This window comes from Ovis aries, chromosome 1 (genome assembly GCF_016772045.2).
Source record: "Ovis aries strain OAR_USU_Benz2616 breed Rambouillet chromosome 1, ARS-UI_Ramb_v3.0, whole genome shotgun sequence".
In the NCBI taxonomy this organism is placed as follows: Eukaryota; Metazoa; Chordata; class Mammalia; order Artiodactyla; family Bovidae; genus Ovis; species Ovis aries.
In genome coordinates this window covers 138,888,942-139,033,120 of record NC_056054.1, presented here as the reverse complement: position 1 = coordinate 139,033,120, position 144,179 = coordinate 138,888,942, and positions in this window count along the sequence as shown.

Here is a 144,179-nt window from a genome sequence, read left to right as displayed (position 1 = left end):
GTGTTTTTCTTTCTGGCTTACTTCACTCTGTATAATCGGCTCCAGTTTCATCCATCTCATTAGAACTGATTCAAATGTATTCTTTTTTATGGCTGAGTAATACTCCATTGTGTATATGTACCACAGCTTTCTTATCCATTCATCTGCTGATGGACATCTAGGTTGTTTCCATGTCCTGGCTATTATAAACAGGGCTGCGATGAACATTGGGGTACATGCGTCTCTTTCAATTCTGTTTTCCTTGGTGTGTATACCCAGCAGTGGGATTGCTGGGTCATATCAGAGGCAGACAACTACAGAGTCCTCTTAAGTCAAGTTTTTGAATATTTCTTGAATTTATACACTTCATTAGCCTACTGCCACCGTCTTAATCCAGTCAAATAAATTTCTTGCTAGACTATGGCTAACAAATTCTTTTTTCAAATTCTCTTCCAAAGAGCAATGGAATTCAAGACTGATTCTGTGCCTTGAAACTTGAAGAACTTTCTCAACATCTTTAAAAGGTATATTTAACATGATTTAAAAGCTATCTATGAATTGGTGCATGTCTCTGACCATCTCTTCCTATTATATGATCTGTAACAAATCAATACAAATTTTAAAAATCTAACACGGCAACTTGCTTCAGTTCTCATATATTTTCGGTACCACTCATCTTAGCAAGGGCTACCTAGGTGGCTCAGACCATAAAGATTCTGCCTACAATGTGGGAGATGTAGGTTCGATCCCTGGGTCAGGAAGATCCCCTGTAGAAAGAAATGGCAACCCACTCCAGTATTCCTGCCTGGAAGATTCCGTGGACAGGAGAGCCTGGCTGGCTAGAGCCCATGGAATTGCAGAGTTGGATCGGATTGAGACTAACAGATCTTAGAGTAGCTGCCAGCAACACATGTGCTGTGTGTAGTCAGCTCAATCATGTCTGACTCTTTGGGACTCCACAGACTTTAGCCTGTCAGGCTCCTCTCTCCATGGAATTCTCCAGGCAAGAATACTGGAGTGGTTTGCCATTCTCTTTTCCAGGGGATCTTTCTAACCCAAGTATCGAACTGAGCTCTATTGCATTGTAAGCAGATTCTTTATCAACTGAGCCACCAGGGAAGCCTGCCAGTGGCATACAGGTCTAGATATATTATTGTTACTATTCCTCTGGCCAGGAGTAAGCCACCTGAAATTCTTTGAGTCCCAAAGCTTAAACCTTTAATTGACTGTTTCTCTACAAACTACTTTAAAAATCTTTCATATTCCTCTTTATTGCTATGTCTTCCTCTTGCAAAGTGTTTTTAAGATTTTCTTTCTCAAACTGACCAAGAACCTTGAAAGAGATTGTTTCCAATTTAACTACCACCATGAAAGATAAAAATTTCACTGACATTGCCAGCATTTGCTATGAAATGATTCATTTCTGCTTTTGAATAAAAGACTGATCTAAGAATCCTTTCTTGATATGTTAGTTTCCAATTACCCACTCCTATCTTTGATCTTTAATGTTAAGCAATGTGTTCTCATTCTTTTACATTTTTCTTAAAATATTAGACTTAGAAAATGGACTTATGGTTGTCAGGAGGAAGGGATATTTAGGGACTTTGGCAAGGTCATGTACACACTGCTATATTTAAAATGATAACTAGTGAGGACCTGTTGTATAGCGCATGAAACTCTGTTCAGTGTTATGTGCCAGCCTGGATGGGAGGGGGGTTTAGGGGAGAATGGATTCAGGTATATGTATGGTTGAGTCCTTTGCTGTTTACATGAAACTACTACAACACTGTCAATTGGCTATACTCCAACACAAAAGAAAATGTTTAAAGTTTGGAAAAGAAAAAAAAAATAAAATAATATCAATTATTAAAAGCCTCATGAACTATTGGTGGGAGAACATTAAGTCAGGGTATATCCTGGCACCCAGCAATCATCCTTAAGGAGACAGCTACAAAGAAAATTGTTGAAGCATTGTTCTCCTACTATTAAATGCTGGAGTCCTCCAAATTGTCCATCATGAAAAGAATGGATAAGTAAAATGTAATAAATGAATATGATGGAAACAATAAATAATGAATAATATGGTAAAACAGAAAATTAGTCTCTCTGTGGGGTCTTTGTGACCCCATGGACTGTGGCCCGCCAGGTATAATAATGAAATATTTTTTAAATGTTAAAAAAATGAGCAAAAATATCTCTGGCTCTGAATTATATGGAATTTTTAAAGTATAGCACTTGTCCTGCTGGTCTTACTTTTGCTTACTATAATATTGCAGTCTCCATATATGCATAATATAGAAAACAATTAAGGGATAATGAAAAATATATAAATAAATAGCTATATATCACCACATAGTTTTACATGTAAAATATTCATGACACCTTTGAAACCTCTTCAAAATCACATTCCATGCTGAACCCCTTAAGCTATTCTTATTTCTGACTATTCTATTTAATATTACTTTGCTTTCCACCCTAGTTTTGTAAACAGACTTATTTGGTTGTCTTTTCCTATTAAATGAATAGTATTACACTTAATCCTTGTACTACTTGCTTTTTCTAAGCCAGTGTAATGTTGTAGAAGTCACCTCTGTTTGCACGTGTGGCCACAGTCCAATTCCTGTAGGGAGCTCAGTGGTGTGAATAATCAGATGTATCCATTCTACTCTTGATTAAAAATTTAATAATTTATAATTTGTTTCATTTACAAACTATCCTGCTATGATAAATCTTATTATGACTCATAGTGACTCATTGAATTTGTATACCTAGGAAGGGAATTACTTCATAAGAGAGTATGCACATACTCCATTTGAAGAAGATGCCAAATTGTCTGCCAGATTATTTTCTATAGATGAACTAGTTCATAAGGAGAATATGAACTCAAGGGACTCCAGACCATGGTCAACCCATTTTATTACTCAACTCTTACATTGCTTACCACTCTAAGGCCTAATTTTCTATAATTATTTTAATGTTTTTGATAACTCATGAGTTTGAGCATCTTCATATAAATATCCATGATTTATATAAGGGAGTATTTTACTCCCTCATATACTCCCTTTTATATATATATATATATATATATATACATATATATATATATACATATATATGTGTGTGTATATATATGTATATATATATATTTACTTGTAAAATGCTGTCAAAATCTTTAGGCATTTTTTTCTCACTTTGGCTAATGTATGCTCATTGGTAGTAATTTTAAGTTTTGTCTACTAATGAATTTTGGGTTAACAATGTTTAAACTATCTCTCCCAGTTTGTAGCATTTTCTTTCTTATAATGCAAGAAAGAACAAAATGTGATAAAACTTCTATTTTTAATAAACTTTTAATTTATGAATAACTTTAAATTCAAGTTGCCAAGATATACATACCCTTCCAGAGGTTTCCCTGTTGCTAAGCTTATAACTATGCTCTATTTCTCGTAACTATGAAGTAAATATTGATAGCTTGCTATTAGCTAAACACACATAAGTTTATTAGAATTTCATTAGTTTTTCCACTAATGTCCTTTTTCTATTCCAGAATTCAGGCCAAAATACCACATTTTATTTTGCTATCATGTCCACTTAGTCTCCTCAGATTTGTTAGAGTTTCTTAGTTTTTTTTTTTTTTTGTTTTGTTTTTTTTTTTTAAATGATGATCTTGACAGCTCTGAGCAGTACTGGTCAGGTATGTTGTGGAGTATTTCTCAGTTTGGATTTACTTGATATTTTCCTCATGATTAGTCTTGGATTATGGACTTTGGGGAATAAAGTGTTGTCCTTTTCATGATATCATATCAGTGGGTAGATGGTATCAATATTCTTTATCACTGATGATATTAATGTTGATCACCTGCAAAAATAGTATTTAGCAATTGTCTCCATTGAAAAGTTAATTTCTACTTCATTCCAAACTCATTTAGAAACAAGTCACAAAGTCCAGCCTTCACTCAAGGAAAGTGGGATATACTCCCCCTACTAAAGGGGCAAGTAGCTACATAAATAATTTAAATTGTGACCCCATGGACTGTTGCCTAGGAGAAGGCAATGGCACCCCACCCCAGTACTCTTGCCTGGAAAATCTCACGGACAGAGGAGCCTGGTGGGCTGCAGTCCATGGGGTCGCTACAAGTCAGACATGACTGAGAGACTGCACTTTCACTTTTCACTTTCATGCATTGGAGAAGGAAATGGCAACCCACTCCAGTGTTCTTGCCTGGAGAATTCCAGGGATGGGGGAGCCTGGTGGCCTGCCGTCTATGGGGTTGCACAGAGTCAGACACGACTGAAGCAACTTAGCAGCAGCAGCAGGATTATAGCCTCCCGGGCTACTCTGCCCATGGAATTCTCCAGGCCAAAAGACTGGAGAGGGTATCTATTCCTTTCTCCAGGGGATCTTCCCAACTCAGGGATCAAACCCAGGTCTCCCACATTGCAGGTTGATTCTTTACTATCTGCGCCACCATTTGCAACATATATTTGCATTATCACATATTTAAACTTAGATTCTTCTGTTGTAGTCTGCAAGCTTCTTGTTTTCCTTTTTCTTTTGATAATTTATATACTAACCTTTTTGAGTCTTATTTAATCTCTTTGTAATTTGAAGCCACAAAAATCCTTCTTAACTCTCTTCTGAGAGTTTAAATGTTTGCTTTATTTTAAATTATTTTATTTTGCTTCTTCATCTCATTATTTACTTTGCTTCACAAAGCTGCCTAATACCTGAGATAACATGTTAAACCCAAGTTATGATGAATGCTTTGCCTGAAATTATTTATAATCATTATGGTAATGCTATTGATATACTATTGTTAACAATTTAATTGATAGTAAATTTTAAAAATATATTTTGCTTGTATAATGGCTATTAAAATTGCTGTTTATGTCATAATTATTTAACTTTTGGACCTGCAAAAAAAAAAAAAAAAGAAAAAAGCACACAGAAATCTTGAATAGAGTAAGAGTAGGAAGGCCAGAAGGGGGTGCTCTCAAGCCCTGTGACAATAGAACCCAACAAGAGGACTCTTCTTTCCTGGCAAGAACTCAGCCAATGAAAACCCATGGACTCTCTGTTTACCACATTTCCCTTTCCTAACTTTTCTTTCCTATAAAAATTTTCTCCTTCCCTTGCTCTGTGCGAATTTGCACAAACCTCACCTCACATGCACAGATGATGCCAAATAAACCTATCTTTGCTGAAGAAATATATGGCAGTCTATTTGTTTTAGTCAACAGACCATACAAATGTAGATATAATTGAGTTTTATGTGGATCAAGGGGATTTACTGTTATCACAATTCTATTTTTTTTATTATTTCCATCCATAGCAAATAGCCCAAACAGATGACTCTCTTTCCCATCTCTCTTTGTACAGAGGGTTTATTTTATCCTGAAGTTGCAGTACTCAGGGATCCTGATGCACAAGCCGGAGGCTCTGTCTCCTTTCCTGCACATGTCCACTGAAACAAAGCTGCTTGTCAGCTGGATGATACCCACAACCTCAGGGCAGCCTCCAGCTCCGCTGCTTGGTTCTCTCTCTGGAGGACTTCCCTTTCCTCACTCTGGCCTGAAGATTTCCTTACTTTGCTACCAAGTCAGTCATACATTTGACATTTCTTTTAAAAACATTTTATCCAGTACTTAAAATTTTTTGTGTGTGAAATTATTTTTCAGGATCAATAATTTCTATGCTTTGCTTTTAAATATATTTTCCTTAAATTTTCCTAATCTTTTCCATCATCCCCTGCTTGTAAAGACAATTATTTATTTTAATATTTATTTTGACACATAATTTTGTTCACAGTTAAAGATTTCCATTATTTATTCTCATAAGATGAAGTAGGGAAAATACAATTGAGGAAGAGCAGAGAAAATGGAACATTAGATATGATACAAATGCAAGACTAGGAAAGAATTTGAAAACAAAGGAGGTTAAGATGTAAACTCTTTAACTCACAGTTTCAAAGATAGTATCTTTACTATTAGCAATCTTGCATTCTAGTTTGAATATAATTATAATTTTAAGACTAGCAAAATATTGTCACATTTTTCACACTGCTAAAGACTTGGAACATCTGGGATTATAAAATATATAGCTCTAAATCTTGGAATTTTTTTATTTATTAAACTACAGATCTTATAAGATTATGGTTCTTAGAAATGTGAGCCAAAGAAAGTTATTAAAACAATTAAATATAGTACACAAACTTATTTGAAATTATCTATAGATTTTTAAATTGTAGGGCTGCTAAATTTCAGCTTTCTGTAATTTTATACTTTCAGAAAACCATGTCTTATAGCTGAAGGTCAAGGTTTTACATGTCAAGGTTGAAGTTCGGCATTATAGCAGGAGGGAAATAATGACAGATATATTCATTGATGATTTCAAATAAAAATTCCTAAAGTATCATGTTTTAAAAGATATGAGAACTTTGAAAGTGGAGTTCTTCTGTTAAGAGAACAAAATTGGCTTTGTTATATTAAATATGAAATGAAAATCTACATGTTACAAATTATAGTTTAGTTGAAAATTTAAAATCTATTTTGGTTATCTGTCTTCTTGAACCATATGTGCATGTATGGTATGTGTGTCCCCTTATATTCTGAAATTTTTAATTTTATTACTTCCAAGGCAAAATTCACTACTTGTTTCCATTATAGCTCTTTGTATTAATAATTTTTTCATCCTTTCTTTCTTTCTCTTTCCCTCGCTTTTTGTTCTTTCATTTTCGTTCTTTCTCCCTCCCTCCCTTATTTCTTCCCTCTTTCCTTCCTTCCTTTCTTTCTTATCCCTGCCCCTGCCTTCTTTTCCTCTTCAGGCTGCTTTGGTCCTTTTAGGTAAAATGCTTTTGTTGGAAGAGGCAAAAGTTGGCAAGGTCAAGTACATCATCCATTCACTGATAACAAGGGCATAAAGGGAATAGACTCATGATCTAGACAGATGTCTCTGATGTCTCAGACTTTGACCAGACTGAGAAGTTCCAAATCAAATGGATTATTAGTATGTTGCTGCTAAGTCACTTCAGTTGTGTCCGACGCTATGAGACCCCTTAGACAGGACTATGCAGCTCACCAAGCTCCGCCATCCCTGGGATTCTCCAGGCAAGAACACTGGAGTGGGTTGCCATTTCCTTCTCCAATACATGAAAGTGAAAAGTGAAAGTGAAGTCACTCAGTTGTGTCCAACTCCTTGCAACCCCATGGACTGCAGCGCACCAGCCTCCTCTGTCCATGAGATTTTCCAAGCAAGAGTACTGGAGTGGGGTGCCATTGCCTTCAATTAAAGTAATTAAACAGGAAGCTATTTGACTGAGGTGGCCCAATGCACTGATAGCTGAAGTAAGCAAACCAAAACCTAAGCCAGAGTAATTCCTGTCTCTTATCCAAGAAAATGAAATTTGAGAATTAGTTCAGTTCAGTTCAGTTCAGTCGCTCAGTCGTGTCCGACTCTTTGCGACCCCATGAATCGCAGCACACCAGGCTTCCCTGTCCATCACCATCTCCCGGAGTTCACTCAGACTCACGTCCATCAAGTCCGTGATGCCATCCAGCCATCTCATCCTCTGTCGTTCCCTTCTCCTCCTGCCCCCATCCCTCCCAGCATCAGAGTCTTTTCCAGTGAGTCAGCTCTTCGAATGAGGTGGCCAAAGAATAACCAACCACAAAAAGCCTGCTAGGCTTTTCCAAAGAAGGCAATCATTTAAGCGATAGCCAATCAAATAGTTTTCTTATTTTGCTTCCGTGTCTGCCCTGTAATAACCTTTCCTCTAGCTGTCTGAGGAACATCTCTAACACTTTCAGTTTGGTGCTACACACTAAAACCTGTGTTTGTTAAAATAAACTCTTGAAAGTTCTAATGTGCCCGTGATTACTGGCCACTATTTCTCCAATGCCAATTTCAGTTCTGCCGCCATGTTTTACTTATGGCAACCAATATGATTTTTCTAGTCTGTGCAGTCAAAAACTCTAGCTAATATATTTTTCTTTTTCTTAGATTCTTCCTAGGTTACTTATTGTTCTTGGCTCTAATTAACACTGTAGCTTCTTTACATCACTATTCAGCTCTTTATCCTTTACACTTAAATATTCCAATAGCTACAAGATATGTCTGTTTGGATTGCCATCTTTGTTCAGTTGCTAAGTTATGTATGACTCTTTGCAACCCCATGAACTGCAGCACACCAGTCTCCTCTGTCCTCCACTATACCCCAGAGTTTGCTCAAATGCATGTCCATTGAGTCAGTGGTGCTGTCTAACTGTCTCATTCTCTGCCACTCCCTTCTCCTTTTGTCTTCAATCTTTTCCAGCATGAGAGTCCAGCATCCAGCATGTGAGTAAGTTGGCTCTTTGTATCAACTGGCCAAATGATTGGAGCTTCAGCTTCAGCATCCGTCCTTCCAATATAATATTCACTGTATTCAGAGTTGATTTCCTTTAAGATTGACTGGTTTGATCTCCTTACATGTCCAAGGGACTCTCCAGGGTCTTTTCCAGCACCACAGTTTGAAAGCATCAGTTCTTTAGTGCTCAGCCTTCTTTATGGTCCAGCTCTCACATCTGTACATGACTACTGGAAAAACCAAAGCTTTGACTATACAGACAGACCTTTATTGGCAAAGTGATGTCTCTGCTTTTTAATATGCTGTCTAGGTGTGCCATAGCTTTCCTTCCAAGGAGCAAGTGTCTTTTAATTTCATGGCTGCAGCCACTGTCCACAGTGATTTGGGAGCCCAAGAAAAGAAAATCTGTCACTATTTTCACTTTTTCCCCATCTATTTGCCATGAAGTGATGGGACCAGATAACATGATCCTTTTTTTTTTTTTTTTTCATATTGAGTTTCAAGCCAGCTTTTTCACTCTCTTCTTTTACCTATATCAAAAGGCTCTTTTGTTCCTCTTCACTTTCTGCCATGAGAGTGGCATTATCTGCATATCTGAAGTTGTAGACTTTTCTGCCAGGAATTTTGATTTCAGTTTGTGATTCATCCATCCCAACATTTCACATGATGTACCCTGTATATAAGTTAAATAAGCAGGGTGACAGTCTACAGCATTGTACACCTTATTCAGTTTTGAACCAGTCAGTTGTTCCTTGTCCAGTTTCAACTGTTGCTTCTTGATGTGAATACAGTTCATAAGCAAATTCCTCAACATAGATTCCCCCTAAAATTTGTGAATCTTTTATTTCTATGCTCAGTTAGTAATGATGTACTCTACTTAGTCACCCCAGGCAGAAATATTTGAGTGATTCTAAACTATTTTTTATTTCAAACCATTTACTCCAAGCTAGTCATAAATGTCAGTCTAATGAAATTCCTAAACTTCTCTAGATTATCTTATCACTGCTACCTTAATTTAGATTTTTCCAATATTTCATCCAGCATATTAATTTTTCTGCTGCTTAATATCCTTCCTTTCAGTTTTAAATTATCCCTCAAGTTAAATTGATTCCATATTATGTTTATCTAAACACATTCTGTCCTTAAAACTTTTAAAAGAATTGCTGTGCCGTAAAGTACAGCCAGAACCTCTGGTTGAGATTTGTAACATTCCTATGGTCTTTTATCTGGCCTCAACCATTACCATCCCCACTCATGCACTTGATGATTTGGAAGGTTGCTGTAAACACCATACTGTTGCTTATGCTATTATTTTTATCACCTTAATTCACTCTCCTATATAAGTTCCACTTCTTTTAAAACTCAGGTGTTATTTCCTTTTTTATGCATTATCCTTGCACTCCATGCATAACATTAAAGAAATTTCTCTACCTTGATATTCATTTACTTCCTGTTGACCCAGAGCAAACTGTGAGTTTCTGGGGAGTTGAGTTCATGAGGACTGGGTATCAAAGTCTTGTACTGATATCAGTGTAAGGAAAAAAAAAAAGATTTAAAAATCATGGTGGTCAGCAGATGAAGTCAAGTAGGATGATAGATGGTTCATGTTAGTCACTCAGTCTTCTAAAACTCTTTGTGACCCCATGGACAGTAGTCTGCAAGGTTCCTCCATCCATTCTCCAGGCAAGAATAGGTAAATAATTTAGAGTCAATGATGAGCTCTTGTGAATGGTGTATAAAAATATATCAGAAACTGGATTTGGAAACTAGATTATCTTTTCATCCTTCCAGTTGTTGTTCAGTCACTAAGTCATGCCTGACTCTTTGTGACTTCATGGACTGCAGCATGCCAGGCTTCCCTGTCCTTCACTATCTCCCAGAGTTTGTTCAAACTCACATCCATCAAGTCAGTGATGCCAACTAACCATCTCATTTCTCTCATCCCCTTGTCCTCTTGCCCTCAATTTTTCCCTGTATCTGGGTCTTTTCCAATGAGTTGGCTCTTTGCATCCGGTGGCCAAAGTGTTGGAACTTCAGCTTCAGCATCAATCCTTCCAATGAACATTCAGGACTGATCTTCTTTAGGATTGACTGGCTTGATATCCTTGCTGTTAAAGGGACTTTTCAAGAGTCTCCTCCAGCACCACAGTTTGAAAGCATCAATTCTTCCAGTGTGAGTCAACAATTATACCTTCAAATAGTATAGCTTCAGATTAAAATGTGAAAGCAGATCTGCAGTCTCAGCTGGAAGGCTTCACAGTGAGTGTAATATCAGGACAAAACCGAGTTTCATCTCAGCAGGGAATTTAAAAGGATTGCTTGTATTGGGAAATTTGAAAACATAGATAACATTTATGCATGTTTGTCTAATGAATGACTGAAAGGCATAGGTTGTGAATATGGATGGAATGTCTTAAATACCAATGCACATCAGATTATTTTGCTTTAAATAGAGAGAGCTATATTTGGAACAGTTTTGAACAATTTCCTGATTAAAATAGTATCTAAAAATTTCTTTAAAAAGTACCATGTGACATAAGAAAAGAGCTACTTAGTATAATTAATTGGTATTAAATTAATGCGGCAGTGCAGAGAGAACATTTTAAAGAACCACAGACTGTTAAAAAGGAAAAAAGGGAAGAGATAGTTGGCAAACCTGAAAATCTTACTGTTCCTGTGGGTAGGCTAGAGAAAGAAGTGAAGGTAGGCCTGGACAAAGATGTCATACTGGAAGTGACTACAGAATTTAACTGCTTTATGAATGTATCCTAGAGGGTTTTTTTTTCATTACCCCAACTGTATGTAAAACATGCATATATGTGTGTTCCTTTGTGGTGAAGCAGGTCTTTGAATATAACAGCTTCATTCAGTTTATCAAGTAGATTTCTGACCCAAGAAACCATTTTACATTCCAAGAATAAGAGAAAAAACATATAAAGGAATCTGTGCTATGTGATAACACACAGTTTTAAGTAGTCTTGTGTGTTTCCTAAGGCCAAGTATGGAAACTGACAGATAAAAGCATTTAAGAGAGAACAGCTTAAAGAAGAGCAGTAAAGTTTAAAAGTACACCATCTGCTCATTCATTTCACAGGTTTTAACTAGGTGATGAGTATACTACTATAGTTGTTCCCTTGTCCCAAACATCGTGGTTGAGATAGAGACTTAAATGAACAATTACAAAACAGCTGGATGAATGATATGATAATGAAAGTAAGGAACCCTGTATAGGCCCAAGGGAGTGACACAACTAGAGCTTAGTCCCACATCTTGTATGGGTTTGGGCATCTTTGTAAACTCATTATAAAAAGTATGACATTAAATTAGAACTGGAAGAATAAGTAGAAGAGGTGTTGGACTAATGAGATTGCAGTACAGTTTAAATAGCTTACTATGCTAGCCACTGTTCTAAGTGGATGGCAAAATAACTCAATTAATTATCACAATGACTTTAGACTGTTATTATCCCCATTTTAAATCCTGAAATATTGAGGCACAAAGATTTTTAAAACATGCCAAGGGTCATATTTTACTGAATGGTGGAGCCAGGATTTGAACTAAGGCAGTGCATCTCCAAAGTGTGTGGACCAATGGCTATATTACACTCTCCTGCCAAGATTAAGGCAAGGATTAATTAACACACTAGGAAAATCAATACACCATCATGAACTTCATAAAAATAAAGATATATGCACAAATGGCCAACAATCATGAGACTCTTCAAGTCATCAATAAAACAAATGCAAGAAAATAAAAACAGGATATAAAATTTACTCTATCAGATAAGCAGAATTAAAAAAAAAAGATTATGACATCAATGGTATTGAGGATATGATGAAGTAGGTGGTCCATATACTGAGGTTGGTTTCACAGCTACAATGCTCTTAAAGGATAATTGTTCAGTATGTAATAAAATTTGAACATTATCTGCTAAAATTTCCAAGATCTTACCTAACAAAATATATATAAGCAAATTCGATACTATTTCTACACCTCTCTCACAATACTTCCCATTCCCCCTCTAATTTAAATCTGTTCCTCCCTCGTAAACTTTTATTAATCTGATACTAGTATCAATTTCACTTTCACTTTCGTGCATGGGAGAAGGAAATGGCAAACCAATCCTGTGTTCTTGCCTGGAGAATCCCAGGTACGGGGGAGCCTGGTGGGCTGCTGTCTGTGGGGTTGCACAGAGTTGGACACAACTGAAGTGACTTAGCAGTAGCAGTAGCAGCAGTATCAATTTTTTGGCCCCTTCCTAAAACCTTAAACCTAGATCCAGTAACTCTCTTTCCCACCATTTGTCAGTTACAAAGTGCATTTGCGTCACCAAGTATTAGTTACTCGGTCGTATGCAGCTCCTTGTGACCCCATGGTCTGTCCATGGAATTCTCCAGGCAAAAATTCTGGGGTGGTTTGCCATTCCCTTCTCTAGGAGATCTTCCCAACCCAGTGATGGACCCCAGGTCTCCTGCATTGCAGGCAGATTCTTTACCATCTGAGCCACCAGAGAATCACCCATTGCACCCTCTTAAACATGCTTCAAAATCTTCTATTTCTCCCCAGCTCAGGCCATCCTATGCTCTACTATAGTCACAGAATTTCTTTACTGCACAGGCATGAATCACTTAACCAGCCTTCCTACTTCCTTTCTTGCCTTCTACATGCAGAGATGTTATTTTTGATTGCAGTCAGATCATGACATTACTTAGTTTAGTCTCTTAATTTCACTTCCCTTGATTTGCATAGAAACTAGGCGACTATTGTGGATCCTATACCATAAATTATTTGCCCTGCCAACTTCAAACTTATCAGTGCAGTTCAGTTCAGTCACTCAGTCATGTCTGACTGTTTGCGACCCCATGAACTGCAGTATGCCAGGCCTCCCTGTCCATCACCAACTCCTGGAGTTCACCCAGACCCATGTCTATTGAGTTGGCGATGCCATCCAACCATCTCATCCTCATCCTCAGACTCATACCATGCCCTTATTCCTTTCCATAGACACACTATGCTCACTGTGGACCAGTGCTATTATTTCCACCCGTTTCTCTCTCTTCTTAGGCCTTTTGCAATCTTTTATTTTTTGGTTTCCAGTTTGGGTGACATTTCTTCATGGAAGCTTCCCAGATGGCCCTATTATCTCACAGTACTCTTCATCTTTCTTTTTTGGTACTTAAGATGACTTTAATTAAATATGTCTGCATTTAATATATGTATATTTTTAGAAATTATTCTCAGTCTTACCCAATAGATCATCATCTCCAAAGGAGCAGTGAATGTGCATATTTCACTCACTGCTATAACCTCAATGCTCAGTGATACATCTTTGTGTAGAGACAATACCTTTAGACATTTAAGAAAATATTTTACTCCGTGTTAGTATATGGTTTCTCTCCCTAACTCCTTTTCCATTCTTACAGATTAATTTGAGGGCTTCCCTCATAGCTCAGTTGGTAAAGAATCCGCCTGCAATGCAGGAGACCAAGTTGATTCATGGGTTGGGAAGATCCACTGGAGAAGGGATAAGTTACCCATTCCTGTATTCTTGCCTCAGGGTAGTTTAAAATTGGAGAAGACAATGGCACCCCACTCTAGCACTCTTGCCTGGAGAATCCCAGGGATGGGGGAGCCTGGTGGGCTGCTGTATATGGGGTCTCAGAGTCGGACATGACTGAAGCAAATTAGCAGCAGCAGCAGCAGTTTAAGATTATGCAGTCAGTAAAATGATGGATGTTGACTACATGTATGGAAATGGAAATAAATCACTGTCTCTGATATTTTATTTAATGAGACTAGCATTAACATATATACACTACCTTGTATGAAATAGATAGCTAGTGGGAAACTGCTGTTTAACACAGGGAGCTCAGCTCTGGACTCTATGAGGACCTGGAAGGGTGGGATGAGGGTAGGGTGAGAGGGAGGCTTGAGAGGGAGGGGATATATGTATGCATATAGCTGTTTCATGTTGTACAGCAGAAACTAACACAACATTGTATGCCAGGGTCCAGCCCTGGTGGATCCAGGGTAACTCGAAGGGGAGATGGAGTTGGCAAGGAAAAACTTACCTATTTAGAAATATAAAGAAAGATTAGAAAAAATAGTGTAGTAGGAAAATTAGTGGAGAAAAGATGCTGAATAACTTGGTTTATGTGGAAAACCAATACAGTTCCAAGACAAGGAACTTGCACCGTCTACGTTAGGCCACCGGCACCCACTTGAATAGCAGAGGGTGCCCCACCTCTCGGAGAGCCTCCATGTCCCAGATGGGAATTCAGCCTGAAAAGGAGAGGGAGGGAGAGGGAGAAAGAGAGAGAGAGAGAGATTCAACATGGAGGAAACCAGTCTTTCCAGTGACCGGCCCTTCCTTTATTGTTAGGGAAAGCCTTTTATACTTTTGGTTGTACATAGAGATCAATGGATAATACAAAATTATGCAGCATCAGCAGCCCTGACTCTTATCGAGACCAGGCTTTCTCTCTGCATACCTAGCTGTATACACAGTCTTAGGTGATTTACATCATCTTCTGGCCAGAAGGCCAATTAATATTTTATGGCCCTTTTCTGATAAAGCTCTGTCAAGCAGAAAGCTTATTTGCCTCAATAGTGTTCTTCCCAAAGTCTGGCACCACTCTCAGAAAGCACTAAATAAAGTTACATTCTTACATAGCAAGGACACAACAATTTATAACAAAGAAAGGGGAGTACAGTGATTTATAACAAAGAGAAAATTCATTACCTCAAAATTCTAGTATTGTTAACATCAGAACTCCTATATTCCTATTTATGCATCCCATTTACATTGAGTAATATCCTTCAGGAGCCTAAAAGAAAAAGAATATGGAGGCCTGGTGGTAAACATTAACTCAACAATGAAATCCTTCACCAAACTAATTCTTAGCTCTAAAAGGCTCTATATCTTTAAGATGTTTTAAGCTTCGTGCCTCTTGCAGTTGGGGGGCTGTAAACAATCACAAGTTGTAAAAGTTCAGGGGAACCTGTCAGGCAAGTTAGAGAGCCATCAGAGGGATATGAGCTGAAACATTCCTTTCATATGCAGGAGACCAGTTGGAGCTCTAAGTTAACTTTTTCCAGAGAAAGGTGGTCAGGGATAGCCCCTTGTAATGTCAGAAGAGTATAATATAGCAGACAGTAAACAGAAAGATTTTGGTTTCGGGGTAGATGCTCAGGCAGAGGACCCCTTGAGACCTGACTCGCCTTGCCTGTCAGGTGTCTCCACCTTGTCATGGGTGGGATCTCCCGTGCTGATTTCCAGCAATTATAAAGCAATTATTCACCTATTTATCAAACTGAATAAAATATATTTCATCTAGAATTTAAAAAGAGATGCCTATTTGTCTACATTAATATGTCAATTTATAACAATGCATAAATGTAAAAATACAGAATGATATTCCATATAACAGCCTTTACAACAGTTGCAGTTGTCTCTAAGGGAGTTATTGTGATTAACTTAAAATCACTGCTAAAGGAAACAACAATGGGTTGTGTTTAGGGATAGAGTTATAGAGTTAAACAGCTTGGCTCATCAATCACAGCAGAAGAGACTTTGGTAGGTTATTTAGTCTTAGGTTTTATAAATCTCAATTTCCTCATCTATCAGTGAATCCAACAATTACTGGTAATATTAACTGTTAATGTATATGTAGCGCTTAGTAATATATAGGGCACTGTACACACTTGATAAATATTTACTAAAATATACTTTTATTAAACTTTGATGCATTTCCAAATAATTTCACTTCAAATTTTACAAGGAACATGTAATGCTTTTTAATCACTCAAATCAACACCTATACATCCATTTAGACACAAAAAATTATCAAGTCCTTACATACTCACAGATTATTTCTCTCCTTCTTTTTCCTAACATTATTTAGAAAAGATGTTGAAAGGTGTCTCTCCTCCTCAAATAGCCACATGTTTAGCCAATGCTTTTTTCCTGTTACTGTTCTTTAGGCTGATCCACTCACTGCCACATTTGTAACAGATTCAAATGAAAAAAAAAAATCTTTGTATATGCACACTGCCTCCATCAACTTCTAGAGGCCAAAGAGTAGATGGAAAAATGATTGCTTCTGTGACCTAAAGAGACAAACAGTATGTTGATGAATCTTTTTGCCCCTGAGAGATTAATGTCCTGACATCTTAAAGGAGAACTGAGATGTGGTATTAAACTGTCAGTCATTCAATTGTGTCCGACTCTTTGCAACACCATGGACTGTAGCCTGTCATGTCCTCTGTCTATGGAATTTTCCAGGCAAGAATACTGGAGTGGGTTGCCATTCCCTTTTCTATGGGATCTTCCTGACCCAGGGATCAGACCCAGGTCTTCTGCATTGCAGGTGGATTCTTTACCATCTGAGCACCAGGGATAAGATGCCATAAACTAGTGGTCAGTCTAGCATAACAACAAATTTGTAAATTCTCATCCAAAATAACTTGGATTAAGAGAACTACTAAGAGACCTAACTGAATTAAGAGACCTATTTTATAATAATCTTCAATAAACTGAATGAAAAAGAATGTCAAAATCCATAATGCATTTTGGGTACAAAACCCACTCATTGATTCCTCTGCTGTGTGTTTCTTCACTTAGATTTGTTTGAAGACTTCTAAGGGTTATAAACTTTGCTATTTTGATAATGCTATATATGAACCTGGAAAGGAATACATTAAAATAGTACACAGTTTGCTTTTCAGTTTGTAAAACCCAAACAAATAGAATGGACCTGGCATTCGTGATCTAGACTTTTGATTTCAAGATCTGTGAACTCATGGGTAGTTTATAACTGCAATTTGATCACTCACCCTGTGAACCCATCTCAGTTACAAGTGCTGTGATGTGAGTTTCTCTACTTCACCAGAGGCTGCCTAGAGACAAATTACTTTGGTGCCAGACTGAATCCACCACAGTAGCTGCACAGGGATGGCATTTCATTCAGATGCTGAAGCCTTGCAAGTTTCGATCTCTGACCTTCGGCTTGACATCTTCTGCCCGATAGTCATTATTTTCTACCTCCAGCTCACTAGGTTTCTTAGCAAAGTAGTCATTAGAGCTCCACAGGCAGCATGAATGACCAGATAGAGATGTTTCAGTTTTCTGAAACTGGAGGGGAGGAGATGAAAAGAGAAAAAAACGTTTCAAACTTCCCTTTATTCATGACTGCATCTTTCTCTTGTTGGCGTGGGAGTCCACCCTTGCTGATTTCCCTGTGATTCTGAATTTCCCTGAGATGTTTCAAACCACATATGTCTCTAGGATGCATGTGTAAATTGACCTTCTTGTGGTATCATCAATATTACAATATTACAAAGCGTTTCTGTCCTACAAGTCTGAAAACTACCTTTAATCAAAGGTTAAAATTCAGTTAAAGTATGTAGGAATAAAGCAGAATCAAGCCTGGAGAATGACAGAACTCTGAGCAGGTTAAATATGCCGTAAGGATGTTTCCAGAGGGTGAGATCAGTGCTGAGTGGGTGTTAATATAATGATGAGTGATCCACTTCTCTTAATCCCTTGATACTATTCTTGTTTTCTTATGCCTTTTCTCTGCTCACTACACCTGCCACCTCCTGCCTTAATATCCTTCTCCTCCATTCCCTTCCTTGGCTTTCTCATTCTTTATTTCTGTCTCTCTTTCCCTGTAAAAATCTTTTACAAGACTACTGCTGCAACAATGCTGAAATCTTAGTCTTTGCCTTTATGGAAATTCAATTGTATTTTTCTATAACAACATGCAAGAAAGATACTTTGTCTTTTTTTTTAGTTTTAAATGATCAAAAATATTATTTTAACATGTCGTCAATATAAACATTATGAATGAAATATTTTACATTCTTTTTTCCATATTAAGCCTTTAATATCTGGTGTGTATTTTACACTCATGGCACATCTCAAGTTGGACTACCCACATTGTAGGTGCTCAATAGCCATGTGCGGGATACTTTTTAAGACCATACAGGGCTAGACCTTCTCTGCTGCCAGTTTCAGCGTTGGTAACATACTTGTCTTCCTTCTTCCTTACATGTAAGATACCATAAAAAGAAAAGAAACGTAGCCTGTTTTTAATTTTTTTTCTAGTTGCATCACCATCACACACCATAGATAACAATGGTCTCTTATTTTAAAATCATTTTACACTCCTGCCAGCAATAGAAGAGAGCTCTGCTTTCTCCAAAGCCTTGCTAGTGCTTGGAATATAAAGCTTTTTTAATACACAACTTTTATAAACTGCACATATTTAAAGCATATAATAGGTTTTAGCATAGGTAATACTTGTGAAGTCATCACCACAGTGAAGACAATGAGCCTATCTCCTACTAAGTGTTCTTCCACCCTTTCATTTTGTATTAAGCCCCTGACCTCACCTCTCCCCACCCTTCCCCTCTTCAACCTACCTCTCTGGCAACACTGGTCTGTTCTCTGTCATAAGCATTCATTTGCATTTTCTAGAATGTTGAATGAATAGAATTATATAGTTTGTAATTTTAAAAAATCTGGCTTATTTCAATCAACATCATTGTTCTAGGTTTTCTTCCTTTTTCTTGCTGAGCAGCTCTCTTATATAGGGATAGACCACCTTCGTTTATTCATCTCTTGTACATTTGGTTGCTTCTAGTTTTTAACTCTTATCAATGAAGCTTTCAAAGGCAATCATTTACAAGTTCTCCTAAGGATATAGGCTTTTATATTTTTGAGTAAATAATTAATGTGTGGAATTAAGGGGTGCTATAAGAGGATGAGATGGCTGGATGGCATTACCGACTCGATGGATGTGAGTCTGAGTGAACTCCAGGAGTTGGTGATGGACAGAGAGGCCTGGCGTGCTGTGATTCATGGGGTCACAAAGAGTGGGACACGACTGGTTGACTGAACTGAACTGAATAGTGGTTTTATATTTAATTTCTTGAAAACAACAACAACAAAAATTTCCCTATTTTCCAAAGTGGTTGGGCCACTTTACATTTCTGCTAACACCTTTTTCAAAGATCTTGACCATATGTGTATTGATTCTGGATGTTCTACTCTGTGCCATTGATCTACTTGTCCATACTTAGGCCAATATCATGTTTTCTTGTGGGCTTCCCTGGTGGCTCAGTGGTAAAGAATCTGCTTGGCAATACAGGAGATGCAGGTTTGATCCCTGGGTCAGGAAGATCCCTTGGAGAAAGAAATGGCTAGTACTCCAGTATTCTTGCCTGGGAAAATCCATGGACAGAGGAGCCTGATGGGCCACAGTCCATAGGGTAGCAAGACCTGGCCATGACTTAGTGACTAAACAACTATCTTTGTAGTAAACTTGAACACCATGTAGTAAACTTTGCCTTTCCGTATCAATTTTAAGATTGGTTTGATGATGTCTAAAAGAAATATTTACTTTTTAATTATGGTTTTCTTGAACTTATGGATTTCTTAGACCTGTATTTCAGAAAATATGTTAATTTAAAATTTCATGTCAGTTCAGTCAATCAGTCATATCTGACTGTCTGTGACACTATGGACTGCAGCATGCCAGGCTTCCCTGTCCATCACTAACTCCTGGAGCTTGCTCAACCTCATGTCCACTGAGCCAGTGATGCCGTCTGACCATCTCATCCTCTGTTGTCCCCTTCTCCTCCTGCCTTCAATCGTTCCCAGCATCAGGGTCTTTTCCAGTGAGTTAGTTCTTTGCATCATGTGGTCAGAGTATTGGAGCTTTAGTTTCAGCATCAGTCCTCCTAATGGATATTCAGGACTGATTGCCTTTAGGATTGTCTCCTTGCATTCCAAGGGACTCTCAAGAATCTTCTCCAGCACCACTGTTCAAAACTATCAATTCTTTGGTGCTCAGCTTTCTTTATGGTCAAACTTTCACATCCATACATGACTACTGGAAAAACCATAGCTTTGACTAGATGGATATTTGTCAGCAAATAATGTCTCTGCTTTTTAATAAGCTGTCTAGGTTTGTCATAGCTTTTCTTCCAAGGAGCAAGCATCTTTTAATTTCATGGCTGCAGTCACCATCTGCAGTGATTTAGGAGCCCAAGAAAATAAAGTCTGTCACTGTTTCCCCATTTACTTTACATGAAGTAATGGGACTGGATGCTATGATCTTCGTTTTTCGAATGTTGAGTTTTAAGCCAGCTTTTTCACTCCTCTCTCACTTTCATCAAGAGGCTCTTTAGTTTCTCTTCACTTTCTGCCATAAGAGTGGTATCATTGGCATATCTGAGGTTATTGATATTTTCCAGCAGTTTTGATTCTGGCTTGTGCTTTATCCAGCCTGGCATTTCACATGATGTACTCTGCACAGAAGTTAAATAAGCAGGGTGAGAATATACAGCCTTGACCTACTCCTTTTCTTCCATGTCTGGTTCTAACTGCTTCTTGACCTGCATACAGGTTTCTCAGGAGGCAGGTAAGGTAGTCTAGTATTCCCATCTCTTTAAGAATTTTCCACAGTTTGTTCTGACCCACTCAGTCAAAGGCTTTAGCGTAGTCAATAAAGCAGAAGTAGATGTTTTTCTGGACTCTCTTTCTTATTTCTATCACTATTTATTGGTATTTAAAATTTACTCTTGATTAATACTTTCTGTGTATATAAAGCTGTAGTGTTAAAACCATTTTATCATATAACATAAATCTATAACAATTTTCTGCTAACATTTAATTTTCAGATTAAAACTATGTTGATAAATTATTCCATTATCCATAACCTTAATTATGATTATTTCTATCACTATTTACTGGTATTATCTTTATCCTTGTTTCAAACTTTCACAACAGTGTTTATGAGTGTTAAATTATTTTTCCCATGCTGGTATGGTACTCTTTTGGGCCTTTCAACCTGAAAACTAATAGTTTCTTGAGAGATTAAGAACTTTTTAGATACTCGTATTGTTATTAATTTTCTTCTATTTTTTTTCTCAATTGCTTTAAGAGAAACTCATGTTGCAGTTCTTGAGTTAATCTCCCTTTCTCTTAAAATGTCATTCACTTATCACCTCTTTCAGTATTCTCTCCATATTCTGAAAGATTCAGTAGTTCTGCAGTTGCCTTAATTGACGTTTTTTTCCCCAGCATTTCTTTACTTATAATTAAGTTCCCTTTTATTCTCTAAATTTACTCCTTCTCTAATATCTTTACTATTCAGTTCCTACTTTTACTGCTGTTGCTTTTTCTTAGATGTCAATGGTTTTATATGTTCAATTATATTTATAGGTAAAGTCACAGATTTTTTAGTATAGCCAGTTATTGCAGATTTTCTAGCCCCATTAGTTTTTGCTTTTGTTTTCCTCTAGTAGATGCATCCTTTGAATGGAGAGGGCTGGGTGAGATCTATATATAGATCAGACACACCGTATAACTCCATTTTAATGAGTCAGTGGCAGTGGCAGCTGGGTCTGGACATCTGTCTTCATCTAGACAAATGCCAAAATTATGGTGACTTCATTCTGGTGTTCCAAATTCTATACAAACAGTCTCAGTTGTACTCAATTACAAATATTCACATTATGTTTAGTGAGTTATTCTTCCATTTTATCCTGGGATAAAGGAAAAACTACTCTGCTCTTGTCAAGAAAGGACCTAGGCTAATTGGTTCTGCTGGTCAGCACTTACCTTCCCAATACTTGTCTTACTATGTCTCTTTCTCTGCCTAAGACCAAACATAAAGCTCTGATTATGCTCTACTAATTCTTGTCTCTGTAACATTAGAGATTGAAAATAACTGTTTTCATCACAGTTTTGGTGCAAGCAGCTTGGCTTAAGAAGGAAGATGTGATGTCTTGGAGTCACACTGCACTCTTTGCATACAGTATGGAAAACCTCAGCAGTACTGGAAAAGGACTTCAGCAGCAATCGTTATTTCAGTGGGCAGGAAGACCTTTGATAGGCAACTATGGCATAACTACTTTGGATATTGTCATAAAAATGTGATTTCATCAGACAGAATTTGAGCAGCAAAAGAAGACACTGTGGATTTTATTTGAGTACTGACTAAGAAAAACTGGCTCATGGGATGCAATTGAGTTAGATTTTGGTATTTCAGAGAAATATTAGGTTATATTTTAAGATGATAGGTACTTCTAAACTACAGATAGTAACGAAGCAAGAGAAATATTGGTTTGTGATTACTGGTGCCAATGTAATTTTGCTCCAAGTATGTGAAATATCAGAAAAATATAGCAGATCTATTGTGGTGGTTTAAGACACACATTATTTTGCTCTTGTCTGTAATAATCTCTAATTCAAATAAGTGGACCCTCAAGTGCTCCTGAGTCTGGGAAAAGATCCTTAATACATGAGAAATGGAGCCCCTTAACTCAGAATCCAACTAGGCTAGTAAGAATACACTGCTTTTGATTTGTCCAGAGGCAGACAATTGGCCACATTTGTTTTGAGTTTTTGCCTGAACTTTTTCAAGCTATTACTCTAGAAGAAAGACAATTTTTTGATGTTGATGAAAGTTATAAGTCTTAAAAACAGTAGAGGTTCAAGTGGTTACATTTCCTACTGTTTGGCAAAAGCCAAACAGTGAAAGAAGATGAAGACAGCTTCAGTTCAGTTCAGTTCAGTTCAGTCGCTCAGTCGTCTCCAATTTTTTGCAACCCCATGAATTGCAGCACGCCAGGCCTCCCTGTCCATCACCAACTCCCGGAGTTCACTCAAACCCACGTGCATTGAGTTGGTGATGCCATCCAGGCATCTCATCCTCTGTCATCCCCTTCTTCTGCCCCTAATCCCTCCTAGGATCAGAGTCTTTTCCAATGAGTCAACTCTTCGCATGAGGTGGGCAAAGTATTGGAGTTTCAGCTTTAGCATCATTCCTTCCAAAGAACACCTAAGACTGATCTCCTTTAGGATGGACTGGTTGGATCTCCTTGCAGTTCATGGGATTCTCAAGAGTCTTCTCCAACATCACAGTTCAAAAGAATCAATTCTTCAGCACTCGGCTTTCTTCACAGTCCAACTCTCACGTCCATACATGACTACTGGAAAACCATAGCCTTGACTAGACGGACCTTTGTTGGCAAAATAATGTCTCTGTTTTTGAATATGCTATCTAGGTTGGTCATAACTTTTCTTCCAAGGAGAAATTTTTTTTAAAATTTTTTTTTAATCTTTTAATTTCATGGCTGCAATCATCATCTGCAGTGACTTTGTAGCCCCCCAAAATAAAGTCTGACACTGTTTCCACTGTTTCCCCATCTATTTCCCATGAAGTGATGGAACCAGATGCCATGATCTTAGTTTTCTGAATGTTGAGCTTTAAGTCAACTTTTTTACTCTCCTCTTTCACTTTCATCAAGAGGCTTTTTAGTTTCTTTTCACTTTCTGCCATAAGGGTGGTGTCATCTGCATATCTGAGGTTATTGATATTTCTCCCGGCAATCTTGATTCCAGCTTGTGTTTCTTCCAGCCCAGCGTTTCTTATGATGTACTCTGCATAGAAGTTAAATAAGCAAGGTGTCAATATACAGCCTTGACGAACGCCTTTTCCTATTTGGAACCAGTCTGTTGTTCCACGTCCAGTTCAAACTGTTGCTTCCTGACTTGCATATACTGAAAGAAAAATAGTAGAAAGTCCTGGTTGTATTGCAGACCCTGGTCCAGTTGTTTATAAGCCTATTTCATCTTCATGCTGTACATTTGGGTTATTTACACTTTCATTGAGTTTTCTAAGAAAATATTGTGTTTCTTTTTTGCCTAATTTCAGCTTCTGTAAAATGACATTCAAGAATCATAAGCAATTTGTAAAATGTGTATCTATTTAAACTCACTAAAGACCCTAAATTTTTTAATTTTCTCAGAGTAAAACTGAAAAGTATTGCCAAAGAAGCTCAAGTTTATTTTGAATTAAAGATGAACATATGTAATTATGTGCATTATATTCTCAATTTTAAATAATAGGTATTTTGTATTTCCATACAAATTTTGAAATTATTTGTTCTAGTTCTGTGAAAAATATGGCTGGTAGCTTGATAGGGATTGCATTGAATTTGTAAATTGCTTTGGGTAGTATACTCATTTTCACTATATTGATTCTTCCAATCCATGAACATGGTATATTTCTCCATCTATTAGTGTCCTCTTTGATTTCTTTCATCAGTGTTTTATAGTTTTCTATATATAGGTCTTTAGTTTCTTTAGGTAGATATATTCCTAAGTATTTTATTCTTTTCGTTGCAATGGTGAATGGAATTGTTTCCTTAATTTCTTTTTCTACTTTCTCATTATTCGTGTATAGGAATGCAAGGGATTTCTGTGTGTTGATTTTATATCCTGCAACTTTACTATATTCATTGATGAGCTCTAGTAATTTTCTGGTGGAGTCTTTAGGGTTTTCCATGTAGAGGATCATGTCATCTGCAAACAGTGAGAGTTTTACTTCTTCTTTTCCAATTTGGATTCCTTTTATTTCTTTTTCTGCTCTGATTGCTGTGGCCAAAACTTCCAGAACTATGTTGAATAGTAGCGGTGAAAGTGGACATCCTTGTCTTGTTCCTGACTTTAGGGAAATGCTTTCAATTTTTCACCATTGAGGATAATGTTTGCTGTGGGTTTGTCATCTATAGCTTCTATTATGTTGAGGTATGTTCCTTCTATTCCTGCTTTCTGGAGAGTTTTTATCATAAATGGATGTTGAATTTTGTCAAAGGCCTTCTCTGCATCTACTGAGATAATCATATGGCTTTTATTTTTCAATTTGTTAATGGGGTGAATTACATTGATTGATTTGCGGATATTGAAGTATCCTTGCATCCCTGGGATAATTTCAAAATTCGTATGGAAATACAAAAAACCTCAAATTGCCAAAGCAATCTTGAGAAATAAGAATGGAACTGGAGGAATCAACTTGCCTGACTTCAGGCTCTACTACAAAGCCACAGTGATCAAAACAGTATGGTACTGGCACAAAGACAGACATATAGATCAGTGGAACAAAATAGAAAGCCCAGAGATAAATCCACACACATATAGACACCTTATCTTTGACAAAGGAGGCAAGAATATACAATGGAGTAAAGACAATCTCTTTAACAAGTGGTGCTGGGAAAACTGGTCAACCACTTGTAAAAGAATGAAACTAGATCACTTTCTAACACCGCACACAAAAATAAACTCAAAATGGATTAAAGATCTAAATGTAAGAACAGAAACTATAAAACTCCTAGAGGAGAACATAGGCAAAACACTCTCAGACATAAATCACAGCAGGATCCTCTATGATCCACCTCCCAGAATTCTGGAAATAAAAGCAAAAATAAACAAATGGGATCTAATTAAAATTAAAAGCTTCTGCACAACAAAGGAAAATATAAGCAAGGTGAAAAGACAGCCTTCTGAATGGGAGAAAATAATAGCAAATGAAGCAACTGACAAACAACTAATCTCAAAAATATACAAGCAACTTATGCAGCTCAATTCCAGAAAAATAAACGACCCAATCAAAAAATGGGCCAAAGAACTAAATAGACATTTCTCCAAAGAAGACATACGGATGGCTAACAAACACATGAAAAGATGCTCAACATCACTCATTATTAGAGAAATGCAAATCAAAACCACAATGAGGTACCACTTCACACCAGTCAGAATGGCTGCAATCCAAAAATCTGCAAGCAATAAATGCTGAAGAGGGTGTGGAGAAAAGGGAACCCTCTTACACTGTTGGTGGGAATGCAAACTAGTACAGCCACTATGGAGAACAGTGTGGAGATTCCTTAAAAAATTGCAAATAGAACTACCTTATGACCCAGCAATCCCACAGCTGGGCATACACACCGAGGAAACCAGAATGGAAAGAGACACATGTACCCCAATGTTCATCGCAGCACTGTTTATAATAGCCAGGACATAGAAACAACCTAGATGTCCATCAGCAGATGAATGGATAAGAAAGCTGTGGTACATATACACAATGGAGTATTACTCAGCCGTTAAAAAGAATTCATTTGAATCAGTTCTGATGAGATGGATGAAACTGGAGCCGATTATACAGAGTGAAGTAAGCCAGAAAGAAAAACACCAATACAGTATACTAACACATATATGTGGAATTTAGAAAGATGGCAATGACGACCCTGTATGCAAGACAGGAAAAAAGACACAGATGTGTATAACGGACTTTTGGACTCTGAGGGAGAGGGAGAGAGTGGGATGATTTGGGAGAATGGCATTGTAACATGTATACTATCATGTAAGAATTGAATCACCAGTCTATGTCTGACGCAGGATACAGCATGCTTGGGGCTGGTGCATGGGGATGACCCACAGAGATGTTATGGGGATGGAGGTGGGAGGGGGGTTCATGTTTGGGAACGCCTGTAAGAATGAAAGATTTTAAAATTAAAAAAATAAATAACTAAAAAAAATAAAATAAAACTTACTTTAGCCATTCATAAAAAAATAAATAATAGGTAATTGTAAGAATCTGATGTTGCCTTATACATTGCTGATTTTTATAATATCAGAAGTTTGTTTTTTTTTTTTTTTCCCAAAGAGAAAACTCCCTATCTCCTATTTTGGTAGACCTTGATTTTCACATAGAATTTGATGTGTTTAAAATTTTTTTTCACACTATTGTTTTTTTAAGAAATTCATGAGAAGGCTCAAACTATGCAGTTTATATAAATATGTGATCTCATATTAGTGTCTTAAATAATGTAACTTTTTTAATGAATTCTAACTTCCATAGAATACAGGTATGAAAATTAGCATTTCAAACAGAGAAATATTTTAAGTATGTGTATGTGTATATGCCTACGTACATATTAAATCATTGTGCTCTAACAATCTAATTACTTAAATTGCAATAATAATCTGCAATAATGTTACATGATCAACTACAATACATTGCACAGACATTAGAATCATGCATATTGACTTTCTTACTGTATTAAATTTTAATTATTCTAAATATATAATATTTAAGTAATGGCTTTATTGGAAAATGATATGAATGCTAATGGTATTTCATAAAGTGAATATTAAAGCAGTTTAATTTATTGATCTTTTAGATTTCTAGCAACCTACTACCTCCCACTTCTTTTCATTTTAAGCGTCAAAGTGATGAGAATGATGAAGATTCAAAGAAAATATCTGATTTCCTTCCAATGCATTGGGAGTTAAGTAAAGCGGCGTTTTCTTTTTAAAATCTTTTCCAGTTTCATATGTAACTTCAAGGAATGTGGACCATAAGAAATCCTCTGATTCATGACAAATCTTTAAAAATAATATCATTGGCATCCTAAATGTTATCCATATGTGTTCACTTTTATTAATGAAATTTTATGTACAGATAATTTTCAAGCATATCAGCTTAAAGCATAAAACTGGAATGTAAGAAAATCTTGTATGCCAATGGATAGAAAAAAAGTTATGACTGTCTTTAGTATAGGACTGTCTTCATACAGAAATGCTATGAATGTTCATTAGTCATAGTCAGCAGTTTTGTAGTAACAACATACCAAGAATCTTTCTAAAAATAACAAAAACGACAACAAAAATATGCCAATATAAAGTATTGGTAGGAATTTTTACCAAAGGGGAACTGACTGTATAATGTACCAAACGGTTCAGAGTCTAGGCTCTAAACCAGTAAGCAATATACCATATATAAACATTTCATTCACTCTTTTGTGATTTCCTGCAATTATTTATCTAATATTATTCTAAAATTTGTTGGCCGACAGTTTTCTAAAACAATCTTGACTTTGAAATAGAGATCAATGGCAAAATCATCCTCGTTCTATGCTGATAAATATTTAGAAGTATACAGCAACTTTCATAAATCATGTTGTCTACTAACTCCTCCCTGTTTTGTACTTAAACTTGTCTCTTTTCCTTGTTGACTGACTAAGCTAATGCCATTCACTTCATCGCAGCAGAGATGGACTCACAAACTTGGCTTTATTCAGCCTTTCTCTCTCATCTTTCACTCAGATATTTCACTTGCTTATATTAGCATAAATATAAAAGTCCCTAGCATATCTACCCTTTCCCCAAATTAACCAAGAATTATTTTAACAACTTGATTTTCTGAGCAAGCTTTACTTTACCCTCTGCAGCTCTCTTTACCAGCCTAACTTTAAAGTTTGTTTCCTACTTAGGTTATGTTCCCCGCTACGGCACTGCTTGAAATTTCATTGTCTAGAAATTATCCTTAGCCGCATTTCCCATATGCCCCTGAACCTTTTTAAAACTATTTATCATTTTACTCTCTAATTAATAATAACTGAAGATTTTCAAGTACAAGCTCACAGAGAACAATGCAATTTCCCTTCTCCCCTGTTTATATAACTTTTTATAGCACTTCTCAGATTGGAATATCTTTAGTTTACTCAAATGGTCCATTGAGTATTATCTATTTCCCTGTGAGTTTAAAAGTCATGTCAACTTTTGCATTTAGATTCTTCATCAGCTCCTACTGCAGCGTATGTGTCATATGAGTGCTCAAAGATGTTTACTCAAATAATTACTAGAAATATTACACAAAATTCGCAAAATTATAATATAGTTCAAAATTCCTACTGATTTCATTGAGGTGAAAATTTTTTTCATCTCTCAACACCCAATTGTCAAGAAAGAGTCAAATAATAAAGAAATCTTGAGCAATCTTGTAGAGAAAATGATAAAAGTGACATTATAAGAAACAACTGCAAAGAATAGTCAATTATAATAACTATGGAACCCAATTTACCTATACCTTTAAAGAATAGATTTCCCTGGTGGTTCACAAAGTGAAGAGGCTGCCTGCAAAGCAGGAGACCTGGGTTCAATCCCTGGATGGGGAAGATCTCCTGGAGAAAAGAATGGCTACCCACTCCAGTTTTCTTGCCTAGAGAATTCCATGGACAGCTTGTGGGCTATAGTCCATGGATCACAGAGTCAACACTTAATTTACCTATACCTTTTTAAAAAGGGTACTATTTCAGTCATGCATAATTTTACAAAATATGTTTAGTGACTACTTCTGTGCTGTGTTTAGTCGCTCAGTCACCTCCCACTCTTTGCGACCCCAGGAACTGTAACCCACCAGGCTCCTCTGCCCATGTGAATTTTCCAGGCAAGAACTGGAGTGGGTCGTTATTCCATTCCCCAGGGAATCTTCCCAATCCAGGGACTGAAGCCAGGTCTCCCACATTGCACGCAGATTCTTTACCATCTGATCTAGCAGGGAAGCCCAAGAATATTGGAGGGGGTTGCCTATCTTTTCTCCAGGGAATCTTCCCCATCCAGGAATCGAACCCCAGGTCTGCATTACAGGTAGATTCTTTACCAGTTGAGCTACCAGGAAAGCCTGACTATAAAAACAGACTATAAAAACAGAATAGCTTAGTCAAATATTTTGTAAAACTGTAAAACTTATCTCCCTTTCATAATGAAGTGAACAGAAAAGTAAAAGTATTGGTCACTTGATATCCAACTTTTTGCTGACACCATGAAAAACAGCCTGCCAGGCTCCTCTGTCCTTGGGATTTCCAAGGCAAGAATACTGGATTGGGTAGCCATTCCCTTTCCTTTTTTTTCTTTCATTTTAATGTTTGTATTTTATAGTTGTAAAAATAATACATGCTCATTATAGAAAATTTGGAAAATAAAAGATTGGCCAAAAGAAGTAATTCCATCACACAGAGGTAAAAGCTGATAACATTTTGGCAGACATTTTCCTATCTTTTACTTAATATATATGTTATTTTTAGAATAGTTGTTTCATGCTATATGTATTACCAAATACCGGCTTTAGAAAATAGCCATAAATAGTGAACATTTTCCATGCAATTTTATCTTCTTTGGTAACCTAATTTTAGTGGCTGCAGAGCCCTCCTCAGGGTGAATGTATCATGGTTTACTGCTCTGGTCCTAACTCAGAGCCACAGTTGCAGTGTTTTTGGTTTGGGCTACTGAGGAGTGTGGTATTTTTCTTTTCGGGGGGGGGGTGGCTATTCTTTATCCATACCTGTGATTATTATTGTCGTTGTTTAGTTGCTAAGTTGTCTCTGACTTTTGCGACCCCATGGACTCTAGCCCACCAGGCTCCTCTGTCCATGGGATTTTCCAAGAAAGAATACGAGTCTCCATTCCAAGTTGAACCCGAGTCTCCTGCATAGCAGATGGATAATTATTTACATATTCAGTTCAGTTCAGTCACTCAGTTGTGCCCAACTCTTTGTGACCCCATGGACTGCAGCACTCCAGGCTTCCCTGTACATCACCAACTCCCAAAGCATATTCAAACTCATGTCCATCCAGTCGGTGATACCATCCAACCATCTCATCCTCTATTGTCCCCTTCTCCTCCTGCCTTCAGTCTTTCCCAGAATCTTTTCCGATGAGTCAGTTTTTCTCATCAGGTGGCCAAAGTATGGGTGTTTCAGCTTCAGCATCCGTTCTTCCAGTGAATATTCAGGACTGGTTTCCTTTAGGATGAACTGGTTGGATCTGCTCGCAGTCCGAGGGACTCTCAAGAGTCTTCTCCAACACCACAGTTCAAAACCATCAATTCTTCAGTACTCAGCTTTCTTTAGAGTCCAGCTCTCACATCCATATATGACTACTGGAAAAACCATAGCCTTGACTAAATGGACCTGTGTTGGTAAAGTCATATCTCTGCTTTTAGTATGCTAGGTTGGTCAGAGTCGGACACGACTGAGCGACTTCACTAGGTTGGTCATAAGTTTTCTTCCAAGGAAAAAGGGTCTTTTAACTTCATGGCTGCAGTCACCATGTGCAGTGATTTTGGAGCCCAAGAAAATAGTCTGTCACTATTTCCATTGTTTCCCCATCTATTTGTCATGAAGTGATGGGACTGGATGCCATGATCTTAGCTTTCTGAATATTGAGTTTTAAGTCAACTTTTCACTCTCCTCTTCCACTTTCTTTAAGAGGCTCTTTAGTTCTTTTTCACTTTCTGCCATAAGAGTGGTCAGAACCCCATGAAGATTATGAAAAGGCAATTCACGTATAATTAACTTTTAAAACTTAAAATAAGAGGATCCAAAGGCATGTTTTAAATCTAATTCTTATTTCCTATGCTCACCAAGGAATTATTGTTTCTGATCCAGGGGACATTCCCAACCCAGGGATCAAACCCAGGTCTCCTCCACTTCACGAGGTTTCTCTACTGTCTTAGTCACCAGGGAAGTCCTTCTTTTCGTAGTACAAGTCAGCAAATGAAACTTTCCTGGAAACTATAGTAAAGGAATCTTTTAACTGTCTTTAATGGAAAACTTGCCTTTTCAGATCACATCTTTTACCCAAATACCAGTTTTTAATAATCTTTTGAGTGTTTATTACTCAAAACAAATTTGAGAAATGATGAAACTATCAAAATAGCTTAAGGAAGCAAATTTCTAATAACTGTTTCTTCTTTAGAGTAAAAAGCAAAGTATACAGATGGATGAAATCACAAAATCAAAAATAAAAATGAAATAATGACTATCAAAAATAAATATTGTTAGCTAAGAAGTTGAAAATACTAGGAAAATATTCAAAATACGTTTAAGAAAGTGAGTTTCAATAAAAATATAGCTATAAGAAAAATGCAAAGACATGTTTAAGCAATAAATGAGTTAATAAATATGAAATTTTATTATAAAATGCAAATTTCTCATATAAAGTAGCTGTAGCTGAAATATTTACTTTAAAAGTATATAGTGTAAAATTTAAATTATATTAAAAGACTAAAGCACTCAACATTTCTTATAAATACAAATAATTATCAAGGTTAGTAAAGATCATAATACAAAAACCTTTTTTTATTAAATAATTTTCTCAAGAAAAACTATTGTCTAAATGCAGTCCCTTCAATTTATCATCTAATGATGAGTTCTGTTTATTTAGTATAAGATGATCAAGAGTTAATAGTGTCATCAAAGATATGTGATGTCAGCACTCAGCATTTTACACCATGATTGATATGTTTGTGAATGGTAAATGGTGTTATGTTATAGAGAATTCAACCATTTATCTATTCATTTGACAGCATAGTTTACATTGTGCTTAAGAAATGTTATTATGGTATCATAGATGGTTGGATGGCATCACTGACTTGATGGACATGAGTTTGAGCAAGCTTCAGGAGTTGGTGACAGACAGGGAAACCTGGCATTCTACAGTCCATGGGGGTCACAAAGAACTGGACATGACTGGGCGACTGAACTGAACTGACTGATACATTTTTTGCCCAGAGAATCTGGAAAAATTATTCTTTGATGCCTAGAAATAAATTTAAATTATTAAGTCTCCTGTATTGGCAGGCACGTTCTTTACCACTAGCACTATCTGGGAAGTCCAAATTATGCTTTAACATATACATATTAGGAGCAGTGTATTAAAATAAAATTTCATAAATATGATGTAACATGTAATTATGCAGTGTCTCACATATATCCCAAATGTCATTGTCTTCTGCTCCTACTAGAGGATGAGTCACGTAGATGATTCCTGAAAGTCCTCTCCAATGTGTTTCTCCACTAAACCCACTGCATTTATTTTGTGGTATGGTTCTTTAATTATGTGAAGATCTTCAGAGGGAAGACCACCTTTTTCTACAGTTTCCCTAGACATTAGAAATGTCAGCAGGGGAGGGCACGTAGATGGTTCTGTCCCTGATCTAACTTTCATTACTGAGTTCTGGATCAGGGAGGTCCTCCCTGGAGTATTACGTGTCATTTAACAGATCATTGCTCCTGCAATCACAGACTCACCAAGTAGAGTCATTATACTTCCTCCTGGAGTAATAGTCTTTCTCCATTAAGGTTTAACTTCTGCCCTGGAGACTGTAGAACTAGTAATTCTGCCTCAAGATAAGGCAATTAACCTCAAATTGCTTTTCAACTCAAGTTGAGTTACTCTTTCCCAAGAATCTTCTCTTTATTTGCTAAGAAGTTGATAAGGCATTCTAGTTGTCCCCTAATATATGTTCATAAAGCCCAAGATAGGTGATCAAATCATTAACTCAGGGTCACATACTGGTTAATATCCTCCATCCTCTGTTAATTCAAGGTGAAACTGAATTTAAAATATCTGGAGACTGTTGTATGTTTTTGACTTTCATTCTCCCAGTGTGTCTGATTTGGAAGGTCAGAACTTAGGTCATTGATTTTGTTAAATAAAACCACCAAATAATGTTAATTAAAAGATATATATTAACTGGTATCTCATTTACAGAGGGAGACAGTTGGGTCAATGCTTTTCTTTTTACACCCTTAACATCTACTGCTTGAATATATGTATTAATTTTGCTAGTATAGCAGTCCTTGAACCTATTAATCAAGTGCTGTCAATTTCTTGATTCAAATACATTGCTGACTTGGGTAAGGTTAACCATTTCCATATAGTTTCGTTACTGATGATTTATAGTTGCAAACAGTGGATGTGACTAATTCACAGAGGAGGATCTTTTCTATTTTGCTCTAGCAATGACAAAAATTGGGCTTCCTAGGTGGCTTAGTGCTAAAGAATCTTCCTGATAATGCAAGGATACAAGAGACGCCTGTTTGACACCTGGGTCAGGATGATCCCCTGGAGTAGGAAATGACAACCCACTCCAGTATTGTTGCCTGGAAAATTCAATGGACAGAAGAAGGCTACAGTCCATTAGGTCGCAGAGTCAGACATAACTGAGTGACTGAGCTGCTGCTGCTAAGTCACTTCAGTCGTATCCGACTCTGTGCGACTCCATAGACAGCAGCCCACCAGGCTCCCCTGTCCCTGGGATTCTCCAGGCAAGAACACTGGAGTGGGTTGCCATTTCCTTCTCCAATGCATGAAAGTGAAAAGTGAAAGTGAAGTCTCTCAGTTGTATCCGACTCTTAGTGACCCCATGGACGGCAGCCTACCAGGCTCCTCCATCCATGGGATTTTTCCAGGTACAAAGATATAAATATGTACCACCTGATCATAATAATTTATCCAAAACCCTAGTTAATGCCAATATTAAGAAAGAAAGATATCAGATAAGACTGTCCTGTAACTAGCATTAGTCTTAACCTTATGCCTATGGGTTTCTCTTTATAACATAGTCATATACATAAAAATTTAATGTTTTAAGAAATGTGATAGATGGTTGAATGCAGAAATGAAAAATAATTAATCTTTGAGCAATACTTGATAATTTTGTCTTCCTCAAACATACACTTTATGTCATTCTATGTGCATTAGGCATCTCCTATCTTTTTTTTCTTTTTTAGTTCTACTGTTATTTTTTATTTAGGTCGTTAGTATTATAACCATTATTATATAACAGCTTACTCAATATGTACCCATCTATTTCATCTCAAGTTTCTACAGATATTTACCAAATTAATATCTAATATTGTAACCTTTATCAAATCTCTTCACCGCATAATATACATATATATCATACACATACACAGTGGTCTTTCATTTCTTATCAAATCCAACTTCCTCCTACTGTCTTTGACAGTCTGAAATTCACATTCTTATGTGATGAACACATACCTGATGTGATAAGCAAGCAATGTTTAAATCATTCCTGTATCTTTCCTTTTCTGGTATGTAAGCTTCTATTTTAATTTATTGACTTGGCCTCAGATGCCTTTCTGTGAAACTTCAAGGGCAGATTCAATGCAATTTCATACCTTTTGAAAGGCTCCAAGAGTGGTTCTTCCTTCCTGAGACACTCATGTAACTTTTAGCACTTCTGTAGTGGCACTTACAATATTTTACTTTGTATTGTAAATATTATTTTGTATGTTTTAAAAATCTTCTATACTTTCTCATTGTAGAAAGGCTTTTATCTTACTATCATTATATTTAATCCAGGATACAGACTTTCATAATAAATAGGAAGTGCTTAATAAATGTCTCAATTGAATAAAGTAACTGTGTTAATTAAACATATACTACATTATTTTTTTTTGTAGGAAAGTGAGACCATCTTATTAAAAAAATGTCTGAATAGTTCTTTTAGTTTTCATTTTGATGAAATATTATTTTACCTAAAATGTCATAATTGAGTCCAGATTTTCCTACAGTGACTGTAAAAACAGCTTCTAACATTGATTTCTCTATTATCTCTGGTTCTGAAGTGGCACCACTTTTCAATAAGCAAGGTTCTTAAGAAACAAAATATGTGCATCTGAATTGAGAGCAGGAGAAAAATAGAGTTTTTAAAGACTATTTTTGGTCTGGAAAAATGTAAGTCAAATTTGTTTATTATAGTTTAAGAGCAGAGTTGTAGTCTATGAAAAGGAACCATAAAATATTTTCAATGCTTTTTATTCAATTACCATTGTTTAAGTGAAAAAAAAAATAAGTGTTTCTGTTCTAGAAAGCAGGAAGATTATTACATTTTGAAGCCTGAAGCTCTCAGTGATCTCAAAATGGCAAAATTTCCTATTAAAACATTTACTATTTGTTAAGGAAGTCTCCATAAAAGTGTGATGTCTCAGATATCAAATAACTTTTGAGATGTTATAAACAAAATAAAATTGAGAGTTTGTTTACTAAGCCAGTCATCCACAAGGCATGCTAAGTGAAATTGACTGTCACTTTGATAGCTCCAAACTGGAATTTCTCAAATCTACCCTAGTGTGATGATTCTTCAAACCACATTTTTCTTCAAGAACAGTGAAGCAAACCTCTGGCTTTATTTTGTCAGATAAAAATTCAGAATCAGCCTTCTTAGAGGTGGAATTGCTACATGCTGCTGAATTAATTAAGAAACTGACTTCAGGAGTGCCAGGTTCATGGCAAGCACAAATGTCCTTGTAGGCAGCTTTTCTTCAGTGGCTATCTCACTTCTCTGCACTGTTTCTATCTTTTACATCACACCAATATTTCCATTCCTCTCAGAAATGGATTAAACCTTATCTCTTTTCAAATAATGGAATGAGATCACTTAGGAAGTCCGCATCATTTTTATTGAGAAGTCAGGGAGAAACATTTGTCAGTACTGATCTAAAAACAGTTCCTAGTGATATATTCACGCTTTCTTCCTGTGGACGTACTTCTGAAAACTGAATGGTAAATGTTTTTTCTGAAGATTGGAAATTCAGAGAGAAGACACAGAAAATATTTTGAGGGCTCAAAAACATGAGGTTAAAATAATCAAATTTCTAAAGACCCATCAGACCAATGTTGCCTTTTCCAACAAGGTGCTGCCCTTTATTTTCTAAGACATCTTCTCAACATGGGTCACAAGTATAATTGAAATAAATCTCCAAACATTGCAAGATTACTGCATCAAGTCTGCAGGAATTCACCTCAATTTAGATGAAGTACATACAATTTGTGATATCTCTGTTACAAAAGCAAAAAAAAAGAAAAAAGATATAGTAAAGTCTCCCTAGGGCTGTCAATTGCTACTGGATTTTGACGCTATACAAATATAAGCATAGTAGAATCACTTTGTCACCTGCTGGGAAATGACTTTTCATGGTGTGAACTTCGCTTACATGTGGATTGTTTAGTAACACCCAGCAATTATTGACTTTTCCAATTTGTGCAAGTGTATTTCTGTGAACACAAGCTACGTTTTCTCCCTGCTTTCACTGTGAATGATGCATTGAGCTTCAAGACATATGATTATACTTAAAGTATGTTTTTCTACTGAGCAACAATTTCACCGGTAAACTAGAAATAAAAAAGAAGTTTAAAGCTGTTGCTGTTAAGAGTCATGAAGTTCCTTACTATCTTTATAGCCATGAATTTATAATTCCTATTAATTAAAATTCTCTTTGAGAAGAAAACACACAAGTGAAGTAAAAAGACTAAATATTCACTGTAGAGAATGAATTCTGAAGCCTAGTTATTTGGGTTCAAATCTTGGTAGCACTTAAATGGACAAAAGAGATAGAATCCCATGGATAGAAGAGCCTGGTGGGCTACTGTCCTTGGAATCTCAAAGAATGAGACACCCCTGAGTGTCTAAACCGCAACAACAAAAAGCAGTCCTGTGCTCTTAGGAGAGTTTCTGTAATTTCACTATCCCTTAGTCATCTCTTGAGTCAAGTGAAGATAGTTAACAGTACTAATCTAGTAGATCTAATTCTAATCTAGTACAGAGGATTAAATATGTTAATAGATATAAGGAGTTTAGAATGATGTGCAGCAAACAACATATACATATGTGTTAACAGTGATGATTTTTATCACCAGGAACACAGCCCTTGACTATTTCACCCTATGCTTACTGAAAGCCCGTAGGCTTAGATACCTGCAAGACCAGTGGGTGAAGTCGCTCATGTCCAGCGATCCTATGGACTGTAGCCCACCAGGCTCTTCCATCCATGGGATTCTCCAGGCAAGAATACTGGAGTGGGTTGCCATTTCCTTCTCTAGAGGATCTTCCTGACCCAGGGATCGAACCCAGGTCTCCAGCATTGTAGACAGATGCTTTTTACCATCTGAGCCACCAGGGAAGCCCATATCTGCAAGACCAGTAACGTGTTAATAACTAGTGGATCACAGAAAATACTGCACCCATTTGGTGAAAAACTATAACTTTTAAAGACTTCTAGGTCCCAGTTCTTCCAATCCATCACGTTTCATACTTCACTGAGTGAATTCTTACATGGGACCATGTCATAAACTGAATGAGGGCAGGATAGTCAGTGGGAATAAGGGAGAGAAATAGGCTTAAATTTATTAATTAAGCCAGAAACTTGAAATCATCTTTGTTTTATCACCTCCATATTTAAATTGGCGCTAGGTGCTAGTACTGTAGCTTTTGAAATATAGTTAGAAATCTGTAATTATTCTATCTTCTTTTGAAGACCATATTTTATTTTGGGGAGGGGGGACATATGCAAATATTTGGGCTTCCCCGGTGGCTCAGCAGTAAAGAATCTGCCGGGAATGGAAGAGCCACAGAGACATGGGTTCAATGCCTGAGTTGGGAAGATTCCCTGGAGGAGGAAATGGCAACACACTCCAGTATTCTTGCCTGGAGAATTCCATAGACAGAGGAGCCTGGCGGGCTACAGTCCATGGGGTCGCAAAGGGTCAGACACAATTGAAGTGACTTAGCACAGCATGGCAGGGCACATGTAAATGTTTGCTTCATTTTGGTGTGTCCCCTAAATACTATATTCGGAGAAGGCAATGGCAACTCACTCCAGTACTCTTGCCTGGAAAATCCCATGGACGGAGGAGCCTGGTGGGCTGCAGTCTATGGGGTCGGTAAGAGTCAGGCACAACTGAGCAACTTCACTTTCACTTTTCACTTTCATGCATTGGAGAAGGAAATGGCAACCCACTCCAGTATTCTTGCCTGGAGAATCCCAGGGACGGGGAAGCCTGGTGGGCTGCCTTCTACGGGGTTGCACAGAGTCAGACACGACTGAAGCGACTTAGCAGCAGCAGCAGCAGCAGCAGCAGCAGCAGCAAATACTATGTTGCTGACAGAATAGTCTTTAGCATCAGTTCACTTTCTTATATTACTGTATCCAAGAGTTTCACAATGCTTTCATGATTAATTTTAAAGCCTATAGTATTTCATACAAAAACTTTATGTGTTGGTCCTTTCTATTTTTTCAGTCTTATCATCTGCAATGTTCTGAAACATTATCCTCTTTTTGTTCATGTCCCATTCCTGGACAATTTTTCTTCTACCTCTTGCCTTTGTACATACTCTTAGCAGTATTGGTAATGATATTTGTAAACCTCAACTTTGAACACCATCATGCTTGTGGTTCAAGGCACATACCTTTATCTTTAACCCGTCAGAATGAGTTAGAACTTTGATTTATATTTTAAATCGCTCTGCATATTAGTTCTTATTTGTTCTATTAGTTGTTATACTATGAATGAGAGAAATATTGTTCAAGCAATCATGAGAGTGTTGAGGGCAAAACTGAGCTTTGTTCTCAGTATCACTGAACTCTAACATGGTCCATCACATTAGGAGGCAATCGTTAAGCGAGAGGTGATTGAGAGATTCACTGAATTCTATATTAACAATATTTGATATTCTGTCATAGTTAGCTGGCCCGTTTCTGGGTTAGAAGCCCAGAATCCTGTATAATTTATTTCTCTACAATTTGGGGGCTTTTAAAATTCTTTTAAAAATTATATATAATTTTAGAGGTTACTTTCCACTTACAGTTATAACAAAATATTGACTATATCCCCTGTGTTGTATTAATGTAATAACATCCTTGAACCTATCTTGCATTCAATAGCTTGTATCCCCACTCCCCCACTTCTGTTTTACCCTTTCCCCATCACTAGTTTGTTATCTACATTTGTGAGTTTGCTTTTCTTTGTTTTATTCACTACTTTGTTGTAGTTTTAGATTCCATGCATAAGTAACACAGTATTTGGCTTTCTCTGTCTACTTTATGTACATCCATTTTTAACTGTTCATCTGCTGATGGACACGTAGGTTGCTTCAGTGGATACTTGAATTCCTATCTTGGCAAATATAGTAATAAATAATGCTACTGTAAGCATTGGGGTGCATGTATATTTTTGAATTGTTGGTTTTTTTTTTAAAGATACATACCCAGAAGTGGACCTGCTGGTTAACATCATAGTTCTATTTTTAGTTTATTGAGACGCATGCATCCATACTGTTTTCCACAGTGGCTGTACCAATTTACATCCCTACCAGCTGTGCATAGGGTTCCCTCTTTCCACATCCTCACTGACATTTGTCATATATATTTGTCAAAGACATGTGTCTTTTTGATAACAGCCATTAACTCCAGGAGATAGAGAAAGATAAGGAAACTTGGCATGCTGCAGTTCATGGGGTGGCAAAGACTTGGGCATGAAATAGTGACTAGACAATGACATTCTAACAGGTGTGAGGTGATATCTAATTGCAGTTTTGATTTGCATTTCCCTAATGATTAGTGATGCTGAGCACCTTTCCATGTGCTTGCTGGTCATCTGAATTTCCTCCTTGAAAAAATGTCTACTCAGGTCTTCTGCCCATTATTAAATTGCTTTGTTTGTTTGATGTTCAGTTGTATAAGCTATTTATATATGCTGGATATTAATTCTTCATCAGTCATATCATTTGAAAATATTTTCTTCCATTCCATAGGTTGTATTTTCATTTTGTTGATGGTTTCCTTTGCTGTGCAAAAGCTTTTACATTTAATTAGTCCCATTTGTTTATGTTTACTTTTATTTCTTTTACTTTAGGAGAACAGATCCAAAAAGATAATTGCTGTGATTTATGTCAAAGAGTGTTCTCCCTGTATTTTCCTCTAAGAGTTTTATGGTACCTGGTCTTAAAACATTAATTTTTTATGTCTTAAAACATTTTCCCTAGCTCAGTCTTTTTCTAACTTAATGTTTTATAAATTGAATTTTCATCTTGGATTCGCTGCTGAATTCTCCTCCTTCACTCATCTTTATCAACCTTTTGTTTTCTTTTCTTTTTTAAAAAATTTTTATTTTTACTTTATTTTACTTTACAATACTGTATTGGTTTTGCCATACATCGGCATGGATCTGCCATGGGTGTACATGAGTTTCCAATCCTGAACCCCCTCCCACCTCCCACCCCATATCATCTCTCTGGATCATCCCCGTGCACCAGCCCCAAGCATCCTGTATCCTGTATCGACCATAGACTGGCAATTCATTTCTTACATGATGGTATACATGTTTCAATGCCATTCTCCCAAATCATCCCACCCTCTCCCTCTCCCTCTCCCTCTGAGTCCAAAAGTCCGTTCTAAACATCTGTGTCTCTTTTGTTCTCTCGCATACAGGGTTATCCTTACCATCTTTCTAAATTCCATATATATGTGTCAGTATACTGCATTGGTGTTTTTTTCTGGCTTACTTCACTTTGTGTAATCAGCTCCAGTTTCATCCACCTCATTAGAACTGATTCAAATGTATTCTTCTTAACGGCTGAGTAATACTCCATTGTGTATATGTACCACAGCTTTCTTATCCATTCATCTGCTGATGGACATCTAGGTTGTATCCATGTCCTGGCTATTATAAACAGTGCTGCGACGAACATTGGGGTACATGTGTCTCTTTCAATTCTGGTTTCCTCGGTGTGTATGCCCAGAAGTGGGATTGCTGGGTCATATGGCAGTTCTATTTGCAATTTTTTAAGGAATCTCCACACTGTTCTCCATAGTGGCTGTACTAGTTTGCATTCCCACCAACAGTGTAAGAGGGTTCCCTTTTCTCCACACCCTCTCCAGCATTTATTGCTTGTAGACTTTTGGATTGCAGACATTCTGACTGGCATGAAATGGTACCTCATTGTAGTCTTGATTTGCATTTCTCTGATAATAAGTGATGTTGAGCATCTTTTCATGTGTTTGTTAGCCATCCGTATGTCTTTGGAGAAATGCCTATTTAGTTCTTTGGCCCATTTTTTGATTGGGTTGTTTATTTTTCTGGAATTGAGCTGCATAAGTTGCTTGTATATTTTTGAGATTAGTTGTTTGTCAGTTGCTTCATTTGCTATTATTTTCTCCCATTCAGAAGGCTGTCTTTTCACCTTGCTTATAGTTTCCTTTGCTGTGCAGAAGCTTTTAATTTAACTTTTTTCTTCAGCCTTTAGGTTACGATCATGAATGAGTTATCTTAGTATGTATCTCACAAGTCTATCCAAGTAGCATTTATAAGAATTTAATACCCCAAGTTTATAAGCATGAAAGTCATTGTTAAAACTCCTTTTGGGAGGCATATTAAAATGTACATATTATAAATATTTTAAAGCAGTGATGGAATATATTTAAAAACTGGTTACTTGAACTACATAGTTTTCTATAGAAAGTTTTGAGTTGTGGTTCATTCCTTAGACCAATGATGATGAAATTTTCTTAATTTTTCCAGAATTTTTTGCTAGTTGTAAATATTATCCCTATTATTTGGGCAATTCAGCAACTTAATATTTTGTTTAATATTAAATGACAAAATAATTTTCTTTAGTAGAATATGATCATATATTTTGCATATATTATATTTTATTATTGGCTTTGCTGTTCATTCTCTAAGTTGTATCTGACTCCCTGCAACCTCATGTGCTAAAGCATGTCAGCTTCTCTGTCCTCCACTATCTCCCCGAGTTTGCTCAAATTCATGCTTATTGATGCTATCTAACCATCTCATTCTCTGCCACCCCCTTCTCCTTTTGTCCTTAATCTTTCCCAGCATCAAAGTCTTTTCCAGTAAGTCAGTTATTTGCATCATTTGGCCAAAGTACTGGAGCTTCAGCTTCACCATCAGACTTTCTAATGAATATTTAGAGTTGATTTCCTTTAGGTGGTGACTTCCCTGGTGGCTCAGATGGTAAAGCATCCGCTGGTTGGATCTCCCGCTGTCCAAGGGACTCTCATGAGTCTTCTCCAGCACCACAATTTGAAAGCATCAGTTCTTCAGTGTTCCAGCTTCTTTACAGTCCAGTTCTCACATCCATACCTGACTACTGGAGAAAACATTGCTTTGACTATGTGGACCTTTGTCAGCAAAATGATGTTTCTGCTTTTTAATATGTTGTCTAGGTTTGCTATGTTCTATTATTATCTATTATTATCTATCTGTACAGAGGGTAAAGCATAGAAAAGCAAATAGTAATCTAAACTGCCTATCTTTTTCTCCCATGTCACCTGTCTTAATCAAGGTATTGACAATTGTTGAACCTTAGTTAAATCACAGATGGCTTGGTAGTATGAAAAATAAAATAGGTATTATAAAATTAGGGTAATAATTTTATTTAAAATTACAATTAAAATATCTTAAAACCAGTCATATTATTTTAGCTGTGAAATGAATGTTTTGAAGCAACAAAATTTTGCTGTATAGCGCAGGGAACTATATTCAATATCCTGAGATAAACCATAATGGAAAAGAATATTAAAAATGTGTATATGTGTATAGCTGAATCACTTTGCTGTACAGCAGAAATTTAACACATTGTAAAGAAATTATACTTTAATAAAAATATTTTAAGCTTTGGAATTACCACACTTAATTACTCAAATATTTTTAAAATATAGAATACATTAAATGCTCATAGTACCTTAAAAGATACAGGCTCTTGAACCAAGAATTGATTTTCCTCTAGTAGCAAGTGGAATTGGAAACTTGAAATGCTTGAGTTCAATTTCAAACTCCAAATCCATGACATTTGTGTAGGTGCTATATTTGTCAAATTGTGTTCATCCATTCCTAAACCTATTAGTTCTAAGTCCTGCCAATAGAAAGATAAATAAAAGACAAAGACAAAATGAATATATAACTGAGCTTCTTACTGCATCTTCATTAAAAGAATACAAGAGTATGTTTTAATTCTTAAACATGTATTTGAAAATATAATTTCATAAGTACTGCTAAAATTGAGCATAAACTGCATTTAACTCTTTTGGAAACCTGGCCAGATCTGAAATGGTAGTGCAGACATATACACACATGCTACTGTGTGAAACCTAGTGTACAGTTAATAACAATAAGATGAATACCATTATAATAGTTTAAATTAAAATACACAACATTATTGGTAATTTAGAAGTTCTGCTCTCCGGATATAAATCCCTTGTCCTAAAAATACACCCTGTCTCTGCGCCATTATACTTACTTTTCTTTTAATCATCCTGTTTATATTTGCATAATTTTTCACCTATGCATCTTTCCTGAAGCATATTTTATTAAGTATTGCCTAACTTGAAACTTCATATAAATTGAATAACACTGGATATATTCTGTGATTTATATCTTTGACTTTATTGCTCTATGTAACGAAAGTTCATCCATTTTTATTACTGAATACTATTCTACTCTATCCACATACTACAGATTACTTTTTCATTCTAGTCTTGATGAAATTTTGACATCTTCCCAGTTTCTTACACAGTGACGCCATGAACATTCAATCACATGTCTAAAAATGCACACGTGCATACATTTATCTAGACTATGTGCATGCTCAGTTGTTCAATAGTGTCCAACTCTTTGCAACTCCATGGACTGTAGCCTGACAGGATCCTTTGCTCATGGCATTTCCCAGGAAAGAAAACTGAAGTCGGTTGCCATGCCCTCTTCCACGGCATTTTCTGACCCAGGGATCAAAACTCCATCTCTTATGTCTTCTGAATTGGTAGGTGGGTTCTTGACCACTATTGCCACCTTAGAAGCCCATATCTAAACTAAATATCCATAAATAGAATTGTTCCATTTCACTGGGAATTGCTACTATTATGCAAAACACATTTTCTAATTTATTCTTACTGTGCTGCATATGAATGCTATTCTTGTTGCACATACTTGTAAATATTTGATATTGTAGACCCCTTAAATTTTAATTACATTGCTATGAGATTATATCTTATAATTTTAATGTTGATTTCCTTGTTTTCTAATGATATTCATTTGATCAGCCATACATCTCCTTCACTACCCTGAAGTTCTTGCTTTTAAATTTTAACACTTTTTTAAAGTTTAGCTCTCTCTCTCTCTCTCTATATATATATATGTATATATATATATATATGTATAAATTTTTATTTAAATTTTAAATATCTTCTCCCAATTTTCCTTTTTATTTTTATTTTATTTTTTAAAAATTTTACTTTATTTTACTTTACAATACTGAAAAACCAATTTTCCTTTTTAAAAGATCCCTTATAATGCACTTTGATGAAAATATTTCCAATTCAATGCCTATATCATTTGCATTTTAAAAATTAGTATTCTTATTTACATCCATATAGAAATTTCTCTACTATTTATCTCTTTTTCCTTTATGATTTCATACTGGATGCTTGGGTCTGGCACACTGGGACAACCCAGAGCGATGGTATGGGGAGGGAGGAGGGAGGGGGGTTCAGGATGGGGAACATATGTATACCTGTGGTGGATTCATGTTGATGTATGGCAAAACCAATACAATATTGTAAAGTAATTAACCTCCAATTAAAATAAATACATTTATATTAAAAAAAGATTTGAAAATATTTTGTTGTATTGTTTTCTAAAAATATTATAATATGATTTTTTGCACGAGTGCATTGAATTTAATTTTGACTCTGGTGCAAATTTTGCACCCAAATTAACTTCTTCCATGTTAATTCATTTTCTCTAAACCATTAAAAAAATCTACCCCTTCACCACAAATATGAAATACTCCTTTTTATGTTATCAGATACACATATACTTTTTGGACTTCTTAATCTGCTTTACTAGTTTAATCTGTCATATTTATATAGCTCTATAATGAGTATTGGTACTGGTATTGAAATGACATCCATAGACCTACTGTTTTGTTCTTCATATAAATCTCAGATATTTTTTGCCAAATGGACTTTTCATTCATGTCAGAAGTTTACCTTTTGTGCGCTATATAAAACTTTATTGTTTAGCAATATGTACTATGATTAACCTTCAAAATTCCCGATCACTTGGTCATTGAAAACAAGATACTAGAAACATTGGTCTCATTCTGTTGTTGAATTGGTGATATGAATTTTTCCAGGAAACAATGATTTTGGTGAGCTCTCTTAGGCACTTATAATTGGAATATATTTAATCATGATTAATATTCAGTTATGGTTCTAAAAGGTAAATACAAAATCTGAATACAAATGTGTTAAATGGTTAAGTATGATTTTCATTGAGGTAGCTGGTAGTATGAGTGGATAAAGAAATAGCAGATATAATATGACTAAGGCTTACACATGAAAGAAGCAGTCTCCTAAGATTGGAAGGTCAGGAGTAACCTTTAAGAGTAAATAGCTTGTCACCAAAAGAGTTGAGAAGTGGGGAGCAAGACTCTCAAGAGGTAGATTTTTTTCAGGAATAACATAATACACTCTCTTTAAAATCCATTAAACATGTAATCATGAACCACATGTCCCTTTAAAATACCAAAGTCTCCATTATTCTTCTTTACTTGTCATTTTATCAAGGATTTACATTGGAAATTGCCAGCTTGATCTAATCTAGTACCTGTATTTTCACAGCACATGTTGGGTAAGTTTATTTTATTCGACTTCAAAGTACCTAAAAATAAATATATGAGAAAGTGAGCAAAGAAAAAAGTTACAACAACAAAAAACTTTAATAATAACAGTTGGGCATTTTTGACATAGGATATTATGTTGTGTCTGGGGAAGGAAATAAAGTGTTGAAGTTTATAATGTGTATTTCTAGTTTGTGGGAATATAAAACATATTAATATTTAATTTGCTTTTGTTTCTATAATAAATTTTTGAGGCAAAATGTGCTTTTTAAAATTTTAATAATCATTTTACTAAAGTGCAAATTTGCCCATAGAGTAAAATTCATTCATTTACTTCCATGTGGAAAATTGGTGAATAAAGATTTCTTTGAGCAGTTTAGCATATTAAGTAGAAATAGTATGTTTATAATTAGAGATTCTCATGTGCTCTTTAATGGAAAAAATGCAGACAAATTATCATAATGGTTTTTCACTTTGCTCAGTGTTCAGTAATTTGAGAGAAGATAAATGGATTTAGTAGTTGTGAAGGGGTTGAGAGAATAAAGAAAAAGTATTAAAAGATCAAAAATAAATGCTTTTAAAGATAAACATTACAGGAAGGAACTACAGGAATGGATAAGTTAATATACACATTATCCATTGAACAAAAATTAACTCATAGTTAAGTATCAAAAAACTGGACACTTAAAGTTATGGACATATCTGAGTGATGCACATTGCAAAAAAAGTGAGAATTCCTATCTCAATTGATACATATTTTGGAAAGAGAATAGAAGATAGGGAAGGACAGAATCAACAGGTAGAGAAAAGAGGTATGACATAATCCAGTGAATGCTAAACTTGGTATGATCAAGGCTAAACTGCTTACAAATTACTGTGGCATCTCTTTGACTTGGAAAAGATTTTTTCTTTTCCTAGGGCTCTCTAGCTGAGGCCTATTGGGACCACTCTCTACTGCAGTCTCTCCCAAAGAGATTCCTATGGAATTTGCACTCCCAATCCTCTAATTTCTTGGTCTCAAGCTCTATTTGATATTTTCAGCTTACTGTGTGTTCAAAGGAATAATTTATAAACAAGAATTTGAGAAAGAGTACAACTATTTTTGATGAAACTGGCAGATAAGTGTAATTTTGAATACCAATATTTGAATATGTGAAGACAGACTGATAATTGACATTGGAGATGAGAGAAAAGAAAATAAAAGAAAAGAAAACAAACGTATATTCCTAAAGAGGATCCTCACAGGATGCAAGTCAAATTTCCACTACAAAATTTCAGGCAAAACACCATAAATTTTCACAATATTTGAAATGAAGAGGAGATACAAAGAGTTTCAAAGAAAGAAAAACATGAATTTTACTGAGGTTTTAAAAGAAAATTGACATCCCAATATCCTACCACAGCTGAGAGACAATGGAGCAAGGGCTTCTAACATTCTGAGAAAAATAATTTTCAGCCTGAATTTTCTACACAGGCAAAATGGAACAAAATTGTAGAAAGGTGGATAAAGACATTTTAAAGCATTATGTATCAAATAATTTATCTCCAGTGCATCCAACATCTCATTCTTAATTCCTCATATGTCACCGAGGTTGAGTCACTCGTCATAGTGAGCCTATGTCCCTGCAGTAGACTCTCAACGGATTGTCTCCATTCACCTTTTCTTTTTTTGTAGTCTCCTTTCAACACAGTATTCAGAGACATTTGTGTGGAATTAAATTTAAAAGGTGCCTCTTTGCTCAAAATATTCAATGCTTCTGCATTTCGCTCAAAGTAAGTCAAATTTCTTCATATGGTGTACATTTTATAAATAATCATGTGATAATAGTGGCATAAAATATAGATTAAGTAAAAAACCAGGGCTTTTCACCTCAGACATTCTCCTCTACTAATCTACCCACTCCTCATTCTGCTCCAGTCACACTATCTTTCTGTTCTAACTTGAACTTGTTCCCTATACCTGGAACACCCTTGGCTCTCTAGCTGAGGCCTGTTAGGACCACTCTCTATTGTAGTCTTTTCAAAACACATTCACATGGAATCTGCACTCCAAATCCTCTTCCTGTCCATTTTTTTCTTATTTTTCTATAACAGCAATCTACTTGTAACCATGTATTTATTTTACTTATTTCAAATGATTATTGCTTATTTTATTTCTGAGGGTATGGCAGAGAGACCAGCTAAAAGACAACTGAATTAGTCCAGTCAAAGAAGGTGAGGGTGGGATGATTTGAGAGAGTAGCATAGACATGTGTATATTACCATATGTGAAATGGATCGCCAGTCCAGGTTCCATGCATGAGACAGGGCGCTCAGGGCTGATGCCCTGGGATGACTCTGAGGTATGGGATGGGGAGGGAGGTGGGAGGGGGCTTCAGAATGTACATCCATAGCTGATTCATGTCAATGTATGGCAAAACCCACTACAATATTGAAAAGTAATTAGCCTCCAATTAAAATGAATAAATACATTTTTTAAAAAAGAAAAAAGAGATGCTGGTAGTTTGGCTCAGGGTGACACTGGTAAAAGATAGAAGGTTGTCACGTCAGATTTAAAGTCTGGTCCCTAATATTATGATCTGATCTCTAATATTAGGCTCTAAGGTTTGCCCTTTCATAGTCTTGGCATGGCTCTCTTGTCTTAATCAACTCTAGAATACACCTGGAATGTTCCTGCTTTAAAATTCTCAATTTTTGTTCCTTCTTCCTGGGATTCTCTCCCTTGATATTCACATAGATCCTTCTTTACCTCATCAGATTTCTGTTCAAATGTGAGGTTATGACAGAGACATTTCCTAATTAACCCCTTCATTACTCTCTATTCCCTTATCTCATTTTATTTTTCAGGCTAGCATATATTACTACTTGGCATAATTAATTATTTGTTTATTGTCTGCCTTTTCCGAATAGAATTGTACTTCCATAATACTATTTCCAGATCTTAGAGAAGTGACTGGCAGGCAGTAGGTCAATAACTCACTCTTTTGTATGAATGAATGAGAAAGAGGAGAGGGAGTGAAGCAGGGCTAAATTTCCATTTACCATAATAGAAGTGGGACTTCCCTAATGGCTCAAGGGGCTTCCCCAAAGGCTCAGTGGGTAAAGAATCTACCAGTAATGCAGGAGACACAGGAGATTCAGGTTCGATCCCTGGGTCAGCAAGATCCCCTGGAGAAGGAAATGGCAACCCACTCCAGTATTCTTGCCTGAAAAATCCCATGGACAGAGGAACCTGGCAGGTTATAGTCCAAAAGGTTTCAGAGTCAGTCAGACACAACTGAACAACTAAGCACAAATACATAAAAGGAAGTATATGACAGGTAATGTCTATGTCACTTATTCAGCGGATATGGGTATGAACATAGTACTTAAATAACTGAGGCTAAACTATAGTAGAACAGATAAAATTTTGGAAAACACTTTCTTTTCTGGGAGGGTGTTCCCATGAGAGAAGATGGGAAGAGTTTATTTTTCTTACACACACTTAACATGGTTTTTTAAACTTAATAATTTGGCTTAAGAACATTGATAAGCATTGAAAGCCAATTAATATGAAGTCAGCTTGAGTAAAATTATGCATTTGACTGTCACTTCTGTCATCTAAAATTGTGTAAGTAGGTATTCCACCGCAGATACAAATACAACAACCTGAAGAAGACTGAGGGCCCCAAAGTTCAACAGAATTGATGGGAGATGCCTTCCAACTTTGGGGAGTCCCATATTCTCATTCCCCTTATTGCAGTCATTTTCTTGTAGCAATCTGAAATTAGTCAGAGCAGGACTTCCCTTGTTGATCCAGTGGTTAAGAATCTGCCTCCCAATGCAGGGGACACAAGTTGGTTTCTTGGCCAGGGAACTAAGCTCCCACTTGCTGTGGGGCAAATGACTGCATGCCGGAACTTCTGAAGACACACATCACAACTAGAGAGAGGCCCACAGGCACTGCAACAAAGACCCTGTGTGCAGCAACTAAGACCTGATGACAAAATTAGATACACATAATTTTTTAAAAAACTAGGCATGAAAATTGTCCTCTTTAATTCATTTCCAAAGGCTTAGTTAAGCACCTTCATTGCAGTTTTGAACATGACAGTGTCCCCAAATCCATTCTTCTCTTCCATTCTTCTCTAAGGAATCTGCCTGTGATGCAGGAGACAGAAGATGTGATGGCAGAATAAATGAACACCAAGAGGTTCTCCTAAAGTATGTGTATTCTAGTTGTGCAGTGTCTAGCAAGTTAACGCACATCTCTATGCCTTAATTTCTTCACTGTTAAAATGGGGATGCTTATGCTTTAGGACTACATTAATAAGAATACAATGCATAGACTAGTACTCACTAATGAAAACAATAAATGATAACATTATAATCATTGATATTATCCTACATATTATTTCAAATGGTCTCCAAATGGCTCCTGGACTTGTATCTCCCTCTTTTTTATACTTGAATAGTAAGACAATGATGGAAGTATACAGCCAGCACAAAGATTAATGTGTAATCAAGAGCTCATATGAAGGCAATCTTAGCAAGTCACATTCACTGAAGTTTTGAGAATTCACTAAAGTAAGTGTTAGTTGCTTAGCATGTCAGACTCTTTGCGACTCCATGGACTAGCCCCCCCAGGCTCCTCTGTCCATGGAATTCTCCAGACAAAAATACTGGAGTGGGTTGACACTTTCTTCTCAATCCAGGGATTGAACCCTGGTCTCTCACATCACAGGTAGGATTCCTTACTGTCTGAGCTGCTACGGAAGTCCTATGCATTACCAAAGGCTGTCCTGTGGATTTTAGTGAAAAGGAAAAGTGCATGTTATGATTCTCTTTAAACTGAAAATATTAAGATATCTTTCACTTTAACAGTTTAGGGTGGCTTGGGTGTCACTCCAGAGCAAGAGTTCACACTTTTGCCTCCAGGAACTGTATACGGTGTAGTTGTGATTTTGGGGGGTGAGGTGTAGGGATTATATGTTTCAATTTGATGAATTATTTTTGTATATATTGATGAGTGTTATGTGTCTGAGAATATGTGTGTGTGTATGTGTGTGTGTGTGTTTGTGTGTGTTGGGGCCTGATAGAGGTAGATGCGTATAAAAAATTCTACTCTTCAGCTTATTTGAGAATCCATGATTTTAATATGCTATCAATCATACATTAGAAGGTTTTCCTCTAAGCAAAAATATTTCTAGAGTAAGCAGTTGGTCTCAGGTGGCTCACAGCCCATACAAGGGCCATGGGATGTCAGAGACAGAAGGGGCCAATAGCCCTTTCAGCTCTGCCTAGAATATTCTCCTTCATTCCAAGAGAATAAAGTCTGAGGATGGGACAGAAGAATCTACCTAGAGCCAGATTTTTAAACTTCTGTAAAATTCTTTGAACTGCCTTGTTTTGCATCAAGCAATCCAAAAAGACAAATATAACTCATGTTCACTGATTGATTAGACTCTATCTCTGTGATTTTATTATATTTTGTTCTGCCCTGTTGGAACTGCAGTGCTCTTAAATACCCATATATTTTGAGAAAGAAGCTATTTTCTTTTTCCTACTCCTTCATAAAAAAGTGGAGAAAATGACACTATTTATAGGAAGATAAAGAAAGTGAACATTTATGAAGGTGTGCATTTTAAATCAGATGAAAACAAAAATTATCCACAAATAAACAAACAATACTATAGCTCAAGAGAATACAACAGAAATCAGGTAGAAAATTATTCTCCTATAAATCTTAATCTCCTACAATTTTATTTTCTCTCATCTATTTGCTATGTGGCACTCCTGAATTTTAGGTGCTAGACCTATTACTTGGAAATAGGCTTGCCCTAATAAAACTGACATTTCTAAAGGGCTGTTCTCACAGAAACATGTTCTTGCTTCTGAGATTCCTAATTCAACACCATTGACATAGACTCAATTCTTTGCAGGGTACAATATCAAGAAAAAAGAGAGAAACCACAATAAAAGGGAGAGAAGAGATGAGAGTAGGGATAAACTCTTAAATTTATTTTATTCCTCATAATTCAAAAAGTTAAAAGATTTCTTATATTGAAGTCAAATTTCTCCATTTTCACACAACCTTGGTCTTCCACCAGTCTACAGGCAAAATCAAGCAGACTCTTAAATTATTTTTTGGTAAGTTCTCCTCTTTAAGAGAAACTAGTTAACATTTTTTTTTCAACTTCAGATTTTATCTCAAGTTATGGATTGGTTATATGCTATGTACTCTCAGTTTTCCTGGAAGTGATGAAACCCAACATTTCCAGTCTAAGAGTATAACATAAAACAATAATGAATAAACTAAAAGTAAGATGTAATCTCTTATTCAACTCTCATGAAATTCACACTAGTCAAAGTATTCTATTTCATTCAATTATGTCATTTCAATATTTCCTGTGGAAGGCAGCACTTCAGCAGAATCAAAATGAGATGCTTCATCTTTATGAAAAACATTATTTTTACAATAGGCTGCCTGCATATTATGATATCTTAAGTTTTAGGCATCCCATACATTAGCCTTCTAGTATTCCAGTCAAATGTATGCTTTAAATAACTCCGTATTTAAATTTTTGACACTGGCTACCTCTGCTTCAGGAAATTATGTGTGTGTGTGTGTATATATATATATGTGTGTGTGTGTGCGTGTGTGTATATGTATGTGTGTATATATATGTGTGTATATATGTATATATACATATATGTACATATATACACATATATGTGTATATATATGTGTTTATATATGTGTATATATATATACACACACATATATTTTTAATTCACTTTTAATGCCACAAACTACCTTCAGCTCTCAATGTTGTGTGAGAAATATGAACTTATTATTTAGAAAAAAAGTAAACTGCAAGCAAAATATGGTCCATCATCTTTGTAAATAAGTCTTTCAGGAGATAGCTTACATAACGTTGGTAAGTGACAAAAGCAAGATTTGTTTCAGATGTGAATATCATTTGGTTTAGTGTAAGTCATTTCTTTGGAACCAAATTTATCATTATTTTAAAGCTTTAAGATGCAAAATGCTCAGTGACTACTCAGTGAGAAATATGTTACATAGTACATCCTAAACTTATTTGACCATGGAGCCATATTTCTTGGAGCATTTGGGCAGAGTAGGGTTTTCAGGGACAAAACTTGTGAGAAAGCTTTTGAAGGGCTGTGTGAATAAAACTAGTAATAACATGTCTTACTGATTTTATTATTTTAGATGCAAATCTTTTCCTTTCTTTCTTCTCAAATACAGGCAAAATTTGAGAGGTAATGAATTATTTAAAATATACTAATTTTATCTGAGCACAAAGAAATGATACTTTAAATTGGAGCCTGTTTTGCTTGCTGTTTTTATTTGCTTACTTTATCAGGGATATACTGAACTGAAGTAATATTCAACTACTTAATATTTATTTGCTTATAAATGTAAGACAGCCTAAGAATGCTAACCAAAATGTTTCTTCATTTTACCATGATAAAAACAATATTGTTGCAGTTTAATTTTTTATTATTTTTTTTGATAAAAATTTTAGATATCTCTAGTCAATACTGGAGAAGGCAATGGCACCCCACTCCAGTGCCCTTGCCTGGAAAATCTCATGAACGGAGGAGCCTGGTAGGCTGCAGTCCATGGAGTCGCTAAGAGTTGGACTCGACTGAGCAACTTCACTTTGACTTTTCACTTTCATGCATTGGAGAAGGAAATGGCAACCCACTCCAGTATTCTTGCTTGGAGAATCCCAGGGACCGCGGAGCCTGGTAGGCTGCCATCTGGGTCGCAGAGTCGGACACAACTAATGAGACTTAGCAGAAGCAGCAGCTAGTCAATACTGGGGAGATTGGGTTAGTTTGAAAAATTCAAACATGTAATCTTAGTTATATTATTCATTTTTTAAAAAGGAATATTTAAATATCTTTATCTCATAAAGATTTCCCTGTAAGGATTTCAATGTCATAAGGCAACTATATTCAAAAGATAAAATTGTCTAATGAGGATCTCATGAAAGTATGTATTAAAATATGAGAAAATATTTGAAGTTTTATATATTATTCATCTTCTTGCCTTTTATTTTCTAGGCCATAATGAAGTGACAGCAGATGGATTCCTTGCAAAAAAACAAACCCTAATGAGTTCAACAAACATAAGCACTAATAAAAGCTGACATTTTTTTAAAATAGCTAATTTAAAGTTTTAAACAACTTACATGAAATTAATTTGATTTACACATTTATATCCTGCATGAAATATGTGACTTTATCACTATTTTTCATTGATTTTACAATTGACACTGACTATAAACCCTTCTTTTTTTAAATCTATACTTTGAAATATTTCTATCACAAAATGTCAGTCAGGTGTTTTGCTGAAACAAATTGTATTATCAATATATATGAATTACTTTAAATTTCAAAGATTTTAATACATGGTAAGATGCCTTATTATTTCATCAGGCCTAGGAAAGTAATTTTTCTGGTGAATTTATAAGTTTACTGTTTCTGATTGACAATAAAGATAACATATATTTGGGTTTCCCTGGTGGCTCAGACAGTAAAGAATCCACTTGACGTGCAGGGGACACAGGTTTAGTCTCTGGGTTGGGAGGATTCCCTGGAGAAGGGAATGGTTACCCACTCCAGTATTCTTGCCTAGAGAATCACATGGACAGAGGAGCCTAGTGGGGTATAATTCCATGTGATCTCAAAGAGTAGGACACAGCTGAGGAAGTAACACTTTCAATTTTTTGTTTAACTTAAATCCTCAGGTAACCGACAAATTCATCTAAGTTGGAGATTTTCAAATCTTGTTTTTTTTGTTTGTTTGGTTTGTCTGCTTATTGGTTTGTGTGTGTGTGTGTGTATGTGTGTGTTTAAGAGGCAGAAATAATTATTTTTATTACCAGTATTTTTACATACGGGCTTCCCAGGTGGTACTAGCGGTAAAGTATCTGTCTGCCAAAGCAGGAGACACAAGAGACACGGGTGCAATCTCTGAGCTGGAAGATCCCTGGGAAGAGGAAATGGCAATCCATTCCAGTATTCTTGCCTAGAGAATCCATGGACAGAGGAGCCTGGTGGGCTGCAGTCCAGGGGGTCGCAAAGAGTTGGACATGACTGAGCATCTGAAAACAGCACATTTTTCCATACGGGCTTCCCAGGAGCTGCTAATGGTGAGGAATCTCTCTGCCAATGCAGGAGACACAAGAGATTCAGGTTTGATCCAGAGAGTTGGATGTGACTGAGGAAACATACACACATTTTTCTATATAATCATTATGTAAAATAGTCGTCTAAGCTCTAATATTGATATTTTGGTGTTAACACTCCCTGAGTCCTAATCACCAGACTTTGAAAATAACCTCCATGGTGTAATATACTATACAGGTTACAAACAGTTGTATTGTTTTACTTCTATCTTATTAAACTAAAAAAAAAATCTGATTCTAAAATTTGGAAGATTTTTGAGACAAAACAGGACACTGTTGTATGGACTTGGTTCAAATGAACCTAATAGTTGATATATCTTATTGAATCTTTTGAAGTTTCAGAATCAGAGGAGCAGTAAATAATTTTAAGCTGTACTTTTTGTTATGGCTGTTACTTTTTAAAAATTTTATTTTGATTAGAATATAAATAGCTGACCCTATTCAGCAGTGTTTTGACTAGCACAAATGTCCCTCTCTTTCCTGTGGTTATACGTCATGAGCAGCCTGACCAGATAAAAAGAAACCAGGATAAGTACTTAATACAGAGGAAATTCAGGGCATGAAATTGATTATATAGGTAACACAAGAGCTAAGAAAACAACATAGTTTGGCAAGGTGAGTCAGAGATTAACAGAGGAGAAATTCACTTATGTACATAAAATAGTGAGGGATGAGCTTTGTAATTTGTACTCGGGACTTCCCAGGTGGCTCAGTGATAAACAGTCCCTCTGCTAATTCTGGAGACATGGGCTCAATTCATGGGTTGGGAAGATACACTGGAGCAGGGCATGGCAACCCGCTTCAGTATTCTTGCCTGGAGAATCCCATGGACAGAGGAGCCCCATGGGCTAAAGTCCATAGGGTGACAAAGAGTTGAACATGACATAGCAACTAAACAACAACATCAATAAATGAATGTGTATATATGTATGTGTTTATAATATATACAAAAATGTGTATAAAGTAAGAGGTTTTCCAGAATATATATCTGGTATGCTCCAGAGATAGTCTTCCTCCCTGATTTATGAACTATAAGCAATTTGTGTCACATTAGGATGCGTAGAATCCTAACAATTTTTAACAAATGAAGATCCAAGGTACTGCCACATCTCTCCTACCCTAAACACCCTTGCACACAAATAAAAATTTGGCAGAGACTAGAAACTATATTTTGATACAGGTGGTTCACAAATTTTACACTGAGAAACAGCTTTTACCAAAATCCCTAATTTTTAGTTAAATCATATATTTTTGTCTTTCAAGAACACTGGAAACCATCTTGTCCTGATTGTGTTCTTTGATGGCCGTCTGCTTGATGTCTCCATATTACTTTCAACCCTGATACTGCAAATTGTCTTACTTGGAAATAGACTTGAGTTGCATATTTCTTAGGAAGGTGGTTCCCTGAGGTATCCTTAAGGTATCTACTCCTTTAAAATGGAGGGAAAGGAAGCAAGATTGGGCAAGGGAGAAGGTGGTTTATGATGAAGACCCAGCAAGGTCTTCAACCACTGTTCTAAATACACTGAGGCTCGAATAATTTATGGAGGTAGCTTCACATGGTGGTGAGGGAGTGGAGCCTTGCACTCCCACAACGTACGCTTGTCGCTAGACTTTAGCAGCTCTGGAAATGAGATCTGCCCTTGACAAGTAAAGCTCTTTGGAGTAAGGCAATGCTCAGAGATGACTGATAGTTGAAAGGTGTCAGCTGCCAGCACCTTCAGTTGCTAAACGGTAAATCATTCAGTTTTGAGGTGTATCCTGTTCGTGCACAAGAACAACAGCTACATTTTATTTATGTTCAATATTATTTTTCAAATAATTTTTCCCCAATTATTCTAGTTCTCTATAGTCACTCTCTTCTTTTTGTATACGTTATGGTTTATTTGTAACTCATCTGGTACTCATTAGTGACTTTCAATTTTGTGATTTAAGTAGACATGTGGCTATATGTATGGAGAATACAATATGCACAAATGTGCATGGATCAGTTCTCCACATACAATCTACTTTTTCTTTAGGAAAAAGAGTAACAACATACACTTACTTGAATATGCATATTGTTAATACTAACTTAATGCCTATTGTAGAATATTGCATTTATTTTTAATTTATGTTTATATCTGTGTGAAGAATAGTAAAATTTGGTAGCTAGATTTATTTTTGATTTGCTAAATGTTAAATATTGCTTTAAAATGCATATATTGTTGAGATGAAACATCAGGATATTCATAATTTTTGAAGCTTTGATGCCTATGTGGGGTCATTATGCTATTTTTCCACTTGTTTATATTTGAAAATAATCTCAATTTTAAATTTCATAACAGAAATAAAATACATGCAAAATGACAAAGTTGGTATACTAGATTTCTCCAAAGAAATCAAACCAATAGGGGACACACACACAAAAATGGAAACGCACACATTTATTTGGAGGCTAAGAAGTCCCACCATCTACCATTGAAGCTGGCGACCCAGGAAAACCAGAAGGGCAATTCTGAGTCCAAAGGCCTGAAAATCAAGGGAGCTGATGGTTGAAGTTCTAGTCTAGGGTCAGAGATGTTAAGTATAGATTTTTCTGATCAATGAGTGAGGAAGAAAAAAAAACAAACAGGGAAAAATCCTTCCCTCCTTTCTGCTTTGTTCTGTTCACTCTCTCAGTGGACTGGATGATGCCGGCTCACACTGGGGAGGGAAGTGTACTTATTGAGTCTCGCCAATCAAATGCTAATTTCATCCAGAAACATCCTCATAGATATACCCCAGTAATGAATGCTTAGCTCAGTTAGTAAAGAATCTGCCTGTGGTGCAGGAGACCCGAGGAAGGGTCTCAGGGTCGGGAAGATCCTCTAGAGAAGGAAATGGCAACCCACTCCAATATTCTTACTGGAAAATTCCACAGACAGAGAAGGCTAACTGGCTATAGTCCACAGGGTCACAAGAGTCAGATAAGATTTAGGGCCTAAACCACCACGCTGGATACAAGAGGACCTCTCAAGTAAGTAAGTGTTAATCACTCATTTGTGTCTTACCCCATGGACTGTAACCCACCAGGCTCCTCTGTCCATGGAATTATCCAGGCAATGACTGGAGTGGTTTGCCATTCCCTTCTCAGAGGATCTTCCTGACCCAGGGATAGAAACCAGGTCTCCTGCATTGCAGGCAGATTCTTTAATGTCAGAGCCATCACTCAAGTTGACAAAAGTAACCACAAAGGATTACTATTTTTCCTTGTCACAACACATAAAAAAGATTATAGCAGCTGACAAGTCAATAAATATTGAATTACTTTTTGCAATATATGAGTGAGCATAAACAATAATATTCTAAATGAAGCAAAACATTGAAGTGTTTTATCCAATTTTCAATGAACAATTAAAAAATCCTAAAGTGGATTTATGAACAATAAAGTATTATATAACATGAACATATTAAAAGTTAATGTATAATATAATAGTTACAAAACAATATGACCTGTCACTGAAATCAGTTGATTATATTCTTTGCAGCCAAAGATGGAGAAGCTCTATACAGTAAGCAAAAACAAGACCAGGGGAGAAGGGGACAACAGAGGATGAGATGGTTGGATGGCATCACCGACCCTATGGACATGAGTTTGGGTAAACTCAGGAAGTTGGTGATAGACAGGGAGGTCTGGCATGCTGCGATTCATGGGGTCACAAAGAGTGGGACACGACTAAGTGACTGAACTGAACTAAACTGAACTGAATATGACCTGTCAAATCAAATTATAGGAATCCTGTCCAATCCACTAAGATGTCATCAGTATTTGAAAATATGCACATGCTTTTATGTTCATGTAACTACATTTAAACTAGTTCGCTTCTTCTGTCCCCTCATTTTAGCTTATTCATCCATGATTCTTATACACTAATAGCATTAGTTTTTCACGCAAAATCCCTTAAGCTTTCTTTCCTATTACACTTTCCACTTATAGGCCTGTACCCAGAGAAACACTTAGAGATACCAAAGGAACATTTTATGCAAAGACGGGGTCAATAAAGGACAGAAATGGTATGGACTTAACAGAAGCAGAAGATATTAAGAAGAGGTGGCAAGAATACATAGAATACATAGATGGTCACCAGAGTGACCATCCTAGGAACACTGACTACTAAATAATCACTATAAATACTAACATTGCAACTTCAAATTTTGTGTTTATTAAATGCTACCTGATTTTAACTGACCTTATTCTTATGCAACTTACCTAACTCCACATGGCTTTTCCAGTTCTTGCTGAATTCATTACTACATTTCATGCTTGTAAGGGGTTATTACCGTTTGCCTAAATACCAGAATGGGCTAGAAGGTTAATGACAGATTTGCTTTTTAGAATGCCACGCAAATCCACACCATAGGACTGGCCATGGTCCAATGGTAATTCATCTATAAATTTAATATTACTCTAATCAATTCTAATCTAAAAATATCTGAAAATGACTTTGATCGTTAAAACTTGTGAACACTGCTGCTAAGTGGAAAAACCAGCATGGAATTTGAACTGAGAATTAGGTTAGAAAACACACAAATCACAGGAGTCAGAACAGTCATAGGAAATGGAAATATATGTGTGTGTGTGTGTGTGTGTGTGTGTGTGTGTGTGTGTGAGTATCCCTATGTAATGTCTGCTTCTTATTTTAATCAATTTCATGTCTGTAGCAAGAATTAACACAATTTTATAAATCTCTTGTTTTGAAAATGGGGTTGTCGTTGTTCAATCTTTCGGTCATGTCTGACTCTTTACAACCCCATGGACTGCAGCACAACAGGCTTCCCTGTCCTTCACCATCTCCAAGAGTTTGTTCAAATTCATGTCCATTGGGTCAGTGATGCCATCCAACTATCTCATCCTCTGTCATCCTTTTCTCCTCCTGCCTTCAATCTTTCCCTAGCATCAGGGAGTTTTTCAATGAGTCAGCTTGTTGCATCAGATGGCCAAAGTATTGGAGCTTCAGATTCAGTATCAGTCCTTCAATGAATATTTAAGGTTGATTTCCTTTAGGATTGACTGGTTGGATATCCTTGCAGTCCAAGGGACTCTCAAGAGTCTTCTCCAGCATTGCGGTTTGAAGGCATCAATTCATCGATGTTCAGCCTTTTTTATTGCCCAACTTTCACATCCTTACATGACTACTGGAAAGACTAGCTTTGACTATATGAACCTTTGTAGACAAAGCAATGTCTCTGCTCTTTAGAATGCTGTCTAGTTTTGTCAGTGCTTTATTTCTTCTGATTGAGGCTGATTCTCAGCAAGACATTTTCATTTCCTTTAAATAAGAGATAGATTATAAAATAATTTCATGAACTAATTGAAGAGAAGCTGAGGAGACCCCATAAACAATAGACATTGTTATTTAATTGATAGGAATTTGTTTACAGTGGATTTCTCTGTCTCTGAACTTAAACCCTTTCAATCTCCTTAAACATGAAGGGCAGATAGTTGAGTTCATAGTAAATTGTCAGTTGAATTAACCCCAGTATTTGTGACTCTCAAACAAATCTGCCCCTTTGTTAGCAGTATTTCCTTCAGCTAGACAAATTTTTACCCCCATTTTTTTTTCCTGGATCAGGGCAAAAACAAAAAACAAAATAACAAACAAACAAACAAACAAACAAAAACTAGTGTTGATGCTAAGCAGAGAGAGAATATCTATTTTTTTTAAGATGTTTTAAAAAAATGTGCACCACTTTCAAAGTCTTTATTGAATTTGTCACAATATTGCTTCTGTTTATGTTTTGATTTTTTGGCCACAAGGCATTTGAGATCCCAGCTCCCTGACCAGGAATCAAACCCTCACTCCATGCATTGGAAGGTGAAATCTTAACCATCTTTTTATGTGAAACTATGGAAGGTTTTGTTCACAAGAAAAGAGGATGGAGAACAACACTTTCGGGGAGAATATATGTACCAAATCTTCTACTTCATCTGCCCTACAGGTATTCTAGAGCATCTGAAGCAGGTGGCTGATAGAGAACCAACCACAAGTGTGATAGTGTTGTGAGAATTTCATGGCAGCCTCAGTATGAAATTTTGAGAAAAAAACAATGTCTAGGGAGAAGTTCAATGAAAGCTCACTTGCAATATGCAAAGTGAAATTCCTGGTCCTCAGTTCTTAAGGATGACTTACAGTGAAGACCAACATTATTCCATTAGCTTCTTTGTGACTCCATGCTAATGTAAAGGCTTCTGACTGTTCTACCTAGTATTAATAAGTTGCACTTCAAAAGACTAGAGTTGACTTTGCACTTCAAAAGTCAAAAGTTGACTCTAGTGAGCCAAAGATACTATGGTTTGTTCTAATTCTCAAGTGAGATTAAAAAATGTTGTAAAATAAGTTTTCTAAGGAGAAAATGATTTTGCAGTATTGCTTGTGCATAATGGACAAATGTCTTCATGTGTGACTGAATCTTATCACTAGGAATCACTGCTAACACTGAATATTTGGCAATTCAACTTTTCATCCCAACAGAGCTAGTGCCAGTTCTGGAGATAATCCAACTTGCTGCAGTGACCCCAGAGGTTAAAAAAAAAAAGTCCTATTTTTCCAGTTTCTTTGAATCACTGAGTACTGTTTTAAAGCAGGCTATAGTCCATGGGGTTGCAAAGAGTCAGACAAGACTGAGTGACTAACCCACACACACTCTTTTAAAATAGAAACAGCTAAGTCAACTGTAATTCCAGTTGCTGCTGCTGCTGAGCTATTGCAAATCCTAAAAGATGACGTTGTGAAAGTGCTGCACTCAATATGTCAGCAAATTTGGAAAACTCAGCAGTGGCCACAGGACTGGAAAAGGTCAGTTTTCATTCCAATCCCTAAGAAAAGCAATGCCAAAGAATGTTCAAACTACAACACAATTGCAATCATCTCACACACTAGTAAAGTGATGCTCAAAATTCTCCAAGCCAGGCTTCAGCAACAAGTGAACCGTGAACTTTCAGTTGTTCAAGCTGCTTTTAGAAAAGGCAGGGGAATCAGAGATCAAATTGACAACATCTGTTGGATCATGGGAAAAGCAAGAGAATTCCAGAAAAACATCTATTTCTGCTTTATTGACTATGCCAACCCTTTGACTGTATGGATCACTATACTTTAGAGAAATCTGAAGATGGGAATGCCAGAACACCTGTCTGTCTTCTTGAGAAACCTGTACGCAGGTCAGGAAGTAACAGTTGGAACTGTACATGGAACAACAGACTGGCTCCAAATAGGAAAAGGAGTACATCAAGGCTGTATATTGCCACCCTGCTTATTTAACTTCTAAGCAGAGTACATCTTGAGAAACGCATGGCTGCAGGAAGCACAAGCTAGAATCAAGATTGCCAGGGGAAAAGTCAGTAACCTCAGATATACAGATGACACTACCCTTATGGCAGAAACTGAAGAAGATCTAAAAAGCCTCTAGATGAAAGTGAAAAAGGAGAATGAAAAAGTTGGCTTAAAGTTCAACATTAAGAAAACTAAGATCATGGCATCGGGTCTCATCACTTCATGGGGAAAAGATGGGGAAAGAGTGGAAACAGAGGAAACAGAGGCTGACTTTATTTTGGGGGGCTCCAAAATCACTGCAGATGGTGATCTCTTATTTCAAGTGGTAGAATGGTGAGACTGGATAGTTGAACCAGGGTAACACAGGGAGGGCTTTCTGATGAGCGAGAACTGAGTATATATTTTGCTTTTGTGCTTCTGCAGAAATCCATAAACCTGTGGAAAGCTATTATCAGAAAACTGTACTCAGAGACAGAAATGGAATTGGCAGTTGTCGGGGGGTTAGAGGCAGAGAATAGGAATAATGGTTAAGGGATACAGAGTTTTGGAAAAAGGTGGTGAAAGTGTTCTTGAATTAGATAACAGTAATAGTTGTGCACAGGAAAGCCAGGAAGGATGAATGACAACCTGGAATCAAGATTGCTGAGAGAAATATCAAGAACTTTAGTTGTGCAGATGATACCACTCTCATGACAGGAAATGAAGAGGAAATAAGAGCCTCCGGATGAGGGTGAAAGACAGGAGTGAAAAAGCTGGCTTGAAACTCAACATTTAAAAAAAAACACACACACATACACACACAAAACTCAGATCATGGAACTGGGTCTCATCACTTCATAGCAAATAGAAGGGGAAAAAATGGGAGCAGTGACAGATCTTATTTTCAGGGCACCAAAATCACTGCTGATGGTAACTGAAGCCATGATATAAAAGATACTTGCTCATTGGAAGAAAAACTATGACAATCCTAGACAGAATATTAAAAAGTTGAGCCAACACATTGCCGATAAAGGTCCGTCTAGTCAAAGCTATGATTTTTCCACTGGTCATGTATGGATGTGACAGTTCAGTTCAGTTACTCAGTTGTGTCCGACTTTTTCCGACCCCAAGAACTGCAGCACACCAGACCTCCCTGTCCATCACCAACTCCCGGAGATCACTCAGGCTCATGTCCTACGAGCCAATGATCCCATCCAGCCATCTCATCCTCTGTCATCCCCTTCTCCTCCTGCGCCCAATCCCTCCCAGCATCAGAGTTTTTTACAATGAGTCAACCCTTCCCATTAGGTGGCCAAAGTACTGGAGTTTCAGCTTTAGCATCATTCCTTCCAAAGAAATCCCAGGACTTGTCTCCTTCAGAATGGACTGGTTGGATCTCCTTGCAGTCCAAGGGACTCTCAAGAGTCTTCTCCAACACCACAGTTCAAAACCATCAATTCTTCAGCGCTCAGCTTTCTTCACAGTCTAACTCTCACATCCATACATGACCACAGGAAAAACCATAGCCTTGACTAGACGGACATTTGTTGGCAAAGTAATATCTCTGCTTTTGAATATGCTATCTAGGTTGGTCATAACTTTTCTTCCAAGGAGTAAGTGTCTTTTAATTTCATGGCTGCAATCACCATCTGCAGTGATTTTGGAGCCCCAAAAAATAAATTCTGACACTGTTTCCACTGTTTCCCCATCTATTTCCCATGAAGTGATGGGACCAGATGTCATGATCTTCGTTTTCTGAATGTTGAGCTTTAAGCCAACTTTTTCACTCTCCTCTTTCATTTTCATCAAGAGACTTTTTAGCTCCTCTTCACTTTCTGTCATAAGGGTGGTGTCATCTGCATATCTGAGGTTATTGATATTTCTCCCAGCAATCTTGATTCCAGCTTGTGCTTCTTCCAGCCTAGCATTTCTCATGATGTACTCTTCAGAGAAGTTACATATGCAGGGTGACCATATACAGCCTTGACCTACTCCTTTTCCTATTTGGAACCAGTCTGTTGTTCCATGTCCAGTTCTAACTGTTGCTTCCTGACCTGCATACAGATTTCTCAAGAGGCAGGTCAGGTGGTCTGTATTCCCATCTCTCTCAGAATTTTCCATGGTTTATTGTGATCCACACAGGCAAAGGCTTGGCATAGTCAATAAAGCAGAAATAGATGTTTTCATGGAACTCTCTTGCTTTTTCCATGATCCAGTGGATGTTGGCAATTAGATCTCAGGTTCCTCTGCATTTTCTAAATCCACTTGGGACATCTGGAAGTTCACGGTTCACGTACTGCTGAAGCCTGACTTGGAGAATTTTGAGCATGACTTTACTAGTGTGTGCGATGAGTGCAATTGTGAGGTAGTTTGAGAATTTTTTGACATTGCCTTTCTTTGGGATTGGAATGAAAACTGACCTTTTCCAGTCCTGTGGCCACTGCTGAGTTTTCCAAATTTTCTGGCATATTGAGTGAATCACTTTCACAGCACCATCTTTCAGGATTTGAAATAGCTCCACTGGAATTCATCACCTCCACTAACTTTGGTCATAGTGATGCTTTCCAAGGCCCATTTGACTTCACATTCCAGGATGTTTGGGTCTAGGTCAGTGATCACACCATTGTCATTATCTTCTTAATATCTTATGCCACCTCTTCTTAATATCTTCTGCTTCTGTTAGATCCATACCATTTCTGTCCTTTATCGAGCCCATCTGTGCATGAAATGTTCCCTTGGTAACTCTAATTTACTTAAATAGATCTCTAGTCTTTCCCATTCTGTTGTTTTCCTCTATTTCTTTGCATTGATCACTGAGGAAGGCTTTCTTATCTCTCCTTGCTATTCTTTGGAACTCTGCTATCAAATGCTTATATCTTTCCTTTTCTCCTTTGCTTTTGGCTTCTCTTCTTTTCACAGCTATTTGTAAGGCCTCCTCAGACAGCCATTTTTCTTTTTTTCTTTTTTTTTTCCATTTCTTTTCCATGGGGATGGTCTTGATCCCTGTCCCCTATACAATGTCATGAACTTCCGTCCATAGTTCATCAGGCACTCTATCAGATCTAGTCCCTTAAATCTATTTCTCATTTTCACTGTATAATCATAAAGGATTTGATTTAGGTCATACCTGAATGGTCTAGTGATTTCTATACTTTCTTCAATTTAAGTCTGAAGTTGGCAAGAAGGAGTTCATGATCTGAACCACAGTCAGCTCCCAGTCTTGTTTTTGCTTACTGTATAGAGCTTCTCCATCTTTGACTGCAAAGAATATAATCAATTTGATTTCGGTATTGACCATCTGGTGATGTCCATGTGTAGTCTTCTCTTGTGTTGTTGGAAGAGGGTATTTGCTATGACCAGTGTGTTCTCTTGTCAAAACTCTATTAGCCTTTGTCCTGCTTCATTCTGTACTCCAAGGCCAAATTTGCCTGTTACCCCAGGTGTTTCTTATCTTCCTACTTTTGCATTCCAGTCCTCTATAATGAAAAGGTCATCTTTCTTGAGTATTAGATCTAAAACATCTTGTAGGTCTTCATAAAACCTTTCAACTTCAGCTTCTTCAGTGTTACCGGTTGGGGCATAGGCTTGGATTACGGTGATAATCAATGGTTTGCCTTGGAAACGAACAGAGATCATTCTGTCATTTTCGAAATTGCATCTAAGTACTATATTTCAGACTGACTACCCACCCCCAAGTTCTCATAGGTTGGATATTAACCAAATAGATAGGGTGATTACAAGCTTCAATGATGAAAGAATAAATATACTGGAATCCATAAGACTGACCATGCAATACCACATAAATCCTTTGTACATGTAAACATATGCAACTTTCATTTGAGTAGCAAGAAATGTTCTCATCTCAGACATGGAACAGCTAAAATTCTGATCAGCTGCTGCATTTAACTTCTTAAGGATTATCCCATGTTTCAAAATATTGGTGATATAAATTATCATTTTGATATTCCCTAAACAAGGAGTTAAATCAAAATTTAATCTCGACCAAGATATCATTATAAAATTGTAGACATAAAGAATAGGAAAAAGAGGAAATTGAATTATATAAATATATGGACAATAAAGTGCTTCAGGAGATAATACATAAAAATATATGAAAAGAGTAAAGATCCCATTTCAGAACCTGGTTATAGAGCAGGCTATAATAGTATTTTTTACTTCTTTCATTTTCTACTAGAATGACTATTTGCTTTGTTTTTATCAACATAATCATTGTTGAAATTTGTCATCCTGGTCTTCTTATGACACACCACTTATTCTAAATTTTTACAATAGTACTGCTTTTAAATAAATGTATTACCTGAACTGATACAGGTTACTGAGGTCCCATTTTATTTCCAACCTCTGTGACAGTTTTGCTTGATACAACATGAGACCCTGTATTATCAGAGTTTCAAATTTCAAAGACATCCATTAATAACTCCCCAGATGCAAAGTAACTAACACTTCTCTTTCAAAGAGAGCATGAGAAGTATAATTGATAAATTATACTGAAAAACAAGAAAACAGAGAAGGTTGCCTTTTTTAGAACTTTCATCCTTAGGTGGTTGTGGAAGACATATTTACTGCTTCTCCTAGTCTCTTTGTGTTCATGCCTGCTGTGTGATGGCATGCCAACAGCCTGCTAATCAGCAGGCTCAGCAAGAAAGAGGAAAAATCTTTTAAACGTATGTGAAATATTAACAGAGATGGGTGTCCATGCACTGTGCCATAAAATTAGTATAGCATACTATGAATGAATTTTGTTACAGTGACTTTAGGATATTGTAGTATGCAAATCTATAGCTATGTTGTCACAACTACATTTGTGCTTTGCAATGACATACTTATATACGGAGTGAAGTAAGCCAGAAAGAAAAACACCAATACCCTATCAGTTCAGTTCAGTTGCTCAGTCATGTCCGACTCTGTGACTGCATGAATTGCAGCACGCCAGGTCTCCCTGTCCATCACCAACTCCTGGAGTTCACTCAGATTCATGTCCATCGAGTCAGTGAAGCCATCCAGCCATCTCATCCTTTGTCGTTCCCTTCTCCTCCTGCCCCCAATCCTTCCCAACATCAAAGTATTTTCCAATGAGTCAGCTCTTCACATGAGGTGGCCAAAAGTACTGGAGTTTCAGTTTTAGCATCATTCCTAACAAAGAAATCCCAGGGCTGGTCTCCTTCAGAATGGACTGGTTGGATCTCCTTGCAGTCCAAGGGACTCTCAAGAGTCTTCTCCAACATCACAGTTAAAAAGCATCAATTCTTTGGTGCTCAGCCTTCTTCACAGTCCAACTCTCACATCCATACATGATTACTGGAAAAACCATAGCCATAGACGGACCTTAGTTGATAAAGTAATATCTCTGCTTTTGAATATGCTATCTAGGTTGGTCATAACTTTTCTTCCAAGGAGTAAGTGTCTTTTAATTTCATGGCTGCAGTCACAATCTTCAGTGATTTTGGAGCCCCGAAAAATAGTCTGACACTGTTTCCACTGTTTCCCCATCTATTTCCCATGAAGTGATGGGACCGGATGCCATGATCTTCGTTTTCTGAATGTTGAGCTTTAAGCCAACTTTTTCACTCTCCTCTTTCACTTTCATCAAGAGGCTTTTAGTTCCTCTTCACTTTCTGCCGTAAGGGTGGTGTCATCTGCATATCTGAGGTTATTGATATTTCTCCCAGCAATCTTGATTCCAGCTTGTGCTTCTTCCAGTCCAGCGTTTCTCATGATGTACTCTGCATATAATTTAAGTAAGCAGGGTGACAATATACAGCCTTGACGTACTCCTTTTCCTAACACCTGGAGTAACAGGCAAATTTGGCCTTGGAATGCGGAATGAAGCAGGGCAAAGACTAATAATGTTTTGCCAAGAAAATGCACTGGTCATAGCAAACACCCTCTTCCAATACCGTATACTAACACATGTTTATGGAATTTAGAAAGATGGTAATGATAACCCTGTATGCGAGACTGCAAAAGAGACACAGATTATAGAACAGTCTTTTGGACTCTGTGGGAGAGGGAGAGGGTGGGATGATTTGGGAGAATGGCATTGAAACTTACATAATATCATATAAGAAATGAATCACCAGTCTAGGTTCGATGCAGGATACAGGATGCTTGGGGCTGGTGCACTGGGAAGACCCAGAGGGACAGTACAGGGAGGGAGGTAGGAGGGGGGTTCAGAATGGGGAACATGTGTACACTCGTGGCAGATTCATGCTGATGTATGGCAAAACCAATACAATATTGTAAAGGAAAAAAAAAAGGAGTCAATTATCTGTTTCTAAGGGAAATCAAGAATAAATACATCTTCCATAAAATATTCACCAATGGGCCATAGCTATGTCATTAAGAACTTGAAAAGAGGAAGACAAAACCTGGAGAAATAGCAACAGCATGTACTTGAAAATTTGTAGTCAATAATAAGAAGTAAGTGAAAGTGGGCACTCAGTCATGTCTGACTCTCTGTGACCCCATGAACTGTAGCCTACCACACCTCTCCATGCATGGGACTTTCCAGGTAAGAGTACCAGAGTGGTTGCCATTTCCCTCTCCAGAGGGTCTTCTCGACCCAGGGATCAAATCCGGGTCTCCCTCAGTGTAGGCAGACACTTTACTATCTGAGCTAACAGGGAAGTCAATAAAAAGTCTATAGTTAATGGTATAAAGTCTCCCTATCACTTAAATACAGGGTTTGTTATGCAGTATATTTTATACAGTTCTTAAAAATACAAGTATCCAGCACATCTTGTTAGAAAAATGAGCAGATATATTCTAAATTTTAAAATGTAGTTGTTTTCACAATTAAACATAGAAAAAATTACCAATTATTAAGTTAAATAGTGGAATTTATCCAGGATCTTTCTGAACAAGACTAAAAGATAGAATAGACTTCAGTAAATCTGGAAATAAAGTGGGGGAAGTGAAAGAGAGAGAGGAAGGAAGGAAGGAAGGAAGGAAGGAAGGAAGGAAGGAAAGCAGGGAGGGTAGAGGGAAGAAAGGGAGGAAGAAAGAAAGGAGGGACAATGACCAAGTTATAAATGAGAAAGGGGACATAACTACAGACCAGAAGATTAAAAAAATTTTTTTTTTAATGTGATGGTATCTATTTCAATGTATTTGGAAATACATATTCTAATCCATTTACAAGCCTAGAAAAATTGAATTATTTTTAGGAAAAGTAAAGTATTGAATATGTTTATTCATATTTACCTATATTCTATACATTAAATAAAAATTTAATCAAGAATTTATTAGGAATGTAAATGGGCTAATGAGCAAAGAAAAGATAAAGAAAGAAAATTTAAAAAAAAATTACCTCCAAAGAAATGGTTTGATCTAAGTAGTTGCTAAAGGTACATTGATAAATTATTATATTGTTAGAGTGCCATTTAATCAAATGAAATATTTCATTTCACTACACCAAATAAAATACTTTGACTTATTTTTGCTTCAGAGTTATCCTAAAGATGTTATAAATGTTATACAAGGGTTATAAATGTTAATAAATATAGGTTGCTGAGTTGTCCTCATTAAGTGAAAAGGAAGCATTTATAAGTAATTAAATTATACCGAGCTTTTCAGAAGTAGCTTCAGTAGCATCAGTTTTTTCAATTATGAAATCAGTTTATTTAATTATAGTAAAGCAGATGATTTACAGAATCAAAGAGGAGATTTAGAAAGTTCATAAAGTGAACAAGTACTAAAAATGGAACTATCTTTTCATTTATAGTAGGAAAATAAAATTTAGTATTTGTAATGGTAAGATCATCTACACTTAGTTAAGAAATAAAATAAAAAATTATATCATGTTGATGCAGACATAGCACATTCATTCATATATGCATGTGTGGGTACATTTTTTTGTTTGTATAGTCACTCAGTCATGTCTTACCCTTTTATGACCCCATGGGCTAAAGGCCTCAGGCTCCTCTGCACAAGGGATTTCCCAGGCAAGAATACTGGAGTGGGTTACCATTTCCTTCTCCAGGGGACCTTCTGGATCCCAGGATGGAACCCATGTCTCCTGCTTGGCAAGCAGATTCTTTACTGCTAAGCCACCAAAGAAGCCCATGGGTACATACATACTGAAATTAAATTCAATAATGTGAACTACATTAACTACAACATTTTTGTAATGAAATTGACAATAAGTACTAAAGCAATAAAAATAAAAGCCTATAGTATCTCAGTATACAATCTTAGATATATTAGGAATGTGAAGGACAACTGCCTATAAGATCCTTTCATATTATTTCATTTTTGTTGAGGATAAATTCTCCTGTATTCTTCATTACTATTAACATATCATTTAGAAATCTGTAAGCAAATTGTAGAAAATTGAATGGAATATTCTAAACACTGTGCTCTTAAAACTTTTGGTAAACACACACCATTGAAAACAAAGATTGCGAACAGTAAGGTACTGAAAAATTTTCCCTTAAAAAAGGCATGAGTAGGAATTAAATCAATTACACAATGAGAGCTCAAATTGTATAAAGGATTTATTTTGAAATTCTATGCTTATCTTTAAAATGTATCTTCTTGTGAGGGTACTTTTAAAAATAAAGTTCTCATTTTTAATAGGGAAACTATATTCTGAAATAGATTGGGATGAAATTGAGAATGACAACATGTTTACAACATCCAAATTAGGCAATGTTTTCCTATTTGTTGAAGAAATGTGCTACGAACAAAGAAAAAAGATAGTAGTGCTGAAAAATATTTAAGAAATACAGAAATCCTGCATTTCAGGCAGTTTCTTTTCCAGCTGAGCCACAAGGGAATCCCAAGAATACTGGAGTGGGTAGCCTATCCCTTCTCCAGTAGATCTTCCAAACCCAGGAATTGAACTGGTGTCTCCTGCATTGCAGGCAGATCCTTTACCAACTGAGCTATCAGGGAAGCCCAAATAACATATATAATACACTTACTTGTATATCATGTGTGTGTCTGTGTGTTTTCAGTCACTTCAGTCATGTCTGAGTCTCTGTGACTCTATGGACTGTAGATTACCAGGCTTCTCTGTTCATAGCATTCTCCAAGCAAGAATACTGGAGTGGGTTGCCATGCCCTCCTCCAAGGGATCTTTCTGACCCAGGGATCAAACTTGTGTCTTTTGTGACTCCTGCACTGGCAGGCAGATTCTTTACCACTAGCGATACCTGGGAAACCCATGTCATGTATATATACACTTATATGCTAAAGTGGAAAAAATAAAGTAGAATTGAAAATTGTCTCCATTCAGTAGAATTTGCCCTGTACTTGCCATAGTGCCTGTGGACCAAGCGTTTTCTTGGTTAAAATAGGATGGTATATAGAGAAAGTTAACAAATTTTGAAATTTATAAACTTCAATGATGCTTGGCAGAGTATCACTGGCTACATTATCAAAATATTAATAATAATAATATATAGAAAGAAAAACAATCTCTAAAAATAATACCAGTAAAATGTTATGAAAAAATATGTCAATAAGAAATATAATAAGGTATCTATAGACACCTTAAGTGGGTTCAAAATTCTATTTTCAATATTTAGATACTCTATACTTTTTAATGTTGCTTTAAACAAGTGTTAATGTGTGTCTTTGTATATTGCTTTTAGGTGGAATTTTATATATGATTATCTTAAACAGCATCATCCTATAGGTCCATTTATATAAACTTATTTCTTCTATTAACAGATTTTAGAATTTTAGTATTTTAGAATACCATACAACCTGACCTGCTTCTTGAGAAATCTGTATGGAGGTCAAGAAGCAACAGTTAAAACCAGACATGAAACAGACTGGTTACAAATCAGGAAAGATGTACATCAAGGCTGTATATTGTCACTCTGCTTATTTAACTTATATGCAGAGTACATCATGAGAAACTCTGGGCTGGAGGAAAGACAAGCTGGAATCAAGATTGAGGGGAGAAATATCAATAACCTCAGATATGCAGATAACACCACCCTTATGGCAGAAAGCGAAGAGGAACTAAAGAGCCCCTTGATGAAAGTGAAAGAGGAGAGTAGAAAAGTTAGCTTAAAGCTCAACATTCAGAAAACTAAGATTATGGTATCTGGTCCCATCACTTCATGTCAAATACTTGGGGAAACATCGGAAACAGTGACAGACTATTTTGGAGGGCTCTAAAATCACTGCAAATGGTGACTGCTGCCATGAAATTAAAAGAAGCTTGCTCCTTGGAAGAAAAGTTATGATCAACCTAGACAGTATGTTAACAAGCAGTGACATTACTTTGTCAATAAAGGTCCATCTAGTCAAAGCTATCATTTCTCCACTAGTGATGTATGGATGTGAGAGTCGGAGTATAAAGAAAGCTGAACCTGTGGCAGATTCATGTTGATGTATGGCAAAACCAATACAATATTGTAAAGTGATTAACCTCCAATTAAAATAAATAAGTAAACAAATATATTATATATATATAAAGTGAGTGATGAAGAACTGATACTTTTGAACTGTGGTTCAAAGAGCCCCTTGGAGTGCAAGGAGATCCAACTAGTCTCAAGGAAATTAGATCTGAATATTCATTGGAAGGACTGATGCTGAAGCTGAAACACCAATACTTTGGCCACCTGATGTGAAGAACTGACTCATTTGAAAAGACCCTGATGCTGAGGAAGATAGAAGGCAAGAGGAGAAGGGGACAACAGAGGATGAGATGGTTGGATGGCATCAATGACTCAATGGACATGAGTTTGGGTAAACTCCGGGAGTTGGTGATGGACAGGGAGGTCTGGCGTGCTGTAGTCCCTGGGGTCGCAAAGAGTCGGACAGGACTGAGTGACTGAACTGAACTGTACTGAACTGAATGTTACCCTCTGGCTTCTCCTTGAAAGGAAATTCCCTCTCTCAACATCCACTGGCAAAGCCAGCAAATATTGTTAAAAGTGGAGAGAGAGCCTCTTGGGACAGAATGGATGGGCGATGTCAACTGGGAGGTCCGGCTCATTGCAGGAGGTCCGTTCAATGTTCTTTGAATCTTTGACTATTTCTGAACACACACATTCCATTTCTCCCACTTTCCTGAATCAATAGCCTAAATTTTACTTAAGACTCATAGCTATGAATTTAGCTTGTGTTGAAACCTGACATTGTAAAAGATGTTATATTTGGTGTTTGCGTGTGTGTCCAAACATATCAAGACACACATGTTAAACATGTTCAGTTTTTCCATATCAATTACACTACAATAAAGCTAAAAAAGATACTTAGCAATAGCATATTTTAAAATGAAATTTAAAATGAAATTTATTTAAAATGTCTGATTTTAAAGTATTTGAGATATCTTAATTTTCTCATTAATACATATTATTAATCGTAATTTTAGGAGACTGACTATATATTGATAGACATTTCAGAATCAGAATTTGTTGCAAAGGCCCATTATAATTTCTATTTATCTATTTTTTTAAGTACAGATTAGAATACAAAGAAAATATATGACTAAATAAAAGGATAGCCTTAAGGGTATGTATTTTATTGTCTAATCCAAATACTGTGAAGCTAATAGTTTTGAGGACCATTTAAAATGAGCTATTGGATTTGAAAGTAAATGACAATCCTTCCTTATTAATCTTCTTTTCCATGGCAGTTTTTGTACTTTATACTTACCGCCTATTCATTTTCTTTGATGAGAAATGCAAACTACAGCAATGTGTCTAATGTGTTGACTAAAAATAACCCTCAACTATATTTTAGACAGCTCCAAAGGCTAGACTGTATTATCTTCTGAAAGATCAGAACAAAAACCCTTTCAGTTCATGAAGAATAGAAGAAAAATTACTCTAAATAGTTTATTTTAATCTGTAGAGAGGAACATAAGTTGTCTACACATTATAAATGACTAATTTTTAGTGATTATCTTTTATTTCTAGGCATTGTACCCAAGCACCTGGCTTGCTCCTGGTCAGATTATACTCTTTTCATCTTTTCTTCAATTAGATCATGCCCCACCCACCCCCCAAATTCCTGTGATTTAAATATAAGTAACACTGAGCTCATAATGTGTCATAAAATCTGCTTCTCTTACTTATATTTATGAAAGAAAAAAACAAAACTATTCTGCCATTAACTCAATATAGAATTTTAATTTCTTCCTAGCTACTCTCCTAGCACATTAAAATGTTCTCCATTTTCTTTCTGTTTAATTTGCTAAGTAGCTTTACCTTTGGCACCTCTTTATTTGCAATTCCATGCCCTAATTCAGTCCCTTGTTTTTTCCATGGAGTACAATAATGCATTTTAACTGGTATACAGATTTTTACCTGGATCCTGTCCTGCATTGCTCCTACCAAAATTACTTTACAAAAATGTAAATCTTAATAGTCACCTCTTTGCAAAAACCAGTGACTCTTCAGGTATAACAAAAATCCTTGTATTAACACAATTTACAGGACACCAGCATCCTCCCCTAACCTTACTGCTGGGTACAAATTGTACGACATTCCCTCTACTTCAGTTCAGTTCAGTTCAGTCACTCAGTCAAATCCAAACTTTATGACCCCATGGACTGCAGCACGGCAGGCTTCCCTGTCCATCACCGACTCCCAGAGCTTACTCAAACTCATGTCTATTGAGTTGGTGATGCCACCCAACCATCTCATCTTCTATCAACCCTTCTCTTCCAGCCATCAATCTTTCCCAGCATCAGGGTCTTTTCTAATGAGTCAATTCTTTTCACCCTGTTCAGGTTCAGTCACTCAGTTGTGCCCAACTCTTTGCGACCACAAGAATCGCAATATGCCAGGCCTCCATGTCCATCACCAACTCCTGAAGTCTACCCAAACTTGTGTCCATTGAGTCAGTGATGCCATCCAACCATCTCATCCTCTGTTGTCCCCTTCTCCTCCTGCCCTCAATCTTTCCCAGTATCAGGGTCTTTTCCAGTGAGTGAACTCTTCACATCAGGTGTCCAAAGCATTGGAGTTTCAGCTTCAGCTTCAGTCCTTCCAAAGAACACCCAGGACTGATCTCCTTTTGGATGGACTGGTTGGATCTCCTTGCAGTCCAAGGGACTTTCAAGAGTCTTCTCCACACCACAGTTCAAAAGCATCAATTCTTCAGCACTTCAGCTTTCTTTACAGTTCAATGCTCACATCCATACATGACTACTGGAAAAACCATAGCCTTGACTAAATGGACATTTGATGACAAAGTAATGTCTCTGCTTCTTAATATGCTGGCTAGGTTGGTCATAACTTTCATTCCAAGGAGTAAGCATCTTTTAATTCCATGGCTGCGATCACCATCTGCAGTGATTTTGGAGCCCTGAAAAATTAAATCTGACAGTTTCCACTGTTTCCCCATCTATTTCCCATGAAGTGATGGGACCAGATACCAAGATCTTCGTTTTCTGAATGTTAAGCTTTAAGCCAACTTTTTCAGTCTCCTCTTTCACTTTTATCAAGAGGCTTTTTAGTTCCCCTTCACTTTCTGCCATAAGGGTGGTGTCATCTACATATCTGAGGTTATTGATATTTCTCCCGGCAATCTTGATTCCAGCTTGTGCTTCTTCCAGCCCAGTGTTTCTCATGATGTACTCTGCATAGAAGTTAAATAAGCAGGGTGACAATACACAGCTTTGACGTACTCCTTCTCCTATTTGGATCTAGTCTGTTGTTCCATGTCCAGTTCTTACTGTTGCTTCCTGACCTGCATACAAGTTTCTCAAGAGGCAGGTCAGGTGGCTGATATTCCCATCTCCTTCAGAATTTTCCACAGTTTCTTGTGATCCACACAAAGATTTTGGCATAGTCAATAAAGCAGAAATAGATGTTTTTCTGGAATTCCCTTGCTTTTTTGATGATCCAGTGGATGTTGGCAATTTGATCTCTGGTTCCTCTGCCCATTTTAAAGTCAGCTTGAACATTGGGTAGTTAGCAGATCACTTGTTGCTGAAGCCTGGCTTGGAGGGTTTGAGCATTACTTTACTAGCATGTGAGATGAGTGCAACTGTGAGGTAGTCTGAGCATTCTTTGACATTGCTTTTCTTTGGGATTGGAATGAAAATTGACCTTTTCCAGTCCTGTGGCCACTGCTGAGTTTTCCAAATTTGCTGACATACTGAGCGTAGCACTTTCACAGGATCATCTTTTAGGATTTGAAATAGCTCACCTGGTATTCCATCACCTCCCCTTGCTTTGTTCATTGTGATGCTTCCCAAGGCCCATTTGACTTCACATTCCAGGATGTCTGGCTCTAGGTGAGTAATCACACCATTGTGATGATCTGGTTTGTGAAAATCTTTTTTTTTTTTTTTGTATAGTTCTGTGTATTCTTGCCACCTCTTCTTAATATATTCTGCTTCTGTTAGGTCCCTACCATTTCTGTCTTTTATTTAGTCCATCTTTCTATGAAATGTTCCCTTGCTATCTCTAATTTTCTTAAAGAGATCTCCAGTGTTTCCCATTCTATTGTTTTGCTCTATTTCTTTGCATTGATTGCTGAGGAAGCCTTTCTTATCTCTCCTGTTATTCTTTAGAACTCTGCATTCAAATAGGATATATCTTTCCTTTTCTCCTTTGCTTTTTGCTTCTCTTCTTTTCACAGCTATTTGTAAGGCCTCCTCAGAGGGCCATTTTGCTTGTTTGCATTTCTTTTTCTTGGGGATCATCTTCATCCCTGTTTCCTGTTTCATGAACCGTCATCCATAGTTCATCAGGCACTCTGTCTATCAGATCTAGTCCTTTATATCTAATTCTCACTTCCACTGTATAGTCATCAGGCATTTGATTTAGTTCATACCAGAATGGTCTAATGGTTTTCCTCACTTTCTTCAATTTAAATCTGAATTTGGCAATAAGGAGTTCATGATCTGAGCCTCCGTCAGCTCCTGGTCTTGTTTTTGCTGACTGTATAATAGTTCTCCATCTCTTCACATCAGGTGGCCAAAATATTGGAGTTTCAGCTTTGGCATCAGTCATTCCAATGAATACCCAGGACAAATCTCCTTTAGAATATATTGGTTGGATCTCCTTGAAGTCCAAGAGATTCTCAAGAGTTCAGCATCAAATTTTTAGAGATCAGCTTTCTTTTTATGTGTTATAAAATCTGTTTTTCTTACTTACATTTATTAGAAAAAAAAACTATCTTTCCAGTAACTCAATACAGAATTTTAATTTCTTCCCAGCTACTATTTTTTATGACACATTCCCTCTAACCATACTATATTGAGGATATGTATATAAATATTTAATACTTACATCTCCTGAAGATACTTTCATATGTTGGTTCATTAAGCTATTCTGATGGTCTATGGTCAGTATTTGGGCCAGTATTCAAAATCAATTTGCTACTAGAATTTCCTCAGTTGTTTTGAAGACAAATGGACATGTATCAAATCTGAAAGACATGTGACAAAACCCAACATCTGTTAAGAAAAACTTCAACTAAGAGCATTATTAATCTCATGTAAGGGAATATAAATTAAATGTGAAAAATATTTTATTTGATGTGAGTGTTACCTCTTATTACTATTTGTTCAAATTTTAATTTTCTTAAAAGAAGCTTCTGAATTATCATTTAATTTGAAGTAATTCTGATACCAATATTTCAGTGTCCATTTCATGCAGATTATTGATAAATAGAAGGGATGCATTTTTATAATTGCTATTTCTTTTAGAGTGATTCATGGGTAACTAATTTCCAAAAGAAAAGTAGACTTTAGTATTATCAACTAGTTTCTATGGTCAGAAACCTTTTGGAATATGTATCTTGATATTACTATTATGTACATGCATATTAATGAACAATTGTATTATGAGTAATTTTTTTCCAGAAGTCTCAAGGAGCCATGGAGTTATGAAAAATATTTAACAACATATATTAGCATTTCGATGTCCAGATTTTAAAACTGCTAATTTAAAAGTAGATTTTGTGCATTCTTGAGTAGTGTTTTGATCCATTTTTGCTTGATTCAAAAGTCTTAAATATTGTAGGTATGGAGGCATTTGATGAACTCCTGTCAATTAACATTCCTTGGAGTCAGGGATGGTATGGGGAGGGAGGAGGGAGGGGGGTTCAGGATGGGGAACACATGTATACCTGTGGTGGTTTCATGTTGATGTATGGCAAAACCAATACAACATTGTAAAGTAATTAACCTCCAATTAAAATAAATAAATTTATATTTTTAAAAAAAATCTTAAGTACTCGAGATTTGATAGGCTCCACAAACTATTTTTATATTGTGCTTATAAAAATATATTTGGAGAAGTTAAACACTGAACTATGCATACGTATTTCATTAAACAGTGATGTCATTTATTTAAGCAATGCTTAGTACAGTGCTATATAATTAAGTTTTAACTCAGGGTATAGCTAGATGGATATTACCATTAATGATAAAAAAGTTCATTTAGTGATTAAGCTACAAAGCCAGTTCAAAGCTGCAGATAAACACTTGCGATTTTCTCCAGAGCTTTACACTGGCATTATCCAAATTCTTAACAAGTTTACTTTTTGTAACTTGTGAGATGTTTTTAGAATTTCAATGTACAGAATAGTCAATCTTTATTCCCATAATATACTAAGTCAAAGTTTAAAAAAAAATTAAAGTAATTATGTTGGATAAAGTTGAGTACCACTGAAGTAAATAAAACAACACTGGAGAGTATGAAGGAACAGAAAACAAAATATATACATATATTTTCTCATGACATAGAACATTTCTAATAGGAAAGAAATATTTTCTGGGTCAGCAACTAGCACTTCTATTTTTATTATAAGCCATTATATCCAGTATGTATACACTTGTTATCTGATTTTATTTAATACTGTGACATCTAGGTTATTGTCAACAGCTCCAGAGTTAAAAAATCAGAGTTCTATAAAATGATTGACATGACATTGACATGTAATACATGTAGAAGGCTTGTATTTTCTATATATAGTGAAGCTAAATTTTAAAAGATAATAGCCTTTTTAAAAATTTGTGGTAATAAATGTGTACTATGAAGTTTGGTGTAAACATTCTAATATCACTTTATGAGTTTGCTATCATCACAAAAAGTACTAAATAAGAGTGATAATAATAATAACACAAAATCTCAGTAGACTACAACACGCATTTGTTTAATTCTCCTTAGTGTTTAAGCGACGATTGATCTAGATGAGGCTCTCCTGAGTGTGGTTCCAATAACACATGTTTTTCCTCTTTCACTTGGGACAGCAGGCTAACCCAGGAATGCTCTTCTTATTATGGCCACAAAGGAATAAAAGTGCAAATGTGAAACTCAAAATATATTTTAAAGAATTATGTCTGCAAAAATCCTACCAGCCAAAATGAATCATATGGTCAAGCCCAGCTTAAAAGGGCAAGAAGAATACTTCATCCAATCTGATGTCAAAGTAAGTTGTTTGGCCAATTCCCAAAACAAAAGAAATGAGATATACACTCTTTGGAAGGGAAGAAGAATGGTGAATATTTGTGAAAAATAACCTTATTGACCATCATCACTATTTTAGTAGAACTACATGCTATAGTCTCTAATTGGCTGTAGCAAAATGTATGTAATCTTATAATTTTTGCAAAGCCTAATGATTTACTGAGGAATTATCTGTGATCTAACATTTTGCAAATATATTATTTAAATAAAGAGGATTGCAAGGTTAATCACAAAATACATGCTCAGCAGAACCTGGGTAGGAGGGCTTTAATATTTTTCTTTAGTATAGGTAACATTGACAGCACACAAGTTTTGTAGCCGCTTCTGTTTCTCAGTGGACATATTGTGTAAAAGGGGAACCAAGCTTTGTGTGATGGAATACTATTTTGAGTCATTAATTGATGTGCTTCTTTTTTAGTTTCCTTATGTAAAATAGTCTTGGGTGATTCTCATGCATTGGAAAAGGGGACATTTTTGGGTCCTTGTCTGAAATATTGCTTTCTTTATCTATGACATATAGGCTTTATAAATTATCTGTGGGAAAGCTTAAACTCTTCATTACAAAATGATAATTTATATGGTTTAAACAAAGATAAAACACTATTTTCTTTAAACTTTTGCATCTTGTACTATATCATGAAAAATTTTGCATGATTCATAAAGAATCCCGACTCTTGATTGCTCATATTTTTAAAGTAAAATCTTATCTGCAGCAATTATTTTATGTATAAATGATAGGTGTAGGCCACCCAAAAGTAGAAAAGTTCTTACCAAGTTATGAACCAGGGACTTTCTCAAAGATGAGTACCTTTTTGTCCATCCTCTAAAAATGAGGCAATGGGGAAAATGTCTGTCTTTTATATAATACCTAAGTAAATTATTTATCTAGAAGGAACTATGCATCAGTAGACAAAAAACATAATACTTCATGTGAAGGATCAAAAGGTGCACTTTCTGTGAGAGTAACAGAAGCCATTCCCTACAACCCTGAATTCATAGACACAAAGGTATAAACACCAGCCCTCCTGTATCTAATAAGCATGGAAGAGTCTGAAGATCATTTCTGTTTCAGACTTTCCTGTAAATTCAGCGGAGACCTTTTATGTGACTGTATCATATCTCAACTTTTTTCTGCTCAACACCATTTCTGTCCTTTGCCTAACCAATGTTAATCCCAAGAGTGAGCTCTAATGAACCTCTTACACACTGCTTTCTACTTCAGAGTCTGGTTTCCAGAATATTCAAGAACTGATGGAAGTTTAATTTAATAAACATTCATGAGCTAGTTCACCAAGAGGATTGTAGGCTTCTCAAAGAATTTTCTTATAAATAGGAGTTATAGAAGTATTTTAAGAAGAAAAGTGAAATGATGAGCTTTCCATTGTAAGAAATCATTCTAGCAATATCTTGTGAAAATGGATTTTAAATGGCAGAGCATAAGCAGGTAAGGATATGGAATTATTTTATCCAATACAGACAAGAAATGAGTAGTAATAGCTGATTTCTAACACATACTATAAGATAATTTTCTAAGTACTTTTCAGGTCAAAATGCTATGATTTAGGTAATATATTTATCTCTGTTGTCACATATTACAAATGAGAAAACTGAACCTCAGAAAGATTAAGTAAATTGTCCAAGGTCATGTAACTAGTAAGTGGTGGAGCCAGGATATGAACCAATGGCGAGTTTCAAAGTCCTTTCTCTTCCCCACTGTGGTACTGCTGCATGTTTATTGGTAGCTATAGCCATGAAATTAAAAGATGCTTACTCCTTGGAAGAAAAGTTATGACCAAACTAGATAGCATGTTGAAAAGTAGAGACATTACTTTGCCAACAAAGGTCCGTCTTGTCAAGGCTATGGTTTTTCCAGTGGTCATGTATAGATGTGAGAGTTGGACTGTGAAGAAAGCTGAGCGCTGAAGAATTGATACTTTTGAACTGTGGTGTTGGAGAAGACTCTTGAGAGTCCCTTGGACTGCCAGGAGATCCAACCAGTCCATTCTGAAGGAGATTAGCCCTGGGATTTCTTTGGAAGGAATGATGCTAAAGCTGAAACTCCAGGACTTGGGCCACCTCATGCCAAGAGCTGACTCAGTGGAAAAGACTTTGATGCTGGGAGGGATAGGGGGCAGGAGGAGAAGAGGACGACCAAGGATGAGATGGCTGGATGGCATCACTGACTCGATGGATGTGAATCTGAGTGAACTCCGGGAGTTGGTGATGGACAGGGAGACCTGGAGTGCTGCCATTCATGGGGTCGCAGAGTCGGATACGACTGAGTGACTGAACTGAACTGAATGGAACTGAATTAAGGCAGTATGGGTAGTAAAAGAATTATGTGAACAGGATAATTTAGTAGAACATCAATAAGAATTTGCAATGTGATTATCTTATTTGAATATCCGAGTTTGATGTGCTAATGACTCCAAATAGAATTCTTTGACAGCTGGCTGAAAGCAGCCTTTGAGAAATCTCAGGAGGTACCTGCAGAACTGAGAATCATCGGTATGTTAATGATAACTAAAGTCATGGCTAATGGTCTTATTGTCAATGGAGACTATAGCAGGAAAGCAAAGGTAAGAATAGAATCCTATTGAGTGTACACACTTAAAGAGTCTCTTCACCACAACATAAAGACATGGGTACAAATAACAAACATCCACCAATTGTATTCTGTATAATAGCTAATGTTTGCATGCCTCTTTTATACACGTATAAGATTATCAGACTTAAGTTATTCAAATATCCATCTTCTATCTTAGAACAGCAAATGAGTTTATCGATTAATAGAAAGAATTCTATGATTACTTTTTTCAATCAGTGGCTGCAGAAAACCTTCTATATTTCAGAGAAACTCTCAGGATACAAAATCTTCAATTTTGTGATTTGGTAATTTAAAAAAAACCCAACATATTTGAATAAGTCAAAAAATTAGAACGATTAATTACATGGTTTAGATATCAGATAAATATCTGTTCTTTCTCTCACTAACTCGTCTGTTTTAAAATATTGTAAATTTAAAAGAATTTTGAAGTAAAAACTTCAAAGAGTCCAGGAGTTTCACTGTGGTAAATAAGAAAGCATGGGAAATATTTTAATTAATAGCAAGAAATTTTATTTAGAACAAACTAACTTTATAGTCTTATTAATAATAGCATGGAATTATATAAAATGAATGTTTCTTTCCATAAATTTTGTCTGAACAATTGTCTTTCCTTTGCTATTTATTATTTTTCCCCAAACTTTGTAAGTCTGTAATACAATGTGAATCTATAGCCAAATGCTTCAGAGGAAATTATCTCTAGTTCTTCCTTCTGTGGTTCCTCTGAAAGTAATTTGCACATATGAGCACTGCAGAAGTATTTCTGGAACTAAAATTCAAATTTTTTATAAGTTCATCTACCTTTGATGTATTATTAAAATAATGATGACTTTTTCCCTCCTTGTCACTTTAACAGTCATTATTATTAATATAAATGATGAATATGCCACAAGTATAATTGAATTATCCCAGTTTATCACTTCCATTCATCATAAAAATTACTTTCCATATATGTTTCAGTTTGCAAGACGCTTGGTCATTTCAAAAGATTATCTATAGTGTTTATCTGAAAAAAAAAATACCCAATGGTCTAATATGATAAAAAAAAAAAAAAAAACTATAACTATGCCCTGATACATAGGTTAGTACTTTTATTTCTGTGGAGAAATAAGTTTAAAAGGACATGGGTTTTACATATTGAATACATGATTTAGAGTCATTGATACTTTGTGCAGAAGTAATGATATGCCTTGAAACCAAATATTCTCAAATAGAATTGTGTGAAATGTACTATTAAATAAACCCATAATAGCTCTTTTATCATGTTTAAAGGTGTCTGAAGAAGTAAATAAGTGAAAAATGTCCTTATTGTAAAAAGTTTGGCATTACCCTGAAAAGACAAAGTTTTCACTTCAGTTCCATATCCTAAGGACACTTGGAATGCCTGGATGATGAAGAATATGACTGACAATTCAAATAAGTTTCTTTTTTATGTGAAAAGTGAAATTGTTAGTCATTTTTTTGTGTCCAACTCTTTGTGACCTCATGGACTGCAGCCCACCAAGGCTCGTCTGTCTATGGAATTCCTGCGGCAAGAGTATTGGAGTGGGTAGCTATTCCCTTCTCCAGGAGATCTTCGCAACTCAGGAATTGAGCCCAAGTCTTCCACATTGCAGGTAGATTCTTTACCATCTGAGCCACCAGGAAGCCCATTTCTTTTTATTAAAAAAATGATAAATAAAATAAGGTATTGCTAACATGAACATAAAATTTAAATGTTCATTTTGTTTCCACTCAAGATACATGGAAATAACTACATATATTGTGGAAATGAAGTTCATATGCCCTTTGTGAAGAGGGCAAATACACTGGAACATTGAAGTTTAGAGAAAAGAAAGTTTTATTAACAGGGGCAAAGAAGAAGAGTGGGTGCTTTTATGCTCAAAGAGCTTGAACTCTCCAATAGTTTTCTGGGAACAGTTTTCTACAGGCAAAACTTGTAGGGACGTCTGTAGGGCATGCGGCCTTTCTCTGACTGGTTGGAGGGGAAGAAACAGGGTGGTCATCTAGGAATCTCAGTTATCAGCCTTCTGATTCCAATCAGTCTGGGGTCCATGCTTGTGCTCACCTCAGTCCTCCACATAGATTAGAGAACCTAGAGATATGTATCAGATTGCTATGCACCTCCCTCCTGGAGAAATCAAGACCTTGTTCTATTATTGCATTATGGTACCTTGACGGCCTTTCCTTTGTTTTTGCATTCTGAATCTACCCTCTAGAACTCAAGGAAAAGTATAGTAGGCTGAAAGTTCTTTTCAAGGGAGAGGGTGGGATGATTTGGGAGAATGGCATTGAAACATGTATAATATCATATAAGAAACGAATCACCAGTCTAGGTTCGATACAGGATACAGGATGCTTGGGGGTGGTGCACTGGGATGACCCAGAGGGATGGTACGGGGAGGGATGTGGGAGGGGTGTTCAGGATTGGGAACACGTGTACACCTGTGGCAGATTCATGTTGATGTATGGCAAAACCAATACAATATTGTAAGGTTAAAAATAAATAAATAAAAATAAATAAAATAAAATCTGAAAAAAAAAAAAAAAAGAATAAAGAAATGAGGGACAAAGAAAGGTTTTTGTATCCAGGAGGGCAGCACAGAGTCCTGCTTGGTTTCACTTACTTCTAACCATTTGAAATCACTGATATGTGGCTTATAAATGTGAAATATCTCAGTGTAGGTTATCACTATAAACCATATACATATATATATATATATATATATATACACACACACATTTTCTCTTGAAGATCTTTTTCAGTCTGGAAGTGTAGTACATCATAGGCTGTTTTCCATTTATTTCATTGTTTTGCCTAAGTGATATTTATATATACTGCATTTCATAAAAAATTGAAGGTAGTGACATTTCAGCGGTAGTCTTCTTAAACCATTCATACTTTTCAGGAAATGGTTTTGAGATGACATTATAAAAATAAAATCTTTCTCATTCATTGTTTTCATCGTGATTATCATCTACAGTCATTAACTAAAATGATTACACTTTTTATTTCAAAGATATTTTCTTGTATCATGAAACTTTACAAAAAATTATGTATTGGGAATTATGCTTCAATGAAGATTAAGTAAAACTATTTTCCTTCTTTCTCTGACAAACAGTAACTAAATGTCCTGGATATTATATATAAAATAAACATAAAAGAAATCCTGAAATACAAAGTAGATGGCAGAACAGCTAGAAATGGTGGTGCCTAAGGAATGATGCAGAAGTTAGAGTCCTGGGTTTTCTTTTTGGCACATATATCCCATAACTGGTGATGGAGATGCTGGTAATCCAACATTACCAAGGAATGCAGGCCAAAAACAAACAAACAAACAAACAAACAAACAAAATGTGGTTCCTAAGCAAAGAGCCAGAAAAGAGAAAGCCTAGAAGTCAGAACACTTTTATCCAAAAACAACTCTGCACATACTCACTCAACCACTGTGTAATATCAGGGAGGGACAGCCATCATTCCCAATGTGCCAGCAAATGTCTAGTCTGGGCTCTGGACTTCCAGAAGGTCCAGAATCTTATAATACTCAAAATGCCCAGGTCCCATTAAGAAATCATTTATCATATCAAGAACTAGGAAGGTATCCACTAGAATGAGAGGAGAAATAGTATGATGGGGATGTTAGAATCACTTGAAATGATTTTTAAAGCAGCGATGAGTAAAAGACTTAAATGAAGAGGAATCATGTATGTAATTAAAATGAATGAAAACTACAGAGTCTCAGCAAAAAAAAAAAAAAGATAGATAAACCAAAATATATAAGAAAAAAGCTTATTTTTTAAAAAAGTTAGGGAGTTGGGGATTGATATGTACTCACTTGCATATTTAAAATAGATGACTAACAATGCTGTAGCTGAATAGCCCAGTGGTTTCCCATAATTTCTTCAATATAAGTTTCAGTTTTCAATATGGAGGGCATGATTTAAGCCACAGTCAGCTTTAGGTCTTGTTTATGCTGACTTTATAGAGCTTCTTCATCCTTGGCTGCAAAGAACATAATCAATCTGATTTCAGTTCTGACTATCTGGTAATGTCCATGTGTAGAGTCATCTCTTGGGTAATTGAAAGAGATGTTGCTGTGACCAACAACTCTGTAAACCTTTGACAAAACTCTGTAAATCTTTGCCCTGCTTCATTCTGTACTCCAAGACCAAACTTGTCTGTTATTCTGGGTATCTCTTGACTTCCTCCATTTGTGTTCAAATCCCCTGTGGTGAAAAGGACACCTTTTTTTTTTTTCTTTTCCGGTGTTAATTCTAGAAGGTGATGTAGGTCTTCATAGAACTGGTCAACTTCAGCTTCTTTGCATCAGAGGTTGGGACATAGACTTCAATTATTGTGAATGTGAATGGTTTGCCTTGGGAATGACTCCAGATCATTCAGTCATTTTTAAGGTTGCACCTAAATACCGCATTTTGGACTCTTTTTGTCAACTGGGAGGGCTAAATCAAATCCCTATATTCAAAAGATTAAGTCTGGTAGACAGAATGCCTAAAGAACCATGGACAGAAGTTCATCACATTGAACAGGAGGCAGTGACCAAAACCATCCAAAAGAAAAAGAAACGCCAGGAGGCAAAGCGGTTGTCTGAGGAGGCTTTACAAATAACGGAGGAAAGAAGAAATGTGAAATGCAAGAGAGAAATGGAAAGATATGCCCAACTGAATGTAGAGTTCCACAGACTAGCAAGGAGAAATAAGAAGGCCTTCTTAATATAAATAATGCAAATAAATAGAGGAAAACAACAGAATGAGAAAGAGTAGAGACCGCTTCACAAAAATTGGAGATATCAAGGGACTATTTCATGCAAGAATGGGCATGAAAAAGAACAGAAACAGCAAGTACCTAAGAGAATCAGGGAAGATGAACAAGAAGTGCGAAGAATACACAGAAGAACTATGCAACAAGGCCTTAATGACCCAGTTGATCATGATGGTGTGGTCACTCATCTAGAGGCAGACATCCTGGGTTGTGAAGTCAAGTGGGCGTTAGGAACCATTACTAGAACAAAACGAGTGAAACTGATGGAATTTCAGCTGAGTTATTTTAAATCCTAAAAGATGATGCTGTTAACGTGCTGCACTCAAATACCTGCAAATTTGGAAAACTCAGGAGTGGCCACAGAACTGGAAAAGGTCAGCTTTCATTCCAATCCCAAAGAAGGACAATGCCAAAGAATGTTCAAGTTACCATAAAAATTGTGCTCATTTCACATGCTAGTAAGGCTGTGCTCAAAATCCTTTAAGCTAGGCTTCAGCAATACATGAACTGGAGAACATCCTGATGCACAAGCTGGATTTAGGAAAGGCAGAAGAACCAGAGGTCAAGTTGCTAACATTTGTTGGATCATAGAAAAAGCAAAGGAATCTGAGAAAACATCTACTTCTGCTTCATTGACTATGATAAAGCTATTGACTGTGTGGATCACAACAAACTGTAGAAAATCTTAAAGAGATCAGAATACCAGACTACCTTGCCTGTCTCCTGAGAAACTGGTAAGTGGGAGTTGGTGGTGGTGGTGGGGGCGTGGTCAAGAAGCAATAATTAGAACTGGACATGAAACAACTAACATTCCAAATTGAGAAAGGAGTATGACAAGGCTGTATATTGTCACCCTGCTTATTTAACTTATATGCAGAGTATATCACTTGAAATGCCAGCTTGGATGAATAACAAGCTGGAATTAAGATTGCTGGGAGAAATATCAACAACCTCAGATATGCAGATGATAACATTTTAATGGAAGAAAGTGAACAAAAACTAAAGAGCCTCTTTTTGAAAGAGAAAGGGGAGAGTGAAAGTCTAACTCGAAAACTCAATTTTCAAAAAAATAAGATTATGGCATCTAGTACCATCACTTCATGGAAAATAGATAAGGAAAAAGTGGATGTAGTGACAGATTTTATTTTCTCGGGCTTCAAAATCACTGCAGACGATGACTGCAGCCATGAAATTAAAAGCCATTTGCTCCTTAGAAGGAAAGTTATTGCAATCCAAACATCGTATTAAAAAACAGAGACATCACTTTGGCAACTAAGATCCATAAAGTCAAAGCTACAATTTTTCCATTAGTCATGTATGAATGTGAGAGCTGGACCATAAAGTAGGCTGAACACCAAAGATTGAAGCTTTTGAATTGTGTTGCTAGAGAAGACTCTTCAGAGTCCCTTGATCAAACCAGTCAATCTGAAAGAAATTCAACCCTGAATATTCATTATAAGGACTGATGTTGAAGCAGAAGCTACAATTCTTTGATCACCCAATGCAAAGAGGTGACTCATTGGAAAGGAGCCTGATGCTGAGAAAAATTGAAGGTATAACGAGAAGGGGGGCAGAAAAGATGAGATGTTTTGATAGTATTACCAAATCAGTGGTCATGAATTTGAACTAAGTCTGGGAGATAGTATAGGACAGAGGAGTCTGCGGTACTGTAGTTCATGGGATTACAGAGTCGTACATGACTTAATGATTGAACAACAACAAAGAGGTACTGTATCCTGTATCAAACATAAACTGGTGATTCGTTTCTTACCCGGTGCACGGGGATGATCCAAAGAGATGATATGGGGTGGGAGGTGGGAGGGGGGTTCAGGAGTGGGAACTCATGTATACCTGTGGCTGATTCATGTCAATGTATGGCAAAACCAATACGGTATTGTAAAGCAAACTAAAGTAAAAATTAAAATTAAAAAAATAATAATAAAATAAAAAAAAAAGAGGTACTGTATAGCACATGGAATTCCACTCAATGTTATGTAATGACCTAAGCAGGAAAATAATTTGAAAAAGAATAAACACATGTATCTGTATAATTGTATCACTTTACTTAAACACCTGGAACTAACAGAGCATTATTAATCACTTACACTCCAATATGAAGGAAAAAGATAAAAAAAGGCTTATACAACTAAAACAGATAGTCGTCTATATTTATAGTGGGAGACTTTGATACCCCTTTCTCATTAATTGAGAGGATGTGACAAAAAATTATGAAGGGTATAGAAGTAATTAACAGAGTCATCAATAAATAGTAGGTAATCAACATTTAACAAAACAATGAAACAGACATTATTTTTGAAAGGAATAATAATTTTGGGTTCATTTATTTTTTTTTTTTTATTTTTGTCTGTGCTAGGGCTTTGTGCTTGGTGCAGGCTTTCTCTGGTTGAGATGATCAGGGCTGCTCTTTGTTATGATGTGTGGGCTTCTCATTGTGCTAGTGTCTTGTTGCTGAGCACAGGTTCTAGACGTGTGGGGTTCAGTAGTTGTGCTCAAGGTCTTCAGTAACATGGCAGGTGGGCTCAGTTGTTGAGGCTCACAGGTTTAGTTGCTCTCTAACATGTGAAATTTTTCCAGATTGGGGATTGAACCCATGTCCCTGGAAATGGCAGGTAGATTCTTGTTCACTGCTCCATCAAGGAAGTCCCAAAACAGATACTCTTATTAAATGCTGATGGTCATAAATCAAGATGTACTTTTTCTTGAGCAACAAATTCATCTTCAACAATTAAAATAATTGAATATGTTTTCTGATAACAATGAAAGCAAGCCAGAAATCAATAATGGAAAGATTATAAGAACATTTCCAAACAATTGAAAACTGAACAATACACTTTGAATTAATCCATGAGTCAGAGATGGACGACTCAAGGAGAATTAAAAACACACTGAACTGAACAAAAATGTAAACACAATGTAAGAAATGTGAGGAAGGCAGCTAAAGCAGTACTCAGATGGAAACTGACATCACTAAATTCTCACATTAGACCTTTCACCTGGTAAGGAAATTTCCTGATAAGGATTGGGAATGACTGCGGAATATCTAGTCAGCATTTTGAAACCAGTATTCTAACCATTAGTTTTTACAAGCTGAATTTGGTGGTACACTTTTCCTTTCCCACAGTACTAAATTATCCTTGTTTTCTACATTTCCGCTGGTGTTAATTTTATTTTATGGTTAATTGAAACTTTTTAAAACTTGTTTTTCAGTTACTAAGTTGTGTCTAATCCTGCAACTCCATAGACTGGAGCACACCAGGCTTACCTGTCCTTCACTGTCTCCCAGAGTTTGCTCAAACTCATGACCATTTAGTCGGTGATGCTATCCAACCATCTCATCCTCTGCCATCCTCTTCTCCTCCTGCCCTCACTTTTTCCCAGCATCAGGGTCTTTTCCAATGATCAGGTGGTCAAAGTATTGGAGCTTCATCTTCAGCATTAGTTCTTCCAATAAATGTTCAGGGTTGATTTCATTTTTAAACATATTTGTGGACTATTCAAATATATCCAACTTTTTTTTTTTTTTTTGATGTGGATGGATATTTAAAATACAACAGCAACTCAGTGGTAAACAGGAATCCCTACAGACTAGGCCTAACGCAGGATGGTTAACTCAATTTAATCTTGTTATGACTTGATCCACGGCATTGCTTGTGTTTCAGGTGGATATACACTAAGGATGCACCCAGCCAGGAGGCCTGCCCTGATTAATATCCATCACACTTAAGGTACAGATGGCATGACACTTATTGCCTTTATTAATTTATTAAGGTTGTCAATGGAAGAAATGACTTTCCTTTTTGCTGGAATCACTTGGGTAATAAAAGGACAACCTATTGCCATGCAACCACCTCAAGTTACCAAAACTAGCTGAAGATGAAAGAAATCAATGAATTGCTTGGACAGAAACAGTGTGCACTGGCATTTTTCCACAACCCCTACTTTGAAAGCCAGATGGAATGCAGTATGCCAAGTGAGGCAACATTGCAAGTGTGCTCTCCATTAGGAATTTGCTTGTTAGAGTGTGTATTAAATGAAAATATTTCAGACTCAGTTTATAAGATTGTTCAGCCGACCATTAAGATGTCGATGGCTTAAATTCGGTGTAATAAAACTGTGATGCAATATAAGTGGGATAAAGGTGATAGTAGACATTCACAGTTTTAATCCCACATGTTTATCAATGATTTTGTTTTAAATGTTACACATGTGCTAATAGGAGGCATATGTAATCTGTGCAGTTTGCTTCAGAAGCAAAGGATCAATGTGTAGGAGCAGTTAATTCTATAATGGGCTCTTCCTTAAAACTACTTTTTAAGCCTGAATTGAATATGTTATGCAGGGAAGATGCACAGTAAATATTTTTAAATAAATGATCTTCAAATAAGTTTCAATTTAGATGACAAATTCTCATTCTTATTTCATAATGCACTAAAAAGTCAAGGGATCCTTTCTGAAGTTCTCAACAAGATATTATCTGACTCATGCATAGAGAGTTCAAGTTCAACTTGTATGGTTAGTATTCATAGCAAAAAGTCCTTTCTACTATTTTTATTTTATAATGTGTTTGCACATCAGAAAATGTAGTGTGTGTTTTTTTTTTTTTAATAAGTTTTTGGGGCATGAGGAGATGCATATATTTGCTGGAGAGCTTTTATATTCAGATGAAAAAATACATAATAAATATCTTATATTTAGAATTTCACTAATTAACCTTTGACACCACTACTAAAAATGACAATGTGTTGGTTTAGATTTTTTTTTCATAATATTAATCTATCAGGGCATCTTTGTAAAACAAACAAATCATATTTCACTGAATATCTGAACAGATGGAGATTAGACATCTCATGAATTAAATTTTAAATGAACTGACCTTACTGGATCCTTGACAGCAGAAAAAAAGTAAGACCCAACAAGAATGAAAATCTATCAGTGTACCAGATTTACTGCATAAGTATCACAAAATAAAATATGAAGTCTGTAAAATAAACAGATGAAAATATATAAATCGACAAATAAAGTGGCTCATATTTTCCTTGTTACCTCACCATTGGCTTCTCTCCTCTCATACTTCCATTGTAAAACTATTATTACACAATTATTTTTAAACCAGTTAATTTTATTGAAGTACAGTTACTTTACAATATAGTGTTAGCTTCTGCTGCATAGCTAAGTCAATCAGCCATATATGTATACCCACTCCCTTTTGGATTTCCCTTAGTTAGGACATTACAGTGCATTAGAGTTCCCTGTCCTATATAATATGATCTCATTGGCTATCTATTTTATATATAGTATCAATAATATATATATGTGTCAATCCTAATCTCCTGATTTCTCTCACTCTTCCTCTTTCCCCCTTGCTAGCCATACATTTGTTTTCTACAATTGTATCTCTGTTTCTGCATCACAAATAAATTCATTTATACTGTTTTTCTATATTATACATATACATTTTTTTCTCTCTCTGACTTATTTCACTTTGTATTTCTATGCAAATGACTCAATTTCATTCCTTTTTATGCTAAATAATGTTTCATTGTATATATGTGCCACATCTCCATGGAAAACAGTATGGGGTTTTCTTAAAAAAATAAAAATAGAACTACCATATGACCCAGCAATCCACCTCTGGACATATACTCAGAGAAAACAATAATTCTAAAAGACACATGCACTCCACTGTTCAAAGTAGCACTATTTACAATAGTCAAGACATGGAAGCAACATAAATGTCCATCAGCAGAGGCATGGATAAGGAAGATGTGATATATATTATATCGTTATTCCAGAGAATATGGAATAGCCACTCCATGTCAAGCATTATAGTAGGTACTGAAGATAGAAGTATGAAGAGGAAAGGCAAAGATGCTATCTTAATGGTACCTGCAGTAAAATGGGACTGCCAACAAATATGAAATTAAAATCAGGTGTAATCAGTACAGCGATGGGCAAATGACAAGATACTATGGGAAAAAGGAAAGACCTCTGCCACTTAGGAAAACCGTATTTAGGCTGAGTCTTTAAACTACTTTCAAGTAAGTAGAGCTACATACTCTAGAATTGCCCTTTTGAAAATGCTACTGTATTCTGCCACCATAATTTGGCTCCAGGTAAACAACAGGAGGGAACGCAGTTCCATCCAGCAACAGAAAGGTGTGATAAAATTTACTGGGCATAGTGACACCCATCAGAACAAGACCCAGTTTCCTCCTCAGTCAGTCTCTTCCATCAGGAAGCTTCCGTTAGCCTCATATCCTTCTCCATAAGAGGGCAGACAGAATGAAAACCACAATCACAGAAAAATAACCAATCTGTTCGCATGGACCAGAGCCTTGTCTAACTCAATTTAGGTCATTTTAGGAATCCACGGACTAAAATGGACTGGAATAGGTGAATTTAACTCAGATGATCATTATATTTACTACTATGGGCAGGAATCCCTTAGAAGAAATGGAGTAGCCATCATAGTCAACAAAAGAGTCTGAAAGGCAGTACTTAGATGCGATCTCAAAAATGACAGAATGATCTGTATTCATTTCCAAGGCAAACCATTCAATATCACAGAAATCCAAGTCTATGCCCCAACCAGTCATGCTGAAGAAGTTGAATTTGAATGGTTCTATGAACACCCACAAGATCTTTTAGAACTAAAATCCAAAAAAGATGTCCTTTTCATTACAGGGGATTGGAATGCAAAACCAGGAAGTCAAGAAACACCTGGAGTAACAGGCAAATTTGGCCTTGGCAGGGCAAATGCTAATAGAGTTTCGCCAAGAGAATGCACTGGTCATAGCAAACACCCTCTTCCAACAACACAAGAGAAGACTCTACACATGGATATCACCAGATGGCCAACCCTGAAACCAGATTGATTATAGTCTTTGCAGCCAAAGATGGAGAAGCTTTATACAGTCAGCAAAAACAAGACTGAGAGCTGACTGTGGCTCAGATCATGAACTCCTTATTGCCAAATTCAGACTTAAATTGAAGAAAGTAGGGAAAACCACTAGACCATTGAGGTATAACCTAAATCAAATCCCTCATGATTATACAGTGGAAGTGACAAATAGATTCAAGGGATTAGATCTGATAGACAGTGCCTGATGAACTATGGATAAAGGTTCATGACATTGTACAGGAGACAGGGATGAAGACCATCACCAAGAAAAAGAAATGCAAAAAAGCAAAATGGCTGTTTGAGGAGGCATTACTAATAGCTGTGAAAAGAAGAGACGTGAAAAGCAAAGGAGAAAGGGGAAGATATACCTTTTTGAATGCAGAGTTCCAAAGAATAGCAAGGAAAGATAAGAAAGCCATCCTCAGTGATCAGTGCAAAGAAACAGAGGAAAACAACAGAATGGGAAAGACTAGAGATCTCTTCAAGAAAATCAGAGATATGAAGGGAACATTTCATGCAAAAATGGGCACAATAAAGGACAGAAATGGTATGGACCTAACAGAAGTAGAAGATATTAAGAAGAGGAAGCAAAAATACACTGAAGAACTATGCAAAAAAGATTTTCATGACCCACATAACCACCATGGTGTGATCACTCACCTAGAGCCAGACATCCTAAAATGTGAAGTCAAGTGGGTGTTAGGAAGCATCGCTAAGGAAAAAGCTAGTGGAGGTAATGGAATTCCAGTTGAGCTATTTCAAATCCTAAAACATGATGCTGTGAAAACACTGCACTCAATATGCCAGTAAATTTTGAAAACTCAGCAGTGGCCACAGGACTGGAAATTTTCATTTTTCATTTCAATCCCAAAGAAAGGCAATGCCAAAGAATGCTCAAACTACCACACAATTGCACTTATTTCACACACTAATAGAGTAATGCTCAATATTCTCCAAGCCAGGCTTCAGTAGGACCTGAACTGTGAACTTCCAGATGTTCAAGGTGGATTTAGAAAAGGTGGAGGAACCAGAGGTCAAATTCCAAGATCCGTTGGATCATCACATAAAGCAAGAGAGTTCTAGAAAAACATCTGTTTCTGCTTCATTGACTATGTCAAAGCCTTTGACAGTGTGGAAAAAAAAAATTTTTTTCTGAGATTGAAAAGCGTCAGACACGACTGAGCAACTGAACTCAACTGACCCTATTCTGACTCAGCGTATTCCTCCCTGACTTCTGCCCTCATCACCGAAACAAATTCAGCATTACTGCTCACTCAGCTCTAAAAATAAAGGTGAAAATTTGAATTAGTATTCAGAAAAATATGCAATGTGTAGGAAAAACAATGTCTTCACTTTCACTACACATAATATTTTACAAAGCACAACAATGCTCCCAATATAATGGTATAGTGATGCTCTGTTGAAACAGTGATGCTCATCTGTTCTCTTGGCATGTAGCTCAATCACTGGCATCTAAAAGGAGCCATCTAAATATTTCTATATAAAGGAAATGCATAGACTCATGGAGAAAACACACATAAATAATTATAATTTCTTTTACAGAGATAGTCAATCACGTTTCATGCGTGTTAAAGAAATGTTATTATATCAGAGAGTAAAAGTGTAAAACATTAAATTCCATCTCGAGTAAATAATGGGGGATATTATGTATAAATTTTGTCTGCTATGTTTTGAAGAACATTAAAATAAACAGGATATATTTTTAGCTTTGCATTATTTAAAAATTAGTAGGAACATGCTAATACAAACCAAAATTTAAATATAGTGTCTAAAATAATGCACTCTTCATTCAAATGTAAGTTATGTTTTTACAATTCATTTTAACTTTTCTCTGCTTTGTTAAATGACTCAAATATGTCAGTAGAGATAATTATATTTCATATCACAGGAATAGCACTGTTGTGGAAAGAGGCACTCAAAGAGGTACTTTGATAAAGAAAATGAAAGTCTTGAAAATGCTTTAAATAGCTTTGTTTATAAGGGAACAAACAAACTAAATAAGAAGGAGACAATAGCTTTTGAAGGACATAGTTGGAAAAATTTGAAGAAGAATGTTTCTTTAGGAAAAAGAATGGTCTTTTGAATAATTTAAAAAATCCATGTTAATAGACTTGGAATTTTTTTAAAGAAAAAATAAATCTTAATATCTGAAAAGAAAAGTCTGAAAATTCCAGTAATCAAATACTATTTTTGGTTCCAAAATTCTTCCTACTATCTACTCTATCATAACATTTTACTCTCTGATTAATCATTTCCCATAGAACCTTGCTTTCACTCTGCTTTGCATTTTGCTTATCACATATCCTTTATTTCCTGCCCTTTTAAAAGTGGCCGGTTATATATATATATATATCAGAGAAGGCAATGGCACCCTACTCCAGTACTCTTGCCTGGAAAAATCCCATGTATGGAGGAACCTGGCGGGCTGCAGTCCATGGGGTCGCTAAGAGTCGGATAAGACTGAGCGACTTCACTTTCACTTTTCACTTTCATGCATTGGAAAAGGAAATGGTAACCCACTCCAGTGTTCTTACCTGGAGAATCCCAGGGACAGGGCCAGGGAACCTGGTGGGCTTCCATCTCTAGGATCGCACAAAGTCGGACAAGACTGAAGAGACTTAGCAGCAGAATATATATATATATACACACACACACGCACACCTGTGTTTACTTAAAAGAAACTGACTTACATATCTGAAAGTATCTTTCTTTTTTTGCAGTAAAGTAGGAAGGAAAATGGAATGGAAAGTAAAAGGGAAAATAACCATGTAGCTAAAATATAAATATTTTGCAGTGTTTCCAACATAGTTTATCATACACTTAGCAATTTTCGCTAAAGAAAAATAATAACCAAAAATTGGATACAATGAAAAGCGCAGTTAATAATATTGTGACTGTAAGAAATCTGTTTTTCAAATTGTGGATGTATATGCATTTAATTTGCCAACATATGTATGGAAATAAAGTTAGTCAAATAGACAAACTAATTATAATAAACATGCTGTAGCATAATCAGTTATAATATTCAGTCATTTCCTTAAAGAAAACGCTTGGTTACCAAGGTCTAAGGAGTGGGGATGGATGAATTGGAAGACTGGGATTGACACATATGCAACACTATATGTTTAACAGGTGATTAATAATGACCTCCTGTGAGGCAGGCATGACAACCCACTCTAGTATTCTTTTTTTTTTTTTTTTAATGGTCACAGTTTTAACCTGGAAATTCTATAGACAATGTTTGAGGGTCTTCACGTTTGTAATTTGAAAAATCTGAGTCCCTAAGTCTCCCTCCACCTTTTAAGTGATCTTTCTGTTTTTTAATATAAATTTATTTGTTTTAATTGGAGGTTAATTACTTTACAATATTATATTGGTTTGCCATACACCTGTGGCTGATTCATGTTAAGTGATCTTTCTAAATGCTCTCTTTATCCCATGGACAGAGGAGCCTGACAGGCTACCGTCAGACGCCACTGAAGCGATTTAGGATGCACATGTGCAAGGACCTACCGTATAACACATTGAACTCTACCCAATAATCTGTAATGGCCTATATGTGAAAAAAGTCTGAAAAGAGTGGATATATGTATAGGTACAACTGATTCACTCTGCTGTACACCAGAAACTAACACAACATTGTAAATCGGCTCTGTGTCACTAATTATTTTTTTAAAGGAAACTTGAGATAAAAGTTTAAATAATCACACAAATTCTTTTAAATTTTCAGAAACCAGATGGATCTCCCAGGCTGGAAGGCTAACAGTGTAAAATCTAGGGAACAATAGTATAATCTCTCACAAAGAGTTGTGGAAACTCACATAATAATTATTTTTAGAAAGGAGTAAAATATTATAATTTATATATACCAGTTATCAAGTGTTTTTTCTTCCAATGTAGGATATAATACTTAAAATTTAACATTATGGAAATACCTCCTAGCAAAGTCCTTTTAATTAATATGAAGAAATATACACAGAAAATGACTTAAAAATTGCTGAAGAGTGGTAAAAATGCAGCACATTCATGTTATTAGTTATGATTTTCTATTGACAAATGCTTTTAAATTCAGAGTAAGTGACTGGATGGTTATTTATAGTGTTATGCCAACAAGTTACAACTAGCCAATAAAAGAGATGGTTAAAAAAAACAACAAAGAAAATGAAACATAGAGAAGTCTATATGATAGAAAAGTTAATATATGCTGATGAGCCCAATTTTGCTTAGAAGCAGCTCCTAGATTTGAACCTAAAGCTTTACTTTCTTAAAAAACTGGGCATTTAAATTGCAGGTCCCCTGAACAGACCCAGACCTTGTGGTTTACAATGGAAAGTAAATGATACAAACAAAATGACAATCTCAGATTAATACAGTACCTGTTCCGGGATTTGAAAAAGGCAATTAAGCTGCTTCTTTTCAGCATGAAACCAAGCTTTAAGCTAAAGACTAGTATTTTCTCAGCAAGTTTATGTATAAGCTCTTAAATACAACAAGCTCCTCCACAAGCCCTGCTGGCTTTTAATGCTGCATCTTGATGGTAAATTAGTTCCAGCAGCCTAATTCTTTTAAGTTGCTTGGCCCTTTTGCTGACATCAAGTGTCTTACCCAATATCTTGAAAATATAGAATTTTATGTAAATTGTTCTTCATATGTACTGGGTTTATACTGACTTAATTTGGAAATCATAGCCCATCATAGCTGCAGTGTTGTCATAATGGATAGTATAGTACTCTTATTTGGGAAACCATAGTATAACATTTTTAGTATTTTAAAACTTGATTGTGGTTTTATGCTCTAAATTTTCTAGTTATGCTTAATATGCAAACCCTAGTATTTGTTGCTTTTCTAACTTTTGTGTGCATCAGCATTATCTAGTGAAGTTGTTAAACAGATAGTCGGGATTCACACCTAATTTTTAATTTAGTACTTTGGGATGGAGTCCAAGTATTTATGTTACTAGCAAGTTTTCAGACAAAACTGATTCTGGTGGTCTGGAGAATGCACTTGGAGAAACACTACTTTGAAATCTTTTGACTCAAAACTGGTGGTAAAATGTTAAGATTCTTTGATCTCTGAAATTGTTTCCACTTCCTTAGATACAAAAGCATAATTATCTTAAGACATTTTTATACTGAATAAATAATTTAACAGAGATTCTGACATATAATTGAAAATTAGCTAGCTGCCATCCTCCCTTCTTTAAATTTATAGTTACATAATGGTCATCTAAAACCTATAATACCCACAGAAACAATATTTTTAAAATAGTCATCTATAGATCTCTTTGAGTGTATGTGAAGAAAGGAAATCAAGTCAATGTTGAGGCAGAGACTGGCTTGTAGAGGAACAGTTAAGACTTAATCTTTTTCAATGTCAGGGATGCTCAATTCATGTCAATGTCATCTTCTTCCTAAACAGGTAATACTAAAATGTGTTCAAAATAAAGTACAGAAGAAAACAGTAAACAATAAAACATAAGGAAGTGAGGTAAGATATTACCATATACTGCAAATGCCAAGAAGCCTAACAAAAAGGAACAGAGGTTTACTTATCTTTCATAACTAGATGGCCAGACATAGACAATTCCCTGTAGGTTTCTACTTTGCTATTCTATACAGTCTCCGCCTGATCTCAAAACTGTTTCTGGATTTCCAGATGGAATATCTATGCAACATATAGGAAGAAGAAAAAGGGTAAACTATTTTCTCCAGTTTGGCTATGATTTGATCTTAGGAAAGAAAGCCCTCTTTTACCAATATTTTATTAGCTTGAACTGTGTCACCTGGCCATGCTCTGTGAGGCAGGAAAAGTAAACATTTTAGCTTACTGGTCTCTCTAGTGGAGGAAGGTCAGGGAGAAGGTTGTGGAGGGCCAATTCATAATGTGCAGCAGACAAATTTTTAAGGATGCGACTTTAAGGAAATGTTCTGGAGAAAACTACATTTTTTTTTTAAATGTTAGACACGGAATGCTGACTTGGAAGAATGATTGAGTAAAGTTTGGTTGCCAGTATCTAATTACATTTAATATATAAGAGAAGAAGAGAACAATACAAGAACTAAAAGTAAAAGTCTGTCTAATAGAAATCAACCAGATAATGAATATTTTCAAAAACAAAATAGCCAGTGAAAATCAGATGTATAATGTTTTCACATTCCAAATTCCATTTGACTTCCAAAGGCAACCATAACATTTGGAAGAGGCCTATAAAAAGACAGGATTATATGCTAAATTGAAAAAACAAAGATTAAGTGTTCCAATTCATAAATGTGAAATGTTTTTCCATTTATTTGTATTTTTATTCATTCAATTCACTAATGTTTTATAGTTTTCAATGTAAACAATTCTCCCCTCAATTAAGATTATTCCTAAATATCTTATTTCTTTTGACACTACTGTAAATGAGACTGCTATCCCAATTTCATTTTCAAATAGTTCATTTTTGATGTATGCAAGTACAAAAGGAAATCTTTCACAAATATTCCTTTAAGAAAATAAAATCATTGGGTGCCTTCCTATATGACCACTCTTCTTTCATATTTTCCCATGAGCAACAATTTTTCTTTTCTTTCCTATTCAAGCTTACCTCTGAATAAACAATCTCAGATATCGTGTTCCAACATTTGGAACCCCTTCTCTCCCTCTCCAAAGTTGTCTTTCCTTCCAGCAAGAATGCTGAATATAAGCTGTAGATGTAGGCCATATATCAGTTCAGCTCAGTTGCTCAGTCATGTGTGACTCTTTTCATCCCCATGGACTGCAGCACACCAGGCCTCCCTGTCCATCATCAGCTCCCAGAGATTACTCAAATTCATGTCCATCAAGTCAGTGATGTGATACAACCATCTCAACCTATATTGTCTTCTTCTCCTCCTGCTTTCAATCTTTCCCAGCATCAAGGTATTTTCAAATGAGTCCATTCTTTGCATCTGGTGGCCAAACTGATGGAGTTTCAACTTCAGCTTCAGTCCTTCCAATGAATATTCAGGACTGATTCCCTTTAGGATGGACTGGTTGGATCTCCTTGCAGTCCAAGGGATTCTCAAGAGTCCTCTCCAACACCTCAGTTCAAAAGCATTAATTCTTTGCTGCTCAGCTTTCTTTATAGTCCAACTCTCACATGAGTACTGGAAAAATCATAGCTTTGACTAGACAGACCTTTGTTGGTAAAGTAATATCTCTGCTATTTAATATACTATCTAGGTTGGTCATAACTTTTCTTACAAGGACCAAGCATCTTTTAATTTCATGGTTGCAGTCACCATCTGCAGTGATTTTGGAGCCCAAAATTATAAAGTCTATCACTGTTTCCATTGTTTTCCCTTTATTTGTCATGAAGTGATGGGACCAGATGCCCTGATCTTTGTTTTCTAAATGTTGAGTTATAAGCCAACTTGTTTACTCTCCTATTTTACTTTCATCAAGAGGCTCTTTAGTTCTTCTTCACTTTCTGCCACAAGGGTGTTGTCATCTCTATATCCAAAGTTATTGATATTTCTCCCTGAAGCTTTAATTCCAGCTTTGCTTTATCCAGCCCAGCATTCCTCATGATGTACTCTGCATATACACTAAATAAGCAGTCTGACAATATACAACCTTGATGTAATCCTTTTCTGATTTGAAACCAGTCTGCTGCTCCATGTACAGCTCTTACTATTGCTTCTTGATCTACATACAGATTTCTCAGGAGGCAGGTCAGGTGGTCTGGTATTCCCAACTATTTAAGAGTTTTCCACAGTTTATTGTGATCCACACAGTCAAAGGCTTTGACATAGTCAATAAAGCAGAAGTAGATGTTTTTCTGGAACTCTCTTGCCTTTTTTGATGATCCAGTAGATGTTGGTTCCTCTGCCTTTTTAAAATCCAACTTAGACATCTGGAAGTTCACAGTTCACATCCTATTGAAGGCTGGCTTGGAGAATTTTGAGCATTATTTTGCTATCATGTGAGATGAGTGCAATTGTGTGGTAGGATGAACATTCCTCGACATTGCCTTCCTTTGGGATTGGAATGAAAACTGACCTTTTCCAGTCCTGTGGCCATGGCTGAGCTTTCCATATTTGCTGGCGTATTGAGTGTGGTGCTTTCACAGCATCATCTTTTAGGATTTGAAATAGCTCAACTGGAATTCCATCACCTCCGCTACCTTTGTTTTTAGTGATTCTTCCTAAGGCCCACTTGACTTCACATTCCAGTATGTGAATTTAAGCCAAATTCAGGCTTAAATTGAAGAAAATGTTGAAAACCACTAGACCATTCAGGAATGACCTAAATCAAATCCCTTACAATTATACAGTGGAAGTGACAAATAAATTCAAGGGAGTAGATTTGAGAGACAGAGTGCCTGAAGATCTAAGGATGGAGGTTAGTGACGTTGTACAAGAGGCAGTGATCAAGACCAACTCCAAGATAAAGGCCATTTATGTGAATCGCCTTTTTAACTCTTCCTTCATGACTGGTGACTATGTTACGTCTGAAAGCAATATGCTCACTTCTTATCCATAATAAGTGTGCGTGTGTGTGTGTGTGTATGTGTGTATCAAGCACTTGTCAGAAACTGCTCCAAGAGTCATAATGATAAATAAGAAGAGAGAAAATCTTTTTTGATTTTAGTGAATGCATAGCATACTACAGGTGTAAATACATAAATAATTAGACACAATTAAGTATAGTAACAGACTAACCAGTTAAGAGGACTCATTAATAGAGTGGTCAGGGTTGACCTCTCTGGAAAGGTGTCTCTGAAGAGAGAACTGCTATGAGAACATGAGCATTGTAGATATCTAGAGTAAGGACAATCTGAACAAAGATAGAGCAAGTTTAGGGACACTGAAATTAAATGTGATGTATTTGGCAATATTTGTGTGATATATACAACAGAGGCAAGTGTGATAAAACTCACTGAACAATATGGAAAATGGCAATACTTAAAATCACTGTTCCAGATTATTTCCGAGTAAAACTCCATTCTTAAATCATTTAGCAAAGCAAGGGGTAGCAATGATTGAAAACAAATCAAAACAAAACAAACAAACAAACAAAAAACAGGAAAACTCTAGCCCAAACACAGCTGATTTCTTGCTTATACTGCATGTCCATGTGGTTTAGCGTAAAGTATCACTTGTTATCACATAAGGATCCTGACTTTATCTCAATGCTGGCTTCCTCAATCACAGAGACTGGAAAAAATAGACAATAGGAATTTATATACTGACTAATAAAGCTTCTTTTGATCACTTGTATTAAGCAAGAGGCATCTATTAGCTGGGCTTCCCCAGTGGCTCTTTGGTAAAGAATCTGCCTGCAGTGCAGGAGGTGTGAGTTAAATCCCTGGGTCCAGAGGATCCCTTGGAGGAGGACATAGCAACCCACTCTGGCATTCTTCCCTGGAGAGTCTCATGGACAGAAGAGCCTTGTGGGCTACAGTCCATAGGATCGCCAAGAGTCAGACATGGGCATGACTGAAGCGACTGAGCACCCATGAGCATCTGTTATCTACTGTAGTCCAAGCAATTCTGCCACTGATTCCTGGTATGAAAGTCATCAAGGAAAACACAGCACAGTCAAGAACTGGATGAAACAGGTTGGACTCCTTAGAGAAAAGACAGAGCAAGATGAGCTTCTGTAGTAGGCATTGGTCCCCCATCATCAACCAGTCTCTCCTGACGGCTGATTCAGGGTGATCATTCTGCATCCATTCCTCTGGCACAGGAGTCTGAGGATCTCATCCCCTCCCTGCAGGCAGCAGAAATAGTGGAGTTGGCTGGGTGCTAGATAACATACAAAGTAACAACACAGTACATGTTGAATCTGAAACTGAGAATGGTATTCCCATGGAAAGCATTAAGTCCAGCACAGGTTATTAGGAGTTTTTATCTTTTAGCATTAAAGTGCTCCACGTCTGAGGCCTAATTTAAGTGGCCAAGTGGGCAGGCAGGCTGTGTCTGTTCACTGCTCAGGTGTGGGAGAGATGTCCAAGGCTGGGTAACAGGACTGTTTTTCTCAACATTTTCAGATCCTAATTCTTTGTGCTTCCCAGGGAGGAAATATGTACAGTCCTCCTTCCTCAGAAGACTCTGAAGGGATAGCAGCAATGTCATGGATAGTAATAGTCTTTCAGTTATGTGTTTAGAAGTTAAACAAGTCATTATAACTTGTCACATATTTATGTTAACTTGTCAAGGTATTAATGTATTAATAGTTTAAAGATGAGAATGATGTAAAGAAATTCAAAGGCAAAGATAAATTGTAAATTTCAGCCACCAGAAAAAAAAATACAATAATAGATCAGTATAATAGGCTTTTCAATAATGTGGCATATTTCAACTCTGTCAATAACTTATTTCTTTATAGAAACTTAAGTATAACAGGTAAAGCATCATTTTATTATCTCATAAATGAAACTTTCTGGCCAAGTATCATTTACATTAGTAACTCTGGGATGGCATAAGTTTAGGATAAATACATGGTTTTTAGCAAATATCGGTTTTGTCTGCTGGAAGCTCAGAGATTTTATTTCAAAATTTGATATGGTCATCCTTTCTAGTTTGTAACAAAATTTCATTATTATTTCTTTTTGCTTCCTCAAAATCTCCTCCAGTTTTGATAAGGCTTATCTATAAACATGATTGAGAGAGCAGATGGTGTTTCATGGGAGATTGGTGTTAATTTTGAAAATCATGAGGAAAGAGATGGACGTAGATATTTCATTTTCCTTTCTGATGCATTCCACTTTTTTTTTTTTTAGTTTTTTATTTTTAAATTTTAAAATCTTTAATTCTTACATGCGTTCCCAAACATGAACCCCCTCCCACCTCCCTACCTGATGCATTCCACTTTAATAGAAACCATTTTATAAAGCCAAGTTTGGGTTGAATTTGTACAAACACACCTATCACAATTAGTCACATGTATAATTACCCTGTTTTGCAATATTCCTAAGTTTTTACATGTTATTAATGCTGCTTTAAATTTAGGGGAAAAAAAGAAAGCAATATTGTTGCATTAGTTAGAAATTAATTGAAAGTAGCTGCTCAAAACAAAGCAAAACAAAACCAGTTTCAGTGTATTACCTCTTTCTTCCGATAGTTGAAAAATCTATCATTAAATTTAGTTACTTGTTTCCTTCATTTGTATGATGCTTAGCAGTATAAATTAAATGTAGACTGCATGCTAAAATATAGTTTAGAATTGCAATAACAGAGACTAGCATATTTCCTTTTATTCAAAGAGGTATAGCTATAAATGTACATGTACATTTCATATTTCAATATAAGCAACTATGTTATTCTTAATGTGTGTATATGTGTGTGTGTTTATATATTCACTATATGATCACATAAATTAGGATATACAGATAGACACAGGTATACAAATGTATGCATACATATCAATATATAAATATATATTTTCTGAAAAGAGTGGAAAGTCAAGCACCTACAACAGGTCCGATCCTGCTTAGCTTCCAAGATCAGATGAGATCAGGCACGTTCAGGGTGGTATGGACATAGACTGCATACAAATATATGCATGCATGTCAACATATAAATATATATTTTTTGAACAGAGAGGAAAAATAAGCACCTACTATTTTGTTCTAGTATACTTGATCTCCTAAATTTGAAAAATTTCTTTTAAAGAACTGAATCTTATTAGCAACACTAAGAAATGGTGAATGTTATAAAATGATAAAGAAAACATGAAAGTTATTTGCTTTTATGTCCCAGAGGATGGCAGTATATAGAAGGAGTTGAGGACATCCAAGTGTCAAGGGTCTTAAATAATAAAAGTAAATACTTTTTTCTTATAAAATTAAAAGAAAAAAGGGAATGTAAATCTATTTGGCAATTTATAGTTATGATTAATATTAACATTAACCATATTATATATGTTTAATATTATAAGTAGCTTGGAAAATTTCTATGAGCTTATATAAACCTATTATTGGAGGAAGGAGCCACAATAACCGATAAGCAAAATATAATTAGGTTTTTTTCATTTGGTTATGAGGGCTTTTCCTAATGAAATAGAAGAAAGTCATTTAAAGATCACTTTACATTTGTCCCATATAAGCAAAGATCCATTAACTGTATTGATCTCTCTACAAAATGGTAAGGTAATAATTAGAGCAAAGTCCGCATTTCAATATAATTTATTTCAATTTAATACAGATAAACCTATATTGATTTTACCCAGTGCTAGTTATTGTGAAGGTAACAAATAAAAATAAGATGCAATCCTGCTTTCAGGAGTATAAAAATTAGTGGTAATGTAATATACCAACAAATTCAAACAAAAACCCTGAACTACCAAGTTTGAAAAACAATTCAAAATTTCATTTATTGCTGTATTTTTCTCACTGTATAATCACTTGACTTGGCTTAAAATATTTCACTTTTTTTTTTTTTTTACCTTAAGTGTTGAATGCCACTTAATACAAGTGCCAGGTCAGACTTTCTGTTTCACCTGTAGTACATAAAGAACTTTTGGAAGTCATCACTCTTGTTCTCACAACAAGAAGTTGAACAAACTAAAGCTCTTTTTTTTTTTTTCCAGATCTATTGGAAAATTAAGATCGCAGGGCATAATGTCACTGTGGAATCTAGAATCACAGACATATACAGAAACCACAGTCAATATCAGCTATGATTTGGTACAGGTAACACTGGGAAAAATAACTGGTAGAGAGAGACACAAGGGTAACTGACAAATTGCTGAAGGAGGAGCTTGAGTATTAGGAATCACTGGGAGGCCAACCATTAATGGTGGCACCACACCTTTGTGAGTATTACCTCCAGAGTTTTAACACATTCTGACTGTAAAGGAAAGAGAGAAAATCTTCTCCTCTTGTGGACATGATAAAGGGAAAAGTTAACATGTTGAAAAATGCCCAGGGGGAAAGTAAAAATTCTGCAATATTTAACGTGTGATCTGCATAACAAAAGACTATATATAAGCACATTTATTTGAGTAGAGCTTGATCTCTCTTGGGAATGTGTAACTGGACAACTCCAGTTTCCTCCAGCCTACACTCCCAAATAAGAAAGGGAAAACAAAGGATTAGAAACACTTCTGAAAGTCACAGCCCTGCCCAGGGTCTAGGTCAAAGAAAAAACTAAGACTTAATAATAACATTTGAGAATGCTTTTGCTGCCCAGCATCTTCACACCATACAAAATGGGTTCCAATATAATAACAAAGATTACTACTAAGAGAGCAAACATACAAAGATGTTAATTAAAAAAAAAAAAAAGAGTTATTAGGGAAAACCCCAAACTAAAGGATATTGGAAGTGGGAAAAAAAATAGAAAACTAGAAGAAACTGACACTTCTAACATCTACAGCTACAGAAAGCATTAAGCACAGCCCAGTTCCTAGCCAAATATATTGTTACTGTTCAGTTACTCAGTCATGTCTGACTCTTTGTGATCCCATGGACTACAGCACACCAGCCTTCTCTGTCATTTACTGTCTCCTGAAGTTTACACAAACTCATATCCATTGAGTCTGTGATGCTATGCAACCATCTCGTTCTCTGTCACCCCCTTCTCTCCTGCCCTCAATCTTTCCTAGCATCAGTGTCTTTGCCAATGAGTCAGCCCGTTGCATCAGTGGCCAAAGTACTGGAGCTTCAGCTTCAGCATCGGTCCTTTCAGTGAATATTCTGGATTTATTTCCTTCAGGATGGACTGGTTGGATCTCCTTGCAGCCCAAGGGACTCTCAAGAGTCTTCTCCAACACCACAGTTCAAAAGCATCAGTTCTTTGCCACTCAGCCTTCCTTTTGGTCCACATCTCACATCTGTACATGACTATTGGAAAAATCATAGCTTTAACTATAAAGACCTTTGTTGGCAAAGTGATGTCTTTACTTTTTAATAAACTGTCTAGATCTGTCATAGCCAAATATATATCTGTATCTATCTATCTATCTATATAATATCGCAGTAAAAATCTATCTACTTTGGTTCTTTTTCCCCTATATGTCATGTATGCCTTTAAAAAAAATTACATTGTATCCTCAAAAACAAGAAAAACTAAAGCTTAAGGGAAAAAGCAAGCATTAGAGTCAGACTCAAATATGCCAAAGATTTTGAAAATATGAGAGAGAAAATTTAAATGTGCTTGTGTGTGAGCTGAGTCATGTTTGACTCTTTATGACGCCACAAATGTCACCCTCCAGGCTTCTCTGTTCATGGAATTTTCCAGGCAAGAATACAGGAGTGGCTTGCAATTCTTACTCCAGAGGATCCTCCTGTCCCAGGGATTGAACCCATGTCTCTTGTGTCTTTTGCATTGGCAGGAGATTCTTTGCCACTGTGCCACCTGGAAGGCCTCAGGGAACTTAAATAACTATGATTAATATGTTCAGGGCTTTAGTGAAAGAGGAGACAACATGCAAGAATAAATGGTTAATTTAAGCAGGCAGATGAAGATCCTAATGTAAAATGAAAGAAAACACCACAGGGGGGAAAAACACTATTACACAAATAAAAGATGCCTTTGATGAGTTCATCAGAGACTGAAAAAAGCTAAAGTTGAATCAGTGAGTTCCAAGAGATAGCCAATAAATTCCCAAAAAGCAAAGTGAAGAGAGAAAAAAGAATAAAAATGGAAAAGAAGATTCAATCTTTCAGACTATTATTAAACACATGTATGTGTAAAGGACATATTAGAAGAAGAAAGTGAAAAGTGAGCAAAATAAATATTTGAAGAAACAATGTCTGAAAATTCCCCCAAATTAATGACAGACACTAAATCACAGATACAGAGAGCTGAGAGAACACCAAGCAGGATAAATAGCAAAATATTCTATAGTTAGGCATATCATATCCAATTATAGAAAACCAAAGTCCAAGAGAAATCTTGAAATAGGCCAATAAATCAAGGGGAGAGTCAGAAGGCAAGATAAAGTCTTACTTATAGAAGAATAAGGATAATAAATTATCAGATTTTTTAAAACCAGAAACTACACAAACAAGAAAAGAGTGAAGCAAAATATTTTAAAAGTTGAACATAAAAACTTTCTATGTTTTTAGAACACTATATCCAGCAAAATTATTCAAAAGTGACAAATAAAGGATTTTATCAGACACAAACTGAGAGAATATGTTACCTGTAGTCTTATCTCACACAAATGACTCTTTGAAGTTCTTAAGAGAGAATAAAAGCAATATTGGTCAGAAGATCAGAGCTTTATGAAGAAAGCAAGTGCATCAGAAAAGAAAAAAAAATGAACATAAAATTGTATTTACTTGTTCTTAGGTTATAGGTCACTGTTACTTGAAAATAATAATAGGAATAATGTGTGTTTCAATGGCTAAGTGAAACGAATGACAACAGCATTATAAGAGAATGAAAGGCAGTAACCAGAGTATTTTAAGTTACCCTCATTAGCCGTGAAGTAGATGGTGTTACTTGAAACCTAACTTAGATTATGTGTAAAAGTATTCAAGCTGGTTTTAGAAAAGGCAGAGGAACCAGAGATCTAATTGCCAACATCTGCTGGATCATGGAAAAAGCAAGAGAGTTCCAGAAAAACATCTATTTCTGCTTTATTGACTATGCCAAAGCCTTTGACTGTGTGGATCACAAGAAACTGTGGAAAATTCTGAAAGAGATGGGAATACCAGACCACCTGACCTGCCTCTTGAAAAACCTGTATGCAGGTCAGGAAGCAACAGTTAGAACTGGACATGGAACAACAGAGTGCTTCCAAATAGGAGAAGGAGTATGTCAAGATTGTATATTGTCACCCTGCTTATTTAACTTATATGCAAAGTACATCATGAGAAACTCTGGGCTGGAAGAAGCACAAGCTGGACTCAAGATTGCCGGGAGAAATATCAGTAACCTCAGACATGCAGATGACACAACCCTTATGGCATAAAGTGAAGAAAAACTAAAAAGCTTCTTGATGAAAGTAAAAGAGGAGAGTGAAAAAGTTGGCTTAAAGCTCAACATTTTCTGAGATCATGGCATCCGGTCCCATTACTTCATGGGAAATAGATGGGGAAACAGTGGAAACAGTGTCCGACTTTGTTTTGGGGGGCTCTAAAATCACTGCAGATGGTGATTGCAGCCATGAAATTAAAAGACGCTTACTCCTTGGAAGGAAAATTGTGACCAACCTAGACAGCACATTAAAAAGCAGAGACATTACTTTGCCAACAAAGGTCCATCTAGTCAAGGCTATGGTTTTTCCAGTAGTCATGTATGGATGTGAGAGTTGGACTATAACGAAAGCTGAGTGCCAAAGAATTGATTATTTTGAACTGTGGTGTTGGAGAAGACTCTTGAGAGTCCCTTGGACTGCAAGGAGATCCAACCAGTCCATCCTAAAGGAGATCAATCCTGGGTGTTCATTGGAAGGACTGATGTTGAAGCTGAAACTCCAATACTTTGGCCACCTGATGCAAAGAGCTGACTCATTTGAAAAGACCCTTATGAAAGGGAAAGGTTGAAGGCAGGAAGAGAAGGGGGCAACAGAGAATGAAATGGTTGGATGGCATCACTGACTCAGTGAACATGAGTCTGGGTAAACTCTAGGAGTTGATGATGAATAGGGAGGCCTGGTGTGCTGCAGCCCAGGGGTTGCAAAGAGCTGGACATGACTGAGTGATGGAACTGAAGTGAGGTATGCTGTAAAATTAATGCTCACAAGGAAATCTATGATAATGTACCTATATATTAGAAAAGACACAAGGTCTACAAGCAATAATCTAAGTTACCATCCCAAAAATTGAGAGAAAAAAGGAATGCAACTCTAAAGCAGGGGAAAGAAAAGTGAAAGTGAAAGTGAAGTTGCTCAGTCGTGTCCGACTCTTTGTGACCTGTGGACTGTAGCCCACCAAACTCCTCCGTCCATGGGGTTCTCCAGGCAAGAATACTGGAGTGGGTTGCCACTTCCTTCTCCAGGGGATCTTCCTGACCCAAGGATCGAACTCAGGTCTCCAACGTTTCAGGCAGACACTTTAACCTGTGCACCACAGCAGGGGAGACCAATATAAAAAATTAGAGCAGAAGTCCATAAAATTATAAGCTGAAAATCAACAGAGGAAAAAATCAGTGAGAGTGAAAGCTAGTTGTTGGTTTTTTTTTTTTTTTTTTTTTTTTTTTTAAGCAATTTACATTGCTGTTCTGAGTCTCAGTTTCCCTACTAGTGGATGGAAATAGTAATGTCTACATTGAAGTGGTATGGAAGAGAAGATCAAATATAAAATGCTATGGCACACAATGAGGGCTTTCCAGGTGCACTAGTGGTAAAGAACCTGCCTGGCAACAGAGGAGAAATAAAAGATGCATGTATGATACCTGGGTTGGGAAGATCACTTGGAGAAGGGCATGGCAATCCACTTCACTGTTCTTACCTTGAGAATCTCATTGACAGAGGAGCTGGTAGGCTATAGTCAACGGGATCACAAAGAGTCAAGCACAACCGAAGTAACTTAGCATACATAGTAAGGACAAATTGCATGTTCAATATTATCATTTTTAAGAGTATTCTACACAAGAAATTGATATTGATAATAGATATGAGTGGAGATAAATTCCGAGTATTCAATTTAATGAATTAAAAAGGGAGTAGTTCAAAGATATCTATTATATCTCTACAAGAAATATCTTAAACATAACACTATCAAACATCATATGATTTTAAATTTGAGATCTGAATATAAAAATATTTAACTCTAAGCTGTCTTTTGTTGAAAACTTAAGAAAGGAAGGTTGCATTTTTTAAACCACTTACTTAGGTAGCTTTATCTTCTATAGCACTCTCTGAAATAATCTCACAGATGAACTAGTTTGATTTTGTACATAAAAATATCAAAGTTGCAAGGTGACAGCTGTGCATACTGATGTCTATATTAAGCTTACCAGAAAAATGACTGAAAAAATAATTCTTTTTCAGCAGAAATAGATGAAGATTTAGTGTTTCTTGATTTTTCTTTGTAATAAACTGTCTCCAGAGATTCAGTGTTTTAGAACAGTAAAAAGCCTGCCGATAAAGTGATTTATATGGAACACTCAGATCCAGAGGGTAAACGGCAGTGTTTAATGTCTCTGCATTGCACTCAGAGGAAAGAGAACCAGACAGATCCAATTATGGAATTTATAATTCAATAACTAGCTTCACTTTTCTAACCCAGTAATCTCATCAATTCTGACTCTTAAAGAAACAAACATGTATTTCCCCTCCGATCATATCATCTATTGTTATAAATGAAATAAATGGTAGCATTCCATATGAGATACTAGCTCAGATGTACTTAGACTTATTTAAAATGCAATATTTAATGCCAATGTAACTTTTCTTTCAGTAAGACTAATATTCACCATGCTGATGACTTTATTCCTGATCATTTTGAAGACCTTCGTACAGAGTACTACATTATTACTAGAACAGCTAGTAGAAAAAGAGTTCTGGTATATAGGTAGATGATACAGTCTCCATGGGCTTTGATTTCAGGATTTTTGACTCTCAAAGTCTTTCTCCCAAGTAATGTAAGATCCATACAATTCCTTTAGCAGAAATGAAAGCTAATAAGACCAAAAAAAAAAAAAAAAAAAACCAAAAAAAACACAAACTCTTGAAAGGTGAGAAATGTTGAAATAATTTTCAAACTAAATATAAGGCAATATTTAACCTGTATATAATTATGGACAACTCACAAGAGACAAGAGGGTACAGAAACTAAAGATAGGGAATTTTGTAAGCACACTGTTTTTTTGTTTTGTTATTTGCTATGTTTTCACCATTGCCAGTCCCTAAATGTTATTATTATTATTTTTTTAATTTAGGGAGATACATATTTAGGCAATTTGGTTTTTACCTGGAAAATTAGCAGTAAAATTGTGACTAGTGGAAATTTGTCAGTGTGACTCTTTTTAGAGACAGAGGGAAAAATGCAGCTATAAAGAAAATGAAGAAAATTACAAAGTTACAAACCAAAGAATATAGCTAAGGAAAATGCTAGTTGAGTAAAGAATATAAGTAGGCACTTGATAAAAGAGGTGGGTTTATGGAAAACTACCCAAGGAAGTAAACTTCTGTGGGAATCTGTAGGAACAATTTTTTTTTTTTTAATATAGTCAAGGAGCCTGGGGTGAGGTGGACAGTGGCAGGACAAATTCTTCCTATTTAAAAAATAATAACACTGATTAGTCTTAATATAACTCTAGACTCTAGAGTTATCAACTCTAAAGTTATCAAAAATATCAACTCTAGGGTTTGATATTCTTATATTTTGCTCCAGACTGCATTTGACTCAAAGACTACAAATTAAAAGTACCTAATTCCCCTGGGGCAAGGATACCTACTTCTACAAATATAATCCTAAAGGAAATTAATCCTAACTATTCATTGGAAGGACTGATGCTGAAACTGAAGCTCCAAGAATCCAAGAACTCCAAGAATCAACTCACTGGAAAATACCTTGACACTGGGAAAGATTGGAAGGCAAAATGAGAAGGGGGTGGCAGAGGATGAGATGGTTAGATAGCATCATGGACTCAATGAACATGAATTTAAGCAAATTCTGGAATAATGAAGGAGAGGGAAGACTTGCATTCTTCAGACCATGGGGTCACAAAGAGTTGGACATGACTAAGGGACTGAACAAAAACAAAAAATACAATATGAATTTAATGAATATGTATATTATATACATACATACATTATATATATACATGTGTGTATATATGTGTGTGTGTGTGTGTGTGTGTGTGTGTCTATATATATATATATAAATGTTGACCTCTTTGAAAAAACATTAAATTCAGGATATCATTATTTTATGTGTTTTGGGGCATATGGTTTCTTTGGTTTAAATTCTCATTTTTGATGACTCTTTCCAGTTGAGACAGATTAAGCATTCCTCCTCTCTAAATAATGAGATTTTTAAAGTCTTGAATGACCCCAAATTTCTGTGATTATTAAACAGTGGTTTCAACTTCATGTAACTTAGAAATAATCATTTATTTGGTAAGTGATTTTGTTTCTGGCATTATTGTTTTAGACTTGAACATTGTCTGGAACTAGCAGGTAGATTTCCTAAGAAAGCTGAAGTCAGTAACTGATTTACTGGTATTAGAGTCATAGAAAGGATAATATAGCCACTTTGCCCAAGGTATGCCTGTGTTACTTTATTATTTATGAGTCACTGGCACTGCTGGAAAACAAACAGCTGCATCAGTATTTTCCTGGATATTAAAGTCACTTTTATTGATGCTTCTGAACTTGATATATCATCTCATAGGGACACTGCAAACAAAGCCCTTGTAAATATACAATTTATTACCAAGGAACCTATTTAATGAAAATGTCTGCTGCATGTAGGAAAAGTTACAATTGTCTGTTTGGAAAACATTCAAATTCTATTTCCAATTATGTATTAGTGTGAAGTTGCTGTGGATTTTGCTCTTTATCTTTCTCTTTTAAAATCTCAGTTAGATGATTATTGATCTTTCTTCCACAAAGAGACAGCTTAAATAGGAACAAGCAGTATATATTTTGAAGATTATGAGTGCTTTTGAGAAATGCATCTCCAACACATGAGCACTCTCTGTGAATTAAAATGTTTTATTTATTTTGTAGTAGAGTAAATGAATCAAATTTCATATTTAGGTTACTGATTCATGATTTGAAATTATTTTGATCCTTAGCTTATCAGAAAAAGTTTAGCATCCTAAGTGCAAAAGAAATAACTTCTGCCACTATTAATCGCTCAAAAACTCACTTTTCCAACAATGTGGACAGTTTACTAACTCTCACCTCAAATTGGAGGAAAATATTTGAGATAATTTAATTCATTTTAAAATTTCCTCTTATTTTTTATAGTAGAATTGATATATAGTCCTAAGAAAAGAAAAATGCCCATTTAAGTCCAATATACTGTTTTGAACAGTGCCATGAGCCTTTCCTCATAAAACAAGTAGCTTCTTTTGAGTGGTTCAGATCACAAGACTACTAAAATTCTATATTTGTTTAAAAAGAAATTAACATAGCACTTTGGATTCATTTTAAGAGAAAAACTGAAACCCTTTAGTAAATGTACAATAGTATCACGTTTCTGTGTAACAATAACTCTAATAATAATAGACTTATAATAATAACTCTAATAATGAGTCAACATTATCCTCTTTATTTCCTGGAGAAAGAACAAAAACAACACCAATAAACATAAGAAAACAACATATCAACACCATTTTTAGTGAAACTGGGAGACATATATAATCCACGCAGTCAATAAGTCTCTTCAAAGTTGAGTTTGCTCACAAGCTATGTGGACAAGCTAAGCAGCAGGACATCTTAGATACATTTAGATATCCCAGCAAACATCTATTGTCCCCTAGATGAGCATCTTGCTTGATGTGGAAAAGCAAATCACCTGCTCCTTGCCCTGCTCCGGTTGGATTAAAAGAAACACAGACAAGATGGCTATACAAGGGACCATCCACATGGCTTCTAGACAGCAGAAAAGAGGGAGGCCTTCTAGACACTTGCCCAATCCACTCCCCAGGGAATATTTTCAATCCAAGAAACCTCCAATTTGTTATTATTAGCAATACAAAGGAACTAGAAACCCTCAAAGCAAAGCTATTTTAGTATAGAAGATAAAAAGGCAAATAAAAACATACTAACAGGATGAAGACTAACAGGAAATATAAAAACATGAGTACAGAGAATAAAAACATGAAAACACTTGTGGCTGTTTAAATAAAATAAATGACTCTGTTATCTTAATTTAAATGTCCAGAGAGAGAGAGGATGGGATAAAGGGCTGAAATATATAAGCTACCAATCATAAGGAAAGAAGAGAAAATGAAATAATCACACATAAAGATAAATTGAAAGAATGACTGGAATGGAAAAATAAAAAGCTTCTGGGGAACAAAAAAACAGAACAAGATAAAGAGAATAGATAATGGAAAATAAATAAAGTGGAGACAAAGGGACTAAAAAATGCTATATGTAAATTATACTTCTAATAAAGTTGCTAGAAAGAAAGACAGGAAGAGAGCAAGGGACTGATGGAAGGAAGAAGTCAGAACTACTGGATTTTAGTGCAGCTGAAGCTATGTGGTGATGGTTCTTAGTTGCTAAGTCATACCATTGATCAATGATAAAAGCCCAGAAAATGAAAGTGAAAGTGAAGCCGCTCAGTCGTGTCGGACTCTTTGCCACCCCATGGCCTGTAGCCTACCAGGCTACTACGTCCATGGGATTTTCCAGGCAAGAGACTGGAGTGGGTTGCCATTTCCTTCTCTAGGAGAGCTTCCCAACCTAGGGATTGAACCCAGGTCTCCCACATTGTAGGCAGACGCTTTACCAATTGAGCCACCAGGGAAGCCAACGGCCCAGAAGAAAATAATATTTTATTCTGACAAAGTGATTTCCTTTATGTTTAGCCTCCTTAGAAGTTACTTGGTTGATTGAAACTCAATAAACATTCCCTTCATCATATGTAGGTAAATAATTGGCTATTTTAATTATATTTTTCTTTCTGACTTTTTCTGTCTTATTTGCATCTTAAAGTCCAAGAGAGTACATTTGTTTATCTCTTTGAAAGGACTGATTACAAAGTTTGCAGAAGTTTTTTTTTTTTTTATTATTAAAGTTTTTTCACTGTTTTTCAGGTGATATGAGTTCAATCACATCAGATATGCAGATGATACCAGATATGCAGACATGTGGATTTCCTTCATGTTTAGCCTCCTTGGAAGTTACCTGGTTGATTGAAACTCAATAAACATGACCTTCTGGAGAAGGAAATGGCAACCCACTCCAGTACTCTTGCCTAGAAAATCCCATGGATGGAGGAGCCTGGTGTCCATGGGGTCGCAAAGAGTTGGACACGACTGAGTGACTTCAGTTTTAATTAAAAAAAAAAAAATGACCTTCATCATATGTAGGTCAGTTCAGTTCAGTTCAGTTCAATTCATTTCAGTCGCTCAGTCATGTCTGACTCTTTGCGACCCCATGAATCGCAGCACGCCAGGCCTCCCTGCACATCACCAAATCCTGGAGTTCACTCAGACTCACGTCCATTGAGTCAGTGATGCCATCCAGCCATCTCATCCTCTGTCATCCACTTTTGCTCCTGCCCTCAACCCCTCCCAGTATCAGAGTCTTTTCCAATAAGTCAACTCTTCGCATGAGGTGGCCAAAGTACTGGAGTTTCAGCTTTAGCATCATTCCTTCCAAAGAAATCCCAGGGCTGATCTCCTTCAGAATGGACTGGGTGGACCTCCTTGCAGTCCAAGGGACTTTCAAGAGTCTTCTCCAACACCACAGTTCAGAAGCATCAATTCTTCATATGTGGGTAAAAATTGATTATTTTATTATACTTTTCTTTCTTACTTTTTCTATCTTATTTGCATCTTAAAGTCCAAGGGAGCACATTTGTTTATCTCTTTGAAAGGATGCAAAGTTTGCAGAAATTGTGGGTTTTTTTATTAAAGTTTTTTCACTGTTTTTCAGGTGATATGATTTCAATAACCTCAGGTATGCAGATGACACCACACTTACGTCAGAAAGTGAAGAAGAACTAAGGAGCCTCTTGATGAAAATGAAAGAGGAGAGTGAAAAAGTTGGCATAAAGCTCAACATTCAGAAAACTAATATCATGGCATCTGGTCCCACCAATTTGTGGCAAATAGATGGGGAAACACTAGAAACAGTGACAGACTATTTTGGGGGGCTCCAAAATCACTGCAAATGTGACTGCAGCCATGAAATTAAAAGATACTTACTCCTTGGAAGGAAAGTTATGATCAATATAGACAGCATATTAAAAAGCAGAGACATTACTTTGCCAACAAAGGTTCATCTAGTCAAAACTATAGTTTTTCTGTTAGTCATGAATGGATGTAAGAATCAGAGTATAAAAAAAGCTGAGCACTGAAAAATTGATGCTTTTGCACTATGGTGTTGGAGAAGACTCTTGAGAGTCCTTCGGACTGCAAGGAGATCCAACCAGTCCATCCTAAAGGAAATCAGTCCTAAATATTCATTGGAAGGACTGATGCTGAAGTTGAAACTCCAATACTTTGGCCATCTTATGCAAAAAACTGACTCATCAGAAAATACCCCGATGCTGGAAATATTGAGGGCAGGAGGAGAAGGGGACGACAGAGGATGAGATGATTGGATGACCTCACCAACTCAAAGGAGATGAGTTTGGGTAAACTCAGGGAGTTGGTGATGGACAGGGGGTCTAGGGTGCTGCAGGCCATAGGGTCTCAAAGAGTCGGACACTACTGAGCGACTGAACTGAACTAAATGATTTCATTGACCTATCTTCTAGTTTAATGCTAAAGATTTCATATCTTTTCTTTCATTGTGATTAGAATTTTCGTTAATATTGAGCATAGTGATATTAACTACCTTGAAATCTGTGTTTGCTAACTGTAACAATCAAGTCACTGCTCTTGGTTGATTGTGTTTCTTGATTTTTATCATTCATATTTTGATTAATTCTAAATTTTAGCTTGAATACAAAGACAGTATTCTGCCACATTCCTTTAAACATTCTTGTTTTGTTTTAAGTAGTCACTTAGCTAGATTGGGCTCAAACTGTAAACTCATATTCTTTCAGTTCAGTTCAGTTCAGTTCAGTCACTCAGTCATGTCCGACTGCGACACCATGAATTGCAGCACACCAGGCCTCCTGTCCATCACCAATTCCTGCAGTTCACCCAACACTTGTCCATCGTGTCGGTGATGCCACCCAGCCATCTTATCCTCTGTCGTTTCCTTCTCTTCCTGCCTCCAATCCCTCCCAGCCTCAGAGTTTTATTCCAGTGAGTCAGCTCTTCACATGAGGTGGCCAAAGTACTGGAGTTTCAGCCTTAGCATCAGACCTTCCAAAGAACATCCAGGACTGATCTCCTTTAGGATGGACAGGTTGGATCTCCTTGCACTCCAAGGGACGCTCAAAAGTCTTCTCCAACACCACAGTTCAAAAGCATCAATTCTTTAGTGCTCAGCTTTCTTCACAGTCCAACTCTAACATCCATACATGACCACTGGAAAACCATAGCCTTGACTAGATGTATCTTTGCTGGCAAAGTAATGTCTCTACTTTTGAATATGCAATCTAGGTTGGTCATAACTTTCCTTCCAAGGAGTAAGCATCTTTTAATTTCCAGGGAGCATTCACCATTTGCAATGATTTTGGAGCCCAAAAAAATAAAGTCTGACACTGTTTCCACTGTTTCCCCATCTATTTCCCATGAAGTGATGGGCCAGATGCCATGATCTTAGTTTTCTAAATGTTGAGCTTTATGCCAATGTTTTCACTCTCCTCTTTCACTTTCATCAAGAGGCTTTTTAGTTCTTCATCACTTTTTGCCATAAGGGGGGTGTCATCTGCATATCTGAGGTTACTGACTTTTCTCCCAGCAATCTTGATTCCAGCTCTGCTTCCTCCAGCCATGTGTTTCTCATGATGTACTCTGCATATAAGTTAAATAAGCAGGGTGACAATATACAGCCTTGACGTACTCCTTTTCCTATTTGGAACCAGTCTGTTGTTCCATGTCCAGTTCTAACTGTTGCTTCCTGACCTGCATATAGGTTTCTCAAGAGGCAGGTCACGTGGTCTGGTATTCTCATCTCTTTCAGAATTTTCCACAGTTTATTGTGATCCACAGAGTCAAAGGCTTTGGTATAGTCAATAAAGCAGAAATAGATATTCTTTAGCAGAAACTTAAATCTCAATTCATTTTTTTAATAACTTTTAGCTGGATGAGTTAAATGTGACCCACACATGCTTGATTCAGGAACAGATATTTAGGTAGAGTTTAAATGGAAATTAGATTTCTCAACTGAGAATATCTCCTGTCTGTGAACTCCCTTCTCATTTCCAGCTGTTGTGCTTGCTCTATATTTTGTCCTCCAGCTCTTATATCTGGAAAGAATACATGCTTTCTATGAGAGTTTGGGCTTCCCAGGTGGCACTAGTGGTAAACAACCAGCCAGCCAATGCAGGAGATGTAAGAGATGCAGGTTCACTCCCTGGATTAGGAGGAAAGATCCCCCAGAATTCAGCCTAGGAAATCACTCCAGTACTCTTGCCTGGGGAACCCCATGGACGAGATACAGTACATAGGGTTGGACACGACTGAAGCAACTTAAGTGCATGTTTGCACATATGTGCATACACACACACACACACACATGAAAGTTTTAGTCTCTATGCAGAATTGACTTTTTTTTTTACCCTCTCAGGCTAACGTTTGTAAAACTAAGAAACCTTTCTATTGTTAGTCCCTACCTCCAAGTATTGACTGTTTTTCAGATTCCGTGTACATATGTGCATCATTTCAGATCTTCAGATCTTTAAAAAATGTAATTTTTTAGTTGTTATCTGAAGACAGGACAGTTCTCTGTAGGAGAATACTTAGATCTGTGCTGAGAAAATGCCAAGATAAACAGATATGAATGTAGAAAAATTTTAAAAAAATTATTTTTAAGGAGATTACTATAGGACAGCTATGTATGATGAACTGAAAAGATATATTAACAATGATTTATAACTAAATAACATAACTAGGTATTTTTATTATCTATCAATAGAGAGCTATGTGGTATATTTTTATGTTCATTTCAGTTCAGTTCATTTACTCAGTCGTGTCTGACTTTTTGGGACCCCATGAACCTCAGCACGCCAGGCCTCCCTGTCCATCACCAACTCCTGGAGTTCACTCAGACTCGCGTCCATTGAGTCAGTGATACCATCCAGCCATCTCATCCTCTGTCGTCCCCTTCTCCTCCTGCCCCTAATCCCTCCCAGCATCAAAGTATTTTCCAATGAGTCAACTCTTCACATGAAGTGGCCGAAGTACTGGAGTTTCAGCTTTAGCATCATTCCTTCCAAAGAAATCCCAGGGCTGATCTCCTTCAGAATGGACTGGTTGGATCTCCTTGCAATCCAGGGGACACTCAAGAGTCTTCTCCAACACCAAAGTTCAAAAGCATCAATTCTTCTGCTCTCAGCTTTCTTTATAGTCCAACTCTCACATCTATACGTGACCACTGGGAAAACAATAGCATTGACTAGACGGACATTTGTTGGCAAAGTAATGTCTCTGCTTTTGAATATGCTATCAAGTTTGGTTATAAGTTTCCTTCCAAGGAGCAAACGGCTTTTAATTTCATGTCTGCAATCACCAAGTACTAGTCCATAAAGAGATCATGAATAACTTATAGAAAACGTAGAGATAACACAAAACTATTTATATCATCATAGTGTACATGTTTAGAAACATAACAAAATACAAATTTGTTAAATGAATCCTCAGATGTGAGGTGGTATTTCCATTACAAAATATTACAAATATTTCTAAATAAATACAGATATTTTCAGTTGTGAGAATTGCTCCCATTTAGCAGCCATCTAGTGGCTCAGATGGTAATGAATCTGCCTGCAGTGCTGGCACCCTGAGTCAGTCTCTCAATCAGGAAGATGCCCTGGTGAATGGATGGCAACCCACTCCAACATTCTTGCCTGGATAATTCCATGGACAGAGGAGCCTGGTGGTCTACAGTCCATGGGGTTGCAAAGAGTTACACACACACACACACACACACACAAATACCTACCAACACTATATTAAATGTTAATGTAGTAAGAGAGAGTTTTAAGCATCTCTGGCTTATGAAACTTTCAAAATGCTACTAAGCAATTTTGGGGTCACAGAGTAAAAAGAATTGAGATTTCAGACTAGCAGACATCAAAAATGAACACATTACCTAGAGAATGCAACTTAAACTGTGCTCAGAGACATTTATATAATTTAATTGTTCTTTTGATAATCGAGTGAAAAATCAAAATAATTTGAAAACAAGTAGAAAACAATCACACAAAGGCCTAGAGAAAAAAACAACAAAAACCAATTGGATTCAAAAATAAAAACTGAGAAAGGATTGTGACTTCTATCACAAAGAACTGATTTCTATTATATATGGAAATTAATTAGAAACATAATAATTACCTAATAAATATGAATAAAGTGTTAAAGGTCACAGAAATGAAACAAGTGGCTTTTAAATATATGAAGCCTTAGCAATCTCCCTCTTAATAAAATGGATAAAAATTAAAGCTCTGGTAATATATCAATTTAATCTATAATATCAGCTTTAATCTCCAATAAGAAATTATTGAAAGTTTGGGGGAATATTTTTATTTGGTAAAATAGATTTAAGGTCACTTATATTTAGAATATAGGAAACAATGATGCAGGATTCCCTAAATTAGTGATATTTCACACAATTTTCAAATGTCTTACCAGGTATTTACATATTAAAGAGTTTTTTATAATTATCTGAGTCTAGAATCTCCATCAAATTTATATATTTTTACTAAATATTAAGATCAGGGATTCATTGAATATTACAGTAATAGAACTATTCTGTGAATCAATAGAAGTGTCTAATCTATTTTTGCAGCTTTATCAAGAGCTGGCCACAATTTTTTATAGTCACATCAACCATGTCAACTCTATGTGAGGTATGAGTTACTAACCCAACATACCTCTGTCAGATCATTAATTCAACTTAGTACACGCATCTAACTACTTAATTATGACTTCTCATGTGAGCACATTTATGTATTTATTCATTGAGACACACATTTTCTTAAAAGTTTCTATTTCCACTTGCATTAAAGTTAGACCACTGAATTGACATGCTTATAAAATTATGTAGATATAAAGGCACAGGATGAATTTCACTGCAGTACAGTGCAAGAGAGTATTACAATTCATTTTTTAATAAAAAGGAAGCACTGGGTCTACTAAGATTGAGAATGACTGATGTAATAAAATGACAAAAACGTGAATGTTTAATAATACACTTACTTTGAAAGGCTCTAGGGAAACAAGAACTTTAATATATTGCTGGTGAGTTTGCAGATTGGTTCAATTCTTACGACTGAAAGTATCTATAGATATTTGGAAATATCTGTGACATTTACTAGTGGAAATATCATGTCATATCTGAGGATCCATTTGAAAGATGTAATAGCATGCATGAAATGATATTTGTACAAGGTTACTCATTGGCCTATTGCTTATGTTAACAAAAGATTGGAAACAACTATGTAATCAATGCTTGGGTGCTGATTATATGCTAATTCATATTCATATAATAAAATGCTATGTAGCTCTCAAATACAATGGGGAATATATTTCCATTCTGATATGGTAAGGTCTCCAAAATACTTTATTGAATGAAAGAAGCAGAATAGTGCGTAGAATGGATGTTCTGTTGTGTGAAAAAAGAGGAAAACTCAGAACGTATGCTTGTATTTTATTGCATTATTCCTTAAAAGAAATCTCTGGAAGAAAATACAAGTGCTGAAAACCACTGCTCACCTGTGTGCGTTAGAGTTGGAGAGTTGGTGTTAGAAAAATGGACTGTCATACAAAGGAAACAGAGGTTGACTACTCACTATGTTTAAATTTTAATGATTTAACCAATTGGATGTATCAATAATAAAATTAATTTTAAAATAAGTTTGAATATAGTTAATATCTGCCTATATTTATATATTAAATCTATTCAACACAAAGTGTTTCCTAGACCTTCTCACAGAAACAGTCACATATAGGTCTCAATAATAGGGAAAATCCATTAGCATAGAGATAGCAGATTTTGAGTAAAAAGATGAATATTTACACATCTTCATGGCTAAAGTCACACTGTGCAATGCTGTGTGCATAATCCCTTTGACATTACTAAAGTGCCTAAAACAGCCACACAAAAACACTGAAATCATACAGTAAGACATTTCCTGGCTGGAAAGAGAAACCATTAGAAGGTTGTCTGTTTGTGTTTTTTAAGGAAACATCGCCAACACAGAAAAGAAATAGATCTAAGTGTTCTCAATAAAATGAGGTTTGAAGAAGTTGCCTTAGAAAATCAATCCACTCCTGCTACCTTCTGGATAACAACCAAAAATATCCATTCCGAACCTTGATGAAATTTTCTCGCCTGCTTTCAGCGAGCATGAGGAAAGTTTTAAAAGAGAATCTTTATCATAATTGAAGCCTATTGTTTATAATGACCTTTTAAATATTATATTCCACCTTTAAAAATCAATATTCTAGCAGAAATATTACCATTAGAAAAATTGGGACAAATTAATTTTGACCAATATTTTTCAAAGAGAGTCAGCACTGAAATTGCCACATAGATTTGAAGAGTCAGGTTGGGAAGAGAATTCATGGGTAGTAGATAGTTTTAAAGCAGCAATTACGTAACAAACATTGTGTTTTTCCCTTAGGATGGCTAAAAGAAGCAGATAAAATTCATGTTGTTCACAAAGCAGGCTAGTTGCATGCATTAATGAAAGAATATGTTAATAATGGTTGAAATACTTTTGCAAATAAATACATAAAATTTAATAATATTAAACATCCATATAACGTAGTCACTTTTATGTCTTTATCTGTATAATCTTAATTTCCTTTACCCCACGTAATCAGAAATAACAACTAATGTGAAATATAACTTTTGTTTTAATATTTTTTACTTTCTTATTTTATTTTTTTTGTTGAATAAGAGTATGTATGAGTCCCTTCAACAAATATGTGATAAATAATAAAAGATAAAAATGAAATAAATTAGATTTCATTTGTTGGTCATTTTAGCTGTGGTACATATACACAATGGAGTATTACTCAGCCATTAAAAAGAATTCATTTGAATCAGTTCTGATGAGATGGATGAAACTGGAGCCGATTATACAGAGAGAAGTAAGCCAGAAAGAAAAACACCAATACAGTATACTAACACATATATATGGAATTTAGGAAGATGGCAATGACGACCCTGTATGCAAGACAGGGAAAGAGACACAGATGTGTATAACGGACATGTACCCCAATGTTCATCGCAGCACTGTTTATAATAGCCAGGACATGGAAACAACCTAGATGTCCATCAGCAGATGAATGGATAAGCAAGCTGTGGTACATATACACAATGGAGTATTACTCAGCCGTTAAAAAGAATTCATTTGAATCAGTTCTGATGAGATGGATGAAACTGGAGCCGATTATACAGAGTGAAGTAAGCCAGAAAGAAAAACACCAATACAGTATACTAACACATATATATGGAATTTAGGAAGATGGCAATGACGACCCTGTATGCAAGACAGGGAAAGAGACACAGATGGGTATAACGGACTTTTGGACTCAGAGGGAGAGGGAGAGGGTGGGATGATTTGGGAGAATGACATTCTAACATGTATACTATCATGTGAATTGAATCGCCAGTCTATGTCTGACGCAGGATGCAGCATGCTTGGGGCTGGTGCATGGGGATGACCCAGGAAGATGTTATGGGGAGGGAGGTGGGAGGGGGGTTCATGTTTGGGAATGCATGTAAGAATTAAAGATTTTAAAATTTAAAAAATAAAAACTAAAATTAAAAAAAATAAAAATAAAAAAAAGAGTATGTATGAGTCCCTTCAACAAATATGTGATAAATAATAAAAGATAAAAATGAAATAAATTAGATTTCATTTGTTGGTCATTTTGACTAATTTAAGTTTCTCATTACTCTGTCTTTAAAAAGATAGCTTTATTCGTTTACTTAATTCATTCAGGAAGAAACACGAATCTCCATTCAACTAAAAGATTGTCACTTTAGTCTGTTTTTCTATTAATTTTGCCTCTAAAAAAAGGAATCAACTTATTTTGAAATAAATGTATTATTGTTTATTGTTTATAATTATTATCATAGTATTCTACGATCCTTACTATCAACTACGCAGTTACGAATTATGTTATTTATTTAATCTTAAAAAATAAATACAATCATCCACATTAGATAAATAAAGGGAAAGGGAAGTCGCTCAGTCGTGTCCTACTCTTTGCGACTGTAGCCCACCAGGCTCCTCCATCCATGGAATTTTCTAGGCAAGAGTACTGGAGTGGGTTGCCATTTCCTTCTCCAAGATAAATAAGGGAAATTGTTAAGTGATTGCATGATTTGCTCATGCTCTCTGCATCCAAAGGGCATTCTCATTCTCTTAAACTTAGTGTCTCTGGGACATGTTGACCTATTTTGTAAATGATGTCATCCATATTATGTCATTTTATTTTAAGAAATTGTAGCACTATTGGAGGAGCCTCGAAATTTTTTTAGTAATTATATTTAAAATAACTTTAATAGAGCTGTCATACTTTTAATGGCTTGTCAAATCAATCAGTTACAGCTTGTCTAAAAGCATTGTTCTATTCCAGTTATTACCAATACTTTCACTAAATAGGTGAAATATACAATCTTATAAATTTAATAAGACAGCCCCCAGAATTCTGCTGCTGCTACCACTGCTAAGTCACTTCAGTTGTGTCCGACTCTGTGCATCACCATAGATGGCAGCCCACCAGGCTCCCCCGTCCCTGGGATTCTCCAGGCAAGAACACTGGAATGGGTTGCCATTTCCTTCTCCAATGCATGAAAGTGAAAAGGGGAAGTGCAGTTGCTCAGTCGTATCTGACTCTTAGCGACCCCACGGACTGCAGCCTACCAGGCTCCTCCATCCATAGGATTTTCTAGGCAAGAGTACTGGAGTGGGGTGCCATTGCCTTCTCTGCCAGAATTCTGTCTTAGTCTCAAATACTCTAATTCAAATTATGCTTAGAAGGTTCATGACATTGTACAGGAGACAGAAATCAAGACCATCCCCAAGAAAAAGAAATGCAAAAAAGCAAAATGGCTGTCTGAGGAGGCCTTACAAATAGCTGCGAAAAGAAGGGAAGTGAAAAGCAAAGGAAAAAAAGAAAGATATATCCATTTGAATGCAGAGTTCCAAGGAACAGCAAGGAGAGACAAGAAAGCTCTCTTCAGCGATCAATGCAAATAAATAGAGGAAAACGATAAAATGAGAAAGACTAGAGATCTCTTCAAGAAAATTAGAGATACCAAGGGAACATTTTATGCAAAGATGGGCTCAATAAAGGGCAGAAATGGTAGGGACCTAACAGAAGCAGAAGATATTAAGAAGAGGTGGAAAGGATATACGGAAGAACTGCACAAAAGAGAACTTCATGACCCAGATAATCACAATGGTGTGATCACTCACCTACAGCCAGACATCCTGGAATGTGAGATCAAATGGGCCTTAGGAAGTATCACTACAAACAAAGCTAGCGAGGTGATGGAATTCCAGTTGAGCTCTTTTAAATCCTGAAAGATGATGCTGTAAAAGTGCTGCATTCAATATGCTAGCAAATTTGGAAAACTCAGCAGTGGCCACAGGACTGGAAAAAGTTAGTTTTCATTTCAATCTCAAAGAAAGGCAGTGCCAAAGAATGCTCAAACTACTGCACAATTGCACTCATCTCACATGCTAGTAAAGTAATGCTTAAAATTCTCTAAGCCAGGCTTCAGCAATATGTGGACCACGAACTTCCTGATGTTCAAGCTGGTTTTACAAAAGGTAGAGGAACCAGAGATCAATTGCCAACATTCACTCAATCATTGGATAAGCAAGAGAGTTCCAGAAAACATCTATTTCTGCTTGATTGACTATGCCAAAGCCTTTGACTGTGTGGATCACAATAAACTGTGGAAAATTCTGAAAAAGGTCAGTATACCAGACCACCTGACCCGCCTCTTGAGAAACCTATATGCAGGTCAGGAAACAACAGTTAGAAATAGACATGGAACAACAGACTGGTTCCAAATAAGAAAAGGAGTGTGCCAAGGCTGTATACTGTCACCCTGCTTATTTAACTTCTATGCAGAGTACATCATGAGAAATGCGGGGCTGGAGGAAGTACAAGCTGGAATCAAGATTGCCAGGAGAAATATCAATAACCTCAGACATGCAGATGACACTACCCTTATGGCAGAAAGTGAAGAACTAAAGAGCCTCTTGATGAGGGTGAAATAGGAGAGTGAAAAAGTTGGCTTAAAGCTCAACATTCAGAAAATTAAGATCATGGCCTCTGGTCCCATCACTTCATGGCAAATAGATGGGGAAACAGTGGAAACAGTGTCCTTCTTCATTTTCCTGGGCTCAAAAATCACTGCAGATGGACATTGCAGCCATGAAATTAAAAGATGCTTATGCCTTTGAAGAAAAGTTATGACTGACCTAGACAGCATATTAAAAGCAGAGACATTACTTTGTCCACAAAGTTCCGTCTCGTCAAGGTTATGGTTTTTCTGGTGGTCATGTATGCATGTCAGAGTTGGACTCTAAAGAATGTTAGTAGAATGTTAGAATCTTAGTACCAAAGAATTGATGCTTTTGAACTGTGGTGTTGGAGAAGTCTCTTGAGAGTCCCTTGGACTGCAAGGAGATCCAACCAGTCCATCCTAAAGGACATCAGTCCTGATTATTCATTAGAAGGACTGATGCTGAAGCTGAAACTCCTGGCCATCTGATGCAAAGAGCTGACTCATTTGAAAAGACCCTGATGCTGGGAGGGATTGAGGGCAGGAGGAGAAGGGGATGACAGAGGATGAGATGGTTGGATGGCATCACCGACACAAGGCACATGGGTTTGTATAAACTCTGGGAGTTGGTGATGGACAGGTAGGCCTGGTGTGCTGTGGTTCATGGGATCCCAAAGAGTTACACACGACTGAACGACTAAACTGAACTGAACTAAATGCTCATTACGTGCATCCTTACGGATTGTGTGTGTGCGCGTTTGTGTGTGTGTTAGTTGTTCCGTCGTGTCCGTCTCTTTGTGACTTCGGCGAACTGTAGGCCACCAGGCTTCTCCATCCATAGATTTCTCCAGGCAAGAATACTGGATTTGGTTGAATCTTTCCAACCCAGGGATCAAATCCAGATCTCCTGCACTAAAGGTGGATTCTTTACTGTCTGAGTCACCAGAGAAACCCTCCTTACTGGTTGCTTACACCGAATGGTCATTAAATTTTTCAGAGCCTATGCACTGTAATTTAATTTTTTCATTGTCGCGCACATTTTCACTATTGAGATTTTCTACAGGATCACTACACTCTCTCATTGTTCATGCTCTCTGTAAGTACCATTTCCACTACAAACCACTTCTGAGAGAATTCTAGAAAATAAATTTAAGAAGGACAGTTTAGCATGTTCATCCTGAGAAAGATCTTGAAAAAGAGTTAGTGATATGTTAAGTAAAAAAAAAAAAAAAAAAGTCACAGATTTAAGATTTAGCAAATGTATAAACAGATGATATCCATTTTAAGCATGGGCAAACAGACCTCACAGTTAATGAACGTTGGATATTGATACTGATATTTAGTACACAGTGTGTCCTGGACAATGATTTGTAGCTATAATATCTTACTTAAATAATCCATGTTATCTCCTGGGACACAAAGGATGCCACTTTTATAAACAAGAAATCTTTACTCTGGGCGTGCATATTCAGGTCTCAGTCAGTGTTATTGCTTTAATTGCTCAGTTGATACTATTCCATTCTATGGAAATGACTCACAGATTGTTGTTGTTGTTCACCACAAATGCTGAACTGCCTTTTCCTTTTATCCTGTCACTTTGTGGAAACCTTCTGGCACTGTTATTGCACTCTCACTCCAGAAAGATGGACAGTCTGGGCAACACTCCTGAGGAAAAACCCATGTGTAAAATCTTCTATTAAGCACCTGGATGAAACCACTGAATTTTCTAACACCAGTGGTTCTGAATCCTAAATGGACATTAGAACCAACTGACAAATTTTAAAATATAATGATGAATTGACAAATTTCCTAGAAATTCCTATTTAATTTTACTCAGATTGTGTTCTTAAAGTACTTCCTTTGTTTATTTCTTTATTTCTTCTGTTATGTTTTGCTCTTAAGCTTCCTACGTAATCTGACGTGTCACTGGTGTACAGAAATTCAAGTCTGATTTTTTAAAACTGGGAGAAGCAAAGAGTTAGTGGCCAACTAATTTCATTAGAGGCAGCATTACTTTGTGAAACATACAAGTGACCAGCTCTTTCTTAATGTTCCCAAGCCTTCCATAAGGCAATTTCATTCTTAGAGATTTTGCACACCTTGTCCATTAAACTTGTTTATGCCTTCTGCATAGGATCTAATTTGAAACGATATGTTGAAAAGAAGGTTACTGAACACATAGTGATACTAGCTAGCATTTTCTAAAAATACAATGTGTGACGTAAGCCAGCACAAAGTGGCTTGACTTTTCAGTAGGCTATTAGAAGAAAGAGCACACTGCATTCTTCAAAATAACCAATCTTCAATAATTAACCCCAGTAAACACCTTGAATGTTCACAGTAGTTCACAGTGGTTCAGATTGCGATTTTTCCTCTAGCTTGGTTTATCTCTTACATCAATTCTATATTCTATATTTCCTACAAAGACCTTCAAAATGACTGATATGTTAATAATTACTTTTCTGTAAAGTGCATCTATTTGTTTTTAATTCCTATTATCATTCTAAATGCGAGACGAGTGACATTTCAGGAAAAAAAACAGAAGCATGGAAACTAATGTGAAGATTAAAACACTGGAATAGTAAATAATAACTAAATTATCTGGTTTTGTAAAATACAAATGAATATTAAAGATACAGACATAGTAGGGGGAAAGTGAAATGTATTAGAAAGGAACAGAATTAATTTAGATTCTGATTGAAATAGAGAAATTGATCTATTTCTCTATTTGAAGGGTTCGCTCTTTTTCTCTCAATCCTCGGTAATAGGTAAGAAAAAAAGAAACAATAAAAAGTTACTTATATACTAAGAAAGATATTATAAGGGTTAATGAGATATTTAATAACATATTATCTCAATCTTTTCCCAGTAAAGTAAGAAATGACCTTAGTTGAATGAGGGTCATTCATTCAGCTAGAATATTATGGCATGAGAAGAAATGAGGGTTTAAGTGGTACAATGAGAGATTAATAAAAATATTGATGATCCAAAACAAAATCAAGTTTAGAGATCATGAGTATGTAATAAATTAAATTATTATGCCCCTTCCTATTTTTCCAATAATGTTTTGTTTCTCTGGAGAGAGAAGCGGATGCATAGGAGGAGAAGAAATGTGCATGTTGCTGCTGCTAGTGCCGTCACTTCAGTCATGTCCGACTCTGTGAGACCCCATAGACAGCAGCCCACGAGCTCCCCGTCCCTGGGATTCTCCAGGCAAGAACACTGGAGTGGGTTGCCATTTCCTTCTCCAATGCATGAGAGTGAAAAGTGCATAGTGAGACATAAATTACTATAGAAAATTTACACAACCTTTCATTTCATTCAACAGTTATTTAGTACTTATTATGTTCTGGGCACAGTGTAAATTGAGGTAAATAAGAATATTTTTTGCCATTAATTATAAGCTATCAGGCAACAGAAATTTAGAGTGATTATATATTTTCTCTGATATTTTCAAACATTTTATGTAGGGTCATACTTTTAGTTGATTTGCAAAAATAACTCATTTTTTCCAAAATATGAATCAGGCTTTAATGACATAATTAGGACCTTTTCAATAGTTAATGGTAATTTTATATCATTGCCATTTTCACAAATGGCAAACAACCCGCACAAGAAATGTGCATTAATTGCAATATTCATAATTTCCACCCAACAAAATTTTGCCAGTATCTTTGCATGTCTCTGACATGTGTTTATACAGACATATTCTAGAGAAAACATATCTAGTAGAACAGATTTAAAAAAATCTCCAAAACATCACCTACTAAATTGAAGCAAATTGAAATACATAAATTATTCTACTACAGTGTTCTCATTACTCTTTCAACTGATGAGATAATTATTTTTTAAAAAGAAATATTTTTATGAGAAGAAAAGGTAATTAGAAATATATTTTAAAGATCTTGCCTGATTTTGCTTCCTTAACAAACCTGTCTTTGTGTGTGTGTGTGCTTATGCCTGTGTATGTATATGGGTGTGTGCTAAGGGCAGGTTTTTGTTTGAAGATGGAAGCACAAATACTTCTGTATTTTCCCTAGTCACTGCTTGTCAATCTGATCTAATAATGATGAAAATATGGGTGAACAAATACTTTAAAACATAAAACAACTTGATGAAATATCATTAAAACATAAATGATTTCCTATATAATTTGAAACACTGTTCCATAAAGAAGTGTGGTTTGGGGGAAAAAAAAAAAAAAAACCTCATTGTAAAACATATTCTGAATGACATTTTAATGAAAATTAATGGGCAAATATGAGACCTTGTGTTAAGATATAGAAGAGCTTTGCACTAAAATGCTTGTTTAATCATTGTGCTTATGGGTAGGCGAGATATTTCCATTCAACATAGCAGTAATACAGTTTTCTTTTCAGATGTCTCCAAGCAGAGAACAAGTATTTGAGTTACTAGAAGTCATTGTTGAGAAGTAGGAGGAGAATGAGATGCCTGAGATATTTAATCATAGAAGCTACCCTAGACTAAGAACCAACTGGGGAAAACTGAAATTAACATGAAAACATTTGATATCAGAAAATACAAAATAGTAGGAATTAGACAGTACTAAACACTGTCTCATCTATTTCATTGCACTTACAGCTTCCACTCAATGAAATAAATTAGAGGCATTTTTCCCTAAATATTATTTATAGATTAAGACATTAAAAAAAATAAATATTGCATTGGGAAGCAGTAGTGTCCAGTTCTCAGTTAGAACTCTATTCTTCTTTTCTTCTTTCTCCTTTATTTTTTATTCATCTTTTTTTCCTTCTATGACCTGAGAACAATCTTTATATTCTTCACCACATATTTATACTCTCTACTAATGAGGTAATATTTAATTGCATTATCTTTGTGGTTTCCTGACAATCTGTCCTAATCACACCCACCTCTATTTTTGTATCCATCTATAAGATGTTCTTTCTATTTTTCTCAGGTCAATATCCTATTTACTTAAATTAACAGTAAAAAAAAATATAAATCGTTGTCTTTTCTTTAGCATTCACACTATTACCTTCTGTTATGATTGATTTTTTCCCCTTACCTATTGTTTTATTGTGTCCCATTGGATGAAAGCTTATTGAGGCATATTTAGTCTGAAAACTGTATTTGTAAACTCTTTTTGGATCCTCAGCTTCACTCATGGGCCTCCTGATTGGTAGGTTTCTGACTGTTATAAATTGAAATGGTCAGTTCAGAGATTCTTCTCCTTATGAGAACTAAGGCAGAATTAAATATGGAGAGTCCTAGGAGGGTGGTACGGAAGTTCACCAATATGCCAGGACATTCTGTAAGTCTCTGTCTCTTTCTCTCTCTCTTTGCATATATAATATGATATATACTTTATATTTGTATTTGAATATTTGTATAAATATATATACATATATATATTCATATATACATTCAAAGATGCAACAGATGTTCAGTGTTTAGTTCAATCTAATGTTCTTGACTGAAAATTTTTAAAATAATTTTAACTTAAAAAATGTTTATCTTAGCTTGACAAATTGGTGTAATTAATTTTACAGCAGGATACCAATTAAAGAGATTTTTATTCTGCCTGGCACATGCTTTTTGCCCTCTCTTAGACCAAAGACTGTCCCAGAGATACCGTTGAAGTTGCAGCCTGGATATGCTTGTGGCTTGGTATAGAGTTTAAAGTGTTCCATTTGAACATAAGAAGGTTTTTCGTAGGTCAGGTTTTAACTCTTTATCTTATTTTCACCCTAAATTCAGGCAGTTCTAGGTGAATTGTTTGTTCTTTTAAGGTGAATTGTTTGTTCTTCTAAGCAGTTGTATATTTGGAGGTTGTTTTAATTTGCTGTGACTCCACAACAACAAAATAATACAGGCTAAGTGGCTTAAAGAAATAGAAATTATTATTTACTCGGGAGTAGGCTATGTTGATAGATAGGAAATATAAAGAAGGGAGAGTGTAGTTACATTCTGTTAAAATCAAAACCAAATGAAAATCAGTTTAAAAATTCTCCCAGAAGATAATAAAAGCCCAGTCATACAAACAAAGCCCAATTCAGCTTATTTTGCAAGATCAACCCAATCTGGCTCATTTTTTGTTCATGCCTCTGGAAACCATAAGCAAAACTTCCCAAAGTGATAAAATAGGAAATTGGTAAGAGTTTACTAGGGGGCTTCCCAGGTGGGGCTTGTAGTAAAGAACCCAAATGCAAATTCAGGAGACATAAGAGACGTTGGTTTGATCCCTGGGTCAGAAGATCCCCTGGAAGAAGACATGGCAACCCACTCCAGTATTCTTGCCTGGAGAATCCCATGGACAGAAGAGCCTGGCAGGCTACAGTCCATAATGTCTCGAAGAGTTGGTCATGACTGAGGCGACTTAGCACACATATATGTAAGGATTTGCCAATTCCCCATCATTTAAGAAAATTTCAAAATTATCATTTTTGTAAAAATGATGCATTTATAGGAAATCAGTCTCTCAGTCCTTAAGTTTTGCTTTCTTGAGACACACATTAGATTTTCTATTTTATATTATTTTATTCCATTTTAGATGGAAATTATTTTATAAGCCATGTATTTAAATTTACTTTATTATTTTCATATTGCCATTAGAACACATTTGCACAAACTTAGTGGCTTTGAACAACACAAATTTATCTGAAACCTCATCAGAAAACCAAAATGGACTTTAGGACATGGACATCACTGAGGGGGAAAGATTCATTTACTGACTATCACACTCACTGAAATACTGAAAATCAGGTTTCTGTGTTGTTTACAGCAAGTAAAGACTCTACTTGCAATGCAGGAGACACAGGAGACATGCGTTAGATCCCTGGGTCAGGAAAATCACCCAGAGAAGGAAACGGCAACCCACTTCAGTATTCTTGCCTGAAAAATGGCATGGACAGAGGAGTCTGGTGAACTACAATGCATGGGGTCACAAAGAGTCAGACTTGATTGAGTGCTGAGCGACTAAGCACATTGCCCTAATATCTGAAATAATATTATTGCTTTGGGGATATGAATCAAAACTTTAAAGACAGAAGTTTCACAAAAATTTATTCTCCAAGTGAGGTCATGTTAGAAGTTATGCTCATCTAAATCATAAAAACTAAATAAATAATTCCAAATAATCATACTGCTTGTGTTTGGTAGCCACAACAAAGCAGGCACTGAAGAAAGACCTGAATTCACCCAGTTTATTTGGTAGGTGATCCTAGGAAGAGCTGTTGAAGAAGTGGGGATTTTAGTATGTTAAAGGAAGAAAAAATAATAAAGAATCCATTAACTAATAACAATGTTAGCAACTTGGGCTCACTCTGTGAACTTTTGGCAAAACTGTATTTTGGCAAATACATCAGACTTTCCCTTAAGAAGCTAAGATGGCAGGAGAGAGATCTGAGCATTTTCTCCTGACTCCTAAGTCTTGGTATTTAATGGTTAGTCTGAGAAGAATGAACAGAAGCACAATTTCAGATTGAGTTGATATGGCAGACAGTGGTCTTGTGGTTCCTGAGAAAGCCCTAATTCAGAGAAAAAGAGAAATATACAGGTGCTTGAGAACAGGAAATGGTCAGCATGACACATCCAGGAAACTTTCCATGGAAGCTACAGGCAAATTCTGAAATGGTGTGAGCAGATATCAGGTGGAAAATATTAAAACTTACTGCTTGTTCTTTTCAATTTTCTCATATCTTATATAAGTGCCCTCTGTTACTTTGGGGGTTATGGACTGTTTGTGTCCTCTATAATTCATATATTGGATTCCTATTCCCCAATGTGATGGAATTTGGAGGAAGGGTTCTTGAGAGGTATTTAAGTCATGAGGGTGAAGCCTTCATGAACATAATTAGTGTCATCATAAGTGGAGATTCAAGGGAGAACTCTCTGTGTCATGTGAGGATATAGCAAGATGGCTGCTATCTACAAACTGGGAAGATAGCCCTTACCAAGAACCCAACCACACAGGCACTGTGATCTCAGATTTCTAGCCTGTAGACTTTGGAGAAATAAATGTTTAAGCCACTCAATATGGTACTTTTGTTACAGCAACCTGAATTGTATATGAGGATAATTGTTGCAACCTCTAAAAAAGCCAGAAAATGAAAGATTAATGAAAGCATCTGTATTCTGAGGTCATAATGAACATTAATAATTTTCTTTTCCCATTAGCCACCAACTATTTCCTATATCTTTGGTTGGCAGTCTTGCATGTCTAGGTGGCTTGCCTGTACCTGAGCCCTGCTTACCCTGCCTTGGGAATATAATTGTTATTTACAGATATCACCAGGCAGGGATGCCCCAAGAAGCGCTGTGATCAATGCCTCAAGTTCAGGTTCAAACATATTGCTACTTGCACCCATTACACTGCAGCAACTCTAGCTCTGCATGACAATTACTGTTGAGAGCCAAGGCCTAGTGACTCCTTTTGTGATTGATGTTTGATCAGCATGAGTCCCCAGATTACAAGATGACAGTTATAGTACTAGGAAAACAGAAATTCTGTTTGTATCTATAGGTATAAACCTCTCCCATACAGTCTTCATTCCATCTGGGGAACATGACCTGTAACCCTTCAAAGCATAAAGCTGCAGTGTTAGGAATCCTAAACTTCTCAAATGGGTCACAGAGAGTGATAATGAGTGAAGTCAGTCCTACTCCCATCCCTTCTTTTCCGTTTTTAGCTCTTGGAGATACCACATGATTTAACCTCAACTGGTTCAACAGGTACCTTTCATTCCAGAGGACAGACTGACAACCCTGAAAAATGTGCTCTGGCTGAAATTGAAGTCCAATGGTTATTCCATATTCTATCAGGCCAGTAACTTTTGGGTGATAGATAGAGAATGATCAATGAATTCCTTTTTCAATTATCCATTGTCAAAATTCTTAATAATAACTCAGTCCTTTGATCCAAGGTAAAATTTTGCAGAATCTCAACCACTGAGGAAACCCTAGCAGAGGTATTGTAAATCGAAGGCAAAATGAGATCCAATACAGATATGAATCTCAAAAAGATGAATTACTGCATTCTCCAGGATGGGAGAAAGTTAATGCCTTCTCCATCACCTCTGACAGATGCAAAGTTTAGGATTCTATGTTATCAATATTAAGTAGATGCTTTCCTCTAGTAATAGTATCAAATGTTCAGTGTTAATGTCTGATACTCACAGGTGAGATATTTTATTAGTGTTAGTAATTATATTATCCCTGATGAAGGGAAGCACATACTAATAACCCTATTTATAGTTTGCAGCCCAGCTACCGCTGCCCCATTGTAAGAGCATGGGATGACTGAGAACAAGTGCAGCCTGCTCTTCTTTGAATGAATCATCTTTTCCATTTAGTTTCCCAGCATCTCCACCACAGTAGACACTCTGGTAGGTGATGATGTGGTATACAACAATCCACTAGCTTTGGGCTCACTACACTGGTGCATTTTCATTCTACTTTTTCATACATAGCTATTCTCAGTCTTCCTAACTTGCCCCTTCCAGATGCCTGGCTGTAAACCAAGTCATTGCTAAACTTGTCCTTACCTCAGAGAAGCAATGGAAAATCAAGTTGAATCTAAGTTATAAAGAGTATTACATGTTTTATTCTTTAATCCATAGTGAACAATGAAAAATTTTCTTTTTTAGTTCAGATACTGACTTGAAAAAATTTCTTTTTTCCCATTGGCTCTCAAAGTGATATTACTGGAGTGATTTAACCGCAAAGTCTCCCTTTAGAAAATTACTAATTTAAAGTATAATTAAAGCATATAAAAGCATTGTACAAAGAATATGAGCAAAGAATACTGATAATCATTTTGAAGAAAGTGTCAAAATATCATATATACCAAATAGCAAAATATCAAATATTAGCCATCTGAGTCAAGAGTTTCCATAGCCTTAAAATTAAGACAGTTGATTAAACAAATTATATAATTTCATTTAGATTAACCCTCCTGTGTAGGCAAACTGCAGAGGCAAAAAGTAGATCAGTGGTTGCTCAGAACTGGCTCAGGTACAGGGCTTGAGAGGGGAGCAAAATAAGGAGTAACTGGTCTTGGATATAAGATTTATCGGGTTGAATGATGAAAAGACTCAAATAATAGATTATGTTGATGGCTGTACACCTCTGTAAATATGCTAGAACTATTGAATTTTGTAATTTAAATGAATGTATTTATGATTATAAATCAGATCCCAATTTTTATGTTTAAAAAATGGAAAGTAATCAAAAGCATGTCTCATAATATAAAGTGCTCAAATATAAAGTGCCTCCCTCTTTTATTGGGAGAAATACTAAGAGCATATGTTAGAATAGAGATGGTTTTCCTTGCTCCTGCTTGTAATGCTGACAGGGCAATAGGATAAGGATTTAGGATTAGTCAAGTGTTGGGCTAATCCTAATGATTTAGGATTAGTCAAAGTATATTCTGTCTGCATGTTCAGTTCAGTCGCTCAGTCGTGTCTGGCTCTTTGCGACCCCATGAATCGCAGCAGGCCAGGCCTCCCTGGCCATCACCATCTCCCGGAGTTCACTCAGACTCACGTCCATTGAGTCCATGGTGCCATCCAGCCATCTCATCCTCAGTCGTCCCCTTCTCCTCCTGCCCCCAATCCCTCCCAGCATCAGAATCTTTTCCAATGAGTCAACTCTTCGCATGAGGTGTCCAAAGTACTGGAGCTTCAGTTTTAGCATCATTCCTTCCAAAGAAATCCCAGGGCTGATGCCCTTCAGAATGGACTGGTTGGATGTCCTTGCAGTCCAAGGGACTCTCAAGAGTCTTCTCCAACACCACAGTTCAAAAGCATCAATTCTTCAGCGCTCAGCCTTTTCACAGTCCAACTCTCACATCCATACATGACCACAGGAAAAACCATAGCCTTGACTAGACGGAACTTAGTTGGCAAAGTAATGTCTCTGCTTTTGAATATACTATCTAGGTTGGTCATAACTTTTCTTCCAAGGAGTAAATGTCTTTTAATTTCATGGCTGCAATCACCATCTGCAGTGATTTTGGAGCCCCCAAAATAAAAGTCTGACACTGTTTCTACTGTTTCCCCATCTATTTCCCGTGAAGTGATGGGACCATATGCCATGATCTTCATTTTCTGAATGTTGAGCTTTAAGCCAACTTTTTCACTCTCCTTTTCACTTTCATCAAGAGGCTTTTTAGCTCCTCTTCACTATCTGCCATAAGGGTGGTGTCATCTGCATATCTGAGGTTATTGATATTTCTCCTGCCAATCTTGATTCCAGCTTGTGTTTCTTCCAGTCCAGCATTTCTCATGATATACTCTGCATATAAGTTAAATAAGCAGGGTGACAATATACAGCCTTGACGTACTCCTGTTCCTATTGGGAACCAGTCTGTTGTTCCATGTCCAGTTCTAACTGTTGCTTCCTGACCTGCATACAGATTTCTCAAGAAGCAGGTTAGGTGGTCTGGTATTCCCATCTCTTAATGGGAATTGTCTTGATGGGAAAATTCTTGAAGAATTTTCCTCAGTTTATTGTGATCCACACTGTCAAAGGCTTTGGCATAGTCAATCAAGCAGAAATAGATGTTTTCTGGAACTCTCTTGCTTTTTCCATGATCCAGCGGATGTTGGCAATTTGATCTCTGGTTCCTCTGCCTTTTCTAAAACCAGCTTGAACATCAGGGATTTCACGGTTCACGTATTGCTGAAATCTGGCTTGGAGAATTTTGAGCATTACTTTAACTAGCGTGTGAGATGAGTGCAATTGTGTGGTAGTTTGAGCTTTCTTTGGCATTGCCTTTCTTTGGAATTGGAATGAAAACTGACCTTTTCCAGCCCTGTGGCCACTGCTGAGTTTTCCAAACTTGCTGGCATATTGAGTGCAGCACATTCACAGCATGATCTTTCAGAATTTGAGACAGCTGAGCGCCGAAGAATTGATGCGTTTGAACTGTGGTGTTGGAGAAGACTCTTGAGGGTCCCTTGGACTGCAAGGACATCCAACCAGTCCATTCTGAAGGGCATCAGCCCTGGGATTTCTTTGGAAGGAATGATGCTAAAGCTGAAGCTCCAGTACTTTGGACACCTCATGCGAAGAGTCGACTCATTGGAAAAAACTCTGATGCTGGGAGGAATTGGGAGCAGGAGGAGACGGGGACGACCCAGGATGAGATGGCTTGATGGCATCATGGACTCAATGGACGTGAGTCTGAGTGAATTCCAGGAGATGGTGATGGACAGGGAGGCCTGGCGTGCTGGGATTCATGGGGTCGGAAAGAGTCAGACACGACTGAGCGACTGAACTGAACTGAACTGAACTGAACAATGTCATTTGTGTAAAATGACTAAATAATCAGCTATATACAGTCCATACTAGCTCTCAGCAGAAGAGGCTCATGACCTGTACTAAGTTCTAGGCATCTAGTGTGAAATGACATTAAATTCCTACAGGAGGTGTTCTCATGTCTCTGTTCTTCATTGAAATCAAAATAAATTCATCCTCTTTATCTGTTAAATCAAGGTATCAGATTCTATCCAAAATATATCAGATTTCGTCAGTTCAGTTCAGTTGCTCAGTGGTGTCTGACTCTTTGCCATCTGATGAACTGCAGCACGCCAGGCCTCCCTGTCCATCACCAACTCCCGGAGTTCACCCAACACATGTGCATCGAGTCGGTGATGCCATCCAGCCATCTCATCCTCTGTCGTCCCCTTTTCCTCCTGCCCCTAATCACTCCCAGCATCAGGGTCTTTTCCAATGAGTCAACTCTGTGCATGAGATGGCCAAAGTATTGGAGTTTCACCTTCAGCATCAGTCCTTCCAATGAACACTCAGGACTGATCTCCTTTAAAGGATGGACTGATTGGATCTCCTTACAGTCCAAGGGACTCACAAGAGTTTTCTCCAACACCACAGTTCAAAACCATCAATTCTTTGGCGCTCAACTTTCTTCACCTTCCAATTCTCACATCCCACATGACCACTAGAAAAACCATAGCTTTGACTAGATGGATCTTTGTTGGTAAAGTAATGTCTCTGCTTTTGAATATGCTATTTATGTTGGTCATAACTTTCCTTCCAAGGAGTAAGCATCCAAAAAAATAAAGTCTGACACTGTTTCCACTGTTTCCCCATCTACTTCCCATGAAGTGATGGGACCAGATGCCATGATCCTAGTTTTCTGGATGTTGAGCTTCAAACCAACTTTTTCACTCTCCTCTTTCATCAAGAGGCTCTTTAGTTCCTCTTCACTTTCTGCCATAAGTGTGGTATCATCTGCATATCTGAGGTTATTGATATTTCTCCTGGCAGTCTTGTTTCCAGCTTGTGCTTCTTCCAGCCCAGCTTTTCTATTGATGTACTCTGTTAAGCAGGATGACAACATATAGCCTTGACGTACTCCTTTTCCTATTTGGATAAGACATCATCTTCTATTTTGGTAGCTTGTAGTTTTTTGTTTTGTTTTGCATGTTTTTATGTCTAACCCATAGCTGATTCTCTCTAGATATTTTCTAGTTCAGGTTCATTGCATGATTGATAAGTTTGAGCTTAGTACGATTTGGTCAAGTTTCAGTTCTTTGCTCTTTATTGAGACTAACTCAGATGGCGATTACAGCCATGAAATTAAAAGACATTTGCTCCTTTGGAAAAAAAGTTTATGACAAACCTAGGTAGAATATTAAAAAGCAGAGACATCACTTTTCTGATAGAGATTTATATAGTCAACTATGTTTTTTCCAGTAGTCATGTATGGATGCGAGAGTTGGACCATAAAGAAGCCTGAGCAGTGAAGAATTGATGTTTTCATATTTGGAGCTGGAGAAGACTCTTAAAAGTCCATTGGACCACAAGGATATCAAACCAGTCAATCCTAAAGGAATCAACTCTGAATAGTCATTGGAAGGACTGATGCTGAAGCTCTGATACTTTGGCCACCTGATACAAAGAGCTGACTCATTAGAAAAGATCCTGATGCTGGGAAAGATTGAGGGCAGGAGGAGAATGGGGCAACATAGGGTGAAATGATTGGATGGCATCATCAACTCAGCGGACATGAGTTTTAGTGAATTCTGGGAGTTGGTGAAGGGCAAAGAAACCTGGCATGCTGCAGTCCAGGGGGTCACAAAAATCTGGACACAACTTAGAGAGTGAGCAACAATAATTAAGAAAAGAATAGTAGTGAGACTGCTCAGAAAATGCACAGAACACTTCAATATCACCAAGTTCATCAGTCACTCTAATTTTTTTTTTTCATGGAGATAATACCATGGAGAATAGTAATTAACTCATAAATGACATTTCTTGATAATCTATGTGTTGTCACTTACTAAAACGTTGTTACTGCAGCACAAGTTCAGGGCAGAAGCACCAACTTTCAGTGATATTTTTGAAAACTAGATTTTAAGGTCATTATGTACTCTTGATCAATATTTCTTGGTTCATAATATTTCATTGAAAGATTGATATTTTCTAGCTTATGATGAGTAACCTAGCATATAGAATATGCATATGCTATGTTTTCAGTCTTTGAAATAATTTGAAGAAATAAGGCCAAACTTCTAGTGAAAAAAAGTTGTGCATGTGTAAATATGCAATGTAAGGGCCATAAGGAAAATGCTACTTTGATGCAGAGAAAGATGCATTAAATTCTGGTAATCTAGAAAAACCCAGAAACAATTCACAAAAGTTGCAGAGATTTTTGTTTCCTTAACTGAAGACACATTGAAGACACATGATGTAAGAACATCATGAGCAGAAATAGAAAAGTGGCAAAAACACTCAGAGGATGATGAATACCTTTTATAACAAAACCATAAATTTCCTTTTCAGTAGTGCTTGGATTTGAGATTTAAAATACACTTGAGGTCAGTTTGTGGGGTATTTTACATCCATTCATTGAAAACAAGTGTTGAAAATTTTCCTGTACTTCTCATCTTTGTCACTCTTTGTCAAATGAAATAGCTCCACTACTAAAGACCACATTGTTTACACCTTAAAAAAAAAAAACAAAACTACAACAACAAAAGAATCTGAGGGTTTGGAGAAATTTATTTCATTTAAAATACCAACAGAGCTACACATTAATAGCATAGAATGGCTAAGTATTTTACTGACTTCAACATAAATTTTATCATATAATTTTGAAACCCCCTGTGCAGCTCAGTGTTTGTAGATAACTCCCAGACCTGTATGGTCGATGCGAGGATTCTGCTCAGACCACACTTCAAGAGGAGCTGCTTTGATGAGCGTAGAGGGCTCAAAGTCACCCACTACTTTCACTTTCATTCACCATCAACTTTCATCTTAAAGTCATGCTTCTCCGACTACCTTCAGCACAATGACCAGCATCAAATCCAGATCACTACTGCTTGATGCAGGGCTCCTTAAGTAGGTAATCTTTCACTCAAGACAATTCCTGTCTGGTTTAGTCTTTTCAGAGTTTGCTACATTCTCAGCCTCTTTCTACCCAATCTTTCTTTTTCTCTCTCTTTTTCACAGGTGACTGATGGCTTACCTCACCTATTTCAGGTTCCTAACTCTTTATCCTCAAATAAATCTCATCACCATCTAACTCCATCTTGGTGACAGCTTCACAGAGGAATCTAAATGACATATCATGTAACGAGGACTCCTCCCCAATGACCTGAATCACTCATATTTTTCAGTCATCCCATGCAGTATAATGCCTCTCTGTCTTGTGAATTTTTTTTCCTAATTGGGATTCTGTTTCACAAGTTTTTGGTATTAGTCTATCACAGAATATTTACCTTGATTATAACTTTTTAAATTTTGTAGTTCATCAAAATATTCTTATTTATCGAAATATCTGACCTCTAAAACTTAA